Source organism: Phoenix dactylifera, chromosome 13 (assembly GCF_051530095.1).
Source record: "Phoenix dactylifera cultivar Ajwa chromosome 13, Ajwa_hap1_PhDact_Kaust_v1.1, whole genome shotgun sequence".
NCBI classification, from domain to species: Eukaryota; Viridiplantae; Streptophyta; class Magnoliopsida; order Arecales; family Arecaceae; genus Phoenix; species Phoenix dactylifera.
Window position 1 is genome coordinate 18,277,016 of NC_143202.1, and position 144,179 is coordinate 18,421,194.

The 144,179-nt window shown below is 39.7% G+C and overlaps 1 long non-coding RNA gene and 1 pseudogene across 3 annotated transcripts; both read right to left on the reverse strand.

Annotated features, from left to right (window-relative positions):
• Positions 1-26,899: 26,899 nt before the first annotated feature.
• On the reverse strand, positions 26,900-50,671 carry LOC103721927 (zinc finger CCCH domain-containing protein ZFN-like; annotated as a pseudogene). Its single transcript, XR_015972827.2, has 7 exons — positions 49,959-50,671; positions 49,080-49,237; positions 43,116-43,178; positions 37,500-37,619; positions 37,050-37,346; positions 31,939-32,262; positions 26,900-27,433 (listed from the first exon to the last, which is right to left on the reverse strand). The product of XR_015972827.2 is annotated as a zinc finger CCCH domain-containing protein ZFN-like (transcript).
• An 8,951-nt stretch (positions 50,672-59,622) lies between these two features.
• On the reverse strand, positions 59,623-100,978 carry LOC120112207 (uncharacterized). Of its 2 annotated transcripts, XR_016398240.1 has the most exons (3): positions 99,922-100,670; positions 99,553-99,754; positions 59,623-66,932 (listed from the first exon to the last, which is right to left on the reverse strand). It is a non-coding gene; the product is annotated as an uncharacterized LOC120112207 (long non-coding RNA). The 2 variants fall into 2 exon arrangements; XR_016398239.1 differs by lacking the exon at positions 59,623-66,932 and having other exon boundaries at positions 70,666-99,754; positions 99,922-100,978.
• Between the last annotated feature and the right edge of the window lie 43,201 nt (positions 100,979-144,179).

The window sequence follows — 144,179 nt, forward strand, 5'->3', positions numbered from 1 at the left end:
CCAATTTACTGAACCATCATTGCACATATTCTGATGTAGACTTTCTATCATCAATATGTGTGCATCCTTCTACCTTCAACTCTGATGATCCTCCAAAGACCAAGAACATGTCCTTAGTTCTTCTTAAGTACTTAAGAATATTCTTCACAGCTGTCCAGTGTTCTTCACCTGGATTCGACTGATATCTGCTTGTGACACTCACAGCAAGGGCTATATCAGGTCGTGTACATAGCATGGCATACATGAGGCTCCCTATTGCTGATGCATAGGGGATCTTGCTCATGCGTTGAATCTCTTTAGATGTGTTGGGGCACATCTTCTTGGAGAGATGAATTCCATGTCTTAGCGGTAAGAGACCCCTCTTGGAGTTTTCCACGCTGAACCTCTTCAGCACATCCTCTATGTACATCTTCTGTGAAAGGCCAAGCATCCTTTTAGATCTATCTCTATAGACCTTTGTTCTCAAAATATAGGATGCTTCTCCAAGGTCTTTCATGGAGAATTCTTTTGACAACCAGACCTTGACCGAGGTTAGCATGAGAATATCATTCCCTATCAGGAGGATGTCGTACAGTACGAGAAATACGACAGCACTCCCACTAACCTTTTTGTAAACACACGGTTCCTCTTCATTTTTGATGAAATCAAACGTTTTGATTGCGTCATCGAAACGAGTGTTCCAACTCCGAGATGCTTGCTTTAGTCCATAGATGGACCTTTGCAGCTTGCAGACCTTGTGATCTCCATCATTGGAAGTGAAACCCAAAGGCTGTTCCATATAGATATCTTTATCAAGATATCCATTCAGGAAAGCAGTTTTCACATCCATCTGCCAGATTTCATAATCATGAAATGCTGCAATGGCAAGCAATGTTCGGATGGATTTTAGCATGGCTACAGGTGAAAAGGTCTCCTGATAGTCAATGCCTTCGCGCTGACTATACCCTTTCGCCACAAGCCTTGCCTTATAGGTCTCTACCTTTCCATCCGAACCTATTTTCCTTTTGTAGATCCATTTGTATCCAATAGGTACAATACCTTCTGGTGGGTCTACTAAGGTCCAGACTTGGTTGGAATGCATGGAGTCTAACTCTGACTTCATGGCTTCCAGCCATTTCTCGGAATTGATATCAGATATCGCCTCGTTGTAGGTTTTGGGATCCTGTATGTGATCCCTATCTCCCACTAGGAACATTTCCTCAGTATCCTCTTCTAGTATACCTAAGTATCTATCGGGAGGATGGGAGACCCTACTAGATCTACGAGGTGGTCGAGGGACATCGTGTACTGGCTCTGTATGAATGGGTTCAATAGGATCCATGACTCGTTGCTTTTCAGAGACTTTCTTTTCAAGCTCAATTTTCCTCCCACTGCCTCTATCAAGGATAAACTGATTTTCCAAGAAGATGGCATGACGGCTCACAAACACATTGTGATCCTCTGAGACGTAAAAATTGTATCCTAATGACTCTTTAGGATATCCTATAAAACGAGCACTTATGGTCCTAGCCTCTAACTTGTCTGCCTGTAGTCTCTTGACATGGGCCGGACATCTCCAAATCTTGAGATGACCCAGACTTGGTTTCTTACCATGCCATATCTCATACGGTGTGGTAGGAACGGATTTAGAAGGAACTCTATTCAATAAATAAATCGCTGTGAGTAAGGCATCTCCCCAAAGGAACATAGGTACATCAGTGAAGCTTATCATGGACCTGACCATATCCAATAGGGTCCGATTCCTCCTCTCTGACACCCCGTTGAGTTGAGGTGTACCCGGAGGTGTCCATTGTGAGACTATGCCGTTTTCTTTGAGATAGTCCCGGAATTCCCCACTAAGGTATTCTCCTCCTCGATCTGATCGAAGAGCCTTAAGAGGTTTTCCAGTTTGTTTTTCTACTTCATTTCTGAACTCTTTGAACTTTTCAAAAGATTTAGACTTGTGTCTCATAAGATACACATACCCATACCGTGAATAATCATCGGTAAAGGTAATGAAGTAAGAATAACGTTCCCTGGCTAGCACATCGAATGGGCCACATACATCTGTATGTACTAGGGTAAGTATTTCAGTGGTCCTCTCCCCATGTTCAAAGGGCAGTCTAGCCATTTTTTCTTGAAGACAGGACTCGCAAACTGGATATGACTCGGAAGTCAATGAGCCTAAAAGCCCATCTTTATCCATTTTGTTCATTCTGTCCTCTCCAATATGGCCAAGCCTGAGGTGCCACAAATATCTTTGGTTTATCTCATCTCTAGATCTTTTGGATCCTTTGGCACTCACTTCTTGCTCGGTAACATTCACAGATATATCCATATGTAAATGATAGAGACTGTCGATCATGAAACCACGTGCGACTATTTTATTTCTTAAATAAATAGAACAGCAGTCTTTGTCAAAAGTAAAAAACATGACCTTCCTGTACTAGACATGAAACAGAAATCAAATTTCTGCTAGCAGCAGGTACATAATAGCAGTCTCTAAGTAATAAACTAAATTCAGACGGTAGTCGCAGATGGTAGGTGCCCACAGCCACAGCAGCAACTTTTGCCCCGTTGCCAACCCGAAGGGTTACCGCACCTTCCGCCAGCCTTCTACTTTCCTTTAGACCTTGCATGGTAGTGCACAAATGAGCACTAGAACCAAAATCTATAACCCAACTAGAAGTAGAAGAAACCGTTAGATTAGTTTCAATAATGAGCAAGTCTATACCGTCTGAAGGTATGTCACCTTTCTTGTTCTTCAGGCTCTCGAGGTATGAAGGACAGTTTCTCTTCCAGTGGCCTTCGACATTGCAGTGGAAACATTTTTCTTTGTCGTTAGCCTTTTTCTTTTGAACTTCCTTCTTTGGCTTCTTGTCTTTCTTCTGCTTCTTAGCAGGCTTCTTTTTCTTCCAAGTAGACTTTCTCTTGGAACCAGAAGTCAACTCAGCAGCAAGGACATTGCCCCTTGAACCTTTCAAGGCTCCCTCAGCAGTTACCAACATGTTGATTAGTTCAGTCTTAGTGCATTCAATTTTATTCATGTGGTAGTTTACTATAAACTGACCAAATGAATCAGGAAGTGACTGTAGGATCAAATCCACTTGTAATTCCTTGTGCATGTCCATACCGAGCTTCTCAAGCTCCTCCAGGTCCTTGATCATGGTCAGACCATGATCATGGACAGACTGCCCCTCGCGCATCTTTGCTTTGAAAAGCCTCTTGGACACTTCAAAACGAGCTGTGCGACTCTGCTCACCATACAACTCTTGCAGGTGTGCCAGTATGTCCCTAGCAGTCTTCATATTTTCATGCTGGCATTGGAGTTCATTAGACATGGATGCCATCATATAGCATTTTACTCTAATGTCATCATCCAACCACTTTTTATGCATCTCACGTTGAACATCAGTAGGACGTGTTGGTAGTGTGGGGATATCTGAATCGAGTATGTAGCCTATTTTCTCACAGTCCAAAATAATTTTGAGATTTCTAAGCCAGTCTTTGTAATTGGTTCCGGTCAGTCGGTTGGTCTCAAGAATACGGGTCAAAGGGTTTGAAGCTGACATTGTATCTGCAGAGAGTAAAGATTCTAGTTAGACTTTTGTACTTGATCCTAATCTGTTCTAAGGTCTTTTAGAACAAATGTAACTCCCACTATTTTCTCGAATCCCTCACACTCCCCTGGTAGGGAAACGGAAATCCCACACGACTAGGATTTCTAGTGGGTACTGCGGTCCCACCGACTTACATGCCACCTCACCTAACAGTTATTGGTGACACATAGATGGATGAGTGTACAACTATTGTACAACGCTTCTCAAGCATGGTGCAGTGTAACTTGGTCTCTAAGCCATGAAGACCTCACCTAACAGTTATTGGTCTCATTTTTTAGTTAAGTCAGACCCACCGTATAACCGTAGGAATAAAGTCGTCATTGGGTCCTCACCTAACAGTTATTGGTGCCCAACCCCACCTTTACCCTACAACATCTCATGTCTATAGAGAGGTCCAGCCCCCCGATGCAACTTGACCACTGTGTCCAGCCGAGACAAATCAACATCAGAAAGGCCTTAGCAGCTCTACTACAGTGGAAGACCTATTGACTTAATATTGGTTAATCAGGTCTTAGTGTTTGCAACTTGAGCCCTTTATAAGATGTAATCAAACAATTGGCCAGGTAAGCAGGTGGGAGGCTCCCCTTACTCAGAGAGTAAGGTCCTAATTAAGTAACCACCTTTTATGCTTTCCTAGACACCAATTAGATCAATTAATCTAATATGACTTGCTCATGTCGGTTCACTCTCGACTTGATTGAGGAGGTTTTGATTTAGGTCTCAATTGGGTTTGCTACATCACATGTAAACCTATCTACCCGACTCGCATTCACATCACATGCAAACGGCACATCACAAGCAGTTATAATCGCAGCATCAAATTAAAGCTAAACTTTAAATAGGTGATGATCATGGATTCTAGTTAGGTCGTATTACAAGCACATGCACGTCAATCGATCAACTGGTCTTCAACTCTTGAATTGGTTCCAAGCCTCCTTGATTCGATCCTTGACCAACTCTTGATCCAATCGCCATCAACCGCTTAGACCCCTGTTCATCTCATGCATTGTCTTCGACTTGATCGTTGACGTACATCACATCACAGAAATACAACCAGATGTAAAATAAAAATAAAAATAAATTACATCTCCTTTTAGGAGGCTCGCAGGCCTCTCAAAATATCAAATAAGATGCATGCAAGCATCTGAAAAATTACATGACATCGCAGATCACATCGCAGGTCATTACATTTGATACCAAAAGGGTTTGAATCCTATGATCATCACCATATGCAACAATTATAATTTTCAGATCTGAAAACTAATTGATTATGTCATGACATAGGTTGCTGATCATGCTAATCATGATTCTAAACTTTGTAATCTCATTAACAACGTAATTAGAATCATCATTTTATCACATAAAAATCAGCATCCAAAAATCAGCACCCCTGAAAAATCTGCATGCAGAAATTTTCAGCATGCATGCTCATTCAATTTTCAGATCTAATAAGCCTTTAGATATTTAATTCTTACCTTAATCTATGAAGCCTAGGCTCTGATACCACTGTTGGAAACCTGTCCATGCCGCTGATATTTCAAAACGAAAATCAGATGGCAGCGGAAAGGGGGCATGTGCGGGATCAATGTTCATCGCATGAACGTTGTTTCGAGACCTTTCGTAATTAGGTAAGAATTAAAACTTTTAAACCATTAGGAAGATCAGATCTTCACCTTGTGCGGGTAGATGATCACCGCAAATCTGAATTCGTGGTTTTCGAAAGAGGGTTCGCTTGAAGCCGTTCAAACGTCCGGCCTCTACGGGTATCCACACGAAGTAGAGGACCGATCAAATCTTTCTTGTCTTCCCGGGGTGCTAGCTCCCTTGCAAAGACTTCTTTTGATGGCTGATCTCCTCTCTTTCAATCAACCCTTGATTGTGCTTAAGAGGAGGAAGAAGAAGGATGAAGAAGAGGAAGAAGAAGAATTCCCACGCAGCCCTCTTTTCTTCCTTGCGTTGGATGAAGGAAGGGAAGGGGAGGAGGACGCCAACTCTTGGACTTTTCTTCTCCCTTTGCTTGCGGCTGAACCAAGAGGAGATAGAGGGAGGTGGCCACGGCTTGAAGAGGAGAAAAGCTTCATCTAGGGCGCAGGCCCTAGTCCTCCTTTAATAAGGATGAAGGGCTCCTACAAGTTAGGAGCCCTTGACTACTTTCCAAGAGGGGGCGCCGGCCCCCTCTCTTCATGCCGCACCTAATCAAGGATGAGAGGGGCTCATGCCCCTCTTACTTGGTTAACCCAATCCTCTTCCAAAGAGGATTAGGTGCCCTTCTCATGGTTTAGTCCTAATCTAATTAGGATTAACCAAATCATGAATCAATCAGGTTCAATCTATGCTAGTCCTAATCCAATTAGAACTTGAATGAACCATGACTCAATTGAACTCTTCAATCCTAATCCAATTAGGAGTCATGTTGATTCATTAGATTAATAATTAATTAGGACTTAAGGAATCCTAATCCAAATTAGGACATATTTAATTTTGGTCCTAATCCAATTAGGACTCTATTTGAATATGAAGTCCTAATCCAATTAGGATTTCTAGGAATCCTATTCTAAGTAGGAATCCAAAGATGAATTCAAAATCCTAATCTAATTAGGATTGTAGGAATCCTACTCCAAGTAGGAATCCCAATCCTACTCCAAATAGGATTCCCAGTCCTAATCCAATTAGAACTCTAGGAATCCTACTTCAAGTAGGATTTGTGATTTAAGTCCAATTAATCAATTCCCATTCCTTCTTCAACTTCTTATCAATCGAATTGATTGCTCGTGATTCATAATCACTTTTTAGCCATCGGATCGGTCAATACTTCTAGTGTGTGTGACCCCATAGGTTCTATTCTGACTGGTAGTGAGATATATTGTGATCTCTATCACTTTATCATTGAAAACTCCTTTCAATGGGTTGGAACGATTCCAACTCAACTCATTAGGGTTTATCGATCATCAAGATAATCCCTATGAGTCCCACCATCCACCAGTGACACCTAACAGCATGTAGTGGCTACCCAGTAGAATAGAAAGATGAACCTCTAGGTGCAGTTGTCATGTGATACAGTCCTACTATCGTGGATCCCTACAGGACGGAGGTCATGGATAACTCGTCAAACTCCTTCGTCTGTCATATGTCAAGATTTATTCGACTCGAGTTCGATAGTGGAAAACTCTTTCTCCACTTTATATTACTGCCCTGGCCAAGGTCTTAGAACTCAGTCTAACAAATCACATAGGATCACTCCTCTTCTATCAAGGTCGATAGATTCCTTATAGGTGCATACCCTACTCCTACAGTGAACTTACTGCAGCCAATCTACACTGCATGGACCCATATGGCTAGAGACCATGTATGTGTGCAGTCAAACTACAATAACCTCACTGTGAGCAGCCGAAGCACCGCAGGTCAAAGGACCAGTCACACTACTGCAACATCAAGCAAGTCACTGACGAGTGGATAGACATCCAAGTGACTTCTTGTATTGGTCACGCTCAGTACTCTTGTTCTCTAACAAGCACCTGCACTATCACTTCAGTGTCCCTACACTGTGGACTCAAGTCTCGTCCATCCAGAAGGAAAGTGATCTGTGCACTGATCGGATCGATCACCATCCTCGTGATGATCCATTGATCAGGAGCATTTAGAAATTAATCACCAATGATACATGGCTCAAATTCTCAACTCTTGAGAATATGTATCATCATCTTATTAATTTCTTGGACGATTTATAGACACATAAATAATATGAATGAAAAAGATGCCTTTTATTTATTCAATAATAAACAGTCAAGTACAAAATTATGTCCCTAGAATCAACAATGTGTCAGCCAAATTGGCTTCTAGGGCATACATCTAACACCCAGACCGGGTAATGACCCATTTTCCAATACATATAACCTGAGATGGCGAAATCATCCAAATTTTTCTTGGAAGCAGCAAGCTTCGAACACAGCCCAACCCTATTCCCAAAATTTTCAAAATCCTCAGAATTTTCAAACCCCACAAAATATTCATCCCTACCATCCCTCGATTCAATTTCAACACACTCCTCCTCCACCCCAAAGAAACACAGCCTTTGAGGAGAAAGTGTTGAACACCCTTCAAGGTTTGGAAACCATTACACAATTGGTGCACTCTCACACGCAATCCATCGCCAAGCTAGAATCCCAAATGGGGCAACTAGCTAATGCACTGAACAAGCGAGAGGAAGGAAAGCTTCCAAGCCAACCACTAAGTAATCCTAGGGGACAATATATGGCTCAAGAAAATCAATTAAATGCAATTCATCATGAACAAGCCAATGCTTTGACTACCCTAAGGAGTGGACGTGTAGTAGACAATAAGATTGGGGAAGATAACAATAAGGAAGATGAAGAAGAGGATAGACATGTGTCAAATAAAAATCTAAAACCTTCTTCTTCTTCAGCTAGTTCACCTTCTGCCAAAACTCACATCCCAAAGGCCCCATTTCTTGAAGCTCTTAATTCACCCTCTCCCTTTGGCAAAAAGGGAACTTCACTAGAGGAGATGATGGAGGTTTTCAAACAAGTGAAGATCAACCTTCCACTTCTTGATGCTATTAGACAAGTTCCCTCCTATGCCAAATTTCTTAAAGACCTGTGCACCCAAAAGCGAAAATCTAGGACACATGTGCCTAGAAAGGTCTTCCTAACTGAGCAAGTGAGTTCTATTCTCCAACACAACACCCCTCCAAAATTCAAAGATCCTGGTGCTCCCACCATCTCCTGTGTTTTAGGAAATAATTTCATTGATCGAGCACTCTTAGATCTAGGGGCAAGTGTCAACCTTTTACCTTATTCAGTTTATGAGAAACTTGGGTTAGGTGAGTTAAAACCAATCTCGGTATCCCTTCAATTGGCTGATCGATCTGTAAAAACACCACGTGGGATAATTGAAGATGTTCTTGTCAAGGTAGACAAATTCTATTTTCCAGTAGATTTCATTGTTCTTGATATGGAACATGAACCTAATCCTAAGAAACAAATCCCCGTGATCCTTGGGCGCCCCTTTTTAGCAACAGCCAATGCGTGCATAAATTGTAGAACAGGGGTAATGAACATATCATTTGGGAACATGAAGGTAAAATTAAATGTGTTCAATGCGGACGACCAACCCGCGAGGAAAGTTGAGTGTTTTATGATAGACAAAATAGATGAACTCATAGAAGGAGATGCAAAAACTACCTCACTGTGTCTGGCTGAAGACAATAAACTTAGCGCTTGTTGGGAGGCAACCTAATTCTTTTAGTTTTCTTTAACATTGAGGACAATGTTAGGTTTAGGTTTGGGGGTATTTTTAAGTATTTTTTTTATTTTTTGTTTTGTTTGCATCTCTTGCATTCGTTTTCACTTCATAATGTCAGGTTTATCAAAAGAAATAAAAATATAAAAATATAAAAATATCTTTTAAAAAAAAATTGTGTTCATTTTTACAATTTAAAAAAAAAATTCTATACATGAATGCGAGAATGATAAATACACAAGGTATATAAAATCTAAAATTCCAATGACTAGTCGGAAGTAATATAAATTTAAGTTCTTTTTATTAAGTCTCTCTTAGGGAGTTGTAAGCTAATTAATACTTTGGAATTTCACTACACACTGGCCAACCCTTCTAAGGTCTAGGCTCGACATTATGTTGATAGTATAGTAGCAACCTTGGACCCTGATGAATCATACTTATCTAATCCAAAAAAAAAAAAAAATCATCAATAAAAATGGATTTAGTCAGGAACATCGAAAAGGGCTACCTATTGTCAAAGGTCAAGAGGGCTTGTGATGAGGACTTCGAGCATAAGTCCGTAGGGGAGTCTTGATGCCCGACACCTTATGCCAACTGGTGTGAGAGTTGTCGACTGATTGCTCGTTACACGGAGAAATCACCACAAGAGTAAAAATGCATAATTTATATATCTTTCTTGAAAAAATTCTTACCTTCAATGAAAAAAGAAAAAAAAAACCTCTGTATTGACCTTGAAAAAGACAATAGTGTGAAAGCCGTCGTTGTAAAAATTCGAGTAAACTGGAATATTACAGATAAAGCCCGTGAGGTACTAAAGTAAACATCCACAACTCTCGAAATCCTGCAGATAAGATGATTTTGAATCAGTGAGCGGGTTCTTTCGACCAATTCTTGGAAACTACTGGTATTAGCAATATTTTGGAGATCCAAACCCTTAGCTTGGGAACGGTCCAGATTTCACCGAGCACTCCGGTATAAATGAGTCTTACAACTTTCCTAACGGAACTTGATGACTTCAACTTGAATTGCATCTTGACCTAGGATTTGGGCTGACTTAGTAAATAAAACTGTGTGTGCTTTGAAATTCTTATCATTTATGTATCTTAAATTAGATTTAAAAAAAAAAGAGAAGAGAGTTTTTGAAATTCTTAGCTAGTATGCATTTGGAATTTGATTTTCACTTCATAGATCAATCAATCTAAAAAATAAATAAATAAATAAATAAATAATAATAATAATAACAATAATAATAAATGATTTATTTTAAGATTGAAATTTGTGGGTATCTTCACTGGAAATCCTCACGAGACTATAACTCGTCCACTAGGGTAACCTAGGGGTTCAAAGCCTTATTGCATATGGTAAATGCAATCGTGATGCCTGCGAAAGTGAGTTAGAGTTTTTTTTTCTTTTCTAGTTTTATTTTGCTCGAGGACTAGCAAAATGTAGGTTTGGGGGTATGATAAGTGCTAAATAATGTATAAATTAATCTATTTTACATAGCACTTATTCTTATTTTTTGCACATATTCTAAATTTAAACATAAGAAATATGTTCACCCTCGTCAATGCATTTTTAATTCGATTTTGATTATTGATTGAGCCTAATGTATGCAGGTCAAGTCAAGCTCAATTAAATAAAGTCTAAACCTACACTGCATCATTTCACAACTCCACATCCTCCGGAGTCGACTCCAAGAACTCTCCTCCAAAAAAACTCTGTGTTTTTCATTAATTCCTGTCTCTTCACAAATTCACCTAATTCTCTTCCCATACTGTCCAATCATTTGTTTCTAAGACATCAAAGTATATCAGAAAATTGTGGTTATTGGTCTCTTCCCAAGCCAAATAGGATTAATTCCCCTGCTTCAAACCTTTCGTAACCACCCTTATCCCGTGGCCAACCAAGTCCCAGCATCCCCCAACAAAGAACAAACCACTGATCCTCATCTTCTTCCGGATTCTCCCTAGATTTCCTCTCATCCAACTGCAACAACCCAAACACCCAGATTGATCCCAGCCAAGCCAAATCAAATGCAAAATCCCCTGTTCCAGAACAAAAGCCAAGATCATCTCTTTCCTTCTCCGAAGCTCCCAGCATCCGCGAGTCAAGCCTCGTCTTCTCCTAATCCTCCCAGATCCTCTCATTATCTCCCTCCACGAATAACACCCAGCTCACAGATCAAATCTACATGTTTTCCCCCTGCTTCAAAACAAAAAAATATCTTCTGCATCAAGCGATTCGAAGCAGGAGAAATTGCCCTTCTCCTAGCATATCCCACGATGAACCAACCCGCCTTCCGTGCATCCAGCCATTTTCCAGATCTCCTCTCATCCCGCGATGCGGCCAGCAAATCAGGCGTTCATTCGAGTAATCTGCAGCGCGTCTCCGGCCATCCGGATTTCCTTCCGTTTCGAACACAGCCATGGCATCCCGGATGTCAGCTCCCAATCACGCCCAGATCAGTAGAGATCGTGCCATCACGCCTCACATCTTCCCAGTTCCTGCGATCACCGTGCGTATCAGCCAGCAACATCTCCAGCTAGCCGGATGACTTCCGCATCAGCCGATCCCAACATCCCCGCCTCCTCACAGCTCCCGTTCCAAGCAAGATCCGAGATTCAGCACGTCCAGCTCCTTCCCTTCCATCCCCACGCCCAATATCGGGGAAGATCCGATTTTATTCGATGCTGAACCGGCGCCCGGGGAGATTAAAAGGAGAAGGGTGGCCATCGAAGGAGAGGGGGGGGGGAAGGGGCTCGGTTCGAAAGAAAACAGGGGAGACCCCCTGTTTCGCTGAAAAGAAGAAGAAAACCGAGAGGGAAGAAGAGAAAAAGAAATAAAAAAAAGAGAGAAAGGAGGGGGAAAGAGAATAGTTTGTGATGTATTGGGAATAATGGGAGGTGAAGGCTTTCATTTGAAGATGGGAGGTCGTCCGGAAGCCATGCGCGGCTAAACGTCTAGTCTAGGGCTGGATGAAGCCCTAGCAATGTATCAGGGCATTGTAGTTCTTATTTTTATTATTATTTTGGAGCTTGTTTAAATTCTTATTTTCAATGAAATATTCCTTTATAATATTTAAACTTTGAGCATGCTAGTTACTAATCATGTTTGCTAAAGTAGTCTAAGATGATTCATGCCTAGGAAGATGAAGTGTGCTGCATCCTAGATTAGCATACTTAGGTAGACACTTCATGCTACACCGAAGATGGATCTTCCTAACACTCTTTATGCTTTTATTTTAAAAGGCTTGTAGCCAATTTGCATGCCTCTCTAAAAGATAAAAATTAAGAACACAGTCCCTAATGCAATGCTACGCGGTGGATTCCAAACCCTAGATCTATTTACTTTGATAAATTTCAATTCGTACTCATAGATTAATTTAGTTAAATCAAGTTAGCACATCCTTCTTCTTGATTTATTTTTAAAAGAAAAATAACTTATTCTTCAATCCCTGTGGACCGACAACCATAATCACTATCCTACAGGATACGTGCTATTGCGTGGTTTACTTTTGAAATTAAAAGAACCGATCACATACATACATACATATATATCTATACATACATATATATATATATATACATACATATATATATATATATATACATACATACATACATACATATATATATATATATACATACATACATATATATACATACATACACACATACGTATATATATATATATATATATATATATATATATATATATATATATATATATATATATATGTATGTATGTATGTATGTATGTATGTATGTATGTATGCGTGCGCGCGCGCGCGCATGCGCAATGTACAATAGAATAGATGAGATGCATAGAGTTTTAACTAAGCCATTAAACAAAGATACAAACAAACATCATAACCAAATTTAAGCTTATTTCAATTTACTATAAGCCAAACATTTCCCTCAAAAAAAAAAATTATGAGCAAAATATGAGCAGATCCATATTAGGTTGAGCTTGATTTGAACTTGAATTGCTTAAGCACTTGAGCTATTTAGATCAATTGACAACCCCTCAATTAGCCAAATTAAAAAAAGTATTAAAATGTTACCCAGATAGATTTTTCTGAAAGTACAGCTGGATATAACATCTAGTACATGTGCAGAATATCCTTGTTTTTAATAAAATGGACTTGGATAGGCTACTATTGCACTAAACAAACCTATTCTTGAGGGACTAGACTTAAATTTTGATTATTTATTAAATGTACTAACTTATATTACTAATACTTTTAAGCATAACTTGCTCGACATGCAACCTTAGATACAGCCCCATGGTTGAGCCCCATCCATTTTTAGAGTGTTTCTTGTTTAAATTGGAGCTCATTTCTTCTTAAGTATTTGACATGAATAATTCTTTCAAAACAAGAGTCATCTGTTCATTACTTTGGACATTTGATCATGAAGAATATTCATTGAAAGCTTTGATATAACGTTTCAAGTAATTATAAATATTTTTGTCTCCATCAATTTCTAAAATTTTGAAGGAGGAAAAAAATGATTCCCCTTCACAATGTTTGCACATTTTGTGATGTAGAACTAGTGCCCTTGTCATTTGAGGGTGGAGATATCATGTTGGAGATAGTTCCTTGACAAAGTTAGCATTTGATATATGCGCTCTCTTGTCCCTTAGTCTCTCTCTTTCCCCTTGATGAACCCGCTCATCTCTCTCTCTCTCTCTCTCTCTCTCTCTCTCTCTCTCTCTCTCTCTCTCTCTCTCTCTCTCTCTCTCTCTCTCTCGTGTCGGAACCCCAAACCCTACCTCTCTTTCTCTCATCAGAAGGAAGCCCAACCCCCACCTCTCTCTCACCTTCTGTTGAACCCTCCCACCTCCTATTGCTAGAACCCCAACCTCCCCACCTCTCTATCTCTCTCTGCTCGAAACCCCAACCACCCACCTCTACTCGTCCAAAGGAAGCCCAACCCTTCAGCTCTCTCTCCCCCCTATTGAACCCTCTTACTTCTCTCTCTCACTGAGAGACACTTCTCTCTCTGTTGAACTCCCCACCTTTTTGTTAAAAAAAAAAATTCACACTTAACCCTATAGTCACTTTAGGCCTCACCTACGATAAACAATAAAAATAGGAGGTAAATACCAACTTCAAATCAAATAAATACAAATTATCACAAACTAAACATAAACCTTTTCAGAATAAACATAAATAATGCTCCAATAAATAGAAATAGACAAAAGAGCTCACTACCTTCCTCATTTTCTTGCAAAAATAAACACAAACACTTCCAAATAAATACAAACCCCTCCAAAATAAATAGAAACTCTCTAAAATAAACATTTAGTCTATAGTGATAAACAGAAGTACCACAAAAATAAACACAAACTTCATCCCCAAGCCTATAATCATGTTAGGCCTCACACATGATAAACAACAGGAATGGGAGATAAACCATCGCAGAATAAACATAAACCTTTTCAAAATAAACACAAACCGGCCATGAATTAAAAAAAAAGAAAAATGAGTTCATTGCCTTCTTTGTTCCCTTGTAACAATAAACACAAACACTTTTAGAGTGGACAAAAGCCCCTTCAAAATAAATAGAAACTCTCCAAAATAAACATTTAGTATGCAGTGATCAATAGAAACACTGTAGAAATAAACATTGAACTCCATCTCCAACCCATAGCACTTTAGGCTTCACCCATGATAAACAACAAAAAAAGGAGGATAAGCACTAACTTTGGATGAAATAAACACCAACTATCACAGAATAAATATAAACCTCTCCAGTATAAACATAAATTGGCCATGAATAAACAAAAACAAGCATAAGATCTCATTGTTTTGCTTTCTCCCTTGCAAAAACAAACAGAAATACATTTAGAATAAATACAAACCTCTCTAGAATAAATAGAAACTCTCCAAAATCAATACCTAGTTTGCGACCATAAATAAAAACATCGTAGAAATAAATACAAACTTTACCCCCAACCTTAGCTACTTTAGGCCCCACCCACAATAAACAATAATAATGGAGGATAAACACTAACTTCGAAAAGAATTAACACAAATTATTGCAACCTCTTTAGAATAAACATAAACTAGACATGAATAAATAGAGATAGATATGACTGTTTATTGCCTTCCTCTCTCCCCTCGAGATTTCTTACCAAACTTAACACAAGTCATCTACATGTAAGATAGAAAATTAATTAGTTTGTTGCATGAGACTACTAAAAAAAGTAAAGAAATAGAATTACCTCTAATTAAGTTCAAGTCAACATGGAAAAGTATGATATTGATTCAACTGATTATCCTATTGAAATGTATGTGATGTCTAATCATTGTGAATTTTGGGATGATCATCATAAGGAGTATTATTCTATGATAAGGGATTAGAGAATTTGTAAATAAAAATTGCAAGAAAAAAATGTGGTGTTCATGAGCTAATCAGAGTTAGATGTCAAAAATCATAAATATGAATTATGTATTGATAGTCTTTATGAAAAACAGTCTTGGCACATTCTAAGAGGATGATGTCTACTAACATCGAGTGGTGGGATCTCCAATCTATGTTGCTTTTGCTCACCCTGCTCCCAATTAAAGTAAAGAAAAGGGTGACCATTTTTCGTTTTCCCTCACTTGACCTTATTATCAAAAGAATGTTGACGTATCAATTTACCTCCTGTAGTATTATTCATCATATTGCACCTTTGAATCTAAAGCAAAAGTTGATAGGATGATAAATGAAGCTAATGAAAATAGAGTGGCTTAATTTAAGACTGAAAATATTTAACTTCGTGATCAATCAATAACTTATAGAGAAGCACATATATTTGCATTTTACATTATGTTCCTACTGCCTGAATTTACCATATTATTAGGGTTATTGATTAGCTAAGAGGATTGCTAGGAGATAACAAATATTGTATATTAATTATAGAAGAGTGCTTAGTCTTATATGCATTAGTACAAGTACCTAGCACATACAACTAGTCCTTAAATGCTTAATCACCAAAACTAATATGAGAAAAGGAAATAACCGAAAACCCAATAAGGTTGAGTTCCGAAATATTAGATACTATGGGAACATGCTTAACAAACTAAAGAAGTAAAGAAAAGCAACTAGACAAAGGATCGCTGACACTTAAATAGCGACTAAGAAAGAGAGTCCCATGCAGAATTGTGTTGGTTAAGCCTATAATCCCAAAAATAGGCTGGTCAACATTGATGAGATACCTAGAGGAAGAGAAGCAACATGTAATGGAGTAATGAGCCAATTCCTAGATCACCTCTCATACATTAGTCTAGTGATATGACAATAGAAACCATTTCAAAAAAATGCACTAAATGAAGTTAATCACATAGACTTCCATTAGATGCAAGTTGCATATTTTGTTTTCAAGTCTTTCGCTAAAAAATACAAAGATAACCATCTTAAATGACAATATAAATTAATCAAAATTGGAAGATTACAGAAAGATGTATGCAAAATTGTTACCTTTGGGCTATCAAAATAGCGCAGAGAGGAAGAGAGGTGTCTTTTGGTGGGGACGAAGAAGGTCGCTTTTGATGAGAGGTGGGAGGTTCAACAGAGAGAGAGGGTTCCTTCCAGTGAAGGAGAGAGAGGTACGAGAGTTGAATGGGGGTGAGAGAGAGAAGTGGAGGGTTGGGCTTCCTTCCGACAAGAGAGAGAGGTGGAGGGTTGTAGTTCTGGCAAAAGAGAGAGAGAGAGAGAGATGGGGGATTGGGGTTCTAGCGAAAGAGAGATAGAGATAGGGGGTTGGGATTCCGGCAAGAGAGAAAGAGAGATGGGGGGTTGGGGTTCCGGTGGGAGAGAGGTGGGAGGTTGGGGTTCCGGTGAGAGAGAGAGAGAGGTGGGAGGTTGGGGTTTTGATGAGAGAGAGAGGTGGGGTTGGGGTTCCCACAAGAAAGAGAGAGGAGAGAGGGTTCAATAGGGGGACAGAGAGGTGGGGGGTTGGGCTTCCTTCTGGCTAGAGAAAGAGAGGTAGGAAGTTGGGGTTCTAGAGAGAGAGATGGGGGAGGGTTCGACGTGGGCAAGAGAGAGAGATGGGTGGGTTCAAATGTGGAGAGAGAGAGAGAGAGAGAGAGGGTAGTTGGTTTCAAAGCAAGAGACCGAGGGATGAACCGCATATGGCCTCTTGTCCCATCTCATCAAATATCATTTCTTTTCCTTCCCAAATAGCTAACATGAATGTTAAGTGGACTGCTTATTGCTTTGTGATTCATGCAGATCGGAGGGTGAAGGAGTCGACCGAATTTGGGCCCAAATCCTTTCGAAAGTAAACTAGTCTCTCTCTCTCTCTCTCTCTCTCTCTCTCTCTATATATATATATATATATATATATATATATATATATATATATATATAAAAGGAAGTTAAGATATTAACAAGATGCTATTTTCTTAATCTAAATTCAATAGTGTTCTTTCGTGTTATCATATAATATCTAATATAGTACATGATAGTAATCCATGAGATTTACCCTAAAATATTGTTGATCAATTTGGTTGTTTTGGACAGATTCGAATAGAATTCAAGAGGAAGATATGTTACATGTAGTCTATAATACAATTTAACTTTTGGAGGGCATAACTTCCTCAAAACAACTATTTGTTAGCAACATTCTAATTTTTTGGTATCAAACTGACTATCTTAACAAGAATCATAGCCTGAGCCAAGGAACCAACAATCCATTAGGACTCGTTCTAATGGCAATTTTGAGGTCGTTTGCTTTTCTAAAATATTTAATCAATCTTTATCATTTTTAGTATCATTAGGGTGTATCTCTTATTTTAAGAACTTACAATGGAAGACAAAGTTATGTAGGAGAAGACATCTAAGTTTTTCGTTGGATTTAGCTTAACTTTTATTATTTTTTGAGTGTATTATGTCTTTTGGTCTGTTGTTTGGTAGGTACTATGATGGAAAAGTTGTTTAACTTTTTCATTGACCAACTTAGCTATGTTCTTATGCTTCTCTAGCTAGCTAAATTATTTTTTCATGGATAGCATTTACCTATAAAATAGAAAAAAAAGTCTTACCCCACCTAGAAGGTGGGTAAGTTATTTTCCCAGGTAAAGTAATCATTTTATTTTGTTCCTAAAATACGCCTAAGCCTACAATAATATAATATATAAGAATACTTATATAATAAATGGTATTATAGAAAATATGGATAGATCTTAGCAACTTACTTGGAAAATTAGTGATACAAAAGAGCATGGGTAAATTATTTTTCTATCTAAATATTGCTTGAGAAACATTTACCCAGAAAAATATAGATTTTCGGGTGAGTTTTTTACCTTCCAAAGAATGGGCCATGCTACTGAGGTTGTAGCTCAGCGGAACGGGCTCTTACTTCCAACCAAGTGATTCCGAGTTCGAAACGGTGTCGATTAAATTGAGGAGACCGGATGCTTCCTGCTCGGACACGGGGTTTGGAAGGGCTACTGGTCCGCTGGTAGTCTCGGTGGTGCCAGGTGTGACATACTGACACGGAGGATTCGTGCGGGAGCTCAGAGAGGTCACCGAGCTGGGCCCATGGGTGGAGAGAGTATGAGTAAAATCGGCCGGGGTGCCTAACACACTGTCATTTCTGCCTGCATCGAAAACTCTCCAGGCAGGGTGGGGGCTGCTATGCGGGGGTGGGTTTGTCCCTTCCTCCCCCCTTCCCCTTTTTCTAAGCAAAAAAAAAAAAAAAAAAAGAATGGGCCATTAACTCAAAAGAATTCCAGCGCTGCTAGGAGAGTCGGTCCTTACTAGTACAAAAGGCCATTGTGATCCCAAACTTGTACATTGGTTGTCTAAGAGTAAAGAGGGAGACAAATATTGCTAACTAGTATAGTCGGTAAAGTTCTATGAAAGTTGGTACTAAGAATATAGAATTATGTCCTAACCTAAACACAATTTTGACCACGATTTCTCTTATCCTACTTCTCAAAAAAAGAAAGAAAAAAAAAGAGCAAAGAGTGAAGAATGCTAGTACTCTCACATTTCCACACAAATTTTTCTTGTCTTATGTTATTGTGATTCAAGCCAAGGAGTTCAAACAACGAATCACAATAGGATACACTTTTGCCGAGAGAGGCTGAAATGACAGAGAAGCTCCATGAAGCAGAGAGGAAGCTGCTAGTTAAGCTTGGAAACCTAAAAGGGAAAGAAATTTAGCCAGCATGTGGAGCAGCACGGAGCTGACATTGGCACATAAAGTTTTGCATCAACATCTTCGTAGGAACTTACTCCATAGTGTGATATCGACGTACCATTTTCCTCCATGTTTTCATGAGAACTTCAGCCATCAACAAAAACTAGACAAGACTGGTTTTGCTAAATTTTTTTCTCTCAGTTAAATCAATTGAAGCTCTGACCTGGATCTTTCTCCAGGATCCTGGAAGGCATGCATCCATTCTCGAATCCAGTCATGGTTTTATGCATTATGAGCCTTTATAGCTACGTCGATTCTAGCATCTTTAGGTCAGAATGTGCTTCCTAGCTACTATAAGCATTTTAAAAGGTTATACATGCATTGACAGGCCTTGATTCTGTCAGGTTCCAAGATTTGCCAGCTAGATTATGCATGGCCAAGATAACATGATCGGAGTTTGGATGTCCTAGATCTGACATAGTTTTGAATGATATTAGCTACCTGAAAGTGAGGAAGAGAGAGGAGAAGCTTGTAGTTTTCCCTTCCATCAATCTCTGTAATGACTCCATCTTTCTTTATATCCACTTCATAGCTCTGTCGTTATTCTCCTGCCTGTTGCAACACTTACCTATCATGTTATAATCATAACATGATCAATGCAATACTTGAGGGTAAGTAGTTGTCTACGTGATGTCCACACCATGGTCAGATATAAAATTGGCCATCCAATCAGCATGATAGTTCCCAAATCCTGAAGATATGGATGGCCTGAAACAACTGCAGTTGTCCAAATAATCGTGGTGGATACTTGATGATAGACTTGTCTATCCAAGATGACTGAGTCTTCCATCCAAATCAAGGGGCTCGTAGATCTTTCACCACGAGCAGAAGCCCAGTCCATATTGTTCACAATTCAGCAAATAGGATCTTGTTTCAGTCTTATTCTTTGACAGAGCTATCGAAATTAATTAATCTTAGGAGTATCAGGAGGCGGGGTGTCCAAGTGAAGGAAAACAAGGTGCTAGATAGCCCATTCGAGTTCTGTTTGATGATCAGTTATTTGAGAATGCATGTGGGGAATATATAGTTAGTAAAAGAAAAGTAATTTATTGTAAGATTTTGGGATGGATAAGGCTCATTCTAGATATATATATATCTTTAATGGAGAACATTAACATTATGGTAATTGGAGATTTTGGGGTTTCTTATTTGATTTTTCACATGAGGATCTACTTCTAATTTGATCTTTTGAGAGCCAATTTATCTCCACCTTTATTTTTTTCAATTCATGTGCCTAAACAGATATAATTCAACATATATCCTTGAACATTCTTTGTGAGAATTGGCCCAATTGAATTCATCTCGACAGCCATGAATAATGGTCACATTTATATCCTATGGCTGGGTCAGAATATTAGCTTAATAATAATCAAAATGCCAACATATAACCTCCATTAGCAGGTATCGATATGCTAACGTTTAACCTCCACTAGCAAGGTATTGATGCACTAGTATATAACTCCACTGGCAAGGTATTGATGCACTAGTTCATAATCCCCACTGATGGGGTATCGATATACCAGCGCATAACTCCCATAATAGGAGATGTTCAACAAATAAATACTATACTTTAAGTTCCTAATTCATAAATCACGAATTCAATATTTTCGACCATGCATCATCATAATATTTTGCAATAAGCATATTTATTAATAAAATAATATTCATCAAATTCCTGCATCATGAATAGTATGATTCAAATTTATTAATATAATAATCTTATAATTTACTGATAAATCTAAAAAAAGGGTTATATTACTTACCTTGCGAACGAAACCAAATTATAGGTTAAAATAATTTCGACAATCTCTCTTAGCATCTAAGACTTCATCGAGCACTCAATTGAAATCTTCGGTGAGCACCATAAGCCAAGGCCGTTGGAAGTTAAGAGGATATGGTGGTCTTTAAATAGATATTAAATGCTAGTTTTTCTAGCTCCCATAAAAAGATGAGATGGAGGAGGAGTCCGTCTCCTACTCCAAGTCAAATAAGGTGCTATCTCTTTTTTTCGTCTCCTGCTCCAAGTTAAACAAAGCTCTATCCCCTCCCCATTTTTTCCATCTCTTACTCCAAATCAAATAGGACACTATCCTTTTTTCTCCATCTTCTACTCCAACTCTTTCATCTGGACTAGTTAAGTGGACTAGGTCCAATGCCTTATTAGTTAGGCTGGGTGTTGTACTGCCTGAGTTTGGAATGACATGTGTACGAATCAAAAGATAGGCCTTGCATGATCTCTAGGGCATTGCTCTAGGGTTCATACGGCCATGTAATGTGGTCGACCCAGGTGACAGGTTCAGGGTGTGACAAAAATGGTATTAGAGCCAGGTTCAAGATTATGGAGCTTAGGATAGTTACCGAGAGTGGGGTAGAATTTAGGTTATGATTAGGTATCTTAAAATTATTATTACTAGAAGACCATTAAATTGATTTATGATTTTCTCCTATGGATATATATTATGGTTCCTAGGGTTTTTCTTAGGCTAAGTGTAGAAGGTTTGCACAATTTAATTTTCGGCTAAATGCACCAAGACTAGTTCCAAGAGACATATCTTCAAACTTAAACCACTAATATATGATGGTATATTTTGAGTTGATATGCTAGGTATTCTATTAATATTTTGAATTATTTTGGGAATGTAATGTTGATATGATCGTAGAATGTGATAGCAATTTCAATTTTATTGAAAGTTATTTTAGGATTGCCAAAAAAAAATCATGTTGCAAACTATGGATGTGATTCAGAATTGGAGGAATTGGAGGAGTTTAGTTGTTTTGAGAATGGAAAGAAGGTAACTGAGAGAAAAAAGTAGGACTATTACTAAATGGATAAAATAGTTAATAATTATCATGGATAATTTTTTATGATGTTTTGAGTGGATCCTTTAAGTTAAAGTGTCTCTGATACTCTAGCAGATTTACAAGATCATGTATGTTGTAATCTTGCAAATAGAAATATTCTTCTTATTGGTGAAATTGATTTCATTGTGAATCATACTGCCTATGTCTCGGTGAGGTTTCTAATAGAGCTTTAAACCAGATTACTAGATTTTTGTGAGTTGATCATGAATCTTGTACCATCATTGGTGAAATACTAGTGGAATTTTAGGATAATTATATTTAAAACAAAATGAGAGGCTTAAATGAGTTTAACCTAAAAGAAAAGATTCGAGATGGTTGAATATGCTCATGAGTAAGTTAGTCTGGGATCTTTCAATTCATTGGAGAATAGAGTTAATATTCTTGAAAAAGAGAGATCAATTTCAAATTGTCTAATTGAATCGTCAAGAAAATCTAGAGTTGGATTAGCTCAAATCAGGTCTAGAATATAATAATTTGATCATCCAATGGTACAAACATGACAATTGCCTCGAGGGTTAGTCATGGTTCAGTGTACTTGGAAAGTAAGGATAAATCTTTGCTTGGAATTTTAAAAAAAGAAATTGATCTAAGATCATTAAGGAATTTTGGGGAATGTTGATAAGAGTTGTGCAACAAGTTGCACAACAAAAGTGTGGTGGATTGAGTCATTTAGAACTAATCAAAAATATTGATTATGATTTAAAATTTGTAAGGATGGAAGACTTAATTTTCTAATGAAGAAGTTTTTTTTTAATTAATACAGAAATGATGAATATGGTTGATTCTTAGGCTAATCATAATGTGGCTATGTTATTCTCTCTGATAGATTCTTCTATGGTGGACTGTGCTAAGGAATATTTTAAACATCTCAAGTCTAGGGCTACTTGATTATTGGCCAAACTTAGTCTAATTTGTTAATTTCAAATTCTAAGCTTCATTACATATGGGCTACTTTATTAGAAAACTTATTATGATCTCAATTCCAATATAGGAATCATGATATCAATATTTTGCCTTCTTAGACTTGCTCTTACGATTTGATCATATTCGTAATATGATCGACTATTGTTGTCTAAAGCATCACTACATAATCATGATCACCTTCATAGTCATCTATTAATTTGATTCCAATCAAGGTTGCTCACTATCTTTTGTGGGCATCCAAGCTCCACCATAATGTTTGCTTTGAATCCATTTCATTTCAAGCTCTATTCTAAATACAATTAGTTTTAATCGATTTGGTTGTGAATTGATTTCAATCCAATCTGGAGTGAACCTGCATTCACATCAAGATTATTTCTATCACGGATCTTAGTTAGTCATTTATTCAGTGCTAACCTTGCTAGCCCATATCTTAATTTTAAATGTGATAAGCATATTTTGATAATTGATCCAAATTTATCTATCATACTGATTTTGATTGAGGAAAACAAGATTTTAGATTTATGTTACTTAATGGGCAAAACACTAGAGTTAGCACAGAGGTTCTTCCAGGCTTGTAGAACCCATTTGGGAAGAGTCTATGCTTTGGAATAGAGATGTACATGAGTGTTGTGGTTAACCCGAGGGGTCAGGATGCTTGCAAGCACTCCAGGATGTCCCATGTGTTCAGTTTGACAGAATTGCCGAGCTAAGGTACCGAAATGCATGCTTGGCTATGTAGCAGGACTGTTGCGCATTTATATATACGTCCAAGTGAGGGACTTAGGAGGGTTGGTCATGGTCTGTGACATGTCAAGTTGCCGCATGGGTGTTTGGATTAGGACAACCATGATCCTATGACAATTATCCCCTAGCCACTTTGGGTGTGATGAATTTTCGGGCCGATCATATTTAACTTTGGAAGGCCTAAACAATTCAAATTTTGAGGATTATTTTTTTTTCTTTTAAGGAGGGAAGAATGTGAGAATCAAACCCATTGGGCCCGACCCATATTGAAGTCGGCCAAACAATTCAAAAAAAAGAGAAAGAAAAGAAGAAGGATTGGAATAGAGGAGATGTATTCCCCTGCTCGATCTGTCGGTAGTTGGGTGGATAAGGCCATGGAGTCATGGCTGGCAACAACTCTGTGGGCCGTTGAACCGCCGCCGGTCGTTGGGTTCACACACAACCGCCATCAAGATTTATGGATACGAGCGACGACCGCCAAGCACACCTCTTCGAAAACCCTCCATAAATCCCTCATTTCCCCTCTGCTAGATCTACCACCGAGCTTCCCCCTTTTTCTCTGGTGGCTACAGTACCATCGCAGCCGAGCGCTGCTCCCTCAAAAACCCCTCTTGATCTCTTATTCTGCGTTACTCTATTTTCTGGGTCAAGCTTTGTCACCCTTCTTCCACCGAAAATTGCCACCAGCGATCGAGATCCACCGCCTCCACTAAACCCAAGTGAGCTCCCATCCTTCCTTCTCCTTTCCTTCCTAGGCTGAGCCCTTAACTCCAAATTTTAGTTCAATCGAGACCTCTCTTCATTTGGCCACTACCGTGATACTTGGTCGTTACTGTCGTCACCAAGGCCACTTATGCCACTGGCTCTATCATGCTTGGCCATTGGATCTCTAGCACCCACCTCCAGTTCCTCTTTATTTCCTGTCTCTCTTCTTCCTTTTCGTTTTCTTCTTCATCATCTTTTAGATTTTTTTTTTTTTAAAGAAAAGGAACCATCCTTGGAGTGGGTCCATACTGCGCTAGATTTAGACTTTTTCTTGATGGTTGACTCGAACCACTCGAACCGCACTCGTGATCATGCTCAGACCCAGACACCTGATTGAACCTGAGTCTCTGTCTGCTCTTAAGAAATTAGTTGACTCGGACTAAGTCTAATTTCTTTAATTAGTTTAATTGTCTATTAAGTGATAAATTCGATCTAACCCAGAAACCCTAATTTGATCAGGTAGAAACCTGAATCCAGATAACAAGGAGGCATGATCGAGACCGGATCCATTGCATTCATGTAACTACGAACCCCAACTCTTGGTTTCGGTAGGCTGGACATAGTGCATCCTACCATAGGACCTTTTAAGTTATGATATGATGCTTTATAGAAATCTAATAAAATATTTAATTATTTTGGATTTTTGGATGATTTTTCGGATTGGTGAATTTCGAGAGATTTTGAGTAAAAATGATAAGTTACCTCTATCCCTAGTGTTTAATCATGATTTGATTTGTATTATTTGAAAATTAGTCTATTTCTATTAAGTTTTGTATGCATACCGAATGAAAATTGAATTGTAGAATGCTAGATCAAGTATGATATGATTTACTTGGGGGCATGATTTGTATTATACTGTGATATCGTATATTGTGATATCGTATATGCTCTAATTTTGCTACTCTCTAGTCTGACTATGATCACACAGGCTTAAGATTTAATATCTAATCATTAAAATTAGTGGTGGAAATTCCCAGGTTTCAGCTTATTGATAGATTGCTTTTGAATAATCACTGAGTTGCCTAATTTTATCTCTTTATTTCTAAAACAACTCTCTTCCCTCCATGTTTTTGCCATATATACTTCCTCAGAGCATCCACAAAAATCTCCTCCCTTGGTCCTTGGACAAATATCACATTTTATTGCAAATAACATATCATCCAAAAGGCTTCCATCACTTGGTACCCTACTGATTATTATTCCTATTCCCCTATAAAACATTCATTGCTACCCCTGCCACTGCCGGCACCTTTTATAACACCCAATATTTTCAAGTTTATCACAGAATGCATGCAACAAGTATCAGAAGAGCATCATCCAGACATAATCTAAATATAAGTTTTCTAGCAATAGCAATATTATAACTAACAAGCCTTAAGCCATAAACATGGAAAGCAATGTACACTAGAGTTGATGTTTGGCACAATACAGAAACATTTTGGGAAGTTTGAATTGGAAGTTTCGAAGCTTCTATATAAGATTTAGAATTTTCAAGCAGGTTAGAGCACAAGAATTAGCCAGATATAACGAGTTTGAAAGCATTGAAGATTATTTGGAAAGTAACCTGAGAACTTATATTCACTTGCACTAAAGATCTAAATCAGTATTGCAGGTTCATTCCTTGACTCTACATTTGTGACCATCTGAACTTATCCGAAGAGTGAAAAATGCTTTATAAGTCAATAAGAATAATGACATTCAGGAAAGAGTGGTGCAGGAAAATAATAAAGATGAATCACAGCGCAACATGCATTGATTAACGATAATTTATTCATCGAACAGCAAAGTGAAACAAAGGTATCTCAAGTTTACGGTAACTCTTATAATGTTCCTGAATAAAAATGTTGCAAATGAATGGTTCATCTGGAAATAGAAATTTCTATCAGTCTTATGACATTATATGAAATTTCAAATGACTGGTTGGAAGGACCAGAAACTAGAATTTGTATATTTTATGTAAAACCAACAAACAAGCTTACAGGAAACAGCATGTGCATTCTCAAAGTTTTGAACCAAATAATCACATCTGAGGAAGCACCGAACCATTGAAGATGTTCTTTAAATCAGATAAGGTATCCCCTTCAATAATCAGCAGACCCACTCATTGGCTCCATTACTCAGGTACGAGTCCAATCCTTCAGTCTTTCCATGTATTTAACATATAAATTTTACCATGTTGAACTGCCCATGTAAAATTTTTGCAACAGAGCCCCGTCTACAATATATGAGAGAGAGAGAAGATAGATAGATAGATAGAGAGAGAGAGAGAGCTAGGGAATAACGAAAAATTCCCAACCCCCTACACATACGGTAGAAACAAAGCACGACAAAACCAAAGCCTACCTAAGAACAGCTACTGAAAAGTGTAACAGATGATTACAAGAAGTTACAAGTGAAGAAAGACTGGAACATCTAGACCAAAATATTACAGGAAGTCATCACTGGGACCAACATGGAGAGAAGGGAATTGAACAATTTGAACAAGTATTCTGCATGAAGGACAAATAAGGAAAGAGACCCCCTACTAAAAGAGGCATATGGGCTTGTAATGCCGAGAAGACATTTCCTGTTTTCTATTAAAAATGACATGATGCAGATTTACAAGGTGAAGCGTTGGAAATTTGGGAAATTGAGAATATCTAGAATTTCTTGGCGAGTGAATGCATCTTCAGATGAAAAGACCCAACTCATCATGGAAAGACCGTATGTCTCCAGCACAGGAACTCATCTTATGGGGAAATTCTCGCAACCGTGTAGATTAAGAAAAAGAAGAAACTGCCCGATAGTTGAACTGGTATGTGATGCCTTGGCCCCCACATTTTCATCACCAGTAGCTGTCTGCCGAGATTCTGACAGCAAAGTCATCTGGACTTTCCTGTGCCAGAATCAGCAGGCCCTTCTGATGACAAGGTTAATGCAGGAGGTCCTGATGATGATCCCATTAGATGTCGAATGGTTGGGACATCAGCTGTAGAGGATGTTGCAAGACCATATGCGAAAGTTCCCATTGGATGGTCAAATTTACAATTAGGACCAAATTTGCAGATACCATACCGAGAATAAAAGATGCACAAGGGTTCACCCTGTTGGAAACAGAAATGCAGTAGTAACTTAGAAATATCGTTCCCATAGAAAAAGAAAGTCAACAAACAAACTTAATATAAGCATAAAAAACGATCAACACCAGATCCAAGTTATCATATATTATACACTACAAAACTAAAAACCCTTCAAAACCATATAAATACAAAGATCTAAATATGTTTTCTATCAGACTAGATATATGACAGATGCACATAAATGCATTAACCTACACTTGTCACATAAGTCACTAGCAGCCTTTGCATTCCTTGATTTATTTCATACGTACATACAAAACTTGATGGATCTACAAGGCAACTGCATGGCTAAATAATCTCTAAATATGTTGATAAGCTATAAACATTGAATAGCATGGAAGCAGGAAAAAAACTCCCTCAACACCAGCACAGCCCTTTCCATTACCATGACAAAATAATGCAGGAAAAAAAAGATGATGCAAAGTAACTGCAGTGCAACCAGTTGAACCAACCATGAATAAAGCACATCAAGATCAAGAAAATGATGACTGGTTGACTCACATTTCGCATCCAATCTTTAAGAATGGAATTAATGGGTGCAAAATCAATGATGAGGCACCATATTAAAGATCCAACCCATTAAAAATGATCACCAAGATTGCAACATCAAGGCCTACTCAAATTTCAAGAACATCTTGTCATTTTTCAAGCTCTTGGAAATAAAGGATATTTTGGGCTTTTGGTTCAGTCAAGGTTCGCCAGATCGGGTACCGGTAGGCATACCAGTCACCTACCGGACCGTTACGGTTCTGGTTCATACCGGAGCTGCCGGTTCGTCTCTTCCCCGCCGGAGCCGAGGAAGAAGAAGAAAACGAGAAAGAGCGCGGGAAAAAGAGGGAGGGAGGAGACCTGTGGTAGCGAAGCAGGTCTCTTCCCTCCCTCTCTTCCCCGCGCTCTCTCCTCTTCATCATCTTCGTCTCCGTCACAGAACCAGCCTGTACCGATTTTCACTATTCCGGTGTACTGGTTACAGGCTGGACCGGTCCGAACCGGACGGTACGGGCCGATTCGTCAGACCCTGGGTTCAGTCTATGCCTGTCTATCTAGTATTAAATGATCAGTAAAGCATACCAAAGTGCATATAAACAAAACTCACGTTTTGGAAACCTGCAACTTATTTACTATATGACAATTAAGTGAACAACATCTTAGTTATACAACAAACGGTTTATTTGGATAATATCTATCAATAATCTATTTTGCTTGAATTTTGGTCCATATGTATCTTCAAGGAAGCAGAATTCAATGAATGGTGACTTTTCTTCAGACTTGCATAAATGTACACCAGTCTTATTTCAAAGTCCCTCTTATTTCTCGTTTATCTTCTCTAATACCACAACCACCCTTCTTTCTATATCAGATTATAAACCCTAAGACTGAGCTCTCTCCCTAATTTCTTAACCCCACCTCGAGTAGAACCACTTTCTTCAACATCTCCGACCATATACCTCATCTTAGCCCAGTGATGCTGATGCCAGACATCCCTTATAACATGTCCACCCTCATATATTATAGACCGGAGATGATTGACTTTCCTAAACCCATCAGTGACTGATCTTTGGGCAGGGCAATGGACAGTCATCATGAAACAAAAAACAAAGATCTAATAATAGAAATGGCCTTGGGGTCAAAGCTTTGGGTAGTGCGATGAGGCCCAGCCACTACAATTAAGTGGCAGAGCTTCCGGTGGAACCATGATGCCCAACCATAATGATCCACAGGGAACGCTTACCATGATCTAAAAAATAAAGCTCAAGTAGATGGACAAGAAAGATGGTCACCATGATTCAGCACAGAGGAGCTTCAATTGGTTGGATAATGCTTGCCATGGCAGCAAAGCACTTGATTTCTAATATGTTTCTAAGAATCTTGCTTGTGTTTCTAGTCTGCAAAATTAGTGAAGCTAACAATAACTTATTACAAAGAAATAAGGTTCAATATAAAATCGCTTAATAATAAACTTGGTTCTTCACATAGAATCAACATATTTAGTTAATTACTAAGACAAATAATGTCAAATTTTATTCTATGAAGCAAGGTATACCATCTTGGTATCGGGCTCCATACCGGTGCCACCTCGTTACTGTATCGATACACCTGGTACAGGAGCCGGTTCAGCATACTGAGTGTCAATACGCCCCTCGTATCACGTATCGGTACCAAAGCGGTATGATACAGTACGTTCTGTACCGCCCAGTTCAGTATGGTATAGTAAACCATGCTATGAAGTTTGAAGTAGATAATATCAATTTCTAAACTTCTATAAAATTTGTCAAACAAAATAAAAAGAGGGGGAAGGGAAGGGGCGAGGTCCAAAACCTTGATAAAAGAAAATAAGCTACAAAGGTTAAAAAGAATGAGACTTCAGCACATTTTATAGTGCATGGAGAAGTAGTATGCAAAGATAAATCCAGAGTCTTGGGATGCAAATATAAAAAATTACAGGTTGTAAGCTAAACTCCTTTGAATATCCATTTCTCGGAATTAACATTAGAGAGTTCAAATTAAATCTAAATGGTATAGCATGGGTTCATTCATAAATTAGAACTGAGAGGCCCACATAGAACTTGAAATCTATGAGCCTCATATGAGTATCCCCTTGTATGGCAAAACGTAAGAACTTATTTTGTAATATAATTTATTAGGAGACTTAGTGCAAGAAGATTGGAGCAAACCAACAATGTAGCATTTAGAGAACATAGTTATATAGGAGCATGGAAGATGCTATACCTTGACCATCCTCTAAAACATGAGGACTTTGCTTATATGTTATTATTTACAAGGTATATCATGAAGAGAGGGTATTAACACAAACAAGATTCAGTTTTAAGATTTAGGGGTGCTTATATTAAAGATTAAGTGTGATTATCCCCTTGAATACTAAAAGGACCAAAGACTGCCGAACTATTCCGAACCGGGCAGTTCAAGGCATATCAAACCGGATCAACCAATTAACAGGACGGTTCAGCCAGTTGATCCAGGTCTTGAACCAAACCATTTTTTTCATAAAAATCTTTCCCAATTCTCTCCCTCTCTCCTAATTCTTTTTCTCATTTTCTCCCTCTTTGTCAATCTTTCGATTCTCCTCTCTGCTCTCTCTCCCCTCTTCCCTCTCTCTCAATGCTCCGCGATGACGACAACTCCACATCAATGAGAGCTCCATGTCGACTATAGCTATATGACAACGACAATAGATAGACTTAGGGTTTCATAATGGTGACAACTTCACGGCAAGGGTTAGGATTCCGTCACCGCTACCGACAAGGGTATCTCTCTCTCTTTTTCTCTCTTCCCCTCTATCCCTCTCTCTTGATTCTCTTATCTTGGCCTCTCGATTCTACTCTCACTCTCTCTTGATTCTCCTCTCCTGATCTTCCTCTCCCCTCTTCCCTCTCTCTCAATGCTCCATGACAATGACGACTTCGTGACAACGACTTTGCAACAATAATGGCTCCATGATGATGACAACGGCTAGGGCTAGGGTTCCACAAAAACAATGACTCCATAGCTAGGGTTAGCAATTCATCACCACTTCCAACGAGGTACAACTCCCCCCTCTCTCCCTCCCTCTCCTTCCTCTCCCCCCTTATCCCTCCCTCGGTTTCAGTATGGCTCAGCTCTATATGGTTCGTACCAAACCGTACCGAATGGATCACTTGCCGGTACAACCTCCAATACCGGTTCAGCAAACCTTGAAAAGGGCTTTCTACTATAATTCGTACAAGGTTTGTGGAGAAATAGTGAAGAAACTAATCATGTTGTAGATGGAGATCAAAGTTTCAGTCACATAATAGAATAGAAAATAATCAATATTTCACTGTAAATATATTCACCTATAGATTTAGAAAAAGTTAAATTCATATAGAATGGAAAAACCAACCTCCATGAACATGGAATTTAAAAGTTTCTTATAAATAAACAACAAAATATAGTATAGTGAGAAGATATCCATTTGATGGGTCACTTCATAAAAGAAAAAAGGAACTCTCAGTGCACGAGGCTCTGTCACTAGAGGTTCTGGGGAGAGTCAAATGTATGCAACCTTGCCCCCATATGCGAAGAGACTTTCCGTATTTTGAACCTATGATACTAGGTTATAATGAAGTTATCGTTGTGCCATTTCATAAAAGATCATTAAAAATGGTCAAAGAGGCTTTGTTCATATATCATGCTACCAGATCATGTCATCACGCCTACCAAAAGGCATATAGACACAAGACAAGACAACATGCAACAATGTCATAAATGTAAAACTAGATAAGGTTCTTGACATGCATGGATCTTTCATCATAGTAGTACAGGATTATGGAGGTTTACTAGAACACGACATTGAAACTATCAAAGGTTATACACATATAGGATGTAGCTTCTCGAGTTATAAATGTAACAATAACTAGCTGTGGTCCTTGACATGCATGGATCCTTCAAGAAAGCAGTAGTGAATTGTGAAGGTTTGTGATACAACTTACTGGACGAAGTGGAAGGCCCAATGGACTCAATATACAATTTGGAACAGGCATCAATCTCTCCCTAGGATGATGAAACCTACAGGCTGGACCAAACTTACAATCTCCAGTCTTCATATAGAACTGGCATTCGGGCTGGTCAGGCCTCTCAGGAAATATGTTCTCCCTTTGCAAGGCATAAACACCCATAGGGATGGAGCCTAGTCGATAGGAAGAAAATGTGCCTTGAGCACCTGCACTTGTTTCACTTTGGCGTGATGTACTGTAATACTCAGCAACTCCTAGTATTTCTTGTTGGCTCTTTGGAGATGAAGACCCCATCTGCCCCTGCAAAGAGATCAACCAATACTATTCATGATGCCATGATGGCATTGCTAGCAATTCCCACATGCATCGTTCATATAATATGATAGACAAAACAGATTCAAAGTAAAAGAGAACAGCTAAATTGTAAAATTAATAGTTCCTAGCAAACCCCAAAAGACAACATGAATAGCAATACATGATGTGCCCACCTAGAAAGTGAGAATTCTAAGGGCCTCTTGGATCCTTGACCACCTTATCTGTGCAATATTTCCAAAAGTAGAAATATTCGTAAAAGAGGAAGACAGAAGGTAGAGAAGTCATAGATATAAGGAGGCAAGGATGTGGATTCCCCGAACCCTAATACTTTGTGATTGTGGGCAACTTGGATTATGCAATTCAAAAAATCCCAAGATTGGGGATATCAATGGCCACCTTCGATTTGTGCATTTAAAACAATCCAAGGCTGTGATTAGAAGAGGAAAAAGCCATTTGACTCAGTTATTTCACCCTTTTTCAGCCGAATGGTCATTGGAACACTTGGTTGAACCACTTTTTCAAAAGGACAAAATGAATACTTCTGAAAAGTTAGTATATAACTTGTTGCCTTCCAAACCCATTTACCCTACTTAACCCAGGAATATATTAGTTTACCATATAGGGTTGAGTAAGGGGTCATTGCTTAGTGCAATGGTCTGATAAGTGCAATGATGCAGGTTCAAGTCTTCGGTCAATCAATTTATGCAAAAAAAAAATGCTAAAGGTTATGTCAGTCCCTAGTTTGCCCCTTCTAGAACCCTGGAGTACTGGTACCATAACTAGGTAATGGCCTTATGTCAGGTTGAGTAATTTATTCTGGACTAAAAAGGAGTAGGAGTAAGTTACCACATTTACTCTAGGTTAACATTCCGCTTCCAAATGTAGCCTAGAAGAAGTAAGAAGATCCTTAAATTATAGCACGAGAACTGCTTAATTCAGATCATAAAATGGCAAACGAGCTTGACATGCGGACATGTTAAAATGTTTAGCTAATGCTTCAAGACATTTACCAATCAACCATATTCATGGGGTTAGTGATATTTAGCCTCTTGCTATGATCAAATAATGAAGAAAATTAAAATAGGTAAATGTCATAGTTATGACTCACATTCCTTGGGCATTTGACAATGAGAATGCTATTCAACGTACTGTAAATAAACAAAGCAGATCCTATGGTGCAACAATGAGCAGTCCTTTCAATGGATAATGAAACAATTAAATACAAAAATAGTCAAGCAAATCAAGAGTTAGAATTAGAAGAATCTCTGGAAGAGTAGAAGAAAAGAAAGAGAAGAATAAAGAAATCTCTCGCAGGTTAGAATAGACCACACAGACTCAAATAACAAGTCCATGCAATTTAAATTCTCATATTTGTCAAATATGCAACCACTTATGTACAGTGCTGACTTGGATACACCTGTAAGAGATCAGCCATAGACATGCTTAATAAATTCAATTCGGGCTTTCAATTTCGATCCAAGATATGCAAAAAGCTTATAAATTAGCCTAGTAACCTGCCAAAACACCGTAAAACAACAACCAGACATGAACTGGACTCATGTTGCAAGCTCTCCCTCAAGCTGAAATAAGAGGATTTAAAATTTAAAATGATAGTTACACTAACTAATATCTATTTCCACAAGCCTTGTAAATGTGCATCTTGACCGTACGATTTCATATATGGCTTACTGACATTAAAACCATACAATTTGATTTTGCTTGGGTTAATTCCATAATATTCTCCCTTTTTTTTTTATTGGAGTATGTTTACCAACATGGTGCCACACCCATAATGCACTTCATCTAATGCATGCTATCGCCCTAAAGGATCACTTACTTCCCAACTCTTCTTCTCCAAATAACACAGCTTAGTATCTTGACCATCCAATTTCATATCTGGCTGACTGACATTAAAACCATACAATCTGATTCTGCTTGGGTTAGTTCCATAACATTCTCCCTTTATTTTTTTTTATTGGAGTATGTTTGCCAACATGGTGCCACACCAATAATGCACTGCATCTAATGCATGTTGTCGCCCTAAAGGATCACTTACTTCCCAATTCTTCTCTAAATAACACAGCTTAGTTCCTTCAAGATCATATGAGACTGGTATTTGTTATTGCCTACCGACCAATTCAAAATGAGATATATGAGTTATAATGCCGAAAAGGATGCCTAGTGAAATATAACAAGAGGGTGAGGGCCAGCATCAGTGATTTGCGACATAATTAAACCACTCCATTTGAGGTTTAATGAACAAAAACCCACCAATCAGAAATTAAGCCATCAAGCCACCAATTCACCAAAATCCTTCAACAACAATCTTAATGAAGCTATTAGCAAAACAGCAGGGAGAAGAACCATTACTGTAAAAATTATAAATAGCTATAGTACACTTCATAAGAGAACCTAATGTGTTGACAATTTTTAAATTGGATAGAAGCCCTTAAAACTAGTTCAAGTTGTATGACATGTCTGATAGGTTACTTGCCCAAACAAAGCAGAGGCAAACCTACACATGGAGGAGAAGCATGATAAATTGCATTCTGTAATTAGATCATACACCTATGATGTATTAGGAGATATTGATGTGATTAATTGAGGCAAGGTTGGGATTATCTTCTTCATTTTCTTTCTCTTAAGTTGATGCTAGAGACGAGCTAAGAAAGGAGATACTAAAGCCCGTGATCTTGAGAGTCCTCAAGTTTGGGATCAAGACTTAACTGAGTTGAGTCGAGTTAAAGTCCTTGATCTTGAAAGTCCTCAAGTAGATCCACAAAGAAAAACAAAAAGGCTCATCCGATGGAATCATGGATCCACACACATACTAGTGCATGACAATAGTCCTCATGATACAAGTGAGGGGGAAAAATTATAATACAAAGAGGCAATGGAAATCAAACAAGAATTAGCATTGCTAATTCATATTTAAAATACATTTATCTTCATGTAATAAGGATACGAAGACCAGTTATCAGTATAAAAACACACATGACAGATAAACAGTTAGCACACAATGTAGCAACAACCTTGTTATGTGGAAACCATTGGAATAATATCATTAAAAAAATAATGGTAAGTCTTTTTTCTGAGAGTGGGATCATCTGTTTTACTTATATAAGCAAATAAAATAAAATAAAATAAATATTAGCTTTGTTAATCTATGAGTTAAGCAAATAAAGTTCAAGAACCTTATCAAGTCCAAGTTGATGTCCACATTAATAATCAGCTATTTGAGAAATCAAGTCAAAGTCAAACATCAATAAAGAATACCATGATATAACACCATTTATGAAGTTCTCAAGATGACATGAAGATCCATCATGTAAGAACTAGTTGATACTTTAAATTTTACACCATGCATTATGCAAATGTTTATACTTCTTTTTTTTTAGTTATTAGTAAAATTTGAAAGTCTGACAAAAACTTTCTACTAGATATTGAGAAACCAAATACACATGCAAAAAAACCAAAAGACATTTGAGAAATAAAAAAAGAAAATTATATGTCAGAACATGATAAGCACACAGTGGAAAGTATGGAGATAGCTAACATTTAGTGGCACACATCCTATCATCTTTCTTTTGATCTCATTTTTTCACCTCTTTTTTATTCATATTCTGTCTCTTTTCTTTGTGTGTGAGTTTGGGTGAGGGGCGGATTGGGGACAGGGAAGGAGAGATGCTTAGTTTAAAAACAAGGTATACAGTTTATAATTATATTAAAGAAAGAGAAATAACCTATAAAATGTGAATATAGCAACTCTGGTCAAAGATTAAATGGTTAAAAGTTCAAAAAGTTGGAAATGTAAATGGCATGTAAGCTACATTGATGAGGATCAGAAGGAAACAAATAAAAATAAATATTTTCTTTAAAGCAAGGTTAGCAATCCGGTACCAGATCCTGTACTGGTACCATGCTGATACAATGTCGGTATGCTCAATATAGGAGTCAATTTGGCATACCGAGACTAGGTACAGCCAAGACTCAGTATACGCCTTGTACTGAGTCTCAATTCAATACTGGTATGGTACAATATGCCCAGTACATAAAACAAGATAAGATAGAATCATAGAATAAATAATGGTGAATAATGCATATATTATGACAATCATTTGTAGCCTTTTCAAGTTTAATTACATTCAAAAGGAAAGAAGAAACTTAAGATGTGTTATAGTCTTCCCCATGCCATTTAGCAAAAAGATGTTGAAGGAAAGAAAGAGTTCTCTTGACTTTAAAGCATTAATACTGACTAGAAATGCAATCAAACAATTTGAGACAGAAAAAATTGATATTGAGTCTAGCATCTCACGTTCAAATATTTTTTAGCTTTGTCAAATCCATATAATCAATATTTTCATGGCTTTTGCACTATTACTTCTATTTCAGTGAACATAAAGGTTGGCCAAAGATGACAAAAATAAACAGATTCAGCCCAAGAGAAACATGAAGATGAGTGTCAAACAGTGGATCTTCCTTGGAATTTTATGCGACCAGTTCATACCAAAAACAATTAAATGGTGTTGAATAATTTTGTTCCTGTATAATCTTCAACATGTATGAGCTTCTGGAACACAGATTCTCCTATACAGAATGGCTACATAATATATTTACAATCACTTGCCAATATAACTGCCATGAAGTTTGAAGGAGAAAAGATAATGCATGTAAAAAGCGAAACGAAAAAAATAATCCGGTAATATACCATGTCTCTCTCAATGAATCATGCTATTTCTAATAAGCAGAAGAAAAGGTGAAGCAAGACTTACAGGATATGGATTCCACCCAGGAACTTGAACCAACCCCTGAGGAAGAATCAGTTGAGCATAACTTGAAGGACTTTGCCATTGAGGGCTTCGAATGAAAGAAGCTCTTGACAAGGACCAGTTTGTCAATCCCCCAGGATAAGACTGCTGACCAGGGATTGTGGTGGAATGTGCAGGAGCATAAACAGGAGAGCCACATAATGCATCCATCGCATTAGATGGTTGTGGATGGTGAAATTTACAAGTGTTTCCAAACTTACATTGTCCAGTTCTTAAATAATATGCACATTCCTTCTCATTCTACAACAGGAAAATTGAAAACAAATGGTCAACAATAGACAATTACAATAAGAAATATAAAATATAGAAGGTAAAATTGCATATGATCAAAGTAGATATACATCATGGCCAATTTAGCACTAATAAAAGATAAATCAAATAGTGTGCACAAACCGGTCGAAGTGGATAGCCTAAAATGCTTAATTTAACTCGCCCAACAATTCCAGCTTTATCTTTTGGGTGGTGAAATTTGCATGTAGCTCCAAATTTGCACGAACCAGTCTTCAAGTAATACTGGAAAAAGTGGAAAGGAGGGGAAGTTATATTTCCTGCTCAAGATGGAAATATACAAACAAAGCCAACTCATGATGTAAAAGAGAGATAATTGGGGTGCACCAAACTACCATAACCATAATCACAACCATCAAGATTTATCCACCTTATTGGTATCAGCTTGGGTACTCCATAGTAACAAAAATATAACCAATTCAAAATAATCAAGCTCCCACTGCAACCTTTGCCATTAAATAAATTGCAAGCCTCGTCATAACTTTTTAAATATATTTATACAAAGCTTGCAATTTAATCCATTTGAAAAATAATGTTAGAAATAGAATATATCTGATGGTAATCACCACGTATTATTTAGATAATACATAATTCACTAGAGAAAAAAAACAACCAAGGGTGACCAAGTTCTAATGACATATATATTAGCTTTACATGAGGTGAACACAAAATAGTTGTATTTTGCTAAAGGGTATACCAATTTTGGTTGACGATGGTCTGAGAACATAATACCCCATGTGAATGTGAAAGGCTTATATTTAATGTAAAGGTTGTCATCAATATCATTCAAGAGTAAATTGCTCATTAGTCTGGTTAAAGTATTGTTGAACTAACAATTTTTAAAACAAATATTCATTCAATTATTAACATGTTCAATAATTCATACAATTTATTACAAATTTTATGGCTAGAATTAATCTGATAATCTTGCAACTCTCGGCCTGCACTTCTGTAGAGAAAAAAGGACACCAGAAAATAACATATCTACAGAGGAAGGGCAGTCTTCCCTTGAGTGTTGCAGCATTATGTAAGAGTCTTTCTCCAAGCTTTTTGCAATAGTTTTTTCACCAAATTCTCTTTCCTTAAAGAAATTCATGTGGCTTACTATGATTTGTATTATTTTTTAAAAAATGAAATATGTGGTTTGCTAAAGATGTTTATGAAAACACCTATTAAAGAGCACGCTTAGAATATGATAAATTTATAAAAATCAAAAATGCATTTCAAAAGTTTAAAGACATTTTCTATGATTCTCCAAAGATATCATGCAACAATTTTTCCTAATACTGATCATCTGTTTCACAATGGATGGCCAAGATGGATCAAAGTTGGACCTGTGGTATCCAGTTTCAAACGTAAGTAATGATGACAAGTATGGTAATTTAAACAAAAATGGAAAGGCTATTTTGGATGAATCATTGACAGTCATCTGTAGGTCCCTATTGCTAGATTTCATAGGAGAGGTGATGGAAAGCCGTCATCGATATTCTGGGCCCATTCTCCCACTACTCCACCTCTCCTCCCACTCATTCAACGGCCACCACGCCCACCAAGACATCGTGATTGTACTTTACCACCTCTTCCTTGCAAGGGAAAATTGGATCAAGATTGCTTGGACATCGAGGGCCATAAAAGCATCGGGGTGGTTGCAGTAGAGGCAGCAACAATGAGCACTACAGGGGAAGCTAATGCTGACAGTGGTGTGGAACCTAGCAGGATGCAGGGAGGGCAAGTGGCACTGATAAAGGCAAGGGCGGTGACAAGGCTTACAAGAAGGTAGTGTGGGTGGGGATGGCGGTAGAGGTATGCTGCATGGTGGGGGAGGCGAAAGAGTAGAAGCAATGGAAGGCTATCATCTGTTGCCGGAGTAGAGGGGAGGCTGAGGGGAGGTGGTGAAGCACATTGTCTATTTCCTAAATTGAATAAAAGTAGCAAAAGCCTATTATGGCAAACAAAGAAGGGGATTAAGGTAAAGTCTAAGTAAAGGTAGAGGCAAGGTCGGTTTCGGGACGGTTCTGATCATTCCGAATCGGGCAGTTCTGACCGTCCCGAGCCGTACCGGTGATCGGGCAGTTCTAACCATCCCGAGCCGTACCGGTGGATCACCGGTACAGTTCCGGCAACGAAAACGAGACCCGTTGCTGGAGCCAGAGAAGGAGAAGAAAAGAAAGAGCAAGCGGGGAAGGGAGGGAGAGGGAGAGCCGCGGGGGCCGGCGGAGGCTACGGCCGCTTGCCAATTTCACTTAAAAATTGCGAATTTTTTAAGTCGTGGCTGGACTCTTGTTTCGTTCGAAACAGGAGAACCGGCCGCGGCCTCTGCGACTTGCCGACTTTACTTAAAAATCATGAAATTTTTTAAGCCGCAGTCGGATCTCTATTTTGTTCGAAACAGAAGAACCATCCGCGGCCTTGCCTGCGCAGCCTCCGCGATTTGCCGACTTCACTTAAAAATCGTGAATTTTTTAAGCCGCAGTCAGACCTCTATTTTGTTCGAAACAGGAGAATCGTCCACAGCCTCGCCTGCCGCGGCCTCTGCGACTTGCCGACTTCACTTAAAAATCGCAACATTTTTTAAACTGCGGCCGAACCCCTGTTTCGTTCGAAACAGGAGAACCGGTCGCAGCCTTGCCTGCCCCCGCAACCTCCGCTGGACCCCACGGCCTCCGCCGGCCCTCTGTCGGCGTCCTCCTCCCTCCGCTAGCCTCTCTCCCTCTCACTCCCTTCTCGTTCTCTTCCTCTCCCACGGTATCGTGCCCTCGTCAGTACAGGCCCGACATGGCTCGTACCGACTCGTGTCGCCGAAGAACCGATATCGGGCAGACCTTGGGTAAAGGTGCCTATCCAACAAAACAAATTGGAAATAAAAGAAAGTAGTAACAATTGTACAAATAAAAACAAAAAATGAATAAAAAGGTCATCGGCTACCACCAATTGCATGTTCATTTCCACCATAGTTAGCTAGGATTTATTAAATAAATTTCATAAATAACAAAAGGAAGTAGTGTAGCAAATATTTTAGAATGAAATAGTAAATTCTTCAGAAATTATCTTTCGTTCTATACCAACATATACTAGCAAAAATGGCACAAACACATTTAGCCAACCCCCTCGATTCAAAAATGACCCACCTAACCCAGCTCGTTATGTTCACAGATTAGCTCAATATCCAATATGCCTAAGCTACTAATAAGTTGGTTCAACTTCGTGACAAAAGGCACTATTGTTAATGGTACTCCGAGGTCCGAGTGCTTGCCTAGGTGAAAGCAAGGCAACCCTAAAGTGCCTTAATAGTCCCTAGATGAGGCAAGTGTAGTGAAGTAACCTCTAGATGAACACCTAGGGCAAAGGGATAGGCATTCGAGTGAGCTCCTCTCTAATTCCAACACCATACCTTACATACTTCCTATGCCCTTTCTTTAAAAGTTGTGTTAATTTTACCTCGGAGGGTGTTTAGGTCTAGTAAAACCCAGATAAATGGAGTGATGGATGAGGTTGGTTCAAAACAGAGAGACAAGGAGAATGATAATTATAAATCAAGTGGTGGTGGAAGTGATGAGAGTTTGAGTGATGATTATTATGATAATGCTTGAAGGCTAGTAGCTACACTAGGATGTGCAGTGATTTTTGTTGTTTACAAACATGTTTTAAAAAATGATATTTTGATGATGCCATGTTTGAACTTTAAAGATACTATAGGATGTGAGGTGTTTATTTTTTGCTGCCTTTTTTAAAAACATATTACAGAAAGTGGTATTTTGAAATGATGTTTTGAAGGATATAGAATATGATATTTAATGTTTTAAATGGTTATAATTTAGGACGTTGAAACTTGAATTATCAATCTTATAATAGTTGTGTTTTTTTTAGATATAAATAGTATTTATTTATAATGCACTTGTGTAATTTTTCATAAACTAGCGTCTTGCTTTATTTACATGAGCACCTTTTTGGTGCTTGGATCCTTGGACCACATGGGTTTTATGGCCTTGAGGGCAGCTTTTGCTTTTGACAACCTTAACAAAGGGTTCCAAACCAATAGTTTAAAATTTTTTAACATAAGTGATTTCAAATATACATAGATGCCCCACACTTCAATGGTTATATTCACTTATTCAGTTATTAGTGATAAACAAGAGATTTATACTAATCAAAATTAGATATGAGGAGACTACCTATCAAGTCAATGGATCATAAAAAACTCTTCAATCAAATGATAGATCACAGCCATTCTCTTGTTACCCTCATGCTAAATCCCCAATCTCATTCCAATATTTACAACCCCCTGTTCATCCTGCTCAAATATTCTCTCAACTACCCCCCTTCCGGAGGTTCACCCTTTCTTCTCAACTACTTTCCACTCCCATCTCCTCCTTTATCCTCTCTTCCTCTTCCATCTCCTCCTATTTTTATCATCTCCTCTTCCATTTGCACCTCATACTCTCCCCTCTACCCACACCCCTCTTCTTACACCTTCCCCTCCTCTTCTCCTCTCATCTCCAGCCCTAGCATCCCATAGGAAGGCCCACTCCCATCACCCCAACTCCACCAGCATCCAATGTCATCATCCATGAGGCCCATTGCAAGGCAGCCCTAGCCCAAGCATCCCACCAGCCCTGATAGAAGCCTGTCAGGTCCAGGTCAGTAGATTCAGGTCAGACCACTTGACCTTTGATAATGGTCACTGACCCACCTAACCTATTGGCACCCTTAGCAATATGAAACAAATATTAGCTTGACAGGACATAATGCACACATCTTGCTGATTATCAAGCAATATAATGTACCTAGAATTTTGATTTTCTTTAGATTGACAGCTAACCATCTTGAGGGAACTTAGTCATTATTATGAGCTAAGATTTAAACATTAATCAACAAGCCTTGTCCCATTTCTACAGGAGGACTGTATGTATCAACAATGATATTTCATAGTTCAAGAATGTTCTAGCCAAAGGCAAGTTAGCACAGCAGAAGGGCTGGCCATGGAACCAGAGGATAGTTGGCAGGTAGGGATTCTTTTATTATACGCATGTTAAGCTCATGCAGACAGATTGTATAAAAATTCCTAAAGAATATATTAATAGATAAAATATAAAAAAGGTTCTCAATGGATGTCCGTCAACAACATCCAAAAGGAAAATCATATTAGCATATAACCAAAATTTATAATTTGTATATAACCTTATCAACAATATCATATTCCCTTTCATCAACATTTGGTTGCACCATGTCATAAGAATATGCTTCTACACAGAAGCTCCCAGTTTTCTCAATATATGGCAGCCTATTTACCACTCTATAGATGCATATGGCATCATGAGATAATTTAAAGGCCCTACACGAATAAATTCAATCAAAACAAAGGCAGCTAAAGCATTTATTCTGTTAACCACTTTCACTCGAACAACTAAAAGAACATAAGATAACATAGCTAAAACATGCAACTGATCAGATTTCAGGATTATTAATACGTCTAAGATAGTAATCTGGATCTGAACATATATGTAACATAATCACTTGCAACTTAGAACAACTTAAAAGCCATACAGCAGCAACCTACCACCTTCCACGCTAGTGATCAACATCTATACTCCATAGAAAAGTATATGAGTTCTAGTAACACATTCTTGATATACACAGATGATAATATATGACTAAGAAATGAAGAAAAATTAAGAAAAACAAGTAGTTCAAGTCCCCAAAGGATTTAGAAAGATAGTTCACCTGACATTCAGGTTGCCCTACTCTTTCAGGATAAGCCCCCCTAATTCTTGCAGCAGCAATGGCCTGACAGTTAGCAGGAACTCATCAAGACCATCAAACATGTGGAATTGCAGGCTTATGGTTACAAATTCAAAAAAAAACTAATACATGTATAAGGGTCACTTAAAATAATGCACGTATTCATCTAACGTGATTCATTATCAATAAAAAAACAATATAACAATATCATCCAGATGCATGAAGCGATTCTTTTCTATAATATAACAATTTAGCAATAGGAACTCTAGGAACAAAATTAGATCCTCAGTAAGCAATGATTTTAGACTGTCATGCAACATAAAGATCCTGTCTATTGCATGAGGACCCACATGTCCTTAATGACCCATGCTGATATTTGTCAGGCGTTGTGGAGCCTGCACTGCTCCCAATTTTTCTCCATTAATATAAAGGTTGCAAAGTGCAAACAAAAGAGAACAAATATTTGTATTAGTTCTACAGCAAAAAGCTATCTTTTGTCTCTCAATCATAGGTGAGGAGCATTAATTCTTTTGCATAGAAATCAAAGCCACTTAAGTTCTTCCAGTTGGTTTTAAAACAAAAAAATACTCAGTTAATTACTGGAATCTATGTTTCTTTAGGTGAATTATGGCTAAATTTAACCACAATTCACATCTTAAGCCCCTTCAACAATTCTTTTGGTGCCTAGCTTTACAGTTAGAGGCTTCATGCACACTAATCGAAACCACTATATGTCACCACCATGGTTACGAATTCAGTATACTTTTGCCTTAGCCCAGTGCCATCCCGATCTACATGCAGAATTATATTGTCACCAGAACCGCACTTTTGGCACTACAAGACATTAACATTAGTGCATCACCATTCTATCTACCTCTCCTTTATTGCATATATTTTGCATGCATATGGCACTTTGGTGGAACTTAATTTTTCATCTATTCTACTAAAGAAAGCAATAGCATCCATCTGATCCAGACTGTTGAATAATCCTCCATTTATTGGTCCCAAAAAGAAAAGACAGTTCTGTTTCTCTATATATATCTTGTTTGTGTTTCAGCTATCCAAAATTCTGTTCCGATGTAATTAAATAAGGAAAATATAACCTTCCTTTCTTTTATAACATAAATATCAGAAAGAGACTTCTGCCGAGGAATGAAATGGTTGTCACCTTTGTGGTTCTGAAGTGAATTGCACAGAAGATTGGATATGAAATGGCCTTTATTTCATCCTTCTATCCGTGAAAAAAACTCATGTTATGAAAGAAACAACAATAGTTGCCTCTATTGATTAAACTCAAAAGCCCATGCTTCGAACACGTTCCTTTCATATTCAATATAGCACCTAGCATGAGGGATGCTAAATGTTCAGTAATTTCTATCTGACCAGAATGAAAGATGCCACTGAGGCATTGGCATGTCATATGTATATGTAAGATATGTACATAATTCATCTAGATTATCTTGACTTGATGATTGACAATGAGAAATACTTCTTTTATATCAAAAGAAGATATGAACTGGGGTTTAGGATGGATTTTCATGAAATCTCTAGAGTTTTCATCTTTGACTGCTCCAAATTAAAGGCCATAAGCTTGCACTCCTGCTGACACAAAAAGACAACCATATCCATGTCTTCTTTTCCAACTCATAAAAGGTAAATTATTCTTTGTATATAACACTTTATGAGGGTGTTGCAAAGTTTTAGTAGTTCTGATGCTTCTACATTAATTTCCCCCACTTCAGCCTCAAAAAAAGAACTAACAGGAAGGTGAATCATAACCTTGATGATACTGACATAATATAATGAGTGGTTTTTTCTACCTTGCATTATTGAGCTAAATAAAAAGAGAAGTTCTCTCATAGGTTCTCCATAGAAATGTTTGGAATCTTCTAGCCAATTCAATATGGTTATCCTTCAGACATCAAGCCATTTAAGAATCAGATTTCATGTTTAGGTGGAGAAACCTCAAGTTCGGAAGATAGATACAAAGATCCCACCATAGAAAAGAGCTTGCCTCTTTCCGACAGAACCACTGCCTAACAAAAGAGCAAGTCATATCCCATTTTCACAAAGCCTTGGACCATCAGCTCCAACCAGAGTTCCAAATATCGCCCAAACTGCTCCTTCAACCTAGAAAAGTAGTCTCTCTCTCTCTAACAGCATGCTCCCTCCTTATCTTTTATATTGCTCCCATCCGCCACCTGAGGCCCGCCAGCATCACCATCAGTCATTATACTCCATCTCCCACCTCAGCCCTATTCGATAATATTGTTTCATAATTTTTGAAACATTCATATGTTCATATTGATACAAGTTTAGACGCTGACTTCTAAGAAACTAATTAATTGTTCATATTTTTGAAACTAAGGAATTGGTGGTCTTCTAAGAAGTTTCTTTCTTTTTTCATAATTCTATCATTTTTAGATGCTGACTTGGTTCTGTTAAATAGATAAATTTTTCATTGATTTTGTTGAGCATTTTCATTTGCTTGCTTCATTTGTATCTCTAAATATGTTGTTCAGTCAGAAAGTAAAAACATATGCCTGAGCTGAAAAGTTTTCTTGTCCAGCATATAATATTATGTTTTAATTCAAAAGTCTATTTATGATTTAAGCATTCAAACATGAAGCACTTTTCAGCCACTGGATAACAGGCATCAACCCATGGGATGAAAAATCTAGATCCCATAGTTTTCACTCTTTCTATCCTATGAACTAGAAAGCACTCTTAGTGCAGCTAGCAGCATCACAAAAGTGGAGATACTCCAAACATTTAAGGTAACAAATAAGTGATAGGCAGTATAAATGCAACCTTGAGTTTGGGATTAGGAATCAGCAAATCTATTATTCTTCATTTATACTACCATATTTCAAAAGGAAAAGGAAGAATAAGAAAGAAACATAACTCCTCAATTCTTTACCATAGATAGGCAACAAAGGAAAAGGTATATATTGTAGAATAGACATGGGAGTTTTCATACGACTGGTTTAATCTCACAGATTCACGGTTTCTCTTCATTTCCTAAAGAATAGTTAAGAATATGAAAGCTACATACAAATAACTTTTTCAGCCTACCTTCACACATTAAAGAATAGTTGGATACTTTGAAGTCAATTCCATGGTTAAGAACATTTTTCATGAGTAAGAGTGGTTACATATAATACAAACTAAAGAATGACATGAGATCCTCTCTTTCACTTTCTTAAACTTTTCAAAACTCAAACTAATGAAACAATCAAGACCTATGTGGATTCTATAATCAAGCTACATTAAGAACGAACGAAGTATCATGCAATTTCAACACATGGTTTACTGTACCAACCTCTCTTGCTCGGTACTGGGCATACTATATGGTAAGGTACTATTATTGTACAAGGGCTCAATACTGTATTGTATTGATGCATGTACAGTTGTTGTCTTATCTATTGTAGTATACCATGTGTCTATACAAGGGTGTACCATACCAGTATGGTATCGGTATAGTTCCCAATATTAATACCAGTATGGTACCGGTATAGTTTCAAGGGAACATGCATGCAATGTTTTACAAAATTAAGAGATCTAAATTAATGGTTATAACACTTAAAAAGTCTATGCATGACACTATGATGCATGAAACTATGTATAGTATTTAGCATTCCTCCTTCATTCAATGCAAACTCAGCTGACCAACAGACATGAATCACCATCCACATTGTTCTCCTCCTTTGAATGTTGCAGTAGTTATCAATCAAAAGATATGCTTGTGACCCCACCTATGTAGCCACATATACCTTCTTAGCGATCCTTCTTTCACATCAACAATTTGACTCCATCTAGCATGATCAATCAATTGATCTAGTGTCAAACTCTTAATATGTTATCAACTTTGAGTTTGAGGGGGTCACTACAAAAATCAGCATGGTTGTTTATATTGGTGGAGCTCAAATTTTTCTCAAAGAGGAGAAATAATACCAAATTTTTCTACTCAATTTAATTTTAAAAAAATGTTTATGTTTAGTATAAATTTTAAAGTTCTAGACATCATAAAAAACTAAGCATGAGTTAGGTTTTAGGCTGCCAGACATCAAAATGCTATTTCCTATAATTGCCAAGAGTTATTTTGCAATTCCAATAACTATCAAAGTGCCATAGACCTATAATTATGAAATTGGCAAGCTCATTCTAAATTCTTCCTTAGTTACATTTACTGGCCCTTAAAAACAGTGTTGTAACAAAATTTAGGATAATCTTGTTTCTAAAGAGAAAGCTTGTTCATCAAAGTAGTATTATTACATTACTATAGATTAAACTAAGTAAGAATGAGAGTTTCAAGATCAGAGATCTAAAAAAAGTAAGACTCATATAAGGTATCAATAGAGTTCTCCAATAAAACATAGGAGGTATAGATATGAAGATAAAAAGGATAAAAATAATAAATGACTACTAAATGGGATATCAAGGAGATTATATATTTTCCTACTTCGTTATCATCTTTTCTTCTTCCCCTTCTTCTTCTTCTAACCTATATCAGTTAAATATTGATGGGAATAAATGTGGGTGCTCTAAAAATGTAAATTTAATGGGAGTCACTAAGTCCAAAGTAGCAAGTTTTAATCTCTAATGCAAGCTAAAGTATCTACCATATCCACAAACAGGTTATCATAACAACCACTCCATGACAATAGGGGAACTTGCTTTTAGGGAAAATCTATAAATATTCTCCCATAGTAACTAACCTCACAATTATATTTTAGGGGTGGGTCACAATTGATTGTTTACATATCATGCATATGTTCAACTATACACATATATCTTATGTTTCCACCAAACATTCTTTGTTCTTTTTATGAATTTTTACATGTGCCATATATAAGGAATGTGAACATAGATGGCATGCTTGCCTGTGAGGGTATCATAATGCATGTCACGACTATTGATTTTTAGTTCAATATATTAGCCTAAATGGTCCATTCCAGTTCGAACAGAGCAGAACCAACCCATACCATTCAATACCAACTCGTATCACTTGATTTTGGGCAGTACCACGACTAGGAGTGAGAAAGAATTGTTGAGAGCATGTCTCGATATGGGTTGCATATCATATTATACCGACCATACCATATCGGTAACATACCGGTACTAGGAATAGACCATGGTAAAATTATTCAAAACTAGTTTTCCAAAAGCAAGAATACCAATAAAGAATAAACAATAAACAACTAAGAAAAGAGATTCCTTATATGGACAATATGTATCTAAGTTATTTCCTCACCAAAAAAGAAAAAGGATTTTACATTGACAAGAAAAAGGATTCTCAAGGTGCTCATCTAACTCCCTTGTTGTAGGTTTATTGTTTCTGTTTATCAAAGGTGATCTTGTAATGGAAATGGGGCAAATGACCATATCAAAATAAAACAACAGAACCAACATCAAGGATCACTAGTATCAAAATAAGAAATTATGTTACAATGACAAGAATGGGCCATGACCCAAAATCATAATGTTGTCCATCTAGAATCATACTACAATCTAACCAGAGTTTGTTAAGTCAGGTCAAAAACTATCGTCCAGATCATGCTTTCCCAAAAGGGAGACAAGTAGTCATCCTGCCAAAGAAACTAATGCCAATATGGAAGTTAAAACCCCTAGTCACAGTATTTTACCAACTGAATTGCACAATTTTGCAGGTATGTACAGAATAACATATAAATAAGGCTATGTAAGAGGTCAGTGCTAAATACAAAGAGGAGATTGGAGACAAGATAAATGCAAGAAATGAGTGGACAAAAGCAGATAACCATTAGTAAAGAAAAAAAAAAACTTTGCAGTTACAAATATGCGGATTATACTAACCAATGTCATAGTCCAGAAAGACCACAAAGACAAATAAGAAGGAAGAACCACATTGTTGACATTTCAAACAGTCAACCCCAACAGAGATAATCAAGTAGGAATTCGAGTTACCATCTTTCTATTGGGAGGGTGATTAAATTTGCAAGTCATTCCAAATCTACAGAGGCCAGTCCTCATGTAATAAGCACAGTCTGGCTCTCCTGGACGCTCGGGATAGGGTCCAAATTCCATCAATTCACTGCCTCGTAAATTCAGTTGCCAAATTGCCTCTGCAAAAGTACCAGATTGATATGTCTTAGCACAAAAAGACCATGATCAATAAATTTTCTTTTCTTCTTTTTGGAAGAAAAAGGTACCCAAGGATGACCCAGCTGATACTTCAGCAATTAACCAACAATATATACAATTGCAGGCGAACATCTGAGGAAAGAATAAGAATTTGTAACGCAAAAGGCTATTTGTAGGAAAATAAGGAACCATTTATCAACCAAAATATAACAAAACAATATGAACGCTTTAAAAGTCAGATAAGAGTTTGAAAGATGGGATCACATGAATGTGAAATAATAATTTTCAACTGCAAAGATGAAAAAGGCAACCAAAACAGAAAGAAAGTAACACAGATTACTAGAAGAAACGCAGAAATAGTTGAAACACAAAACACAATTTACCAAAATAATTTTTTTTTAAAAAAGCTTCCTTTTCAGTGAAAAACGATCAACATTCCCCATTTCGACATTAAAGCACCCATGATTCCATTGATTCAAAGCAAAATGGAAGCTTTCTCAGATCGAGTGGAGAAAAGATCAGCATCCATTCACAACAGGGACCAATAACCAAGAATTCCAGCAATGTTCGTACTAAATTGAACAAAAAGACGCCCACTTTCGATCCATCCACACTGAACTCCCAAAACAAGCAACAAGAAAACAAGGCCAGAACCATCAGCAATACTACAGTGGAATGAACACATGAAACCCTAGGCCTCACCTTCGTGAAGCGACGACGATCCCTCCATCACGGCCGCCGGCGGCCTCGCGCTGTGCATGTGGATTCCGTGGCTCTCGTACTCCATCCTCCACCACCCATCACCAGATCCCCGCCGGACCCCACACTCCCCGCCGCCACGCGCGTCAGATTCCGGCGTCGTCGATCGCGGTATAGGCCGCGGAGGAGGACGAGAAGAAGCCAAAAGGGAATACGAGGAAGCGAGAGGACAAGAAAAGAGAGGAGGGAAAGTGGAAGAGCAATAGCGACGAGGGCAAGGAGGGGTCGCGCTCTCCTCTCCACAAACTCGGACAGGAATAAAAACCAGCCATCCGCTCGGACAACCAGCCGTTCCTTCCCCCTTTCCCACCCGCGCGAGCAAAAGCGAGCTATATACATATATATTATATGTTGATGACAAACAAAATCCATTTATATCATTAATTTCAAACCCACCGAAACGGAAAACCGTTTCTTGGAACCGGCTCCCTCTCCCTTACATCGCGAGGCACTGTAACACTATGCCTCGCGGACTCATTGCGTCAGTCGTCGTGAGATTTGATGGATCGAACAGTGGGATGAGCGGGCGTAGGTTAAGGCACGGTGGACCGCGGGGGAGAGGGAGGCGGGGAGGTGGAGAGCGTGGGCGAGAGAAGCGGGTGGGGGTGCCGGGTTCGGCATTTAAGGCGGCGGAACCACGCGTGCGGTGTCTGGACGAAAAGGGGTTGAAGCCGGGGGCGAAAAGGGGTTGAAGCCGGGGGCAAAAAGGACGGGCGAGAGAGCGCCAGCTGTACAATCCGAATACGGTGCTTTTTTTTTTCCCTTTTCGCCGTATTCCACCCACCGACCAGAACGTCACCCGATTGCGCACGACTGGGTCCCAACCACAGTTGCGTGGTTAACTACTTATGCGCTCAGGGAAAGTGGGTGTGGTCCTGGGTGAGGAATGAGTTGGTGGATTCAGTAGGGTGGCGTTTTCTTTTCATTGGGGCGGAACAAAAATCATACGGGCGGGCAGATAGAATATCGTTGAAGGGGACTCCTATTTTACCGTATTTTCTACAAAATCCATAGATCTCATAACTTTTGAAAAATCAAAAAATAATTACATATATAAGGGAGATCATTTGCATCATCATTCTTTCTGCTTCTTTTGTCGGTTTTCTTTCTCATTAAATCGTCTCTTCCATTGTAAAATCTTCCTTCTCTTCCTCCAAATTACTCTCTCTTGCATCTAAAAATTTATAAAATTTAAGAAATTATATGTATAATTTTTTATGTTAGACAGAGTTAGAAAATTATGACAGATAAAAAACTATGTGCTGGCACTAATAATCATCATGTTTTCAAAACTATGTATCAATTTATCTAGAGACATATATTGATTTGCTAAACGACTAATTTATTTGGTACATACCATCTAGCCATATTAGTAAAAGGTATATTTTGAAAATTGTATATCAATTTATCTAAAAGTGTGTATTTGAGTATTACTGAGTGTGTATCGAAGAAACTTACAATATGTATTAGAAAGTCGGCGAGTGTATATCATTTAGCTATATAGTATGTAGTAATTAAACATTATGTTTTAAAAATTATGTATCAATTTGCTTGAATGTGTGTATTACATTGTTAGATGACTAATTTATTAAGTATGTATGACCCGGTCATGTATTGTATATTGGTAAACGCTGTGTTCTAAAAACTATATATTGATCTACCTAAATATATGTATTAGCTTGCTACATGACTAATCTGTTTAATGTATATTATTTGTTCATATAGTATATATCGATAAATTGTATGTTTTGGAAATAAGAAAGAAACATGATGTCATGTATAATTTTCTTTCTATTTTATTTTTTTTATTTTTTATTTTTTAATCATGGGGCTAGCGATTTTTGCCATAAAACCAGTTTTGGATTTTTGGATTTTTTTTTAAGGGTTTTTTACATGGATGTCCTTCTAAATATTGGATTTTGCATGAATACCCTTCCAAATTGATATTTGCATGTATACCCTCGTAAAACTCTGTTATTGTACAAATGCCCGTAATATAATGATTGTTCTAACAGTGTTAAAAAAATTATATTTATATTAATTAAAAATAAAATAAAATTTTAAAATTACACTATTATCCCTGTCTTTTTTTTCTGCTATCGGGATCGCGATCTATTTGCATGTCTATCCATTAAGGATATTTTTGTCATTTTAATTTGAAAATGTTACTTTTTTAACGTCGTTAGATAGCATGGGTACATATGTGAAAACAAAAAAAAAAAAGGTAGAATAACAAAATAAGTGTTTTACGAGGGTATATATGTAAATATCAATTTTGGAAGGTATTCATATAAAATTCGATATTTAGAAGGGTATTCATGTAAAAAAATTTTTTTTTTTAATAATTGCCCCCCTAAGAAATTTTATGAAATAGAAAGCCTAGTGCCTTCCGCGTGGGGGACGGCGGCGCGGGGAGGGGAGCGGACCGGCTTGGGAGAAAGGGTGGCGAGATTTTGGGCGACTTCGAGGGATTGACACCACGGACGTGAGACTGGTGGTTTTGACTTAGGGCACGGTGGGGGCGCAATGGGCCTTTAGTAGGAGATCATCGATTTATGGGAGTTGGATCAAGTTTGGGGTTAGAAAAAAGTGCGTTGAAATTTTGTAGGAATAGGATTGAAGTTGGAGCCAGGAGCATAGGAAACAATTAGCTTCTTGATAATGGTACGTGTCACAAGGTGATGTATGCGAAAGAAAGGACAGGTAGCTTGGTTTCTTTGAGAGTTTCTACATAGGGTTCGATGGGTGGACACTTTGGTGTCCTTCACACCAGGATTTTTATGCATTAATTTCTTTCTCTTTATCTATTTGTAAAGTGTGAGATTATAAAGAACTCTATTTATCGTGGCAAGATGGCACTTCCCTCAATATGTTAGACTATGGGGCTTGCGTGTTCTTCTATCTCTATTGCTTTTATTTGTTCTCTTTGTTTGAACTTGAAGCCTCAAACCTTCACACAGTGCTTGATGAATGTGATACATGGTATATTTTTAATATTAAGATCTCTTTATATTTTTTAAAAAAAATTATAAATAGAGTTTTTTAAATTTGGGTCATTTGCACTTAAAACTTCAAATTCAGTGCAACATGACCTGTCTATCTCTGCTACAAAACATTATCATGTAAAAATCACCTAATAATTAAACTTTTGTAAAATCCCAAAACTACTTAGTAAAAGACACTTGCTTGGGTGTGAATTAAAAGGAAGTGCTTTGCGATCCATATAAATAGATGAATGAAAGAGAATGAAGCGCTTTTAGATTTTTGTAAACTCACGAATGATAAAGGATAGAGTGCTTTCAGATCTATGTAAGTGGATGGATAATAGAAAATGGAGTGTTTTAAGATATATGCAGACCAATGAGTGAGAGACGATGGAGTACTTTGAGATCTATGCAGACAGATGGATGATAAAGGATAGAACACTTTGAGATTTATGCAGACAGATGGATAACAAAGAATGAAGCACTTTGAGATCTGTGCAAGCAAATGGATATAGACGATATAGTGCTTTAAGATCTGTACAAGTGGATGAATGAAGAGAATCCAATGATTTAAGATCTATGTTGATAGATGGATGATAGAGGATGGAACGCTTTGAGATCTATGCAGACGGATGGATGATAGACGATGAAGCACTTTGAGATTTATGCAAGCGCATAGATGATAAATAATTGGGCGCTTTAAAATAGAGTGCTTCGAGATCTATGCAAGCTGATAGATGATACAGGATGCAGTTCTTTAAAATTTTTGCAAGTAAATGGATGATAGAGAATAGAGTGCTATGAGATCTGTGTAGGTAGATGGATAACATAGGATGGAGCGTTTTAAGATATGTACAGGCGAATCAATGATAGAGGATATGGTGCTTTGAGATTTGTGTAGCTAGATGGATGATAAAGAATGAAGTATTTTGAGATATGTGCAGGCTCATAGATACAGAGGATATAGAGCTTTGAGATATATGCAGGAGGAAAGATGATAAATGATTGAGTGCTTTGAGATCTATGCAGGTAGTTGAATGATGGTGAACAAAGTTCTTTGAGATCTATATAGGTGGATAGATGAGAGAGAATGAAGTACTTTGAGATCTATGAAAGTGGATGAATGATAGAGGATTGAGTGCTTTAAGATTTGTGCTACTGATGGATAAGAGAGGATGGAGTGCTTTGAGATCTATGCATGTGGATAGATAATAGAGGATGGAGTGCTTTGGGATCTATGCATGTGGATGGATGATAGACGATGAGTGCTTTAAGATCTATGGAGGCAGATAAATGATAGAGAACGAATGAGGCACTTTAAGATCTGTGCAGATGGATAAATCACAAAGGATGGAACAACTTGAGATCGTGTGAAAGTCACGATCCGGTCTTTTTTCTCATTCCATTAACGATGTCAGGATCCAAATAGACGGTTAGGCTACATTGCAATGAAAATAAAGTTTTGGTGGCTATTTGAAACTTTTTAAACTTTAGGTCTAAATATAATGGCTCAAAATTCAAAGGGTGTCTCTATAATTTTTTCTATTTTTAATATTTAGATAGTTAGGCACTAAATAGCTACTTCACTATTAGAAGGGAGAGATCCCATCCAACCATCTTTGGGCCGACTCTTGAGCTGTTGTGTTTCTAAGATATTAGTTGTTGTTACACCTTTCTTCTATTTTTAGAATATTCTCCTTTGTTGTACCAAAAAAAAAATATTAAGATTCTTTATATGAGTACTCGAACTTTACATTATGCATAATATGAGCTCTTGTTGCTAGGAGAAATGTGCCTGCAATAACACATCCAACATGTTGCTTGATAATGCCTTATTGTTAATGTCTTAGTAAGGCCTACATCATTCAAAATCCTAATAAAAGTAGTTTCATCTAATGTACTTTGATGGTCTGAACCTTCTTGAATTAATAAAAAATCTGATCAATGCAATGTTTTTTTCTTCATTATCAATAATTTACAAGGATATCATGTTACTGTCAATTTTGTACTATAGTAGAAGATGGATTACTTGTTCTGTTTCATTTCACATTTGGCAAGTAGTTCCACGCAGCTGCCTTTGACCAATGTACAAATCAAATGGTCCTAAAGAAAACCACTTGTATAAAGTTACACGGATAGAGTGGAAGAAGAAGCATTTTGAAATATGGTAGGAGGGTAAAAGGCAGAATGTGGAAAAGGTGTTCAGTCGTGAAAGTATTATACTTATTTATAGTTTTTTTTTTTTTGCTAAAACATGCATTTTATACAACACCGGTACGAATACACCCAGTAGAATTTGCAACTAAAAGGTTCCGGAATGCACCGGGCAAGTCATCCTCACCAACCCATAGGGTGCCTCCTGAGTAGTTCGCAACATACGCCGCCACCCAGTCTGCCGCCCCGTTAGCCTCACGATATACATGCATAGCCCGAAAAGTAATCCCCTCCCTCACCATCAATCATATGTCATGGAGCAAAGGATGAACTCCTTCATCATTGTGAGTGCCCTGCCGAACCCAGCTGATCACCGTGGCCGAATCGTCCTCCAAAAGAATGGAACTCGCCTGAAGTACATATCGTGCATATCACTAGTGGAATTTTGATCATCATGATCACTAGCAAAATTTGCATTGGAATAACCATAAATTTCCAAATCACCTTGTTTAAAATACAATTTCATTTTTCTAGTACCTTGGATATATCTATTTTTATTTAAACTGCTTATCAGTGCTCTTTACTAGGATTAGTTTGGTAGTGGCCAACTAATCCAACAACATAACATATATCTATACCAGTTTGGTAGCTACACTAGTTTGTAAAGGTTTGATACTAGTCAAGTAGTTTAATCTTCTCATCTAGCAAGTATAGACTTTAACAGAGATAGTTCAGAGTATGCAACGCTCGAACCAATAAAGTACCGTCGCAGCACCAGACCGCCGGGACATCCAAGCACAGCACACTAGTTGCTGCCTTGAGAACTCCGGTCGTCATTGAGAAGATGGTCTCCTTGGCGCTCATTCAAAAAAAGGCTCAAGCCTAAGAGATTTAGAATCTCCCCAGCTGAAAAAACTCTCAAAGGGAGAAGCAAACATTGATCGAAAGATCGAGGAGACGAACAACAAGATCGAAGCCCTAAGAGAAGGGTATGCTGACTAGGAAGAAGATTTAGAGATTACAACTAACTCGCCGCTCTCCAAGGTGATCATGGATGAACCGTTGCTGAGGAGATTTAAGATGTCCCAGTTTGAAGTGTATAATAGCATTATGGGCTCGATGGACCACCTTGAGAGTTTTAAGACTTCTATAATGTTACAAGAAGCAACCAATGCAGTTTTATGCCAAGCTTTCTTAGCCACTTTGAGAAAAGTAGCTTGTCTCTAATATTCTGGTCTCTGACCAGAATCTATTCACTTTTTCGATTAGTTCAGTCGCTTGTTTATGGCTCACTTTATGAGCAACTAGAGGTAGAAGAAGAACACCACAATCTGTTCGTGGTGAAGTGGAGGAAAGAAAGAGTCCCTTATGAGCTACATCAATCGCTTTAACATGGAGAGGTTGGAGATTCATGATCTGGGAGAGAAGACTACAGTATCAATAGCAAGGAGTAGGCTAAAATCTTTCTATTTCTACTTTTTCTTGAAAAAGAGGACACCTAAAGATCTAGCCGAGCTTCTGTCTCTATCCAAGAAATACATCATGGCCAAAAAGGCCATCATAGCCCAAAGGAAGGAAAATAAAAGTAAAAATGGCAGAAGAAGGGGCCAAGAAGACATAAAGAAGATAGCTGCCGACATCCAAGGAGCCCACCTCCAAGATTTGAGATGTATACTCTTCTCAACATGCCTAAAGCCTAAATCTTAATGGAAATAGAACATTGGGAGTATTTGCAGTGGCCGAGGAAAAAAAAACCCTTCAGCTATCAAGATTCCTAGGAAGTATTGCCAAGTTCATAAGGATCACGACTATGATACCGAAAAATTCGTCTAGTTGAAGGACGAGAACAAAGCTCTTATCTGCTGAGCACACCTTGGTCGATATATAGAAAATCGATGCTGAGAAGAGGAAGCACGAGACAAGCGCTCACCTAAGAAGTTAGAACACCATCGACCCACGGCGGGGGTCATTCATACCATCTCAAGCAGATCTACAGTAGGAGGGTCGAGTTTATAAGCCTGAAAAGTTTATGCTTAAGCAGTCTTTGTAAGAGACTCAGCCTCGACGAGACCAAGATCGGAGGAAGCCATATCTTTCTTAGATGCAGACCTGGAAGGGGTGTAGATACCATACGATGCTGCAATTGTAATCTCTCTTACAATAGCAAATTATGATGTAAGAAGAGTTTTAGTAGATAATGGAAACTCTATAGATATCTTGCTCTATAAGGTATTCTAGAAAATGAACTTGCTAGCAGATTGGTGAAGAAAAAATGACCCTCTTCTAGTTAGTTTTTTCGGAGGCCCTGTGCCCATAGAGGGAGTAATCACCCTTTTGATCACAGCCAACAAAAAATTTTGACAAGCAATTGTCATGCTAGACTTCTTGGTCAGATGACCCTCATGTGATAACATTTTGTAATGGAGATAGACGACTAGCCATGTTGAAACATAAAATAAATTTTTGATAACCAATTGCAACTTTTTTAACTTTTGATGTCTAATTATAAATAGCCCAAACTTGGAGAGGTATATTTGTAACTCACATGTTATTTCATTTTGAGTTCTTTACCTTTTGACTATGAGCATGCTTCCTAATTTTTGATTGGGCCTACAAGGGGAGCAGAATGGGCTATGTTTCAAAATAGGGTTGCAACTCAAACAAATTGGGTCGGGTTGAGGACAAACCTTAATGCAACCCAACCTTTAAATTACTCAACCCTAATTTAACTCAACTAGGTTTTAGATTGGGATTCTCTAATCTAACCCAAAACAACCGAATCTTAAACTCAAATTAGCATGATTGGGTTGCCTTACCTATTCCTAGATCCATTTCAAAATTGGCACAAAAATCCCAAATCTATCCCATAAAAAATCGGCAAATCTATCGGGTATAGGTTCTATTGCCTAGTGCTAAAGACATGACTTTAGATATTCTTGAGGTCTGAGGTTCAAGTCCTCTCTTTTTAGTATACAAAATATATGTCTATAATAATATATATATACATTACAATATTGGTTTCAAGTAGGAGGTACCTGGGGGTCAAATCCCAAACCCTTCCTAAATCCTATATGATTTTACTAAATAGATCCTCTTAGGGTTCAAAATGGGCCAGATAACCAGAGAAACCTGCCCACCTACCAATCTTAGTTGGCTTGGTCATGTTGAGTTGGATCGTGCAATTTATATTAAATCGGGTTAAATAGAAACTTTAAGTTAATGTAATAATTTGGAATGTTTTTATTAAATTAATACTTGCCGAAGAATACAATTATATAACAAGATGAAAAATATATTTATATAACAAATAATCTATACAGACCATAATTATGAATTATTTATTTATTTATATTTTGGGTTGGGTTGGATTAAGTTGGGTCAGGTTTCAGTGAGGTCAGGTTTGATCGGGGTAGGGATGAGTTTGGGTTGGGTTGGGCAAGTGAGTTTAGCTTGAGCCCAAGCCAAGTTATACTAAAGAGCACCCTATTTGGATTCTTGGACTCTTTAAAAAGGGTAAGTTATAAAAAAAATAAAATCAAGACTTTTATGACATAAGATGAAAAACAGTAAAAAATCAAAGCCAACCATGGGACGGTGCCGAAATCTTGAAGTTTGCATTATAATGACAGATATTTCAAAATTTAATTACTTCTTGTAGTAGAATCATCAGAAAAGAAACAACATATTAGTTGGAATCTTTCGTTTTTCTGTTCATTCTCCAGTTTTTTTCTTTTTATTTCAAACAATAGAAGGTAAACATACACCCTCGGGTAAACTAAATTGCACAGTGAAAGAGCAAAAAAAAAAAAAAAAAAAGAGTTTAGGACATTCAGCCTAAACCAGAAAAGTGCAGTTAAAATGTAATAAAGATCATTAACCAACCTTGAGTAGTTTTACCATAACCCAAAAAAGGGAAAGAAAAAAAAAAATTTACAATTAAATCCCCAAAATTCCAAAAGTAATGCTATGCTCAAATTTAAACACATGTTATAGCATCTGAAGAAGCAAACAAATTTTATCTGGTTTGAGTCTACTTGATGCATGAGTGACCATTTTTGTCAGTACAACCAACCCAACCAAGTGAGAGGATTAAGTAGACAAGGGATTGAACCTTCCATCTTTTCACATCCATGTATATATTAAAACTAAGAACATGGTCTTGTTAACGGTTCATCTTATCTTCAATCCAAGAAGATCATGGGCCACATACTCAGACTAATTGCTGTTTTTGTGAACTGCCTCTTCCAAGATCTGACTTCCTCCATTGATTCTTGTTATTACCTTGAGATTGCAGGAAATACTCAAGGTTGAGCAATCTCAACCATTATTCTTTGTATCAAGTATTCTGAAACTAAGACAACCTACGAAATATGTCCATTATTTTTATTTTACAATAATATACTACAAGAACAATTTTTTGGTAAGTCAGATAAAATTAAACTAATCTAGAATAATTAAATATTCAAAAATTAAGAAGAACAATCAATTGTGGAATTCTATAATGTAGTTCCGATATAATTAGCCATATAGGCTCTCATCCAATCAGTTGGACTATTAGCTTTCTGTAGATATGTGAAGTCTCACAATAGACCGATAAATGCATCACTAACAAGAACACATTCAAATACTACAAATTTCTACACCATGAGACCATACTGATAACAATTGCATGGCAACAAATGCATTGAATGATTAGACTTGAAACATTTGCAGCTGGTTTACACCAGATCTCAATCTCTAAAAGAAAACTAACCCAGCACCCACAAAGAAGCAAGTGAATACCTCACTGAGCAACCAAATTAAGAACCTCCGATGCAACTGCTTTGATTACTGTCAAGGAGGCTGCCCTACTTGAAGATAAATGCCCCTCTAGTGTCTGCTCTAAAAGGCCTTTGTAGGACGAGATGCAGCCTGCTTTCATTTTCCCGGACATAATCGAGGCAAAGCTGCTCCAACCATGCAATCCCAGCTCACTGGCAAAGAAATGTTTTTGCTTTATTTAACTCCATTACCTGTCACTGATGACCTCTTCTTTCCCAAGGGAGTAAACTTGAAGCTCAAATCTAAGTCATGGTTGCTTGTCGGAGGCACCATTAGTGGCATTCAGGCAGAAACATGGCAACTTGCACCCCTGGTGACATCCTGATTTTGCCATGGACCGCGCATATTTCTGCAACACATGCTATGATCATCTCAGATGCAGTAAGAAGTACAGTAATTCCAGAGTACAACTTGCATTGCGTTATCCCTGGTGGTAAACAAGCAGCTGCAGTTCTGATCACTTTCACCAACTTTCCAAGGCATATGCAGCAACATTGGAGAGATCACTAGTACTATCTACTTGAGCACTAACTTCCCATGGCATTCCTGTAATCGTGGATGAAGAACCAAGGCTACCAGAGACTGCATTTGAGCAAGGCTCCATATGTCAGGACATCTTATAGACAAGGAGAGAGTAAGCTAATGTCTCCGAGCACTTCAAAGCACAAGGCCGAGCTATCTTCTTCGAGCATCTTTAGATGCCACAAGAGCTCCACTGAGCCAAAACATGGATACCATTTTCAGTCAAGCCATGGATTCAGCACTTGATGCTGGGCTTTCGAATAAGAGAGATCCCAGGAGTCACTAGGTATTCCAGCATTAAATCCTGGTGAGGTTATTAGCATGGAAGCTTTAGCTTATCTGTTGGATGTGAAGGAAAAGGGAGCTGTGATCATTGGAGAAGCTGATCCTCGACTCTCATCCATAGTTGTGTAATATATGATGCAAAAATTAGATCAAGTGTGAATAGTTGAATAAATTTGAGCACAATCTACAGAGATTAGGTAAACTGAGTCACTGTTCTCAAGAGAAACAAACTGAAAATAATTTTTGGCAGTCTAGGAAACCAAGGCCAAGTGTTCTGTATATATTTTCCCCTCTGCTATATTTATAAATTTTTGGATTACTGAGTCTCAGAGCACTGCTTGGAGTGAGGTCCTAAGAGTTCTTTCATCTAACTTTCTTACTATCAAAACTGGTATGATATTTCGGAAAATCAAATCCCTATCCTGCTTTCCTTTTTATCTGACATGATTACAAAATTTAGTTATCACGTAAACAACATTTGAAATTAGACACATATCTGCAAAGCATTAAAGAAAACAGCATCGACTACTTTGGCCAACCAGCACTGTAATTAGACATTAAACTATAAGATGAGGAAGATAACAGCTATGACCAAGTGAAAGCATAACGAACGCTCAAAATGGTAAAGCTTAGGTTATGCAAGGATACAGATCATAAGAACAATTGCTCAAATAACCAATGTGTATATAAACATGGAGAAGGGTAACAAATAAGTTACTACGGAGGGAGGATGTTAAGTTCTTGTTTATACACACCTCCTAATGATAGCTAAAATTAAAATTTTTCTACATACCTCCTAAGGATAAAATTGCATACTTGTTTTATGGAAGATTCAGTAACATGAGATTATTTATTGAGAGAGAAATGAACTTTTAGCAGGTCAATGACGTAGATTGAGCCATGAGCTGAATAAAACACAATTTTTTTCTCAACATAGCACAGTAACAATATCAGGTCAATCTTGGAGCCTGCCACTGCCCAAGTTTGCGTATTATATTTGCCAGTATCAAAAAGTAATGACAATACCAAGCAATTATATTGCATTCGCAATACAAAAAAAAATGAGTAAACAAATAAAAATAAAAATAAAACAGCAAATCAACTTCCTTTAAACCATGAAAGACAGCAAGAGATGGTTTATCTAATATACCAAGGATTATGCAACTGCGATACATATGGAGTGATGATCATAATGAAATAAATTAAAGCATGGAAGGTGCTTGCTTTGGGTGACGAAGTTAGATAAGCCATGAGTTGCACCCTGAATCTGGCGTTAATTCATTAGTATAATAGCAGGTTTTACTAGTTTTTCTGAGAACAGGCAAGTTTTACTAGTTATCAGAGTTTTCCTTGTAAAACTGGAAGCATACATGATGGAAGTTGAACATTATAAATATGATGTAAAGCCATCAATAGTTGATTCATTATGACATTTACAAACCTGTTTATTGAAAGTCTAACTTCTTTACAAGTTGCAGAGATGAACGAAGATCCAACTAATACAACAACTGGATTGAATGAAAACATTCATTATGGACTGCAACTCCTATAGGTGTGAATAGGGACAATGCTCAAAAAGAGGCTTCGAGTTCTTCATATATTGATAATGTGGTGGAGCATATAAGTAGAGACATTTTGGCTGTAACAATTAGCATACAAGTGGTGAATGGTTTTGCCAAAGAAAAACAAGTTATATCTAGATAAGCACAAATAAGTCAAGAATGACTCAAGATAATAAAGGAGAACTGCTCAAGAGAAAAACAGACTCACGGCCATGGATGGTGAAATTAAATATAAACTATGTGGGATTTGAACCCATGATGTTCGGATTTGATACCATGTTAGCTAACCGGTAAACCCAAAATCTTAAAATGTTCGGAAGGGATCAACAAGTATAACAGGCCTTGACAAAATAATGCTTGCTTTTTACATTTTTATGGTACAGTAGCATTTTGACTAACTATATTTCAAGAATAGCAAAAGAAGTTCAACCTATTAAAGAGGAAAAAAGTAAATGAGTTGAATACCCAACTTAAGTATTATAAGTAACAAAACTTGAATGTCTACTCCAAAAAGTCGGGAGGAAAAACAAAAATACCCATGTTTTGTTGGTGAACAAACAATTATTTGCTTGTCAAAGGAACAAAAAAAATATTGTGATCGCTCTGAATAACCAAAACTCCGAGAACATACTGTCAGAAGAATAGAAAGTCATGGCATCATGAGAATTAATTATATTTAACTGACTCATTTATGCAACCGAAACCTATCAAACAAGTTATGTAGAAAAATAGTTTCAAAAGATAATCCCTTCTTGACAACCTCAATAGTATAAGACCCAGTGGCCATCACCATCATGGATGAGTTGGTCAGGCAGATAGGTTAAACAATGGATAATACAATGGAGGAACATTACACCAGTCCTTTTTCTGATTTCTGTTTGATGATTTAATCTCATACAAAAATGGCCATCAAAACTAAGGGCTCTGAAAAAAAAAATTTGGTCAACAAGGACTAAATATAAAATGGCAGTCAATCCAAGGGCAGATCATAACTTGCCCAATATAATAAGGAACTAGCCATGTATCTGCATACAATGTAGTTAAGAATTCGCACATATATAGCAAAACTAGAAAAAAAAAGATTACAAACTTGATAAAAAAAACTTCCCTTTCTGGAAAAAAATGAAGGGTTACATAATATCATATTGGAAGTATGAAGAAGATATAGAAGACAAAGATAGAGCAATAACAAAAGTTACCATGTTGATTATAGCTACAGAAAGAGACCCAAAGCAATTGGCTGAGCATATCACATTCATCATACAAAACATTGGTGAGATAACATATAACTACAATAGAATATGGTACATAAATTAGATAAATGCTCGACATTGGAGTCAATCTTCTTTATTAATGAAATAAAGATTCTGAAAGAAGTAAGCATAGGGAATAAAAATAAAACTCTAGCACCAACTAACAAGGGGAATGGAGAAAAGAACAGAAGGGAAGAATTCTGTGACCTACAACTGTCGGACCATTTGATGCCTTACGTCATGCGGCTTTACCATCATAGGCTGACCCATATGACTTCCTCATTAGCTAAGGAATGCCCCTTTTATTTCTGCCATACTTGAATAAAGATATTATTTACCTTGTTGAAAAATTTCATTAAATCAGATATAGGTGTAATTAGTGTAATATTACTAGAAGTTTGGAACTCTTTAATGTACTTTGGGTGTATATTACATATTCTAGCACCACCTCTTCCATGCTGCTTCAAGATGTGCCCATTTTCCTACTTTTTTTGTGCAACATTGATATAAACAGAAGTGTGCATGATATAGCTATTCTAGACCTTGCACCAACATTTATATATTTTAGACTTATGCCCCCCATACTGAGTCTTGATTTAGTATTAGTATGGTATGGTATGCCTAGTATGGGACAGTGTGCAAGCAAACTTCGATTGAGAGCTGAGATTAATGTCTACAATCTCGGTACCAGATATTGTATTGGTACCTTACCGGTTCAGTATGATGCGAGTTGGTACGGTACAGTACGGTACGCATCCTATACTAAAACAACCCTCCAACAATTTCTCACTTTTTATTTCGGAATGCCTTGGTATAAGGCCTATACAGACCCAAACTTGAGTATTGTACTAGTCCACACCTAGTATGGTACAAGACGATAAGACAATCCATGATTGAGACAATATGACTTGACTCCTAACTAGCAAACCTGCCAATGTAGGACATTAGGGCTTAGGGCTCCATATAAACAATGGCAAATCTTGAAGCAAATTACTGAAATTTCATCAAGAGGCTTGTAGAGTTTCACGAATAGGGACAAGGCTTTTAAAGAACTCTCCAGGTATAATAATGGATGCCAAGATTTCTATTGGTCTAAAGAGATCAAAGTCATACAAACAAATCGAAAATAAATCAAAATACAACTAGATAAAAGTTCAGTAATAACTAAGAAAAATAAAAGCAGAAAAACAAGACAATATGAAGAAAAGTAGAATGCAAAATAAAGAGAGAAAAACTAGAGGAAACAAGTAGGGAGAAAGATTAAAAAGCAAAGGGAGAAAAAGCAAACCTTAGTTACTTCTTTCTTGAATTTAAATCATCTAACAAACTCTCCTCAAAAGTGACAATTACAACCTTTGCATAGACTCAAAAGTCAAAACCCTAACAACATTAAATCTTGATCCTTGAAGTAAAGATAAATCGTAGACAACAATTAGAACATAAGAAGAGAAAACCAAAAAGGCACAATGCCCCTATAAGTTACTACTACAAAATAGTTCCCCTGCTACAATACCATCAATAAGATCCATGAATAGAACGCCTAAATGCATACGTAATTTAGCATCCACGCTTAGTTTCTGTTAGTCTTTGCCAGAACTGTCTGGAACAATCATATTGGCTGAACTACAGGTTAAAACTGACTGAAACTAGCTAAACTCTGAAACTAGGGCTTTTGTTTGGCCAGAAAGAGAAAAAGCAGAAAAAGACTGCAGAAAATATGCGTCTCTCTTTTAAAAACAGCTAGCCACACCATTAAAACAAAGACATAATGCAAAGGGGAGGGCACCAGGACCAAATGAAGGGAGTTCTTTGGGGTAAAATGCAATTCCTCCATTTAAATGCATCAGTTTTCTTTTACTTTTGTTTTCTTTCAACAAGTGCTTTAAATCCTTCCCAATTTGATGTTGGATGAGAACAATGCCAGGCATATGGATTTAAACTAGAGTAATGAGCTCACATGTTGCGAGAGGACCACAACCTACTGTAACTGGATAAACTTCTTCCTTTTTTCTTGATGCAGAAAATAGATATGTTCAATGTGAACTTAAGGTGTTTGCCCAAAAACATTAAGATGGAACCAACCAATAAGCCTGAAATACAACAAACAACCAAAGAAAAAAATGGAAGATAAAGAAATCAATGGGCACAAATACAAAATTCATAATAAAAGAATTTCAGTTCCATTGAACTCAAGACATCTAATATACACGAGCATTGAACTTCAGGGTCAACAAGAGGGCAAACCCTATGGGTTCCCATCTGCTGCCAAAAGTGGAGATGCATTCCCTTGGATCTTGTCTCTAAAGGTCCACTTATTATCTCCTGCTAACTGACTGCAAAAACTTCCGATATATACCATGGTTTCCTATCTAATGTTAATGAAAATAAAAGGTGTTCTGGTAAGGTTATTCGACATTTATGACGTGCTTCATTAATAGAGACAGTACATCACGTAATAGTGGCAACAGAGTATAGATATGAAACATCCACAAAAAATATTAACAAAATAGAGTGATTATTGCAAGTATAGATATAATCATGAAATAAGGGAGATGCAGTAACAAATAAAGTGATCCAGCTTCTCAAACTATCAGCTGAAAGAGAAGACAAATTACAATGACACCAAGCACCAAGATTTTAAATATGATTACTAAACCCATGCCACTTCTCCATAGGAACGGTACAATATGGTATGGCACAAAATTGACAGCTTCAATAATAATAAAAAGCTGAAGAAAAGCGCTGGTACATGATCTGTATGATGCCATCGATGCACGGAGGTATGCATCGATACAGCCGGTACATACTGGAACATAGGGTTTGACATCCTGACTCTCATACCTGTGCTGGTTTTGCATTGTAACAGTATGGTACGGTTGCATTTCCCTGTTGCCACTACCATGGTGTTAGCAACAAGGAAAGAGCGATCAATGGGAGTACAGAAAACAGCTCATTCCACTTCCTATAAATAAGAAGTTATTGGTCTTAAGCCCCAACTTAATCTGAAGCAGTCTCAGAATGATAAATTAGAGAGCTTCTCATACATTCACTGGCGGAGTCAAGGCATTCCTTCTTTGAAGCCATTAAGAGCAACAGTTAGCTCCAAGCAGCATATGCAAAATCAGAGTTGACATTTATTTTCTATAATCAGCCACCTCAAGACATATAAAATAAACCTCAAATTGTAGAAATCGTGTCACGCAGAACACTTCAGAGCTACCTTCCATAAAATATGAACCAATCCCTTCCATGTGCCATCATTCACGAAGTTTTGGTACCTGTAGTCTTCTACCCTAGGAGACATATGACCTCGATTTGAGCACACAGAATCTTCATCTGTCATGCAATTTTGGTTTTTGATTTAAGCTACCATCTGCTCTATTTTTATAAAAGAAAAAACTTCACGCTAGAAAATTGAGTTATCTAATTGGAAGATCATACATGGTATAGAAGCTAAAATGTGTATGATTAGTTAAATATAGACACCTAAATAGGAAGCTTGGAGAATATTAAGGAACTAAAACAAGCGGTAATGTCCTTGATACAACAAATTGCATCAGGTTCATGGTCTGACAAAACCCAAGAGTTAACTTCCTAACCCAGTTTCAAACCCATGGTAACGATATGTTAGTTATGATTTTCGTTCATTATTTCAAGTGGTTAGATTTGATATACAGTATTATTATAACTTATATAGGATTTCTTATTCTTTTAGAATCTAACTTCAAAGCATTGTTTATTAGCTGAAAACATAATTAGAATTATTGGATAATTTGATTCATTATTTTTCTAAGGTGGATTCAATTTTTTCTTCATCTCAATTTGTCTGCTCTTCATTTACTCCTACAATAATGAGAATCTAAAAATTTCACAATTATCATCAATTATTTCATGTGAGCAGAATTGGTATAAAATACAATTAGTGGCTTAAACTTATTTTGGATTTTTTCCATTTCTTTTAGGATCCATTTTATTGCATATATTTTACTAGTTAAAACATAATTACATAATGTGGTTGCTAGTTTAGAAGTGGATAGGGTTTTGCTAGGGATTCTAAAAGTCAAGGCCATGTTCTCCATTAGAAAAATCAAGGTGAAAGAAGGTTGAATATACAAAGGCCTGGTTGACAACATCTGCCAGATCTAGCAAGATAGGCATAGAGGGATGGCACAGTGGGTATGAACTAGGGGCAGGATAAGGGAGAGGGAGAGTATGATGGGTCATGGCTTGATTCTAGCATGATGAGAAAAACCCTTTTGAGATTATTTTATTCATCCTGCTCGGATCGAGCCTCCAGACCTCCTAACCCCTAGCGGCCCCCCTCCCCTTCCCTTTTTTTTTACTAGTCTCTCCTTCCCCTTCTTCTACTCTCTTCTTTCCCTCTCTCTAGCCCATCCTACTGGATCTGGCAGGATTTTCCCAAAAGAGACGCTAAATAGGAAAATTTACCGTCATCCTTAAGAAGTGAGAAGGAAGAAAAGAAGACAATTATACATATGCAAACTAATAAAGTGAAATTTCTTCTCTTTTCTTTCCTTCCAACATCTACCTGTTTATACTACATAATTCTTCTGATTAGAAAGGATATTTATGACAAATGGTGGCTGTATACTATAGTGATTGTTTTGATGTGGTGCCCGATCATGCTATATATGTGCATATGTCAGTGGAAACTTGACATTTTAAGCTCAATTAAATGTCTTTGCTCATAAAATATGCAAATTATAGATGACTTTTCTTCCCTATTTTTCAACATTTGTACTTTACAATCTAACATTTGAAAGGAATCTTTCAATCAACTTTTCAATCAAAAATCTAGTCCCTCTAAAAATTTGTAAAGACTAGCCATGTCTCAACATCATTGATTTTTAATTGTCACCAATCAGCCAATTATACTGGCTCCTTATTGTTATACCACATTGTATACACGCTAATCATCTACAGATTCACAGCATTGAGTAGTATTTAGTCTATGTGTCTCCTAGGAAAGTCTCAGCATATGAACCGTATTGAGTTTAAAAGGGTGGTTAGTGGGTGAAGGCACAAAAGCTCCAATGCTTTGTCCACATGCATTTTTTCTTTCTTATGCATCAAATGTTAAAAACTCTAGATCTATGAATCAATTATAAAGATAAGGTCTGGCTTTTGCCTTGGTTGATGGTGCGGCTTTCATTAACACTTCGGGCGATCTTACATTTTTATAGCCTAGATATTGTTTTCGCACAAACACATTAGCACAGTTGCTGAGTGTTTTGCTATTCAATTCGAATAAGTAGATACTGCCTTGATGTAGAAGAGCAATGCACTAGGGCCAGTTAAGTTATTAATTGACATACAGAAAATCTTAGAGGAAATAAATTTTATTTGGCTAACCATCTTATTAAATGAGATTCCAGAATAGAAACAACAAAAAATAACCAAAAGAGAAGACTTGTGATACCTGTACGAGGGATCTAAAACATTGCATTAACTATCATAAAAGTGAAAACATGAACCACACATTGAAGTTGTGGTAAAGGTTATAGATCAAAAGTTATGGAAAACAGCAGCAACCTTAGAGGACAATTATACCTTTCTCGGTCTTTTGGCTAAGATCAAGTGAATCTTAGAGGCCAATTTGGTTTTATGCCAGGATAGTCAACAATGACAGTTATTTTCTAACTCGGGAAATCATTGGTACTTGTTGGGATTCAATGAAGAGGAATAATAGTGACAACTATAGGGAATAAAACTTCAGGAAGGAGAAGCATTGTGAGAGAAACCAGGGAAGTTCCAGGAACAGACGAAATTGCAGCAAAATGTTGCCGCAGTCCATAAGGAATGAGAGGTTTTCACAATTAATATACTTTGCTTCTAGTAGAACATTATGAGATTGCATGATGAAGACTTGACCCTTGAAATATTCTTTTTCCCTTCCATAGCTCTCACAAGAACGATAAATACCATTATATCCATCTAAACATGACTTCTCTTACTGGTCTGCAGCAAATATTGAAAACAAGCCCCCCACCGCACCCCCCCCCCCCCCCCCCCCTCCAAAAAAAAAGAGAAAAAGACCAAAAAAGAAAAAGAGATGGAGAAAAAGGAGGAAAAAAAGAAAAGTACAAATACACAAGCAATTTATATTAACTTCTAGACCAAAAAAATTCAAACTTTAGTTTTAAGATAACCTTAATTTCAGCAGAGCAGCGTGGGACTGAATTTGTCCTTTTTCTTATTATATCAATTCTTTAACGAGTTGGAGAGATCTTGGTTCTCATTAGACCTTTATTTTTATTAATTTTAAAGAGCTCCTATAACAATTCCCTATCAGTTGGAGAGATCGGAGTTCTCCTAAGAAAACTTGGATGTACCAATCAAACAGTTCCAGAACTAAATTCTTCAACATTCCATGTGCCTCAAGAGTGCCCAAATGACTTAACAAGGAGTCAAGAGTGTAGACTTCTTGAAGTTGCCTCCTTTATATCTAGGACACCCAAAACTACATTTGATGACTTCCTAGAAAGTTGATCCATGCCCCATACAGAAGAAATTAGAATCTTGAATGCCATCAAGCCAACAGAACACATTAGAAATTGGATAAATTCAGGGTTCCACTAGGTCCAATAAATAAGGCATTAAAATCAACTCCTTTAAAAATTTTATGGGCATTGATCTTTACAAGCTTAAACTTGTCAGAAGACCCACAAGGGTAGCATACCTAAGATGTTCCGTCACCTGATCACCTCTTGCTAGCTTCAATTGGATCTCAAAGCTTCTAGTGGATTTGCTAATGTGATACTATCACATCCTCGCCGAGCTCAACATCAGCTGATAACAAAACTTTGGTTTACAACTGCAGCTTGTGACCATAAGCAACCCCAAAGGGAGTCTTTTTGATGTTTCAATTAGCGCAATTGCTGTCAGCAAACTCAACACACAGAAAAACTAGTTTGCATGATTTTGCATGATCTTCCACAATACATAGCCACAAGGTTCTCCAAGCTGATCTTGGTGAGTTCAATATAAAATCAGTTTGGGAATGTTAAGGACTGGTGATTGCAATTTGGTGTCTATATTCTTCCACAAATTAATTTTACCACGACCAATGGACCGGACGCCTAGTCTAATACAAAGGTGGATGGAACTCCATGCAAATCTTCATGAAGATATTTGGAACTTGCACAGTATGAATTTTTTTTTTTTTGCGTCAAACCCCTTCATATGGAGACCAAGGATCAAATCCATGCTAGTGTCCTACCAAGGAGTAGAAGGAACTAGAAATGGGATTTAGAGACCAATATTTTGAGCTTATCCCCTGGCATATTGATGCATCTTAGATCTTTGAATTAGCTCCCCACATTCCATTTATCTTCTATGTTTCAAAAATCTAGATTCTAGGTTTGGGTTATTGATGTATCCTGTCTAGAATTATTTATTTTATGTTAATATGGAGATCACTTTCAATTTTAGCCATTAGATCAATTTCCATTTTTTGTTCAGGGCAATGTTCACTTTCCAAATGCCTCCTTTGAATTGTCATCTAGATGAGTATACTATGAATTATGAGTTTTTCTTTTTGCATTTTCTGCATAAACCCCTCACTATTTTATTCGCAGATAAATACCTCCAATTCTAATATTTGGAAATCAACATCATGCATGTTATTGCACTAAGTCCACGGAGCCTCCCCAAATCAACACATGGTTACATGGAATATTCTTTAAAACATTATTATACAACCACAAACCTTGAAAATTATATATCTGAATCATCCGTTTTTTATAATACCAAAAATACCCAAGCAAGACATTTATTAGGACCTAACCCTTTACATAGACTCCTTCCTACTTTACCCAAGTGTCCAATCCCATTATCTCAATTGCAGCTACTAATCCTTGTCAAACAAACAAACCCAAGCTTCTCACCACCTCACAGGAATTGACTGATCAAAAGTATCCTATAACTCCATCTATTTCAACTCTGGAAATGAAACAAAACAAAATTGAGCACAAAAATGAAACTCCTTTCTTTATCCCTCAACATAATCATTATATTTTTTTATATGGTTGTACTTCTAATATCTTTCCCTTGATTATTCTTACTTCCCAACAATAATGTAGAGCATGAGAGATGGCGAAGAAAAGGGGAAGCTAGTTGCAACATCATTACCTCAAGCTAGGAGGAATTTATGAACATTGGCACCATCAACACTAAACACAGGTTATTCACTACCACCAACCAATGCAAGCGGCCACCATACAAGATGCTCAAATTTATGGTGTTTTTTTTTCTCAAAAAAAACGTTGATATCTCTATGTTCACAATTGTGGTGCTATAGGAGGCTTGATGTTTTGCCAGGACTTTATAGACTCATTGAGAGAATTTGATGGGCACAAACTTAGTAGGCCTCCTTATAGCATACCCTAACCAACTGTCCTCTAGTAGTGGTTGGCAATCCAATGAAGCAGCCCAATGTAGTAATCGACAGCCTAAATACAGCTCTGGATATTAGGAATTCTGTAAATCGCTGAAGTTGTTCCACACCAGGTCTAGGCCATAGACTAGTTGAGATAGTAGAGTATTAGATCAAGAAAATCTGAACTTGATATCCGCAAAAGCCCCCGATGGGGATAAAGAGTGAAGAGGCAAATCACAAACATCTTATCACCACTGCAACAATAGTGAGATAGATAGGATACGAACAGTTCAAGAGAAAAGAAATGGGAAGTGGCTAGGAATACTAATACACCATAAGAACATCATTCTTTTCATAATGATGGTCTAGTTAACCATAATTAGCAATTAAGCCCAATTAGGTGGAACTAAATGATATGGGGTGCCAAGGAATTAAAAAAATAATATAAAGGTAAATTTGCAAATACGAGGATAAGAGGTCTTTATTTAAAAATAAATTAGAAAGGAGAGATTTTCATGCAAAAGGAACTCCATTTTTTATTTCCACTGCTCTTTAGTTTCCCACTTGAGTCATCACATGTTGATAACATGATAACTTACGTGACTATACATGTGTAAGGTATAACTCCATAAATCAAGAAATACTAAACAAATGGAACTAAAGGATCAAAATTAAAGGAATTTTAAAAAGTATCCAAGGGCTCAAGACATATCATTTGAACATAAAGGGCCAATGAGGCATTGATTGGTGGCTAACTTCTATAATAATTCATTCAAATAGATTGCACACCTTTTCTCTTCTCTATTTCTTACTCTATCTTGTCACAACTTTATCTCCATTTTCTTTGGGATTCCTAATCTATTAAGTAGTCTTATAAAGCAATTTACAAAGCCACACAACTAAGGAAAAAAGTTATATGGAGAATTGTTGAGAGCAGAAACTGTTGTTGATTACTTGATTTCTATATATGAAAAAAAGGATCCTTTTCTAGACTTTTTACCTTCTTCACCCAATACTCTTTGGATCTAAAGGAATGATAAATTAGGATATCTCAGCCTCTCTCTCCCCGCAATGTACCTCTCTAATGACATACTCTTCCATACAATTAATTTTTCTTTTTAATGCTTCTTTTGTCTCTTTTAATCATTATTCTACAAACATTTTTATCCTATTTGAGCCTTCGGAAGTCAATTATAACCCACTTTCTTGAGCTTTTAGGTGACCCTATGTACTTCCATGCATAGTCCTAGCTCTTTTGCATAGATCTCCATTAGAAAATATTTGATAAATTCCATGCCCCGATTCAGGATATTGTTGTTTGCTTACAATGGACCATTATGCAACAAAATTAACTTACTTGGCTTGCGTATTAGTGTTAAATTTTCTTAACTAAATTTCAAAATAACCATTCCAAATTGCATGGATATAAACTCAGTTGACTTGAAATTTTAGTGATGTTTATGCTGATTTGAAAATATTTGACCAATTTGACATCAATCTATCGTCAAGATTTGAGCAATACATATATGTACACTATGAATGTACCATTTACGCCTCAATCATGTTGATCTAGCAGAAGTTTGGGAAACCCCAAAGCACCAAAAAATCAAGATAATAAAAAAATCATCTTGTTGTAGGCAAGCTCATTGCATTCTTTTTCCTCTGATAATTTACTTGCAAGATATAAGGCAATGAAAAAAAAGAGAGAGATAAATAGGGGCTAGAGGCCACCCTCACCCTAAGCTCTCATACTAAGCAAGTTTTAATCTTCTTTGTTCCAATGTAAAAGCATCCATACAACATTAAGTCACTAGAGTTTCCAAAAGAGAAAAGTATTGATTGCTACATGTTCCTAGTTTATTCCTCATGCTATATTCTACATTCTTTTCCTTCCAAATTGGCCCAAGGGATTGACCTATGTTGGATGGATTTGCCTCTTATTTTTTTTCCTTCACCAAGCCATCCATAGGGATTTAGAGCAGTTGGCTCGGCTCAAGATGTTCAAGCATGTTCCATATATTTTTAGTTGTTGAACAAAGTAGAAAGAGGTGATACCTATATTCCAAAATTAAAATGCAAATTACACAATTTCAACTGATCATCTATCCTTTTTGACATAGTATATTGCCGGCATGTAGCTTATTGTTGATAGCTAGACAAACGAACATCTTACCTTTCTCCAATATCGTACTCTTCTACATTCTCGAAGTTGCAAGATTTAATGACAAGATTTAGCCACCCCCATGGCTTAAACAATTGTAGAAAGATCTTAAGGAGTGGACTCTCAACGAGTCCCATCACCATTACGCAATGACCTTGGAAAGTCATGGTCTGAGTCATGGCAAACAATTCCACTAATAGCTCTAATATGGCCAAGATTAGGATTCTCAAATTCCAAATGTTGGATGTTAGCCATCTAAGAAACTAAAACCAGATATTCTTACTGTTGCTGGTGGTCCAAACCGAGAACGATTGGCACAGCGGTGTGAACGGGGTTCCGTTTGAGTTGCCTTGGTTGGTGTTGATTGCGCTCCACCTTCCACCGAAAAACCTGCAAGCAAGCCTCGCACCACCACTGGGGCAGTGGGGGCCCTCCGACGATCAAGTCAGAGGAGATTGGAGGAGAAGGAGAGATAATAGTAGCAAGTAAGAGAATGCTCTGGAAGTTCTCGCTTACCCCCCCCTCCTTCCCCCAGCCGCATATATACCAGGCTGGGGGGTCTTTCAGGGGGGTTCGTCATCGTGGGGCACGATGGAGCTGCCACTGACACGGCCGTTACAGGGCGTCGTGGGGCAGCGCTGGGTACAGCCATGACAGGGCGTAGTGGAGCTCCGCCTTGTACGGCTGTTACAGGGGATCGTGGAGCAGCGCCAGATACAACCGTTGCAGGGAGTAGTGGAGCAGGAGGCTGCGGCGTGCCTCTGGGGAATAGCCTGTCGTTGTCGAGAGATGTCCGACTCGGGGTCGGGCTGCGGAGACGAAGATGTCCGACTCGGGGTCGGATTGCTGGATCAAGGGGCAGCCGACTCGGGGTCGGGCTGCGGAGCCGAAGATGTCCGACTCGGGGTCGGATTGCTGGATCAAGGGGCTGCCGACTCGGGGTCGGGCTGCGGAGCCGAAGATGTCCGACTCGGGGTCGGATTGCTGGATCAAGGGGCTGCCGTAGTCTTCCTGGGCGCGCGTGCCGGTCACGTGGGGCATGGTGGCTAAGTTCCCCAGTAACAGTAGCCCCCCACTTCCGAGCCCGGAACCAGAAGGGGAACGGGTGAAGGGAGTGATGCTTCGAGATTGCCGCCATCCCTCGGAGAGGCGCGCGCGCTTCGAGCTCCCCGCCTTCTTTATGGCGTATGGCGGTTGTTGCTGACCTGGCAGTCTGAGGATTTCGGCGGACATCCTTCCTTAATGGCGTCGATTCGCCTTTGGGGCGCGAGCGACCCTTCGGCAGCCAGGCGTCCTCTGGCGTCACCGAGGCGTCATTGCCTGCTGATTCTCCAACCGCCTCCCTACCCCCTGCGGACATGCCCGGCGTTCCCGACCCGGGGGTTCCTCCAAGCTGACCTTCTTGAAATTCTTCTGGCGCTAGGCCAGGTATCTGAGGATTAGGCCTCAGGGAATTCTTCCGGCGCTAAGCCAGGCATCCGAGGGTTAGGCCTCAGGAACTTCTTCCGGCGCTAAGCCAGGCATCCGAGGGTTAGGCCTCAGGAACTTCTTCCGGCGCTAAGCCAGGCATCCGAGGGTTAGGCCTCAGGAAATTCTTCCGGCGCTAGGCCAGGCATCCGAGGGTTAGGCCTCAGGGAATTCTCCCGGCGCTAGGCCAGGCATCCGAGGGTTAGGCCTCAGGAACTTCTTCCGGCGCTAAGCCAGGCATCCGAGGGTTAGGCCTCAGGAAATTCTTCCGGCGCTAGGCCAGGCATCCGAGGGTTAGGCCTCAGGGAATTCTTCCGGCGCTAGGCCAGGCATCCGAGGGTTAGGCCTCAGGAACTTCTTCCGGCGCTAAGCCAGGCATCCGAGGGTTAGGCCTCAGGAACTTCTTCCGGCGCTAAGCCAGGCATCCGAGGGTTAGGCCTCAGGAAATTCTTCTGGCGCTAGGCCAGGCATCCGAGGGTTAGGCCTCAGGGAATTCTTCCGGCGCTAGGCCAGGCATCCGACGGTTAGGCCTCAGGAACTTCTTCCGGCGCTAGGCCAGGCATCCGAGGGTTAGGCCTCAGGAACTTCTTCCGGCGCTAAGCCAGGCATCCGAGGGTTAGGCCTCAGGAAATTCCGCTCGTTGGTCGGCCAAGGCTGGCGCAAGCCGAGGCGACCGGTCGGGGCTTCAGGCTAGTTTGCTCCCGGGATGATCATCGGGTTAGCCTGGCATCCGAGGGCCAAGCCTCGGGAGATTCCGCTCGTTGGTCTGCCAAGGCTGGCGCAAGCCGAGGCGACCGGTCGGGGCTTCAGGCTAGTCTGCTCCCGGGATGATCATCGGGTTAGCCTGGCATCCGAGGGCCGAGCCTCGGGAGATTCCGCTCGTTGGTCGGCCAAGGCTGGCGCAAGCCGAGGCGACCGGTCGGGGCTTCAGGCTAGTCTGCTCCCGGGATGACCATCGGGTTAGCCTGGCATCCGAGGGCCGAACCTCGGGAGATTCCGCTCGTTGGTCGGCCAAGGCTGGCGCAAGCCGAGGCGACCGGTCGGGGCTTCAGGCTAGTCTGCTCCTGGGATGATCATCGGGTTAGCCTGGCATCTGAGGGTTGTCAGGCCTCAGGAAATTCCGCTCGTTGGTCGGCCAAGGCTGGCGCAAGCCGAGGCGACCGGTCGGGGCTTCAGGCTAGTCTGCTCCCGGGATGATCATCGGGGTAGCCTGGCATCCGAGGACCGAGCCTCGGAAAATTCCGCTCGTTGGTCGGCCAAGGCTGGCGCAAGCCGAGGCGACCGGTCGGGGCTTCAGGCTAGTCTGCTCCCGGGATGATCATCGGGTTAGCCTGGCATCCGAGGGCCGAACCTCGGGAAATTCCGCTCGTTGGTCGGCCAAGGCTGGCGCAAGCCGAGGCGACCGGTCGGGGCTTCAGGCTAGTCTGCTCCCGGGATGATCATCGGGTTAGCCTGGCATCCGAGGGCCAAGCCTCGGGAGATTCCGCTCGTTGGTCGGCCAAGGCTGGCGCAAGCCGAGGCGACCGGTCGGGGCTTCAGGCTAGTCTGCTCCCGGGATGATCATCGGGTTAGCCTGGCATCCGAGGGCCGAGCCTCGGGAGATTCCGCTCGTTGGTCGGCCAAGGCTGGCGCAAGCCGAGGCGACCGGTCGGGGCTTCAGGCTAGTCTGCTCCCGGGATGATCATCGGGTTAGCCTGGCATCCGAGGGCCGAGCCTCGGGAGATTCCGCTCGTTGGTCGGCCAAGGCTGGCGCAAGCCGAGGCGACCGGTCGGGGCTTCAGGCTAGTCTACTCCCGGGATGATCATCGGGTTAGCCTGGCATCCGAGGGCCGAGCCTCGGGAAATTCTGCTCGTTGGTCGGCCAAGGCTGGCGCAAGCCGAGGCGACCGGTCGGGGCTTCAGGCTAGTCTGCTCCCGGGATGATCATCGGGTTAGCCTGGCATCTGAGGGTTGTCAGGCCTCAGAAAATTCCGCTCGTTGGTCGGCCAAGACTGGCGCAAGCCGAGGCGACCGGTCGGGGCTTCAGGCTAGTCTGCTCCCGGGATGATCATCGGGGTAGCCTGGCATCCGAGGGCCGAGCCTCGGAAAATTCCGCTCGTTGGTCGGCCAAGGCTGGCGCAAGCCGAGGCGACCGGTCGGGGCTTCAGGCTAGTCTGCTCCCGGGATGATCATCGGGTTAGCCTGGCATCCGAGGGCCGAGCCTCGGGAGATTCCGCTCGTTGGTCGGCCAAGGCTGGCGCAAGCCGAGGCGACCGGTCGGGGCTTCAGGCTAGTCTGCTCCCGGGATGATCATCGGGTTAGCCTGGCATCCGAGGGCCGAGCCTCGGGAGATTCCGCTCGTTGGTCGGCCAAGGCTGGCGCAAGCCGAGGCGACCGGTCGGGGCTTCAGGCTAGTCTGCTCCCGGGATGACCATCGGGTTAGCCTGGCATCCGAGGGCCGAGCCTCGGGAGATTCCGCTCGTTGGTTGGCCAAGGCTGGCGCAAGCCGAGGCGACCGGTCGGGGCTTCAGGCTAGTCTGCTCCCGGGATGATCATCGGGTTAGCCTGGCATCCGAGGGCCGAGCCTCGGAAAATTCCGCTCGTTGGTCGGCCAAGGCTGGCGCAAGCCGAGGCGACCGGTCGGAGCTTCAGGCTAGTCTGCTCCCGGGATGATCATCGGGTTAGCCTGGCATCCGAGGGCCGAGCCTCGGGAAATTCCGCTCGTTGGTCGGCCAAGGCTGGCGCAAGCCGAGGCGACCGGTCGGGGCTTCAGGCTAGTCTGCTCCCGGGATGATCATCGGGTTAGCCTGGCATCCAAGGGCCGAGCCTCGGAAAATTCCGCTCGCTGGTCGTGCGCCTGTCGCTTGCCGCCCGACGGGATTTCTCCGTGGCCAGCTGCGATCGTGTTTCTCCTCCTCTCCAAGCGTCGCCTGGGGAACACCAGTTGCTGCTTGCGAGGAGTGTCAGTTAAGCGGCCGCGATACGCGCGTTCTTCGAGGCGGATGCGGCCTGGGCGCGAGCGGAGATATGTGGACCTAGGGGTACAGGCCACCCGGAGTGTCCTGCACAAAGAATGCGATTAAGGAGAATAACGCTTAGGAAATCGCGGGAAGATACGCCTCGAGAGCCGTATCGGCTCCGGATTCAATGCGCCCGCATTTATTGGAGCCACCCGCATCGGAACGACCGGGGGGCTGCAGTTTGGCTATAAATATTGGTGCAGGTGCAATGGAGCCTGCCAAGCCGGAGCTGTTCAGGTTGCCATGGATCGTGGGCCTCCTCTCCGGCGCATGGTTGAGAGACCCCTACCGAAGGAACGGGAGGCGCGCCCTTCGCAACTTCCGCCAACTAGCCGTTTCATCTGGGATCAACAAGGAGGTTCTCCCCGGCGGAACTCCGCTCTAGGCGTTTCATCCGGGATCACGTCTCCCCTCCTTGAAGTTCAGCCTCCCGATTGAGCTCCGCGCCAGACGCTTGATCCGGGACCGCGCCTCCATATGCTTTTCTCCCTTGTATTCCTTCTCTCCCCTAACACTGGGGAGGACCGGAATATCCCCTGGAGGTGGCGTTCCCCTGGAGGCAGCGGGAGCTTCTTCTGCGGCGGCTCCTCGTCTTTTTCGTGAGGCGTGGATGGCGCCTCTGGGTAGGAGCAGTGTGGACTTCTCCTTCGTCCACTTCTTCTTCATCCGCGCTGGCTCTTCGTCTTTTTCGTGAGACGTCGATGGCGCCTCCGGTTGGAAGCACCCACTTCCGGTGGGATTGCAGCCGCTTCGGATGGAGGTTTCGGGATCCCAGATCTTCAGCTCCTCGGAGTCTCCACCTCTTCTTTACTTTCTTTACACCCTAATTCCCCTCTGGAAATTCCTTGTAATCACACGAGCACGCCATTGTAACCAGAAATTATTGAAATGAAAAGTGTTATACATTTTTGAACTGTCTTTCTGGCATTGTCGTTCTACTGGTAATACATCCGCAGGTTAGCGGAATTCCAGCTTCTTGGAATTTCTCGACCATCTAGGGCCTCCAACTGGTAGGAGCCAGGTCGGTTTACCCAGCGAACCCTATACGGGCCTTCCCAATTTGGCGCTAGCTTCCCACCTTCCGCAGGTTGAGATGCTTTAGCTCGCCTTAGCACCAGATCTCCGATTCTGAAAAGCTTCGGTCGGACCTTGGAGTTGTCGGTGGAGATCGTCCACCCGCCGGTCCAGGGAGCACGACCGATGGGTGGGAGACAAGGAGCACCGAGAGAGGGACCGACTGGAGCGCGGGTTCCTTGAGGACTGGGGGGTCTGGAAACGCGCCCGGGCCCGCCTCTCGTACCCCGCGCAGCTCCGATGGGAAGGTCCCGGCAGAATGGACCGTGCTCGAGAATCTTCCTCGCGCCGGCGCTCCTCCCCATGGGAGAGGAAGGAGCGCGGGTTGAGGAGGACAGGTGAGCGCTCAGGGAGCAGCGGCTCCTGGGCCCGCTGCGGCGCCCGAGACATCACACCCTGCAGGTTCTGCACTGCCTCCGCGAGGGTGCGAACCTGCTGGGCTAACTGGTCGAACTGAGCGGCTTCGACCATCTGAATGGGAGGTGGAGCGGTGGAGTGTTGCTGAGAATGTGTTGGAGACGCAGCGGCCTCCCGGCCGGAGGCGCGAGAGGCCCTGCGACCGGAGGCATTGGAAGCTCCACGACCACCTCGCCGTGCCATTACGATCGCTCTGAGATTCGTCCCTTCCTCTAGCGCCAACTGTTGCTGGTGGTCCAAACCGAGAACGATTGGCACAGCGGTGTGAACGGGGTTCCATTTGAGTTGCCTTGGTTGGTGTTGATTGCGCTCCACCTTCCACCGGGAAACCTGCAAGCAAGCCTCGCACCACCACTGGGGCAGTGGGGGCCCTCCGACGATCAAGTCAGAGGAGATTGGAGGAGAAGGAGAGATAATAGTAGCAAGTAAGAGAATGCTCTGGAAGTTCTCGCTTACCCCCCCTCCTCCCCCCAGCCGCATATATACCAGGCTGGGGGGTCTTTCAGGGGGTTCGTCATCGTGGGGCACGATGGAGCTGCCACTGACACGGCCGTTACAGGGCGTCGTGGGGCAGCGCTGGGTACGGCCATGACAGGGCGTAGTGGAGCTCCGCCTTGTACGGCTGTTACAGGGGATCGTGGAGCAGCGCCAGATACAACCGTTGCAGGGAGTAGTGGAGCAGGAGGCTGCGGCGTGCCTCTGGGGAATAGCCTGTCGTTGTCGAGAGATGTCCGACTCGGGGTCGGGCTGCGGAGACGAAGATGTCCGACTCGGGGTCGGATTGCTGGATCAAGGGGCAGCCGACTCGGGGTCGGGCTGCGGAGCCGAAGATGTCCGACTCGGGGTCGGATTGCTGGATCAAGGGGCTGCCGACTCGGGGTCGGGCTGCGGAGCCGAAGATGTCCGACTCGGGGTCGGATTGCTGGATCAAGGGGTTGCCGTAGTCTTCCTGGGCGCGCGTGCCGGTCATGTGGGGCATGGTGGCTAAGTTCCCCCGTAACACTTACCATTACTCATATCAAAATTGCTACAAATCCAGAATGGGTCAAGACTTCCCAAGATGCCTTACCATATTGGAGAAGCTTTGGATTGTCTTTTGCCCAGAAAAGCATCACTCTTGTTCTATTGTAGCAGACTCTCATGATTTATGGACCCCAAGGAGAATCAAATGCCATCAATTGATCTCAATCCTCACTTGGCTAGAAATGCTTGCTTGAAGTCTTTAAGGCGCCCAACCCACCCTATTTGGCCAAGCAAAAAAAGATGAAAAGTGAATAAGCAGGAAGGCTCTTCTAACTTCATTTTAATCTCTATAGTACTTAAGAGGGAACTGCAAAGATGAAAATTTAATGAGTGGGAATTTGGGAAAGGCCTAAATCAAGTCACACTATGCACGACCCAAGCTATTTCTTTTTGTGCATTTAGGAGATTTGCTTTAATGCGCAATTAGTGTGCATTCAAGATCCAAAATTGCTCCTTTAGTAGTTTGACTCCAAAGAATTATTGCTATCCCCCTTGCTCCCAAATGCCGCCATCTTATATTTGCATATCTACTAACTCTAATTCTTCCAACCACTTTCATAATATGTTTGGAAGCAGAATATGTTAACTCGGAGTAAATGAGTTAACTTACTCCTTTTTACTCTGAAATAAATTATTCTGCCCTACATACTGGGGTAATTTATTTCTGGATTTAGTGGGGTAAATAGGTTTAGAAGGTAAAAAGTTGTGTACCAACTTATCATAAATACCCATTTTACCCTTTTGAAAAGTAGTTTAAGCAAAGTATTCCAATGAGTGTTTGGTTGAAAGGGGATTGAATAACTAAGTTAAATGGCTTTTACTCCCTCTTATTACATTTCCAAACACAATCTTATTATGCATTCAACCCAACACAATTCTTTTCAAGCTTTCATATAGATGGTGAAAGAACAATCATGTTCAACTACTATCCAAAATATGCCCCTCTAAGTATGGCTCCTTCGTATTCCTTTAGTTTATGAATACATAATAGTACCATTTTCTAAGATCATGAGGATGATAGTGGTATTTTGATGATTAACACAATCATTAAGGGAATATCTAATTAAATACTGCAGGTTAATTTGATACATCATTACTGAGTTCGACACTCTCGGTACATTAAAAGAATGAGATCAAGATGTATTTCAATGATTAATAATGAGATAAAATTTGCGATAGAAAAGAGATAATGAATTCTAAATTCTAATTCGGCAAAGTTTCAAGTGAAACGTACTCTTAAGGAGATATTAGTAATTTTCATTATTAAGAGTATGTAGCAATATCATAGCATATATTCAAAATTGCTTGAAGTATATTTCATTGATTATACGGATAAATCTAACCTTAAGTTGCAGCAAAGTGTGAAATGAGTCGATCCCAAGATTGATGGAGTCGACCCCGGCACATCATGGAACCATCAGGCACACTTCTGCAAAAATGGCACGAATGAACAGTAGTTGAGTCGACCCCAAGCTTGCTTGAGTCGACCCCATCTTCAAGCCTCAAGAAAACAAGTCTCTGAAATCTTTGTGAGGGTCGACCCCAATGTAACTTGAGTCGACCCCACCTTGACTCGACCCCAACTGAACATGACTCGACCCCAAGGTTGTGTCATTCAAAACTGGATCTCTAGAATCCCTGAGAGGGTCGACCCCAATGAAACTTGAGTCGACCCCACTGTACCTTGAATCGACCCAAAAAGAGTTGAGTCGACCCCAGTGAAAAATGGCTGAAATATAAGGTTCTGTATTTTCTGAGAGGGCCGACCCCAATGTAGCATGAGTCGACCCTAGTGAAAGTTGAGTCGATCCCAAGTCTGATGAACAGTGGTTTGAGTCGATCCCAGAAAAGTTTGGGTCGACCCCAGCACGGGCAAAAGCATAACGGCTAGCACGGGCAAAAGCATAATGGCTAGTTCTGCAGAAGTACTTTTTGTCCTCCCAACAGTAAGTAACGGCTAGTTTTTGAAATCTAACCAATGGAGGGTGTCCAATGGATGAGAAAAACTATTTAAAGTGACACTATTCATCAAAGAATAAATTCTTTTGCAAAAATATCAAAGATTACACAAGAAAGACAAGTGCTCTAATCTTCTTCATCCAAATGCTTCACTCAAGAGTCAAAAGGAAGTGGAAAAGCAGATTCTAAGCAACATTAAGAGATCCATCAACCTTTGAAGAGTGAAGCAATCTTGACAAAGAAGAGAGAAGTCTCATCAAACGATAACTATATTCTAAACTCTTCTTTGTAGCTTATAATTATTATATTTGCTCATCTAGGAGTTTCAACTTTCTTCTTCTTTTTAATCACCTTGTAAAGGTTTGTTGGTGAGCCCGTAAAACCAACGGTGTAGGTTTATTGGTGAACCCGTAAAACTAATTGTGAAGGTTCGTTGGTGAGCCCGTAAAACCAACGTAGGTTTTTGGTGATCCCGAAAAACCAAAGTGTAAAGGTTTTTGGATTGTGAGCCCGGAAAACAATCCAACTGTAATCCGCGGAATTATAGTAAATTTCCAAAGGGTCGCTTGGGGAGTGGACGTAGGTGCTTAGAAGAGCACCGAATCACTATACTTCTTGTGTGTTTGCATTGTATATTGTCTTAACTTCACTCACTCATCAATTGACTCAATTAAAATAGTAAAAATTTAGAGAAACCAATTCACCCCCCCTCTTGACTTGTCACCTTGGGCAACAGATCGCAATTCTACAACTAAAGAAGATGATTGAGGAAATCATGTTCTAACAATGTACTTGCTTTATTTAATAAAAGAAATTAATGACAATCCACAAGGGGAAAATCTATTCAAATGGTCAAATTTTCTTTTAAAAATAATTTGTATAAACCTCAAAAGTAATTCATTTGTTCTAAGACAAAAATAATACAATTGCAATTGCACTACCATTCTTGAACCTCGCTTCCTGCTTTTTAATTTAGGTATCTTGCATGACATAGTTGCACACCACAGCAAATTCAAGTATCACATAGCCCATCTGATTTCTAAATCCAAAATCTAACCATTCATGAGCTTCTAGAGTACATGACACTCTATTGTAGTAATAAGTTGTCCCATTTTGATAGGCGTTCCTCCATTACATTTCATCAGCACGTGCTTAAATTATATGACTTCTAACTCTTGCAATATTTCTGATACTATTAAAAACATTAATTTCCTACTATTAGATTCCACCTCACATGCTTCGATGATTTTTTAACTTTCATAGCATTCTTTATAGTTTTCAGTAAATATTGGGTGAACACTAGCTTATTTTGAGTTAAACTATCTCCAGAATTAACTTTACACTTTGCTATTTATTGGGTCCTACCACATGTAGAAGTCATTGCCAGCTTGTTTTGGAAAGGAAAAGATGAAAATCTGTTATACTACGTCATCCACCACTAGAGGTTCATTGGTTGCATCTTCTAGCTCATTCGTTGTTCCATCTCTTAGTCTCCATATGTCATGCTCATCCTACTTCCTACGTTATACCATTCAATTACCCACCTATTGGCAGAATCTTCATCTCAGCCCTATATCAAGTCTCCATATGTTATGCTCATCCTACTTTCTCCGTTATACCATTTAATTACCCACTCATCGGTAGAATCTTCATCTCAGCCCTATCAAGCTACATATCAAGCATCCTTGATTCAAGAAATTTTGAATTTTGAATTTTAAATTGACTTTTCTATTTTGAGTTTTGAATTTCAAATAGCATAAATTTAGGATTGATCCTAAAGATCCATTTATTATTTCTTCTATCTTCGTATCATCCTAGTTACAATCTTTTGTATATTCTCAACTATAAATATACATGATTACCTAATGAGAGCAAGTAGGAAAAATTTTTCACAATATTTTCTTTTCCATGTATTCTTCTTCCCACATGGTACCAAAGCCTTCAACCTTAGCTATCTCCATGGCATCCTCCTCAAACTCCATGCCTACACTTACCACTCTGCCTTCAATTATTGTTTAACTTATCCAAGATATTGTTTAACTTAACCAAGATAATTTTATTATTTGGAAGGCACGTATTCAACCTCCCTTAATAGCCAACCGACTATGGAATTTTGTAGATGGCACAACCTCGCCTCCACCTCCAATGATTGTTACAATTTCATATCATGGAAGAATAGAGAAGCTAATTTCTAATTTGGCCTATGAGTCATGGCTTCATGATCAAATTACTCTGGCGTGGCTTCTCAACATCATATCCAATGTGATGATGGTGTTGCCCAGATAGACAACCCAAGAGGGGGGGGGGGTGAATTGGGTTTTAAAATAATTTAGATAATTAAAACGATGTGGTTGATTAATTAAAAATTATTGCAAGTTATTTAATTAATGCTAAGTGCTGTGAGTGATGTGAGGGGAAGAAGAAGAGAGACAATCCAATGCAAACACAGAGTTTTATAGTGGTTCGGAGCTACCCCTTGCTCCTACGTCCACTCCCCAAGTCTCTCTTGGGAATTCACTATAACCCCCTTGGATTACAGCCGGTTGTTTTGCAAGCTCACAACCAAACTTGTTGTTTTACGAGCTCACAACGAACTCGGTCAGTTTTTCCAGGCTCACCGACTAGAACCAACCCCGATTGTTTTCCCGGGCTCACAATCAAACCCTTACACACGTTGGTTTTTAACTTGGCTCACCAACCAATCTTAGTCCCCTTGATTCAATCCCCCGATTGAACCAAGTAAATACAAGTTATAGAAAGAAAGGAAAATAAGCTTCTCAAAAGCAGATGTAAAACAATATAATCAAAAGAGGAGTTTAGAAGCCCTCAAACGCTTTTAAGCTGAAGTAGAGGAATGGCTTCTTGAACTCCGGTCTCCTCTCGAATGAGTAGTCGACTTGAATGCAGGAGGAGGAGGCTTTAATTGCTGGGAAGATGTAGTTGGTTGCAGTAAATGCTGATCTTCCCCTTTTTCGTTGAAGAGCACGTTGCAGAGCTTGAAAGCTTGAATGCTTGGAGTGGAATGGTTGTTCTCTGCCTTGCTACAGTCTTCTGTGGCTATTTAAGCCAACCCCCACGGAAACTAGCCGTTACACTGCTTTTTCTGCCCGTCTTGCACACTCTGCGCAGCCTGACAATATGACCGTTGGTGGGTTGGAGTCGACTCGCGCGATCAGGAGTCGACTCGGCTGTAGCGGGAGTCGACTCAAGCTTTTCCGGAGTCGACTCGGCAACTGTTCCAAATTTGAATTAAAGTTGCCGTCATGACTGGGAGTCGACTCGTCTTGCCCCGGAGTCGACTCGCCAACTTCTGGAGCTGACCTGGCAATTTTGGAGTCGCCTCATCCACAGAAGTCCGTGGATCCAATTTTGAATTTTGTCCACTCGAGTCGACTCGACTGTCCTTGGAGTCGACTCGAATCTCAGAGCCCGAACTCCCGATTCTCTGTCTTTTGGCTCATCCAGTCTTGGAGTCGACTCGAACTTCCTTGGAGTCGACTCGGCTCTCAGTTTCCGAAAGTTGGTCTTCTGCCTTTTGACGTGAAGCTTGTCTTGGAGTCGACTCGAGCTGTCTGGGAGTCGACTCGAATCTCAGAGGCAGTAATATGGTTTTCTGTCTGTCATTGGTCGCACAGTCTCGGAGTCGACTCGCGTATTGCGGGAGTCGACTCGAATCTCAGAGTCCATAAAATGCTCTCTGACCTTTTCTTTGTGTACCGCTGAGAGTCGACTCTTGCTTTCTCTGGAGTCGACTTGCCAACCATCGGAGTCGACTCGCGTTCCACTGGAGTCGACTCGAATCTCAGACTCGAAAACTGCTCTCTGACTTTTCTTTGTGTACCTCTTGGAGTCGACTCTTACTACCCTGGAGTCGACTCGTTGACCATTAGAGTCGACTCGCGCACTTCAGGAGTCGACTCGTTGAAGGTTCTGAGATGAGGCTTTCTGTTCTTCTTTCTGTTCTCAGTCGGAGTCGACTCGTACTAGTCTGGAGTCGACTCGAGCTCGTGCCAGTGAACTTGATACGCTTGGAGTCGACTCGTGATACTCGGGAGTCGACTCGAGTCTCAGACTTTGGTTCAGCAGACTTCTTAACTTATCCAAAATACTATGAACCAAATCTAGAGACACTTGGACAGGATTTTCACTGAAACACTCAATTGAATTCATTAGTAATCACAAGATATACTCAAATGCTTTGAGCTCATCAAAATCAAATGGGGTTTTAATCAATCACTCCACAAATGGTTTATATCGTTGGGTTGCCACATGCATGAGATGTTTGGCTTGCTCTCGAATGGCTTTATGCCATCCAGAGTGAAGCATGTTAGAATACTCTTGATGCAGGCTGAAACCTGCAAGTCTTGGCCAAACCAAAAGAATTCAACCAATGAAAAGATAATCCTGGGATGCCACTCAACCAGGGATAGCGGATGGCACTCGATGCTACTAATCGCAGATGCCACTCGATACGACCAAGCCACACGCTTGATTGGAAGGACGATGCCACTCAGCTCACAAAAGCAAGAAAGGCTTGCTGGAAAGAAATTCTGAAAAATAACAACTCTTCTTCTCATTTCATTCATGTAGCAGCTTTATATGCTATCTTGGAACATCCCTCCAAACATAGGTAAGACAAAACAGTGCTAAAACACATTGATGGGAGTCTAGTTACAAGTTCCAATATTTAGAAATACCAAAAGGCACTTAGAAAAATGAAACTATGTGCTGGAAAAAGACCAACTTAAATGCACTTTGCTGGGCGTTGCTAGTCCAGACGTGCAGTAGTAAAAATACTATAACTTTCTCTAGGGATCTTCAAATAGCACGAGATCAAGTGCGTTGGAAACTAGAGGAGTAGAGCTTTCCAATGGTATATGGAATGCTAGCTGATTAACCATATATTATTCTCAGAATTAATTCAAAGCCAACTCTATCATGCTGTCAGGATCAAAGGATGACTCACTAAACACATGAGTCGACTCTTGAAAGCAATGAGTCGACCCCCGTTACACATGAGTTAACTCTTGAAAATAAAGAGTCAACCCTTACTACACATGAGTCGACTCTTGAAAGCAAAGAGTTGACCCCTGCTACTCCTGCATCATTCTCCCCAGCTTGAAAAGAACACGCCTTCAAGTTGGAATTCAGCTCTTCCCAAAGCAGATGATCCAGTTTCTTGAGCTCCTCACTTGAAATCCATGCATCCTTAGAATGTGGCTTTCCTTGCCAATGGACCAAGTATTGTGTATAAGTGCCATGCCGAGTCGTGATAGAATGTACATCCAGAACATCAACAGACTCACGCGGAGGATTAGAGAGGCGGCACTCGAAGTCTTTTAGTTGAAACACAATCTTCTCATCATCTCCATAATAAGGATAAAGATCACATATGTTGAAGGTAGGACTGATTGAAAATCCTTCAGGCAATTCAATTCGGTAGGCATTTGGATCCAACTTCTTCAGAATCCGACAAGGTCCAAACTTTCTCTGTTTTAGCTTATTATAAGTACCTGTAGGAAATCTTTCCTTCCTCAAATATACCATGACCAAATCTTCTTTCTTGAATTCTAACTTCCTTCGATGAACATCAGCTTGTGACTTATACATTTGAGTAGATTGCTGTAGCTGATGTCGAACTTGTTTATGGACCTCCTTTATGTGCTCAACAAACTCTTCAGCTTCCATACTCACTCTTGTTTGATTTGGTAGTGGCAAGAGATCAAGAACATGACTTGGATTTCTTCCATAAACAACTTCGAATAGAGGCTTCTTCGTTGATCGACCGGCTGAACTTATTATAAGCAAATTCAGCTTGAGGAACAACAAATTCCCACTTCTTTAGATGCTCTCTCACTAAGCTTCTCAGTAAGTTTCCCAGGGATCTATTCACTACTTTTGACACTATGTTCTCACAACTTTCCGAATCAATCATCAGGATGCACTTCTTTCCATAAAAAAGACAATAGGTTTGAAAAATGTTATGCCTCAGCCATCTATCAGTCTCTTGAACAGTCAGCACTTACCGAATTACAGGACTTTCCGCATCACAATCACCTTCACAATATTCTTCATTAAGATCAGCCTCTAGTTCTTCATCATAAATTGGCTCTTCATCTTCTTCTTCTATAAAATGTAATTCAGCTTTCTTCTTTGGACATTCATAGGACCTATGCCCAGATTCCCCACACCGAAAATATTTGTAGGAAGTTGAATGAAACTTCTGACTCTCCTTACTCCCTCCACCCTGATGTTGGGTTTATTTTTCAGAGGTAGGAGCCAACTTCTTACCCTTCTCTTTCATCCCTTTTGAGCTTTCACCCTTTCGGTATGAACTTCATTTTATTTTCTCTTCTGCCTTCAATGCCTTTTGATATGCTTCCTCCAGAGAATGAAGCGAATACATCATCAGCTTACCTTTGAGGTTATATTTCAGTCCACTCACATATCTGGCCACCAATTGATCATCAGATTCTTGTAAGTTCACACGACTTATAAGCTTGTAGAATTGCTCTGTATAATCACCAACAGATTGCTCCAAATGCTGATGCAACTGATGAAATTTTTGGTAGAGAGTTTGAGAATAATCCAAGGGAAGAAATTTCTCATCAAGCTTCAATTTCATCTCAGCCCAGGTATTGAGTCTTGGGATTCCTCTTCGATTTCTGCTACGCTAATATTGTTGCCACCAGATTAGAGCATGACCCTTTAGCTTCGTAGCCACAAACTGCACTTTTCTTTCATCTGTAAGAAATTTCCAATCAAAAAAAGCTTCTAAAGATGCCATCCAGTCACAATAGCCATCAACATCAAGTTTGCATCAAAGTCTTGCACTTGAACTTGGATGCTTCGATCAGTATTCTCCAAAGCACGGGTCAAGCGTTCTATGAACCATTGATCAGCAACACCTGGTTCTGGAACAGAACTGAAAGAAGAAGAACGGTCATTTTGGCTGTGGTTGTTGAAGAAGACATTGTGTTCACTTTCTTGACTTCTATGGCTTCGAGTGGATGAAGCTTGAATCCGCTGATAGAGTTTATTTACCATGTCTGTCAGTGCTTGATTCGATTCTCATAATGCAATAAGTTCAGCTTGCACTTCATCACACTCCGTATCCCTTTGACGTCATAGAGGATTCCTTTGACGCCGTGGAGGCATTGTAGAGGACCCGAAGATATGAAGAAGATCGAACAATTTTGAGATAAAGGACACCATAGCAGGAAAATCTGCTCTGATACCAATTTGATGCATGCTGAAACCTGCAAGTCTTGGCCAAACCAAAAGAATTCAACCAAGGAAAAGATAATCCTGGGATGCCACTTAACCAGGGGTAGTGGAGGCCACTCGGCGCTACTAATCGCAGATGCCACTCGATGCGACCAAGCCACATGCTTGATTGGGAGGAGGATGCCACTCAGCTCACAAAAGCAAGAAAGGCTTGCTGGAAAGGAATTTTGAAAATAACAACTGTTCTTCTCATTTTATTCATGTACCAGCTTTATATGCTATCTTGGAACATCCCTCCAAGCATAGGTAAGAAAAAACAGTGCTAAAATACATTGATGGGAGTCTAGTTACAAGTTCCAATATTTAGAAATACCAAAAGACACTTAGAAAAATAAAACTATATGCTGGAAAAAGACCAACTTAAATGCACTTCGCTGGGCGCTGCTAGTCCAGACGTGCAATAGTAAAAATGCCATAACTTTCTCTAGGGATCTTCAAATGGCACGAGATCAAGTGCGTTGGAAACTACAGGAGTAGAGCTTTTTTTTTTTTTTGCTAAAGAGGAGTAGAGCTTTCCAATGGTATATGGAATGCTAGCTGATTAACCATATATTGTTTCCAGAATTAATTCAAAGCCAACTCTGTCATACTGCTAGGATTAAAAAATGACTCACTAAACACATGAGTCGACTCTTGAAAGCAATGAGTCGACCCCCGTTACACATGAGTCGACTCTTGAAAGCAAAGAGTCGACCCCTGCTACACATGAGTCGACTCTTGAAAGCAAAGAGTCGACCCCTGCTACTCCTACATCAACTCTTATGACGGATTTTCATGCTCTTAACAAGCGCTTGCTCTTGATGGAGGATCATCTGCAAGAGGCAAAAAGGATATCAAACCTCCTAGTGCGAGATGCATTTAATAGATCGGTATCACCTGCTGATTTACGCTATCAAATCTTGCTCGACCTTGGTCCAGAGTATGAACATCTTGTCTCTACACTCCTTACCATAGGAATTGCTGCTAGTTTTGAAGAACTATATGGTATTCTTTTCCAACATGATATCCGACTGAGATTCCAAACCTTCAAAATTTATTCAACTATGAGTGGAATTCCACCCATTAGAAATTATATGCAAAAAGGCAACCAATGAAATCTACCACAGCGTGCCCAACAGCGAGTGCGTAATTTCTCTAATGATGGAGCATCTACCTTTTTCTCCATGTGGGTCATACTACCAGAAGGGTCGTGACTTAAGACTTCCAAATACTACTAATGGCCAAACTCAAAATAAAGTATAATGTCAAGTTTGCCGCAAAGAATGGCACACGGCCAAAGTGTTACCATCGATTCGATCAATCTTATCAAGCAGAAGTTGCTTCTCTACAAGCAAATATTGATGCCATGAATGATCCAACATGGAACATAGATATATGTTTCTCTCATCATATGACTCCAGATTTGTCCAACCTTTATCTTAGCTTCGACTACAACGGTCCTGACCAGTTTACCATAAAAGATAGTTCAGAATTAGTTATAAAAATCATTGATCACTCTTTTTTACACACTTCTACTCATCTTTTCCAACTTAATAATATTTTATATATCCCTCAAATCACCAAAATCTTTTATGTATATCTCAATTCATACATGATAATTTCTATTATTTTGAGTTTTACCCTAACCATGTTTGTGTAGAATATTATTCCCGCCAGACTTGAACCTAACGAAAATAACAAAGAAAGATTCAGAGAATTTTGCCCTCTTTTCGACGAAGTAAATAGATCTAAGGGAAAAGTGCTTTTCTTTCCCTAATGGTCCTCGAGTACACACAGCTATTGCTGATCCTTTGCGAGATCAGGATGAGACCTTTCTGAATTGCTAAGCACTTGGACTACTTCCTTGATATCCAGCAACAACTGTGTGGGGCGTAAGGGGTTGCTGGCCTGTGACAAGCTCGAATGGGCTCTTGTTTGAGGAAGAGCTCTTTTGTAAGTTGAAGCAGTCCTCCGCGCAATTTGAACTACAAAGTCAAAAATTTCATTAGGGCTACTGAACATTTTGCCTATGACAATATCTACTTAAAAGCCCTGGCTCTTATCTAAGAACCAAAGCCACAACTATCTTAATCTCATGCTCCACCCAACTTCTCTCGTTACTCCTTTCTAACAGAGCTCTTTGGTGAAAGACAGAACTCTTCCCTCAATTAGTGCAGCCTCGATCTTCTAGCTGATTCTCTTTCCTTGCATTTTTTCCCAGTGCACAACAGCTAATAGCTAAAGTGACGTACGTTGACATTAGGATGCCCCAGGGGAAAGGTGGCGCAATCCGGCCACCAGCTCTTTAGTCTCTTTTCTTCCTACCCCACCTTTAGTTTAGCCCAAAAGGTAAGGCCCATGGAAAATCATTCTTTTCCTCTCCTTTCTCGGCTCGTTCGTTGGCATCAATTCAATCAATCTCTCTCTTTGAATTGCCGAGTTGGAAGATCTCTCCTTATTCAAGAGAGAGTACCCAGCAGAAGGCAATCCAACCTTTGAACGTTTTTTGAAACTCCTGCTTTGTTTATAAAGGTAAAGTAGTTCCGGTGAGCAGTTCAGTAAAGGCTTCGGCTGATAGGATCTTTGTTGAAGATTCAGGGGGACATGAAGATCTACCAACCGAGATTGCTTTGCCTAATGAAGAATGGGAGAACCTCCTGCAGCAAGATAAAAAGAGGAGTGGTGAGGAAAGCAAGAAGAAAGGTAAGACCTGAAGCAAAACTGAAAGCATTCGGACAAGAGCCATGATGGAGTCCCTTGGTAGAAAGGGGAGTAATTCTACCAACCTTCCGGATTCTCAATGAAGTGCGTTATCTGGAATGTCCGTGGAATGAATAAAAGAAGTAGACAGAGGGTAATAAGATCTCTTATCAGATCTCAGAAAGTGGACTTGGTGGGTTTTGTTGAAACAAAAGTCAAGGAAAACAAGTGTTGTAGGGTTGCTAAGAAATTCTGGAAGGATTGTAGCTATCTTTTCAATTATAGTAGCAGCCCGAGAGGTAGAGTTTGGCTGCTTTGGGATCCCCATATCTGGAATGTATCTAAAGTCCTGGAATCCGAAGAGATATTAACTTGTTTTTTTAGCCAACAATTGGGATGGATGTGAATCTTTCTGTGGTGTATGGATCTAATAGTGCATCTGTCAGGAAGGAATTGTGGAGGGAGCTCATGAGAATCAGTCAAGTTGTACAAGGCCCCTGGTTAGTGGCGGGTGATTTCAACACTGTGAAAGAGGTATATCAAAATATGGTGGGAGAGACCTCTATGTTCCTCAGCTTAAATCATTCAATGATTGTTTACAATTCTGTCATCTATTTGACATGAGGGCTACAGGACTTGGTCTTGGAGCAAGAAAAGGACCTGACCTCCGCTCAAACCCTCCTCAAGGGCATGCTTAAGGATGGAGTTTAGTGTCTCTCATCTGAGAGTATCACCAAGAAGAATTTTGTTGCATATGCTGTTTGAACTAGTGTTTCTTAATTTATTTGGCATCAATATCTTGGCTATGCTTATATGCCCCTTATTTCTAGAATTCTTACTAACCCATGTCTGAATTTTCACAACATTAATAAAGTTTCAATTTGCTCTGCATATCAATTAAGTTAGAGTCACTCTTTACCCTTTACACACACTCATTCTAGATCTTCTCCTCTTGAACTTGCATATATTGATATTTGGGATCCTTTTCCTGTTATATCGCATTTTGGGGGCCTTCTCTTGGTATTATCCATTGAAAAATCATTCTAATATTTATCATGTTTTCCATATTTCTTAGTTGCATGTTGAAACTATTTTACAATGTAAAATTAAATTTCTCCAAACTAATTATGCTCGTGAGTTTCAATCACAACCGTTTCAACAAGAACTGAATGATCATAGAATTGGTCATCGCTTCTCATGCCCCCACATCTTCTAATAAAATGTGGTTGTGAAGCGCAAACTCTGCAATATTGTAGAAGTGTGCTTTGCTCTCCTTGCTAATCTAATCTTTCTTCTAAATTTTGGGATACAGCCTTTGAAATGGCTAATTTTTTGATTAATCGTTTAACTACACATGCACTCCATTTTACTTCACCTTAGAAAAAATTATTTAATAAAAAGCATGGTTATAATTTTCTTCATATTTTTGGCACCTTATGTTTTTCCATCTTCATTCTTATAATAATAATAAATTAGAATATCATTCTATTCCATGTGTTTTTCTTGGTTATCCTACAGGTTTTCATGGGCACCAGTGCTATCATCCTTCTTTTGGGCATATTTTTATATCTCGTGATGTTATCTTTGATGAGACAATATTTTCTTTTGCACAAAACTCTTTTAGTGACAATCATGAACCAATCAGTAGCCCTCCTAATGCCTCTTTTTTACCATAACTTGCACTCAAGCCCAATGATTAGTTAACAACAATCACATCAATCTACCCGTATCTCCAACCCTAAGTCCTCAAACTCAGCCCACTTCCTTACAAACATATGACAATGACCCAACCATGATATGTGACCAATGTTCTATAGCCATAGCTGAACTTGTTACTCCTAAACCGGTGACTTCTCACATTAGTGGCCAACATATGGTCACATGCTCCAAGGATGGCATGCTCATGGAACATCACCCTTCCGAGCCCACTTGCTTTACTCAAGCTCAACTATGACCCTCAATGGCGTGAAGCGATGGTAGATGAGTACAATGTTTTATCCTCTAATGGTATCTGGCTTTTGGTTCTACCCTCTCCTTGACAATATGTTATTGGTTGCAAATAGGTGTTCAAAATCAAAAGACAATCCGATGGTTCCATCGAGCACTACAAGGCCCACCTAGTTGCTAAGGGCTTCAATCAAAAAAATGGTGCTGATTATGATGACGTTTAGCCCAATTATCAAGTTTGTCACAATTCGCATTATTCTTTCTCTTGCAATTTTCGAAGGTTGGACCATTTGATAATTGGATGTTGAAAATGCCTTCCTCTATGGACATCTCACTGAGGATATTTATATGAAACAAGCCTCTGGTTTCACTGACTCGGACCATCCTACTTATATTTGCAAGCTACAACATTTTTTTATGGTCTTAAACAGGCGCCACAGGCTTGGGTTCAGCGATTGATCTTTCACTTACATACTCTTAGCTTTCATGGGCTTAAGACTAATGTCTTACTTTTTATCAAGCGCACCAAAGAATATATGACGCTTTTTTTGGTTTATGTTGATGATACTATTCTTACTAACACTCTTACTGCTCCATTGGATGACCTTATTACTTCTTTACAAACTAAATTCGCCATAAAGATTTAGGCCCTCTTTACTAATTTTCGGACATTGAGGCTAAGACTATTACTTTTGGACTTTATCTGACCCAATCAAAGTATATTTTTGATCTTCTTCTCAAAACCACCTTGAATGATTCTAAGCCTATCTCGATACCTATATCTACTGGGTCTTAACTTTTTTATTCTGATGGTTTGTCACTTTCTGATCCAACTCAATATCTGAGTGTAGTAGGTATGTTTCAGTACCTTACTCTTACACATTCTAGCATTGCCTTTGTAGTTAACCAAATATGTTATTTCATAAATAGGTCCACTTTCGTGCACTAGCTTATAGCCAAGTGTATTCTTTGCTAGTTGAAGCATACTATCGACTATGATATTTTAAACCAAAGTTCTATCCTCTTCTCTTCATACCTATTCTGACACCAATTGGGCCGGCGATCCTGATGATCAGCATTCTGTAAGTGGCTTCAATATTTTTCTTGATCCTATCTAATATCCTAGAGCGCTAAAAAGCAATACACTGTGGCACATTCAAGTACGGAATTTATTTGGATTCAATCTTTACTATAAAAAATAGGTATCTCACTTTCTCAAGCTCCTATACTTTGGTGTGATAATATATCTGCCATATATCTCACTACCAATCTCGTGTTTCATACTTTGGCCAAGCATATTGAAATTGATTTTTATTTTGTTCGAGAACGAGTGACTCGTCGTCAGCTTCATGATCAATTCATATTCTCTAACAATCAACTCGCCAATATATTTACCTAAGGACTTGCCTCCCAACACTTTCAACTGTTGCACTCCAAGTTCCCGGCGTTACCTATCTTAGCTTACAGGGTGTGTTGGCAGAATCTTTATCTCAACCCCATATTACGCCATATATCAAAGATCCATGATTTGAGAAATTTCAAATTTTGAATTCTGAATTTGAATCTGAATTTTGAATTTCAACTAGCATAAATTTAGGATTAATCCTAGAGATCTATTTGTTATTTCTTTCTATCTTTGTATCATCCTTATTGTAATCTTTCATACTTTCTTAACTATAAATATACATGATGACTACCTTATAAGAGCAGGTCGAAAAAGTTTTCCACAATATTTTATTTACCACATACTCTTCTTCCCATATAATCTTTTCCACAATAATCTTTCCTCCAGCATTAGCGAATCCTCCTCAGCATTAGCGAATCTTCCCATATAATTTTTCCACAATAATCTTTCCATAAAATGCATGCAATAATTCCTTCCTTAGAATTCAATAGTTTTGGGCTAAGAATTTTCAAGCTTGGTATAATTTGTTTGAAATTGTACATATTATTCTATGTAATGGATGTTGATGATAAGTATGAATAGGATGATGATGAGTATAAATTAGGTTCAAAAACCATTGCTTATTGCTATTTTGTATCATTCATATAGAAACTTACATCCTAACCTTCAATGTAGTCAAGATTTTATTCCTTTATGACTGGTTGCAAACTAGCGATCAGAAGCCACTAGATGAAATTTCTAAACATTTTCTGAGTCCACTAAAAGAAGCTTATGAATCTGCAACAACACTTAGAAATTTTAAGAAGAACTAGTATATCCAAGGGACTTGATCTTGAAGAGCAATCATCTCGTAAGTTGCTGATTGATGCTGGCAGGTTACATAGATCATATGCACCTAGATGTACAAAGGTCTCAATAATATTTTTTAATGCTTGTATGTCATGTTTGGTTTGGAGAGTTGTCTTGAAAAGTTAAGGGCATGAGCCTTGTGGAGGATATTCAAAAAAATAATAATAATAATAAATAATAAAAGTTGGAAATTGTAAAATCAAATGATAATCCAATAGAAAGACAAACATCCACTCAAAGTAGCAAACTTTTATCAATAGCACCTATCCATATAGGTTTTCTGCAGACCTAAGATTAAATACTTGCATCAACAAATATTGTAAGCACATGAATCGCAAAAACTGCCTCCAATAGGAAGGACTAAGGTTTGCAGAACTTCCATAATATTACATGATAGATTTGTACAGTCAGACAGCGATCCTTGAATAGTAGACTAGATGAGGAAATCAACAGAAAATCTTAAATTTGATACCAAGGAGAAAAACTAAATAAAGAATAATGATGGAAGTCCAAGTCATATACAACAAAATTATGCAGAATATGACAATGCTACAACAGGTTTATTACAGACAAACTCAAATGTAAACACGTACATGAGAATTATAATGTAATTTCGTGAATTAAAGCATGAATATAGCTCTTTATGAATTATTTCAAAAAATGTGCCATGAAATTCAATTGAATGAAGGAAATATAAAATTCTAAAAGAGCTTATGTCTAAGAATATATAACATCAATTATTTTACAACTAGGACTAAACATTTAGATGCCTACGGGGTTATGTTATCTTCTTTATGTTAACTTAGTTGGCCTTAAGAGCACCACTATTGACTTCATTAACTCTCAAGACAGAACAGGAAATTTCTTGGTATCATGAACGAAACAGAACTATCCATAGATGGAAAATGGGCTCCGTCAAGCCTCCATTTTGTAAACACCTAAGCAATCTTTAGCAAGTCCACGTTTGGCTTAAAATCATAGAATCCCTTTCTTTTAAGAAATCATCAGCAACAGATAAATAGCTACCATATTTGATGTGTTTCCATTGCATGAGTAAGCAAAATCCCTAAACAGGTAGTTCAGTATTCCAAATTCCCCTTGTTTTTCACTTTTTAGCTAAGTAAGTATAGCAATGCATAAATGTTATAGCACAACCATTTGTTAAAGTTACATGGAATGTTTATGTAAAAGTTAGCAATACTAGAATAAGATGATTTTTTGGACATGAACTTTTGAACTAAACAAGTAGCCTAAGTTATCATCCATAGTTACAAACAGTTCCACGTCCAGTGAGTAACAAAGCATGAAAATGGTTAGCTTAATAAGTTGTAAACCAATATGAATATATTACCTAACATTTATGCTGTTAACTGTCTAACAAATCCATTTACAGACCTAACGAGCTCCCACCACCGCAACCTTCTAGGTGCACAAGATGCTACCAGAAACTCCTCTTACAAGCTGTCATAGAGAGTGCCTGTGTGATCAACACAAGCCCAATTTTCAATTGCCATTCGGTGTTTTATTCACTAGAGAAGTGGCAAAATACCCTGGAAAAGTGGACTTTAGGAAGATGGCACCAATTCAACAGCACACTAACCAATCAACAATCTATAGGTCCCCCGTCCCTAAAGGAACTTTTTCCCCTTTTGAAGTTAGTAAAGAAAGCCCTCATACGACTCAAAATATATTAAATCAAGAAACACTACTTCAGAAGATTGCCAAAGGCATGACAAACGAAGGCTGTCCTACCTTTTACCTAAAGATTCAGTTGCCATCATCTTCAAGAATTCAAAGTAACAAGATAAATAATTTTTGCACAGCAAAAGACAATGATACAAATTCTTACGCCTATCCTACTTAGCTTCAAGTAAAGTACAAGAAATCATCGAGACATGCTAGTACCAAACTGCCTAAGAAATTAAAAATGGAACCTATGGTAAGCTCTAACTTACCGGCATAAAAAAACATACGATCTCTGTTGAGAGCATCAACCTTGACACTTACTAGTATCTCATGAGTAAAATAACACATTAACGATATAAAAACATGAATTTATCTTAAGCAGTCATGTTAATTTCTTGCTTTTATCCCCAGAAGTTGCAAAAGATTCATCAAGGTAGCCAGGTGACCTAATCGTTCACAAAACTAGGGCATTCCTAGAATGCCGAAGATTACTCCACCTCCAACTCGGAGGAAAGTAAGTAGAAATCAATAAGAATATGTCTCAACCAGAAGGACGAATTGCAGCATAGATTAAACACCTCAAGCGAGGATAGCTGAAAAGGTACCTTCTTTGGAGCAGTACAGTCCATATATTGTGATCCAAAAGGAGTCGAGGAGATGCTTTGTGGGGAGAACTGGGGTGACAACGAGAAAGAGCACGCTAGTACACAGCCATGGCACCTTGCATGACTGCCGACCGGCGTGCTCTCTCTCGTTGTCAGCCAACCACGCCGGCCAAAGCACCAAGCCAGCCCGTCACCTACCAACCTAAAAATAAGTGGGGAAAATGAAAAAAAGAGCAACAAAACCCAAAGGTAAGTAACATAAAGAGACAAAGAAGTATTCTTTGGTTCTTTATATATCACATCAAAATAATCTTTATTCAAAAGAATCTATAAATTAACAGCAAAAAGGAGAGAGAGATGGAAACAAACCTTTTCTTTTAATTCAAGTAATCATATCTTTACGTCTTTCACTCTCAGATCCACCCGAAGACGATTCAACCACTCCATCTCAGATCAAGGTGGGGAAAAGAAAAGCAAACAAAGGAGATAAAGATTTGAAGATTGAAATCTAACAAAGCTTAATTTACTCCCCCCCCCCCCCCCAAAAAAAAAAAGAAAAAAAGAAATCAATCAAAGCTGGCCGAATAATTTTAAAAAGAAACAAAGAAAAGTAAAAGAAGAATTGCTAAGATCGAAATCTCGATGAAAATTGTGAAAACCCAAGAAGAAATTTCTAGAACCGGAAATCTAACAAAAGAGAATGGAACGAGCGCTCATACTCCCAGAGACCAAAGATCTAATAAAAATAACTGGTGATTCCTTGAAATGAAATCGTCTCAGACGGGAGATCAAGAAAATAGACAGCGAAACCCGGGTAAAATCGAACAAAATCCACGATTTTTTTCATAGAAATCTTGGAAACTACTTTTCAGATCCGTTCACTATGAAGGAATAAACGATGAAGACATAAATCTTCCAGGAAGAGAGAGGAAGGGAGGAAGGGAGAGAGCGAGAATCCCTTGAATCCCCTCGTCCGCCTTAGGAGAAGGCAGGAGAAGGAGGGAGGGAGATGGCAAAACTTTTCTTTTGCCATTTCTGGCAAGCAATTCCCAGGTTTAACCACGGTAAGAGCGAGATCGGAGGAGACTTCGAGATTAATCCACGCGAGCCAGCCGTATTCCCCACTGCTCGCTGGTACACGTCCCCTATCATCCTCTCTTTCATTTCTTGCGACTTCTAAACACACCAATACTACCTCGACACCCAGCTCAAACCCACGCTGCTAACCCGATGGCCCCACCCTTGCCCATTTAAGCACGTGTGTCCTAACGAGTGGGTGCAATAATTTGGTGAACGTAACAAACGCTACTTCCCTTTCTTTTTTTTTCCGTATAAGACTGGATCGATAACATGTCAACAACAGTGGACGGGCAGCGGATAAGAACTTTTCAAAACTCGAAACGTGTCGGGTTCCGTAAAAAAGAAGAAAAAGTTGAGATTGCCCCTGGTCGGTTTGGTGAAATTACGAGACTGCCACCAAATCACTATCATGGGAAAATGTCTCGCCCTTCGGTGACCCGACGTCGTCCTCTAAGTCCTGTAATCCAGTTAAACACACACCAGATAAACAAATTGTCAGTCGTTCTCAGTTGGTGATGTAAAATAGGGTGCATTGGTAAAATTGGGAGGTGCGTTTATTAGTTTGCTTTAAATTAAAGTGGAAGGATCCGCGGTCAACAGAGAAATATACGGATCGGATCACGGATTGCACCCTTTGGCGCGCGCGCTTACTGCTTGTGGCGTCCACCTCGTTCCGGTGAGCCGCGGAAGGTGGGTGGTGCTGGTTAAGAAAACATCACTGCCGTACAGATTATTAAACTCGTGATCTGGACCGTTCGATGCACGGTTTCTCGATACTTAACGACGTGTACCTTCATCCTATTGATTAGTACATCCGCGATTGCTTTGTTGCCATTTTTTTTTTCTTCTTCTTCTTTGTCTTTTGATGAGCAGTACAGGATGCAGCTATAGTGAAAATGACTACGCTTGTGAGTTGTTAGGAACATAATATCTATTACTTTAAATGGACAAATAATAAGAAACAAACAAACAAACAAATAAATAAATAAGTAAATTATAAAAAATTAATAATTTCTAAAATAAAAGTAAGAGTATAATAATACATTTATTTAATACTTTTGAAAATGAGCGTATTTTTGAAGGGTTAAAATAAAACCAAGCATTGCTATTGATCACCTTCTTCTCTCCATTCATCAATCTAACATGATTTGGAATTGGTGCTAGGCATAACGTAAGTGACACCCCTTAAGATTCTGTGTTTTCTTGGTCAATCACCAATTATCACATAGAATCGGTGAAATAAGCATGACGTGGCAAGTGGTATCTAGCTAATTCAAATAAAATGTCCGATGAAAGCGATATTTTGTGAGCAATTCCATTTATAAGCGCATATGTTCATGTAGATGTGAAAATTTAAGAACCCACCCATCATCCAGAGCTGCAATAAAGTCAGGATAATAGATTTGGCATAAATGGATCCATATCGTAAGTGGGGCAATCTCGCTTAGTCCTTTTATTAATAAATAGGTCATGCTCAAGTTTAGAATCCTGATTCATTTAATCTGTTTCGACCCATTTAATATTTGGATCAAGTTGATGCGATCATAACGTAATCCATTTAAGTGCTGCTTGGTTCATTTAAAATTGTTTAATCTGTTCATCCATTTAAAATATATTTAGTCTGATTCAATCATTTTATCTCAAAGACTAGTTTTTAGTAAATGAAATGAAATAAGAAATATGTTTTTAGGCAAATAATACTTTACAAACATAATATTATTTAAATTGAAATCTGTACAATGCTAACCAAGGGGATCTGTTTGCTCGAAAAGGCGGCTATGATCTTCTTCTGCATATACTTTAATTTGGTCATAGTTGGTGACTTGTTCAAACAATAATTCTACCCAATTGCAGATCATTCAAACAAATCCAGTGATAGCTTCCCATCAACTAAATTGTTAAATGACTTCTTATAAGTTGCGATGCAGGTGGAGTACTGTAGTCTAATTGAACAAAAGCTTATAATTGCACTTGGTGGTCAACCAACAATATATGATTGTAGGCATAATTTAGTTTTCTGAACAATACCATTGCTGGTCCCAAACATAGAGGAGAGGATGGGAGCTGGATTTAATAGCCAATAAGAAAAACAAAGCACATGTCGGTGTCAACCTATATAAAAGATGAATCAAATAATCTTGACACCAAAGTCAAAATTGATGCTGGTTCTCATTAGAAGTATCCATGGCCGAATTCACATGTTAAAGTCATGGTTGCTAGGTCCAAATCAGGGCTTTCACAAGATTGTTGCATGTGAATGACAACCATCTTACAAAGTTGTCATCAGATACTTTGCTATTATAATAGACGATTATGAGAAGTACTAGGAGCCATGATAACATCAAATAACATACGATAGCAGTAGCGACAACAAAATAATAATATTATTTTATTTTTTGTAGTCTAATAAATTAAAATAAAATAAATGAATATGCTAGACTTTAAAATGTCAACGACATTGATTTCTAAAATGTCGTGAAACTTTTCATCTATCAACGACCAAATTGAGTTAATGTTGTTAGTATGAGAAATAAAAGTAAAAGATATTGCATAGTGCTTTTAATTTTTATCCTCTTTGTACCATCATGAACTATTATTACAAAGTATAAATTTTTTATTCTGAATAGTATAATGGTACAACAATATAATACACTAATGTAATAGTATAGAATTAAAGGAATGCAATAATATTATAATAAAATATGATTATTATGAGTTATGACATAGTAATGATAGAAATGTAGTATTGTCATAATTTAATATACTATACTATACTATACTATAATATAATATAATGTAGCATGATACAATATTGTATAGTACAGTATAATAATATAATAATATAATAATATATTAGATTATATTATTTTAATAATACAATAATAATATGATATAACATACATTAATGTATGTTTTACTGGTTAATAATTATGTTACAATATTTTTGATATAAAGTACTTTGATTATTATTACATAATAATATATTATTACATAGTATAATACTATAATATTATCATAATACATAATATGAGAGTTACTTCGGCCATATAAACAGCTTGCCGACGGGTTTTAGAAAACCTATTTGGGAAAAAACTCCAAATTGGAGCTTTTGCAAAGGAGAGATGTTTTGGCTTTTAGGAGGACCAAAAAGTTGTTTTGAATTTTTTACCAAATACCCATATATCACCTATAAATACACTTCTGGCTCTGGAAAGTACTTCTGGCCCCTCCAAAAACAATCTCAAACAGGGCATACAACATACTTGCACCCAATTGTAGTCATAGATATTTGATATGTTCCTACCATTTGGGTGTGGTATTTGTTATATATATTTTTAAGATAAACAATCCATTGGTTTTTATATTTTTTTATATATAATTACATACTATGTGAGTAGTTAGTTGGCATATCTCTCCTCTAGTAGAGGTTCCTGAGAGGTCACATTTTGCACCATATACCTGGAAAAAAAAATTATTGACCAAATGGTCAAATTGTTAAATCTTTTAACGGAACTTACTATACTTGTTGTATAATATTATTACATAACGATATTGTACATAAAATGTTTGATACATAGCACAATTAATGAAAGTATTCATGAAGTCTTAGACATTATAAATTGTATTTGGAACAAAATCATGGTCTGTTTGAAATACTGTATATGTAATAAGCGACATCATGTCCTCGTCTAGACCCGATTAACCTAGCCCATAATTAAAGAACAAGGAATAATAGAGGTTAGGCCAATGCTCCTGTTGGCCCTGCCTTACCCACTTGCCGCTAATGGCTAATGATCATAAAAGATGTGCTACCAGACCCAATCCTATTACTCTTTGATCATTTATAAATATATACTGAGGTATGTTTGTACCATGGAGGTTCGTCCTTCTGACTCATTCGCACAACCATACAAATGATAAGAGCATTTTAACTTGATCGTGTGAAATTTCTGTGCTCACTTAGTATTTTGTTTCTTTTAGATTAAAGATGAATCTCTTTGTTTTTTGATAATTAATCACAGCAAACTTGGTAAGGCCCACTACGTTTGTTTGGTGCATGAGCGCAAAGCCTGTGGTTTGAAAGTTTAGGAACTTTGTTGGCTTTCAAAAGCTTTTGATATAAATAATTTACTTAAAGGTAGTTGGGATTAGAAGCATTACTCTAATTTAGGAAAGGGTACAAAGCCAAGAGATATGATGCTTTGGAAGCATCTCTTCATGCATCTCTTTAATAAAAGAAAATGCTCTTTCATTGAAACCTGCCTTAGAAAGAAAGGATGTACTTCTTGGTATAATAACTTAGGAGATACATCTCGCAGAGATATCCCTATAAAAAATAAAAGAAATAATATAAATTTTTAATTAAAATAAAATTTTAAAGTAAAAATATAGTTCAGAATTCCAACAATTCTTTATATTATTCAAAATTTTAAAAATTATATAAAATGCTTAAAATATACCTTTGGACTAGGATATCACGCAATAGGTAATGGTACCTTGCGAACCTTCACTTAGTGATATCATGCTCTATATGCAAGATCATGAAAGTCTATAGTGAGTATATAATAGAATTAGATTTGGTTGAATGAAGTGGAAACATATATTTAGAATATTATGTAATAGGTGCATATCTTGGAGATCTAAAGAAAGATTTTATAGAACAATGTAAAGCCTGCCATATATAATTCAGAGTGCTCAATAATAAAAAATACATAAAAATAGGCTGAGTATAGTAGATGTTCAAAAGTGGTAATAGTAATGGCCTTGATATGCCTCATTTAATATTTGTGTTTGCAATCATATGCTGTTGCCCAGATAGACAACCCAAGAGGGGGGGGTGAATTGGGTTTTAAAACAATTTGGATAATTTAAAACGTTATGGATGATTAATTAAAAACTATGCCAAGTTATTTAATTAATTACTATGTGCTGTGAGCAATATGAAATGAGAAGAGGAAGAGACAATCAATCACAAACACAAGTTTTATAGTGGTTCGGAGCTATCCCTTGCTCCTACGTCCACTCCCCAAGTTTCTCTTGGGAATACACTATAACCCCCTTGGATTACAGCCGGTTGTTTTGCAAGCTCACAACCAAACTTGTTGTTTTACGAGCTAACAACGAACTCGGTCGGTTTTCCCAGGCTCACCGACTAGAACCAACCCCGATTGTTTTCCCGGGCTCACAATCAAACCCTTTCACACGTTGGTTTTAAAACTGGCTCACCAACTAACCTTTTTCCCTTTGATTCAATCCCCCGATTGAACCAAGTAAATACACGTAGTAGAAAGAAAACAGAAAATAAGCTTCTCAAAAGCAGGTATGAAACAATATATTCAAGGATGAGTTTAGAAGCCCTCAAACGCTTTTAAGCTTAAGTAGAGGAATGGCTTCTTGACTCTGGTCTCCTCTTGGATGAGTGATCGACTTGAATGTAGGAGGAGGAAGCTTTGAATGCTGGGGAGAAGTTGGTGGCGCAGTAAATGCTGATCTCCCCTTTTTCTCGTTGAAGAGCACTTGCAAAGCTTGAAGACTTGAATGCTTGGAGTGGAATGTATGTTCTCTATTTTGCTACAGTCTTCTGTGGCTATTTAAGCCAACCCCCACGGAAACTAGCCGTTACTCCACTTTCTCTGGCCGTTCTGCACACTCTGCGCAGCCTGACAATGTGACCGTTGGTGGGTTGGAGTCGACTCGCGCGATCAGGAGTCGACTCGGCTGTAGCGGGAGTCGACTCAAGCTTTTCAGGAGTCGACTCGGCAACTGTTCCAAGTTTGAATTAAAGTTGCCGTCACGACTGGGAGTCGACTCGTCTTGGCCCGGAGTCGACTCGCCAACTTCTGGCGCTGACCTGGCAATTTTGGAGTCGGCTTTTCCTCTGTAGACCGTGGATACAAATTTGAATTTTGCCCTCTCGAGTCGACTCGACTGTCCTGGGAGTCGACTCGAATCTCAGAGCCCGAACTCCCGATTCTCTGTCTTTTGGCTCATCCAGTCTTGGAGTCGACTCGAACTTCCTTGGAGTCGACTCGGCTCTCAGTTTCCGAAAGTTGGTCTTCTGCCTTTTGACGTGAAGCTTGTCTTGGTGTCGACTCGAGCTGTCTGGGAGTCGACTCGAATCTCAGTGGCAGTAACATGGTTTTCTCTGTTGATGGTCGCACAATCTTGGAGTCGACTCGCGTAATGCGGGAGTCGACTCGAATCTCAGAGTCCATAAAACACTCTCTGACTTTTTCTTTGTGCACCGGTGGGAGTCGACTCGCGTTCCACTGGAGTCGACTCGAATCTCAGAGTCCATAAAATACTCTCTGACTCTTTCTTTGTGTACCGCTGGGAGTCGACTCGCGTTCCACTGGAGTCGACTCGAATCTCAGAGTCCATAAAACACTCTCTGACTTTTTCTTTGTGCACCGCTGGGAGTCGACTCGCGTTCCACTGGAGTCGACTCGAATCTCAGATCTGAAAGACTGCTCTTCTATCCTTCTGTCTGTTTTCAGTCGGAGTCGACTCATACTGATTAGGAGTCGACTCGAGCTCGTGCCAGTGACCTTGATACGCTTGGAGTCGACTCGTGAAACTCGGGAGTCGACTCGAGTCTCAGACATTGGTTCAGCAGACTTCTTAACTTATCCAAAATACTGTAAACCATGTCTAGAAACACTTGAGCAGGATTTTCACTGAAACACTCAATTGAATTCATTAGTAATCACACGATATACTCAAATGCTTTGAGCTCATCAAAATCAAACGGGGTTTTAATCAATCACTCCACAATCTCCCCCTTTTTGATGATGACAAAACTTTGAGTATACGTAAAATGAATTGCTCAATAAATAATGAAATAAAATTCACAAGTGAATTCAAATGTCTGAAAATTTAATTTATCCAAGTTTGAAAGGTGTGAAACATTTAAATTTCGGAGTTAAAGCTCCCCCTTTCATTTGGAATTATATAAGCCTCCATATTATGCAATCAATTGTTTGGCTTATATGTTATCAATGATTTATCTTGATTAAAATTCAGATTCTCCCCCTCAACATATGCATTCAACTAGTTTTAGTTTTCTGAATTTCCTTTTAATGCTTTGAAATTTTTGAACTGAATTTTTTGTTTTTAGAGGGAAAATCTGTCAATTTGTTCTTGAGTACGATTAAGCTAATCTCCGAATATCCCTTGAATAGATTCTGGAGATTACTCCATTAGGAGCCCCAAAAGAGAGATAATGAGCCTCGAGGTACCGAATCCACTTAGAACAAATTTGTGTGTGTTTTTAAGAGTTCTTTTACATATTTTAACCATATTTCTCCCCTTATTACATATTTTATACATATTTCTCCCCCTTTTTGTCATCATATCAAAAAGGAGGTAATCACACACACAATCAATGGCACAAATGGCACAATCAAACATCAAATGGCACAGTCAATTGGCACAGAAATAAAGATAAGATGTCTACTCATTGTATTGATATGAAGGTGAATACATTTGAGCATACTATAAGTAAGGCAAAAACAATACAAAAGAAGATAAAACACAACTCAAAATCATCTATGTCCTCCTCGAGGATGTAGCTCCCCCTCTCGAGGATGTAGCTCCTCCTCTCGAGGATGTAGCTCCTCCTCTCGAGGATGCGTCTCCTCCTCTGGAGGATGTGGCTCCTCCTCCCAATCTGCTCCGCTCCATGAGGAGGGCGACTGCCTCTGTGACATGGCTAAGCTGTGTGATGATAGACGAGGTGGCTCTGCTGTGCATAGTGGAGAGCTCAGTCACCGACGTCTGAAGCCCAGTCACTGAGGTCTGAAGTGCGTCCAGCTTGCCGACAATCACATTCGACAAGCGCTCGGCCCCCTCGGTAGTGGTGTGCATGTCACGGCCTATCTCCTCTCGAAACTGTCGAGTGGTGCTCTTGATCTCCCTCATGTTGCGGAACTGGGCCTGCATCAAATCCCTGATATTATATATCTCTTCCCGCACTTTAGCCGTCATGTCTGTCACGGCTGTCAAGGATGGCACCAATGCGGAGGATGGAGTGGGTGCAGGAGTGGGTGCAGGAGTGGCAGCTGGCACGGAACCTCGGAGCTCCCGGAGCAGCTCGTCCCTCAAATCTCGGACGATCTCCTGCCGCAGCTCTCGGAGCTGCTCTGGATCAATACGGACCTCCATAGATGGTGGAGCTGAGGAGGAAGGTCCGGCAGAGGTGGTAGGAGCAGGAGGAGTGGATGGAAGGTCTGGATGATGTGGAGAGTCTGGGTAATCAGAGTCTGGCTCAGGACTGGGTGATGGTCTGGTGGTCTGAGCAGTGAGAGTGGACTTCCTAACCCAGATCCCGTCTTTCTTCCGAAATTCCATCCTGTGCATGGTCCCCGTACCCAAGCGATCAGTCCATCGCAAGGCACGAGAGGGTTCCCTCTCAGGAATGGAAATTTCGTACTGCCTAAACAGGAGAGTGAATATCATCCCGTATGGGAGGGAGAGCCTAGGTCTATCTAAAGGCTCACACATATACCTATAAATCAGCTTGGGGAAGTTGACCGGGGTGTCCTGAAGAATGTAAGACATAATAGCTAGGTCCCTCTCATTCACAAAATCAAATCTTCCTGTCTTAGGGAAGATGGACCTGGATAGAATGCTCAAGAGGATTCTCACTTCAATAGGAAGTGAGCTAGCAGATACCTCATCTAGGGGGGACTGAGGTGGCTGCCCTAAGACGATCGTAAGGGCCTCAAATCTATCCTCAGGATGTGCAGGAGCTACCCCTACCAGTGGGAGGTGGAGGATATGGGCAACGAGATCCTCCGTGACACGTAATGGGACACCTAATACCGTGCCCTCAATACCTCCATCTCCCCGATGGACGGTACTATAGAACTCTTGAACTAGGCCAGGATAGGTGGGAAGGTCCAAGGTGAGGAAGTACTCTAGACCCTGGGCTCTAAGCCTATCGCCTATGGTGAACCCTTCCCGGGAGAGGAAGTCAAAATCGACATACCTCCCGGTGGAGACGGCCTTCCCGGCCAATGGCCTAACATGAACCTCCCTAGGCGGGGAACGATCCGGAGGTGGTTGCCTCGCGGGATCATGCCGCGCCTTGGAGCGCCGCTCGGGAACGGCCGCGGGACGGGACCTCTTCCTAACGACGGCCTTACGAGGCATCTTGACCTAAACGGGAATAAAAATACCTTGAGGACGATGAAGGACGGACAGAGGAAGCTCGGGACGGACCGGAAATGACCTAGGAACGGATGGAAACTCAATGTCCGGCGAAGAATCGACGGGAAAAAGGCTTGGAGACGATCGGGGATGACCTAGGAGTCGGCTCTAGGGCTTTGTGAACAGTGGCGGCTTGAGGAAAAGTGTTTGCGAAACGACAAACCTAGGGTTAAAAAGTCGGATCCCGACTGCGAGTCGACTCCCCTGAGTCGCGAGTCGACTCGACCTCGAGTCGACTCCAGAATATGCGCGAGTCGACTCCCCTTTTGCTGCCAGCTTTGCGAGTCGACTCCCGCAAATGCGCGAGTCGACTCCCCCTTAGGAGCCGGCTCTGAAACTTACTCGAGTCGTCTCTAACCTTGGCACGCACTTAAAACTCTTGCTATAATCGCGCCAAATGAGGGAAAATCACCTAATTAAGGACTGATATGATGATCATTGAATAGAAACTCTCTTTTAACCTCATTCTCATCATCAAAATCAATTAATCTAGTGGTAACTCCCACTAGGATGGATCAATCACTCCTAATCCCCTTCTAAGCACACTAAATCTCTCTTCACTTAGGGGTTTTGTGAAAATATCTGCTAATTGATTATCAGTACACACAAAGTGGAGTGACACATCACCATTCAATACATGATCTCTTATGAAGTGATGTCTTATCTCAATGTGTTTAGTTCTTGAGTGTTGAATTGGATTTTTAGTTAGATTTATGGCACTTGTGTTATCACAATTAATGGGGATTTCATCTTGTTTAATGCCATAATCTTCTAATTGTTGTTTAATCCATAAGATTTGAGCACAACAACTCCCGGCTGCAACATATTCAGCTTCTGCAGTGGATAATGCAACCGAGTTTTGTTTCTTGCTAAACCATGAGATTAGGTTTTCTCCTAGAAATTGACAAGACCCGCTGGTACTTTTTCTATCAAGTTTACATCCAGCGAAGTCTGAATCTGTGTACCCTATTAAGTTTAGGCTAGATTCTTTAGAGTACCACAGTCCTATGTTCTTAGTTCCTATTAAGTATTTAAAGATTCTTTTAACTGCAGCTAGGTGTGATTCTTTAGGATTAGCCTGATATCTAGCACACATGCACACACTAAACATAATATCAGGTCTACTTGCAGTAAGATACAGTAAAGAACCTATCATACCTCTATAAAGTTTTTGATCGACGGATTTACCTGATTCATCTTGGTCTAACTTACATGATGAGCTCATGGGGGTGCTGATTGATTTGTTTCCCTCCATATCAAACTTCTTGAGCATCTCCTTGATATATTTTACTTGATTGATGAAGATGCCTTCTTCAGATTGTTTGATTTGAAGCCCGAGGAAGTAGTTCAGTTCTCCCATCATGCTCATTTCAAACTCACTCTGCATCAAATCAGCAAATTCTTCGCAGAGGCGATTGTTAGTGGCACCGAAAATGATATCATCAACATAAATCTGTACTAACAACATATCCTTATTTTGTCTTTTCAGAAATAATGTTGTGTCTACATTTCCCCTAGAGAATTCATGTTCTAATAGGAATTTACTAAGTCTCTCATACCATGCTCTAGGTGCTTGTTTTAACCCATAAAGTGCTTTGTTTAGTTTATACACATGATTAGGGTATTGATGATTTTCGAAACCAGGAGGTTGTTCTACATACACCTCCTCATTAATATACCCATTTAAAAATGCACTCTTTACATCCATTTGAAATAGTTTGAAATCTTTAGAGCATGCATATGCTAATAATAGTCTAATAGCCTCAAGTCTAGCTACGGGAGCAAAGGTTTCATCAAAGTCTATACCTTCTTCTTGATTATAACCCTTTGCTACTAGTCTAGCCTTATTCCGTATAACAATTCCATTTTCATCTAGCTTATTTTTATATATCCATTTTGTACCAATAATTGGATATTCAGAAGGTCTCTCTACTAGATCCCACACTTTGTTTCTAGTAAATTGGTTTAGTTCTTCTTGCATTGCATTTATCCAATTTACATCATTTTCGGCTTCTTCTATATGTTTGGGCTCAAAGTGTGAAACAAAGGCTAGATGATTATTCATATTCCTAAGGGATGCTCTAGTCCTAACCGGTTGTGATGGATCATCTAGAATTAGTTCCTTAGGATGCCCGTGAGCATACCTCCAAGCTTTAGTTAGCCCATGATCCACTATAGGCTCTTGGTTTGATGATTCTCCTTCAATCAACTTTTGATTATCATCTCGTAATCCCATCTCATCTATCTTTTCTTCAAGTATTTCAATATCATCATCAAAATTAACCTTCTTACTAGATGAGATGTCACTAGAGTCATCAAAAACAACATGTATGGATTCTTCTATAACTAGAGTTCTTTTATTAAAGATTCTATAGGCTTTACTAGTTGTAGAATAACCTAGGAATATTCCTTCATCAGATTTAGGGTCAAATTTCCCTAGATTATCTTTCCCATTATTATGTACAAAACACCTACATCCAAAAACATGAAAATAGTTAACCTTTGGTTTTCTGTTTTTCCACAGTTCATATGGTGTTTTCTTTATGATGGGTCTTAATAGAACTCTATTTAATATATGGCAAGAAGTATTAATGGCTTCTCCCCAAAAATACTTAGGGAGGTTACTTTCACATAACATCGTTCTAGCCATTTCCTCTAGTGTTCTATTTTTCCTTTCAACAACTCCATTTTGCTGTGGTGTCCTAGGTGCTGAGAAATTATGGGTTATCCCCTTTTTGCTACAAAATTCATCAAATAATTGATTTTCGAATTCGGTACCATGGTCACTTCTAATAGCTATAACTGAGGATTCTCTAGCATTTGTTACTTCCTTGTGGAACTTCTTAAACATAGAAAATGCTTGATCCTTATGCGCTAGAAACATGACCCATGTGTACCTAGAGTAATCATCTACTATAACTAGACCATATTTATTTCCACCTAGGCTTGTTGTTCTAGTAGGACCAAATAAGTCCATATGTAATAATTCTAGAGGCCTAGAGGTAGAGACACATTTTATGGATTTAAAAGAATTCCTAGATTGTTTGCCAAATTGACATGCTTCACAGATTTTGTTCTTTTCAAATTTTAATTTTGGCAAACCTATCACGGAGTCTCTTTTAACTAGTTTAGTTATTGTGTCCATGCTTGCATGACCTAACTTACGGTGCCATAACCAACTAGCATCATTTTCTTTGGTTTCATTTACAACTAGACATTGGTTATGTTTTGCAAGATCTTCTAGGTCTACAACATATACATTTCCACGTCTAATCCCTTTAAAGACCAAACTATTATCATTAGGATTTGTTACAATACATAGTGATGGTTTAAACATAACATCATATCCTTTATCACATAATTGACTAATGCTTAACAAGTTATGTTTAAGACCATCAACATATCTAACATTATCTATAAAAGTAGAAGGGGTGATTTGAACTTTACCAATGCCAATGATGTGACCTTGGTTGTTGTCTCCAAACGTCACAACACCTCCCTTCTTAGCTTCAAGGGTGAAAAATTGGTCTTTATCACCCGTCATGTGCCTTGAGCAGCCACTATCCAAATACCAGCAATTTTTGTTGACCTTGGCTGCAAGACACTCCTACACAAGCAAATCATGTCATCTTAGGTACCCAAGTTTTCTTGGGTCCTTCATGGTTAGTCAAGTTGGTTCCTTTTGGAACCCATACCCTTTTAATTTTTCTTTTAGTTTTCCTTTTCCTATAGTCACATGTATTTGCTTTATGTCCTATATTTCCACAACAGAAACAGGTGATTTTCTTAGTTTTTGTTTCCCCAGCTTTAACAAAGAAATTACTAAGAAGTTTTTGCTTATTCCTTGGTTTGTACCCTAAGCCTGCTTTATTAAATACTGCACGTTGACTATTTAGTATCATGTTTAACTTTTCTGAACTATATGTAAATTTTTCAACTAAGGGTTTGTATTTGTTAAGTTCTTTAGTTAATGTTTGATTTTCTGTTTTTAAATCATTTAGTTCTTTTGTTAGATCCTTGTTTAAGACTTGTTTATGGTTTGAAAGTTCCTTAGTTAGTTTTTCATTATCTTTAGTTAAGGTGTTAGTCTTCTTAATTAAAAGTTGATTGCTTGTCTTAAGTTCTAGATTTTCTTTGGTAAGATTATCTTTATCCTTAATTAATGAATCATGCTTATGAATATAAGTTTGATTAGTTACTTTTAGTTCTCTGTTTTTAACATTTATATTCTTATACTCAATCATTAATTCATTGAACGCATCATAAAGTTCATCAAAAGAAAAATCAGGATGCGTATCGGAAGTTACCTCGTCTTCGTTGGCCATGAAGCAGAAATTGGCCTTTTCTTCTTGTTCCTCGTCAGAAGAGGAGGATGATGAGTCGGAGTCGGATAGTGTAGTGACAAGAGCTTTCTTCTTCTTGTACTTACTCCCCTTCTTCAGTAAGGGGCATTCAGCTCTTATGTGACCCGGCTTCTTGCACTCGTAACATCCAATCCCCTCGTTTTCTCTTTCCTTACCTTTGTCCTTCCGGTAGAAATTTGAGGGCCCTCTCCTTTGATGATAGGACTTCTTGTGGTTGATGAATTTCTTGAATTTGCGCACAAGAAGAGCCTCACCACCATCTTCCTCATCTTCTTCTTCTTCACTGCTGCTGCTGCAAGATAAGTCCTTGTTAGAAGAAGTAGATTTTAAAGCTATTACCTTTTTCTTATGGGAAGACTCTTCCTCGTGTTGTTTCATGGTGAGTTCGTGAGTCATCAGGGATCCAAGGAGCTCCTCAAGTGGAAGCTTGTTCAAGTCTTTAGCTTCTTGGATCGCTGTCACTTTAGCTTCCCACAACCTCGGTAGACATCGAAGGATTTTCCTGACAAGCTCACTGTTAGTATAGTTCTTGCCAAGGCTTTTTAGGCCATTGACAATATCAGTAAACCTAGTGAACATGGATGTGATAGTTTCATTTGAATCCATTTTAAATAGTTCATATTTATGAACCAAGATGTTTATTTTGGATTCCTTGACTTGATTCGTGCCCTCATGGGTCACTTCAAGTCTGTCCCAAATTTCTTTTGCTGAATTACAAGTTGAAATCCTATTGAATTCATTACGGTCTAAGGCACAATAGAAGACATTCATTGCTTTAGAGTTTAATTGTGCCTTCCTCATGTCATGTTCATCCCAATCCGTTTCTAGTTTGGGTACCTTGACACCATCTATATATATGGATGGGATGTATGGGCCATTTACAACAATGGTCCACATCTCATAGTCTTGGGCTTGGATGAATATTTTCATCCTAGCCTTCCAGTATGAGTAGTCGGATCCATTGAAGAAAGGGGGTCTTTGGGTGGACTGACCCTCAATGTGAGAAGATCCAAATGGGGTTGTCATTTTGATCTTTTAACTCTTGAGTGGAAGAGTTTTTGGCTCTGATACCACCTGTTGCCCAGATAGACAACCCAAGAGGGGGGGGTGAATTGGGTTTTAAAACAATTTGGATAATTTAAAACGTTATGGATGATTAATTAAAAACTATGCCAAGTTATTTAATTAATTACTATGTGCTGTGAGCAATATGAAATGAGAAGAGGAAGAGACAATCAATCACAAACACAAGTTTTATAGTGGTTCGGAGCTATCCCTTGCTCCTACGTCCACTCCCCAAGTTTCTCTTGGGAATACACTATAACCCCCTTGGATTACAGCCGGTTGTTTTGCAAGCTCACAACCAAACTTGTTGTTTTACGAGCTAACAACGAACTCGGTCGGTTTTCCCAGGCTCACCGACTAGAACCAACCCCGATTGTTTTCCCGGGCTCACAATCAAACCCTTTCACACGTTGGTTTTAAAACTGGCTCACCAACTAACCTTTTTCCCTTTGATTCAATCCCCCGATTGAACCAAGTAAATACACGTAGTAGAAAGAAAACAGAAAATAAGCTTCTCAAAAGCAGGTATGAAACAATATATTCAAGGATGAGTTTAGAAGCCCTCAAACGCTTTTAAGCTTAAGTAGAGGAATGGCTTCTTGACTCTGGTCTCCTCTTGGATGAGTGATCGACTTGAATGTAGGAGGAGGAAGCTTTGAATGCTGGGGAGAAGTTGGTGGCGCAGTAAATGCTGATCTCCCCTTTTTCTCGTTGAAGAGCACTTGCAAAGCTTGAAGACTTGAATGCTTGGAGTGGAATGTATGTTCTCTATTTTGCTACAGTCTTCTGTGGCTATTTAAGCCAACCCCCACGGAAACTAGCCGTTACTCCACTTTCTCTGGCCGTTCTGCACACTCTGCGCAGCCTGACAATGTGACCGTTGGTGGGTTGGAGTCGACTCGCGCGATCAGGAGTCGACTCGGCTGTAGCGGGAGTCGACTCAAGCTTTTCAGGAGTCGACTCGGCAACTGTTCCAAGTTTGAATTAAAGTTGCCGTCACGACTGGGAGTCGACTCGTCTTGGCCCGGAGTCGACTCGCCAACTTCTGGCGCTGACCTGGCAATTTTGGAGTCGGCTTTTCCTCTGTAGACCGTGGATACAAATTTGAATTTTGCCCTCTCGAGTCGACTCGACTGTCCTGGGAGTCGACTCGAATCTCAGAGCCCGAACTCCCGATTCTCTGTCTTTTGGCTCATCCAGTCTTGGAGTCGACTCGAACTTCCTTGGAGTCGACTCGGCTCTCAGTTTCCGAAAGTTGGTCTTCTGCCTTTTGACGTGAAGCTTGTCTTGGTGTCGACTCGAGCTGTCTGGGAGTCGACTCGAATCTCAGTGGCAGTAACATGGTTTTCTCTGTTGATGGTCGCACAATCTTGGAGTCGACTCGCGTAATGCGGGAGTCGACTCGAATCTCAGAGTCCATAAAACACTCTCTGACTTTTTCTTTGTGCACCGGTGGGAGTCGACTCGCGTTCCACTGGAGTCGACTCGAATCTCAGAGTCCATAAAATACTCTCTGACTCTTTCTTTGTGTACCGCTGGGAGTCGACTCGCGTTCCACTGGAGTCGACTCGAATCTCAGAGTCCATAAAACACTCTCTGACTTTTTCTTTGTGCACCGCTGGGAGTCGACTCGCGTTCCACTGGAGTCGACTCGAATCTCAGATCTGAAAGACTGCTCTTCTATCCTTCTGTCTGTTTTCAGTCGGAGTCGACTCATACTGATTAGGAGTCGACTCGAGCTCGTGCCAGTGACCTTGATACGCTTGGAGTCGACTCGTGAAACTCGGGAGTCGACTCGAGTCTCAGACATTGGTTCAGCAGACTTCTTAACTTATCCAAAATACTGTAAACCATGTCTAGAAACACTTGAGCAGGATTTTCACTGAAACACTCAATTGAATTCATTAGTAATCACACGATATACTCAAATGCTTTGAGCTCATCAAAATCAAACGGGGTTTTAATCAATCACTCCACATATGCCATTCTAAAGACATTACATAAATAGTAGCTTAAAAACAATGCTATAACTGCACATGAAACAAAACATATTACATGTGATAAGAGCCACATTTTTCTTTCTTGATTTGAGTGCAATGCTTGTCACACCCCAAATTCAGGATATAACACCATGCTACTGTAGAGTACCATCCATGATAACATGAAGCCAGAAATAGTAAATATAAATAAACTTCTATCTTAAGTAAAAAATAACAAAGGGTCCAAATTCATCATCCATTAAATAATTAAATAAATATCTATTTAGAGCAATTAAATCTAAATTTAAATTCTAAAATTTATAACTTCAAAATTTAGAAAATCATAAACTACAAATTCATAATCAATTTAAGAACTATATTACCGCTACAAAATCTCGAAGCTTGCTTGCACGAACTCAAAGTCTGAACCAATCTTCATTCTTAGTAATCTTATTCATTTGGAAGAAAAATAAAAGGAGATATGAGCTATACAGCTTAGTAAGTAAACCTTATACTATTTTATCGGATCAAGCATAAGTTTTACATAAACTAATACATCATTTAGAGAAAATAACCTCCACTGCAAAATAAAAATTTTCATGGTACATTATGATAAAACAAGTCATAACCAATCATGCATGCATGATTAATTATGAAGATTTCATAAACATGATTTCAAGTATATAGCATAAATGTTGTCGAATTTCTGTTTACTTAAAAATACGCTAAACAGATCGTTGTTAAAACCGACAAACAAAGTTTAATTTAATTATACTCTTACCTTTTCTACTCGAAGAATAGTGGTCGTAAGAGGTCGATCCACAAGGAGGCGATTGGAGTTGCATAAAAATTAAAACATTCACTCGGATTCAAAATCGAGTTTTGAATCAAAAGAAAAATCTGACGTCGGAGATGTTGAATGATTCTCTGGTCTACCAGAGAATATTTTCTAATTGAAACTAACTAAAAGACAGGTACTTAGATTCGAAAAGCATTTATATATTTAATTAATCAAAGAAGAGCTTTAGCATAAATTAAAATGGATGAAACTAAGAAGATTGAAGCGAATATGAATTGCATAAAAAAAGATTTAATGTATTGCATAAAAGAAATTAAAATTGCAGCATAAATAAATAATCTTAAAAGTAAAACTCTCCACCAAAATAAAACTCTCTAAATTAAAACTTAAAACAAGACTTTCAATTAAAACTCAAACTAAAAAAAAAAAAAACACATTGCTCTCATAAAACTCAAACCAAAACCAATAAAATACTCTCTCTTTTTTCTTTTTCTTTTCTTGCCCAAAACAGAGCTTCCTCTCCTGTTTTGATTTTTGGCCCAACCGAGCACTTCTCCCAGCCGAAGGCCTCCTCCTTCTTCTTTTCCAAAGCAGAGCTCCCCCCTGTTTTCTTCTCTCCTCCCACTTTTATAGATCAACCCTACCCTTGAAGCATGGAGAGGGGGAGGATGCGTGATTGCTGGGACGGAATGCAAATGGCTGAATCGGACGCGTGATCCTTGGATGCAGGGCTGGAGCAACTCCTTGATGGCGAGGAACGGGCAGAAGAAGCTGCATTAGGGGCGCTGATTCAGGCTGATCACGGGCGCGGTGCAGGTTGGATCATGCGGTGACTGCGAGAAAGAATCACTGGATCAAGGGCTCTTTGTAGCTGCTGGGATCACGCACGGAAGAGGTAACGGACGTGATGTAGGCAGAAGAAGAGGTGAAGGAGTTTCGGAATGACTGGATGAAGGAAAATAATCCGGATTGGATCTGGAACGGGATGCTTCACGGCTAGCCACGGGATCACTGGGAGGAGCCAGGAGCGTGAAGAGGGCAGACGCGATCAACGGGGCTTCACGAGCGGCTGGGTCGCGGATGGAATCTGGAAGGCTGGGCACGATGCTTGGATCACGCTTGCAGTCGGACGGGCGTGGGAGGCTTGATCATGGGATCACTTGGAGGCCACCGCGGGATCGACGGGAAGAAGCTGGAACTCGGAAGCCCTACATCCCAGCTGCTCACGATAGTCCCAAGCCGTGATCGGAAGAGGGAGATGACTAGCTGCTTCGTAGGTTTCCCTCTTTGGACCATGGGAGGATAGGCACACCGGATGGGAACTGCGGGATGCTGGGAGGAGCCGATCGAAATGGATTTATTCGGGATGTTGATGATTGGCTGGGCGGATGGCCGAGAAGGAAATGATCGCGGGGTCTTGATGCGGGAGAATCACGGGATGCCTGATCGCTAAGGCATGGCACACTGGGATAAGCTGAGCTCAAACCCAATGTTATTGGGTCTTTTGGATGCGGGGCTAATTTGGAAGGTGATCCAATGGACGGCGCGGATGTTGGGACATCGCAACGTGTTGAAGACGTGATGTTGATGATGAACCGTGGGATGGCTAGCACAATGTGGGAAATCACTCGGGGGCAAATGTGCTCGACCAGGTCATGATAGGATTGGGCCTGCGCAATCTGTACCAAATGCGCATTTAAACTTTAATTTGTAATAACCTATACCAAACGAAAATATAATATTAAACTGATGAATTTATCATTATCAGTTAGCAATAACACTAATTTAGGTGATATGTAGATCGTACTTTTGTGCTCTCATCAAAATAAAGTCATAAATTACAAGCTAGTTAGCTAGTTCATAATACAAAACATTGCTTGCGGAAATTCAGTGCTATAGTCACTTTGTACCTATGATAAGGCCATCATCGTAATTGCAAAATATCATAATTTGTAGGTAGCTCCAGAGTGTCAATTGTTCCCACTTCAATGGGGCTATCGTAGCTATTTGAAGGTCTTTAACCATATTTTTTAAAATAATTTTTTTAAGTCATATTTTCTTATACATATTTTCTTAAATTATACATAAAAACTATTAAATGTCTTTATAGAATCTATAGTCTTCAACAATAAAACAATTATGAAATCAATCTTTTCATAACAAAAATATAAATTTCATAAATATGGAGTTTATATTTCATAAACCAGCCATTAATATTAAAATATTTATGGAATCATTGTTTTGTGATAAATTATAAGTTTTATAATATGATAAGCTTGATCCTAATTTTAGAAAAAAATACAAAATCATTTTTTTATGATAAAACAACTGATAATTTAAAAACTAATAAGGAGTTTTAGGATTACCCATCTCTTCTTCTTTGAACCTTCAAAGTTCAACTATACGAATCGCCCAAACCTATTCAAAGCTATTAAAATCCATAATCAACTACTTAGAAACCTAAGAAAATTGAAAATGGGTTAAAATTAGGTAAAATCAATCCAATTTGGTTACTGTAGAGTGTATGGCTTCATATCCAAAGAAGGGTGGAGAAAGGACAAGATCGATCAGGCATCAGTGCCTGACTGCTCGGGTCAATCTAATAGGGTGAATATAATAGATCAAGATTAGCTATAGTTTAGGTAACTCAATAGAGGTCAATAGTGGCCACATATAGAGATACCTGACATGGGTCAGGGTAATGGGTTGATATGCTACCCAAATACCATGGTGGTTCAAGGCCTCCTCACTAGGATTAACTTAGATCCATAGGTAAAGGAAGACGGGACCCAATATTGGGATCTATGGATCTGTTAGAGAGAGAAGAGAGAGTGGAGAGAGAAAAATGAGATAGGGACTGATTTTCTTCTTTCTCTCTCCTTTTTTCTTCTTTTTTTTCTTTGGAAAAATAGGGGAAGAAGGAGAGTGGACCAATAGCATAGATGGTGATCGTAGTGGTGGTCAACATCGGAGGGCCAACAACAGCAAGGTTAGGTGGCACAACCAGAGTTTTGGTAGGGCATAGCCGACAATGGTGACCTGTACAAAGAAAGCACGAGAATCAATCATCAAATGGGGCTGAGCAGTTTTTTTTGGTTAATTTTTCTGGATTCTAGCTCGCTCGCCGATGGCTAGGACTCTGGTGCAAATCATGGGGAAGCAACTGAGAGGCTCGACGATGAACACTTAAGGTGGAGGTGGTCGAAAAATGAAAGAAAAATAACAAAAATAGGGGACATAAATAGAGTGTTTCAACCATTGTCTCGGGTGGATTTCTTAACCAGTGATGAGCTCCAACACAAGGAAAGAAGAGGAGAAGGATAAAGGAGGAGATCGGGCTCTTACCTTGGTTCTGATGAGCATTGTGGCCCTGATTTTCGTCCGACATGATACTAAGAAATGACAAACTTGAAGGAGGAGAAAAGGAGAAAGAGGGGCTCTACTTGAAGATGGAGGGTCGTGGAGGGGAGGGGGTGTCTTTATATAGAGGAGCCTAGGGTTTTAGGGGCCCTTAGCTCCGATTTCTTTCCAAAGTGGTTATGCACGAAGCACGCCCTACTTTGGCTAGGCTGGGTCGTAGATGGGTCTGGCCAGTCAACCAGATCGGGCCAGACTGGCCATTTTAGTTGCCATCTAAAAGGGTAGAGTATGTGGCTTGCACAACATGTAAGCCTTTTCCTTCCCAACATGCACTAGCTAGTAGCAACACTTAGCCCCTCTAATTAGCAATAGAAATTTATATTTGAGTCGTAGGCGTTGGGTTGTCTTTCTCCCTTTCTCTCTCAGAAAGGTCGCAATAATTGCGCATTTGTTAATAGTCATGAAGGCAATTGTGCAGGATAAGATTTGACATTCAAATGAAATATTATTTTGATAAAATAAAATATTATTCTACATGCGCAACATGATTGCAAGTATGAAGAGGCATCAAATCTAATCTGACAACATCATTTTCCATCCACTAACTTTTCCAGAGAAAAAAAATTATAGTCTAAATCATTTCCTAATATATGGGCCATGCATTAGTTATGCTATGGAGTCCACGTAAAAGGATGACGTGTGGCTTAGATTGCATTTATATATGTCTTTTTGCCTAGACATATTTGTTCCATAGCTGCATCACTTTTCATATATCTATTAACCTATTATATATTTCTTGAACTTTTCCTTGAAAAATTAAAGTATATATTATCTTAGTACTATCATTTTAGTAGTAAAAAATTTTGCAGAATTAAACCCAGATTCTCATTTTGTGAAAACAAAATTTCTTATATTAGGCAAAAAAGATCATGGGCCAAAAGTTGACACTTTTGCCATTGCTTATATGGTATATTTCATTAACAGCTCATTCTTCCACCAAAACATAATTGCATAGACATTAAACGAAACTTCTCCATCCCCAAATGACATCTTCTTTTCCATACTTCTTCTTTTCCTTGTTAGTGTATTGGAAAATCTATGTAGAAATTGTGGAATCGAAATGAGTCTTAATATGCAATATTATATAAAAATGCACAATTAATAGAATTGAGAAATGTAGATTGCCCTTCTCTATTATTATAAAGCAAACTAACCAAGCATTTGTTCATAGTCTTGAGCCTCTACTGATAGTTATGCATTTTCATCTTGTCTTTTATGAGGCATTTATAGAAACCCCATTGTTAAACCAAAACATATTTAATTACTTTAACTTTAAGAGAGAGAAACAAGAAGAGCTACTACTTAAATTGAGAGCATACTTATCAAAATGGGTATCACATCCATCAATACCTTCCCTCATGCAACATTGATTAAGGTCAATACGCACAGCTAAAGTATAAAGATATAATAGGATATAATTTCAATCTAAACAATCTCTCAAGTTAGTGAAAAATATGCATCATCTTTCTTCAAATGATACATAACTCTTAATATTATCCAAATAAAATTTTTCAGAATAACTAAACTCCACAACTAGGTCGTAAAGGCACATAGTAGATAATGTTAAGCTTATGCAGTTTTCATTATCAAGCAACGCTAGTCTTCAATAATGTCTAACTTGTACAATCTGTATATCATGGTGTGCAATATGAAGTTCATGTAATTTTTCCTAGAAGTGAGCAATAATTTTTCATCTGGTTGTATGCATTAAGTGCATAATTATACACAAGATATATCTTTTCTAAAAACATGTTTTAACTTGAGGGGAACTTTTAAACACCATTTAATGACCTTCTAAGATACATGTTTTCCTAAAAGTATGCAAGATTGAGTTTCACTCATGTATGTGTAATTGATGCGTGAAGATAGACTTAAAAGAAAAAAAATGCAAGTATTGAGAAATCTTTACCTTATGTATTACATATTTTGCTATGCTTTTGAGGAAAGCGCATGGTGCAACAATGTGGCTCAACTACCTTTAGAAAAATATTGTTCCATTTAACGATATATATTGTGCACCAATACATGCTAGTTCTAGAGTTTAAATTTTGTGGACAACTTGCGCAACTTAATAGTAAAATTATGTAAAAATTTGTTAGTGGCTGTTGCCCAGATAGACAACCCAAGAGGGGGGGGGGGATGAATTGGGTTTTAAATTAACTTGAATAATTAAAACGTTATGGATGATTAATTAAAAACTATTGCAAGTTATTTAATTAATGCTAAGTGCTGTGAGTGATGTGAGAGGAAGAAGAGAAGAGACAATCCAATGCAAACACAGAGTTTTATAGTGGTTCGGAGCTACCCCTTGCTCCTACGTCCACTCTCCAAGTCTCTCTTGGGAATTCACTATAACCCCCTTGGATTACAGCCGGTTGTTTTGCAAGCTCACAACCAAACTTGTTGTTTTACGAGCTCACAACGAACTCGGTCGGTTTTTCCAGGCTCACCGACTAGAACCAACCCCGATTGTTTTCTCGGGCTCACAATCAAACCCTTACACACGTTGGTTTTAACTTGGCTCACGAACCAACCTTAATCCCCTTGATTCAATCCCCCGATTGAACCAAGTAAATAAAGTGTGTAAAAGAAAACAGAAAACAGCTTCTCAAAAAGCAGATAAAAACAATATGAACAATAAATGAAGTTAAGAAGCCTCAAACGCTTTTAGATCGGAGATGAGGAATGGCTTCTTGAACTTCTGGTCTCCTCTTGAAAGAGTGGTCGACTTGAATGCAGGAGGAGGAAGCTTTTAATGTTGAGAAGATATAGTTGGATGCAGTTATTGCAGATCTTCCCTCTTTTTCGTTGAAGAACAAGTTGCAGAGTTGAAAGCTTGAATGCTTGGAGTGGAATGGTTGTTCTCTCTCTTGCTACAGTCTTCTATGGCTATTTAAGCCAACCCCCACTGAAACTAGCCGTTACACTGCTTTTTCTGTCCGTTCTGCACACTCTGCGCAGCCTGACAATATGACCGTTGGTGGGTTGGAGTCGACTCGCGCAATCAGGAGTCGACTCGGCTGTAGCGGGAGTCGACTCAAGCTTTTCCGGAGTCGACTCGGCAACTGTTCCAAATTTAAATTAAAGTTGCCGTCACGACTGGGAGTCGACTCGTCTTGACCCGGAGTCGACTCGCTAACTTCTGGAGCTGACCTGGCAATTTTGGAGTCGGCTCATCCACAGAAGTCCGTGGATCCAATTTTAAATTTTGTCCACTCGAGTCGACTCGACTGTCCTTGGAGTCGACTCGAATCTCAGAGCCCGAACTCCCGATTCTCTGTCTTTTGGCTCATCCAGTCTTGGAGTCGACTCGAACTTCCTTGGAGTCGACTCGGCTCTCAGTTTCCGATAGTTGGTCTTCTGCCTTTTGACGTGAAGCTTGTCTTGGAGTCGACTCGAGCTGTCTGGGAGTCGACTCGAATCTCAGAGGTAGTAACATGGTTTTCTGTCTGTCGATGGTCGCACAGTCTCGGAGTCGACTCGCGTATTGCGGGAGTCGACCCGAATCTCAGAGTCCATAAAATGCTCTCTGACCTTTTCTTTGTGTACCTCTTGGAGTCGACTCTTACTACCCTGGAGTCGACTCGTTGAACATTGGAGTCGACTCGCGCACTTCAGGAGTCGACTCGTTGACAGGTTCTGAGATGAGGCTTTCTGTTCTTCTTTCTGTTCTCAGTCGGAGTCGACTCGTACTATTCTGGAGTCGACTCGAGCTCGTGCCAGTGAACTTGATACGCTTGGAGTCGACTCGTGATACTCGGGAGTCGACTCGAGTCTCAGACTTTGGTTCAGCAGACTTCTTAACTTATCCAAAATACTATGAACCAAATCTAGAGACACTTGTACAGGATTTTCACTGAAACACTCAATTGAATTCATTAGTAATCACAAGATATACTCAAATGCTTTGAGCTCATCAAAATCAAATGGGGTTTTAATCAATCACTCCACAATCTCCCCCTTTTTGATGATGACAAAACTTTGAGTATATGTAAAATGACTTGCTCAATAAATAATGAAATAAAATCCATAAATGAATTCAAATGTCTGATAATTTAATTTATCCAAGTTTGAAAGGAGTGAAACAACAAATTTCGGAGTTAAAGCTCCCCCTTTCATTTGGAATTATATAAGCCTTCATATTATGCAATCAATTGTTTGGCTTATATGTCATTAATGATTTAGCTTGATTAAAATTCAGATTCTCCCCCTCAACATATGCATTCAACTATGTTTTGATTCTCTGAATTTTCTTTTAATGCTTTGAAGTTTTTGAACTGAATTTTTTTGTTTTTAGAGGAAAAATCTGTCAATTTGTTCTTGAGTAGGATTCAGCTAATCTCCGAATATCCCTTGAATAGATTCTGGAGATTACTCCATTAGGAGTCCCAAAAGAGAGATAATGAGCCTCGAGGTACCGAATCCACTTAGAACAAATTTGTGTGTGTTTTTAAGAGTTTATCTTTTTATTTATTTCCATTGATTTCTTTTACATATTTTTTCATATTTCTTCCCTTTTACACATTTTATACATATTTCTCCCCCTTTTTGTCATCATACCAAAAAGGAGGTAATCAACCACAATCAATGGCACAACCAATCATCAAATGGCACATAATTGAAGATAAGATGTCTACTCATTGTATTGATATGAATTGAAGTAGATTTGAGCATACAATAAGTAAAGTAAAACAATACAAAACAGAACTCAAACACATCTATGTCCTCCTCGAGGATGAAGCTCCCCCTCTCGAGGATGCATCTCCTCCTCTGGAGGATGTGGCTCCTCCTCTCGAGGATGTGGCTCCTCCTCTCGAGGATGGTGCTCCTCCTCTCAATCGGCTCTGCTCCATGAGGAGGGTGACTGCATCTGTGACATGGCCAAGCTGTGTGATGATAGACGTGGTGGCTCTGCTATGTGTAGTGGAGAGCTCTGTCACCGATGCCTGAAGTCCAGTCACTGATGTCTGAAGTGCGTCCAGCTTGTCGATGAGTACATTCGACAAGCGCTCGGCCCCCTCGGTGGTGGTGTGCATGTCATGACCTATCTCCTCTCGCATCTGTCGAGTGGAGCTCGTGACCTCACTCATGCTGTGGAACTGGGCCTGGACCAAACTCCGGACATTGTAGATCTCTTTCCGTACATGAGCCGTCATGTCAGTCACGGCTGTCAAGGAAGGGACCAACTGAGAAGATACGGGTGCAGGAGTGGGAGCAGGCACCGCACCTCGGAGCTCCCGAAGCAGCTCATCCCTCACCTCTCTGACTATCTCCTGTCGCAGCTCCCGGAGCTGCTCAGGATCAATCCGGACCGCCATAGAGGGTGGTGCCGAGGAGGAAAGTCCGGCGGAGGTGGTAGGAGCAGGAGGAGTGGATGGAAGGTCTGGATGGTCTGGAAGGTCTGGGTAGTCTGAATCGGGCTCAGGACTGGGTGAAGGTCTGGTGGTCTGAGCGGTGAGGGTAGACTTCCTAACCCATACCCCCTCTCTCTTCCGAAACCCCATCCTGTGCATGGTCCCCGTACACAAGCGATCTGTCCATCGCAATGCACGAGAGGGTTCCCTCTCAGGAATGGGAATCTCGTACTCCCTAAAGAGAAGAGTAAAAATCATGCCGTATGGGAGGGTGAGCCTAGGTCTATCTAGGGGCTCACACATATACCTATAGATGAGTTTGGAGAAGTTGACCGGGGTGTCCTGAAGAATGTAAGACATAATAGCTAGGTCCCTCTCATTTACAAAATCAAATCTTCCTGTCTTAGGGAAGATGGACCTGGACAGAATACTCAAAAGGATTCTCACTTCAATAGGAAGTGAGCTAGCAGATACCTCGTCTAGGGGGGACTTAGAGATGGGCACTGGGCCGGGCCGCCCACGGCCCGGCACGGCACGGCACGAAGCGGGCCGTGCCTGGCACGGCCCGCCAGCTACAGTGACGGGCCGTGCCTGGCACGGCCCCTTTGATAGGGCCGTGCTGGGCTAGCGAATCCTGGCCAGCGGGCCGTGCCAGGCACGGCCCGCTTCGGGCCTGGGCCGGCACGGCCCGGTCTAGGCACGCGGGCCAAGCACGGCACGGCCCGCGTGCCAGCACGGCACGGCCCATAAGGGCCTGGGCCGGGCTGGCACGCGGGCCTGGCACGGTCCGGGCCTGGGCCCGGCTCGGCCCGATAAAATTTTTTTAATACATTAATAAATTATGAACACTAAGAAATCTTGATTTATGAATATAAAGCCACCTTAATGGTGGGGGGTTTGGCATAGACCCCTACCAGTTTATTAATTTCAATCAAAATGGTACATGAAGGGAGGTTTGGACCTTGGTCTGACCTCTAGATTCTAGAATACAATAAGAAACTAAGAAAGGGCCGAGGTTTGGACCTTGGTCTGACCTCCAGAATACAATAAAAATGTACAATTATAAAAAATTAAGAAATCTTACTAATCATCAGTGATTCAGTGAATCAGTATTCACTCTTCAGTCTTCAGTCTTCAGTCTTCAGTCTTCAGTAGTGTTTGTATCATCATCATCAGAGGATGTTGTATTATGTCCACCTTTATCTTGAAGTCTTGCCTCAGCATCCAGCCAATCCTTGAAGCAGAGAAGCATCTCCACCGTTTCGCCCGTCATCCTACTTCTCTTTTCGTCAAGAACACGCCGACCTGCACTAAAAGCGGATTCCGATGCTACCGTGGACATCGGCACAGCTAAAATATCGCGTGCAATTGCAGACATAACAGGATATTGATTTCTAACACTCTTCCACCAAGATAATACATCTAGATTCTCTATTTGATTTTCATCATATGCAGACTGAAGATCATTTCGTAAATAAAATTCTAGTTCACTACTTAAAGATGAAGAAGATGAAGAGGAACTTGAAGCATGTGTGTGTCTTCTCTGTGCAATGAATGAAAAAATAGATGACGAACGAGAACTACTAGAAGGAGGAATAGAGGTTTGTATTTGTGTTCTAGATCCACGAATTTTTTCATCATATATAGCATAAATATCATAAAGAAGTTGTCTTACCTCATCTTTAGCAGATTCAGCATCTTGATTCATATTTTCAGCGTATGCATCAAGTAAAATTAGCACGCCATTTAATTTAACTCTAGGATCAAATACAGCAGCTAAGTTATGCATAGGACATATCCTGTCCCAATACTCATTCCATTTAGATTCCATTAGGTGAATAATAGGCATTAAAACATCATCATATCTATGTTCTGCAAATTTTTGACTAATTATATATGCTTGTTGTAAAAATGAATATGAAGTAGGGTAATAAATACCAGAAAGAACATTGGTAGCATTATAAAAACTAAGCAAAAAATCTTCCAAAATTTTTCCTTTATTCCAATCAGTTTCAGTCAATGTAAATCCTAATCCACGATCATTAATATATGCACTTAATAAATTTTTATATGGGTATGCATCATGTATCATGCTATATGTGGAGTTCCAACGAGTAATTACATCAAGTTTAAATTTTTTAAAACGTTTACCATGATTTATGCATAATTCCTTAAATTCTTGAAGTCTTGATCTAGAAGCATGAATAAAAGAAACTGCATTTCTAATTTTTGAAATCACATCTTGAATCATGCCCATGTCAGCTTGAACAGAAAGATTTAAGATATGACATGCACATCTAATATGCAGTAAATTTTCATCTAATATGGGATGCAATGAGTCTCTTAATAATACAACAGCAGAATTATTATTAGATGCATTATCAAAAGTAATAGACATAATTTTATCATTAATATTATATGAACATGCAGTTTGATAAATTATATTTGAAATTTGTTGCCCAGAATGTGGAAAATCAAAAGCACGAAAAGCAAGAATATGTTTATTTAACTGCCAATCATTATCAATATAATGAGCAGTAATGGCAATAAAAGAATTACTACCTACAGATGCTGACCAAATATCAGAAGTTAATGAAATTTTTACATTTAAAGTAGAAAGTGTTTCAATTAAATTTTGTTTCATTGCTAAAAAATTGGTCATAGCTACTCTTCTAAATGTACGCCTACTAGTTCTTTTGTAAGCAGGTTGTAGGTTTAATTGAACATATTCTTCAAAATTAAAAGATTCACATAAACTAAAAGGTAATTCATCCTTAACTATCCATTTTACAAGTGCTTTTCTTTGATTTTCATGATTATATGCAAAATTACCTACAAGTAATCCCCCTTGTATATTAAGGCTACTTTGAGTTTGAGCATGAGAATCATGCATCCTATGACTCTCTTGATGTCTTTTTAAATGCCCTATTCCCCCACTACTACTACAACTATAAAGTTTGGCACATTTTTTACATTTAGCTTTCCAGACTCCCTCAACCATAACTCTATCAAATTCATTCCATACAGTACTAGTCCTTTTACGAGAAGAGGTTTGACCTTCACTCGGTTCACCAGTTCTAGAGGAACTAGGAACAGGGGGTTGGGGATAAGTTTCTTCCCCCTCAGAAACAGGAATGCCAAACTGACTTTCCTCAAAAGATGACATATCTATGATTAATTCAAAAAATAAAAACTAACCGCAAGGAGGAATTGAGTAGAGGGTCGGAGGGCAGAGGCAGCGCCGAGATTCCGAGCTTCCTCTTGTGCTCTCAACAGAAGCGACCTTCTCTTCTCAACAGGAACCTCCTCTTGTGTAGCACTTGAACAAACTAAAAATTAAATTGCTAGAAGAGCACTTTAGAAGAGAGAAATAATAGCAGTAGAGAAAGAGAGAATGAGAGGTTTGGTGTGGTGAGAATGAGGGAGGAATGGGCTATTTATAGAAGCCCAAAAATTTTTTTTTCCCAAAATACCCCTCAATTCAGCCGTTATAGGACTGTTGGGAGGGGCAAAACCGTCTTTTTTCCGAAAATAGCCGTTGGAAACGGCTATTTTCTTCCCCCCTCTCCAGACGGGCCGTGCCAGGCACGGCCCGTCTGGAGACGTTGCGGGCCGTGCCAGGCACGGCCCGTTTAGAGACGTTGCGGGCCGTGCCTGGCACGGCCCGTTACCGCCCGTTACGGGCCGTGCCTGGCACGGCCCGTGCCGTGCCGTGCCCGGCCCGGCCCACCAATAGAGGGGCCGGGGGCCGGGCCGGGCTTGCCTTCCGTGCCTCACGGGCCGTGCCAGGCACGGCCCGCTTCATAAGCGGGCCGTGCCAGGCACGGCCCGTTTAGAGTTTTGGCCCGGGGGGCCTGGGCCGGCCCGGCCTGGCACGGCCCGTTGCCCAACTCTAGGGGGACTGAGGTGGATGCCCTAAGACGACCGTAAGGGCCTCAACTCTATCCTCAGGGTGTGCGGTGTTAGATGTATGCCCTAGAAGCCAAATTGGCTGACACATTGTTGATTCTAGGGACATAATTTTGTACTTGACTATTTATTATTGAATAAATAAAAGGCATCTTTTCATTCATATTGTTTATGTGTCTATGAATCGTCCAAGAAATTAATGAGATGATGATACATATTCTCAAGAGTTGAGAATTTAAGCCATGTATCATTGGTGATTAATTTCTAAATGCTCCTGATCAATGGATCATCACGAGGACGGTGATCGATCCGATCAGTGCACAGATCACTTTCCTTCTGGATGGACGAGACTTGAGTCCACAGTGTAGGGACACTGAAGTGATAGTGCAGGTGCTTGTTAGAGAACAAGGGTACTGAGCGTGACCAAGACAAGAAGTCACTTGGATGTCTATCCACTCGTCAGTGACTTGCTTGATGTTGCAGTAGTGTGACTGGTCCTTTGACCTGCGGTGCTTCGGCTACTCACAGTGAGGTTATTGTAGTTTGACTGCACACATACATAGTCTCTAGCCATATGGGTCCATGCAGTGTAGATTGGCTGCAGTAGGTTCACTGTAGGAGTAGGGTATGCACCTATAAGGAATCTATCGACCTTGATAGAAGAGGAGTGATCCTATGTGATTTGTTAGACTGAGTTCTAAGACCTTGGCCAGGGCAGTAATATAAAGTGGAAAAGAAGTTTTCCACTATCGAACTCGAGTCGAATAAATCTTGACATATGACAGACGATGGGGTTTGACGAGTTGTCCATGACCTCCGTCCTGTAGGGATCCACGATAGTAGGACTGTATCACATGTTAACTGCATCTAGAGGTTCATCATTCCATTCTGCTGGATAGCCACTACATGCTGCTAGGTGTCACTGGTGGATGGTGGGACTCATAGGGATTATCTTGATGATCGATAAACCCTAATGAGTTGAGTTGGAATCGTTCCAACCCATTGAAAGGAGTTTTCAATGATATAGTGATAGAGATCACAATATATCTCACTACCAGTCAGAATAGAACCTATGGGGTCACACACACTAGAAGTATTGACCGATCCGATGGTTGAAATCGTGATTAGGAATCACAAGAAATCAATTTGATTGATAAAAGTTGAAGAATGAACAAAGGGAATTAATTAATTAGACTTAAACACAAATCCTACTTCGGGTAGGATTCCTAGAGTCCTAATTGGATTAGGGCTGGGAATCCTAGTTGGAGTAGGATTGGAATTCCTACTTGGAATAGGATTCCTACAATCCTAATGAGATTAGGAATTTTGAATTAAAATAGGATTCCTACTTGGAGTAGGATTCCTAGAAATCCTAATTGGATTAGGACTTCGGATTCAAATAGAGTCCTAATTGGATTAGGACTAAAATTAAATACATCCTAATTAGATTAGAATTCCTTAAGTCTAAATTAATTATTAATCTAATGAATCAACATGACTCCTAATTGGATTAGGATTGAAGAGTTCAATTGAGTCATGGTTCATTCAAGTCCTAATTGGATTAGGACTAGCATAGATTAAACCCAATTTGGCCAATCCTAATTAGATTAGGATTAAACCATGAAAGAGGGACCTAATCCTCTTTGGAAGAGGATTAGGCTAACCAAGTAAGAGGGGCATCAGCCCCTCTCCACTTGATTAGGTGCGACATGAAGAGAGAAGGGGCCGGCGCCCCCTCTTGGAAAGTTGTCAAGGCTCCTAACTTGTAGGAGCCCTTCATCCTTATTAAAGGAGGACTAGGGCCGGCGCCCTAGATGACCCTTTCTCCTCTTCATCACGTGGCCACCCCCTCTCCATCTCTCCTTGGTTCAGCCGCCATCAGCAAGGGGAAAAGAAGAGGAGGCGTCTCCCTCCTCTTGGTCTTCTTCCTTGGCTTCAGCGCGTGTGAAGAGAAGAAAGCTGCGAAGTGATTTGATCTTCTTCCTCTTCTTCATCCTTCTTCTTCCTCCTCTCAAGTGCAATCAAGAGTTGATTGAAAGAGAGGACATCAGCCATCAAAGCTATCTCTGCAAGGGAGCTAGCACCCCGGTGAGATAGAGAGCTTGGATCGGATCCTGCTTCGTGTGGATACCCGTAGAGGCCGGACGTTTGAACGGCTTCAAGCGAACCCTCTTCCAAAACCACGAATTCAGATTTGCGGTGATCATCTACCCGCGCAAGGTGAAGATTTGATCTTCCTAATAATTTTAAAAGTTTTAATTCCTACCTAATTACGAAAGGTCTCGAAATAACGTTCATGCGATGAACGTCGAACCCGTGCATGCCGATTCCGCTGCCATCTGAAAAATTTGAAATATCAGCGGCATGGGCGGGTACCCAACAGTGGTATCAGAGCCTAGGCTTCGTAGATTAAGGGAAGAATTAAATATTTAAAGGCATATTAGATCTGAAAATTAAATGATCATGCATGCTGAAAAATTCTGCATGCAGATTTTTCAGGGGTGCTGATTTTTTACATGCTGATTTTTATGTGATAAAAAGATGATTCTAATTGCATTGTTAATGGGATTACAAAGTTTAGAATCATGATTAGCATGATCAGCGACCTATGTAATGATATAATCAGTTAGTTTTCAGATCTGAAATTATAATTGTTGCATACGGTGATGATCATAGGATTCAAACTCTTTTGGTATCAAATGTAATGACCTGCGATGTGATCTGCGATGTCATGTAATTTTTCAGATGCTTGCATGCATCTTATTTGATATTTTGAGAGGCCTGCGTGCCTCCTAAAAGGAGATGTAATTTATTTTTATTTTTTATTTTACATCTGGTTGTATTTCTGTGATGTGATGTACATCAATGATCAAGCTGAAGCAAAGGCATGAGATGAAAGGTGATCTAAGCGGTTGATGGCGATGGGATCAAGAGTTGATCAAGGATCGAATCAAGGAAGCTTGGAACCAATTCAAGAGTTGAAGACCACTTGATCGATTGATGTGCATGTGCTTGTAATATGACCTAATTAGAATCCATGATCATCACCTAGTTAAAGTTTAGCTTTAATTATTGCCGCGATTATAACTGCCTGCAATGCGCCGTTTGCATGTGATGTGAATGAGAGTCGGGTAGATAGGTTTACATGTGATGTAGCAAACCCAATTGAGACCTAAATCAAAACCTCCTCAATCAAGTCGAGAGTGAACCGACATGAGCAAGTCATATTAGATTAATTGATCTAATTGGTGTCTAGGAAAGCATGAAAGGTGGTTACTTAATTAGGACCTTACTCTCTGAGTAAGGGGAGCCTCCCACCTGCTTACCTGGCCAATTGTTCGATTACCTCTTATGAAGGGCTCAAGTTGCAAACATTAAGACCTGATTAACCAATATTAAGTCAATAGGTCTTCCACTGTAGTAGAGCTGCTAAGGCCTTTCTGATGTTGATTTGTCTCGGCTGGACACAGTGGTCAAGTTGCATCGGGGGGCTGGACCTCTCTATAGACATGAGATGTTGTAGGGTAAAGGTGGGGTTGGGCACCAATAACTGTTAGGTGAGGACCCAATGACGACTTTATTCCTACGGTTATATGGTGGGTCTGACTTAACTAAGAAATGGGACCAATAACTGTTAGGTGAAGTCTTCATGGCTTAGAGACCAAGTTACACTGCAACATGCTTGAGAAGCATTGTACAAGAGTTGTACACTCATCCATCTATGTGTCACCAATAACTGTTAGGTGAGGTGGCATGTAAATTGGTGGGACCGCAGTACCCATTAGAAACCCTAGTCGTGTGGGATTTCCGTTTTCCTACCAGGAGAGTGTGAGGAATTCGAGAAAATAGTGAGAGTCACATTTGTTCTAAAAGACCTTAGAACAGATTAGGATCAAGTACAAAAGTCTAACTAGAATCTTTACTCTCTGCAGATACAATGTCGGCTTCAAACCCTTTGACCCGTATTCTTGAGACCAACCGACTGACCGGAACCAATTACAAGGACTGGCTTAGAAATCTCAAAATTATTTTGGACTGTGAGAAAATAGGCTATATACTCGATTCAGACATCCCCACACTACCAGCACGTCCTACTGATGTTCAGCGTGAGATGCATAAAAAGTGGTTGGATGATGACATTAGAGTAAAATGCTATATGATGGCATCCATGTCTAATGAACTCCAATGCCAGCATGAAAATATAAAGACTGCTAGGGACATACTGGCACACCTACAAGAGTTGTATGGTGAGCAGAGTCGCATAGCTCGTTTTGAAGTGTCCAAGAGGCTTTTCAAAGCGAAGATGCGCGAAGGGCAGTCTGTCCATGATCACGGTCTGACCATGATCAAGGACCTAGAGGAGCTTGAGAAGCTCGGTATGGACATGCACAAGAAATTACAAGTGGATTTGATCCTACAGTCACTTCCTGATTCATTTGGTCAGTTTATAGTAAACTACCACATGAATAAGATTGAATGCACTAAGACTGAACTAATCAACATGTTGGTAACTGCTGAGGGAGCCTTGAAAGGTTCAAGGGGCAATGTCCTTGCTGCTGAGTTGACTTCTGGTTCCAAGAGAAAGTCTACTTGGAAGAAAAAGAAGCCTGCAAAGAAGCAGAAGAAAGACAAGAAGCCAAAGAAGGAAGTTCAAAAGAAAAAGGCGAACGACAAAGGAAAATGTTTCCACTGCAATGTCGAAGGCCACTGGAAGAGAAACTGTCCTTCATACCTCGAGAGCCTAAAGAACAAGAAAGGTGACACACCTTCAGAAGGTATAGACTTGCTCATAATTGAAACTAATCTAACGGTTTCTTCTACTTCTAGTTGGGTTATAGATTCTGGTTCTAGTGCTCATTTGTGCACTACCATGCAGGGTCTAAAGGAAAGTAGAAGGCTGGCGGAAGGTGCGGTAACCCTTCGGGTTGGCAACAGGGGCAAAAGTTGCTGCTGTGGCTGTGGGCACCTACCATCTGCGACTACCGTCTGGATTTAGTTTAATACTTAGAGACTGCTACTATGTACCTGTTGCTAGCAGAAATTTGATTTCTGTTTCATGTCTAGCACAGGAAGGTCATGTTTTTACATTTGACAAAGACTGCTGTTCTATTTATTTGAGAAATAAAATAGTAGCACGTGGTTTTATGATTGACAGTCTCTATCATTTACATATGGATGTATCTGTGAATGTTACTGAGCAAGATGTGAGTGCCAAAGGATCCAAAAGATCCAGAGATGAGATAAACCAAAGATATTTGTGGCACCTCCGGCTTGGCCATATTGGAGAAGACAGAATGAACAAAATGGATAAAGATGGGCTTTTAGGCTCATTGACTTCCGAGTCATATCCAGTTTGCGAGTCCTGTCTTCAAGGAAAAATGGCTAGACTGCCCTTTGTAGGACATGGGGAGAGGACCACTGAAATACTTACCCTAGTACATACAGATGTATGTGGCCCATTCGATGTGCTAGCCAGGGGACGTTATTCTTACTTCATTACCTTTACCGATGATTATTCACGGTATGGGTATGTGTATCTTATGAGACACAAGTCTGAGTTGTTTGAAAAGTTCAAAGAGTTCAAGAATGAAGTAGAAAAACAAACTGGAAAACCTCTTAAGGCTCTTCGATCAGATCGGGGAGGAGAATACCTTAGTGGAAAATTCCGGGACTATCTCAAAGAAAATGGCATAGTCTCACAATGGACACCTCCGGGTACACCTCAACTCAACGGGGTGTCAGAGAGGAGAAATCGGACCCTATTGAATATGGTCAGGTCCATGATGAGCTTCACTGATTTACCTATGTTCCTTTGGGGAGATGCCTTACTCACAGCGATTTATTTATTGAATAGAGTTCCCTCTAAATCCGTTCCTACCACACCATATGAGATATGGCATGGTAAGAAACCAAGTCTGGGTCATCTCAAGATTTGGGGATGTCCGGCCCACGTCAAGCGACTACAGACGGACAAGTTAGAGGCTAGGACCATAAGTGCTCGTTTTATAGGATATCCTAAAGAGTCATTAGGATACAATTTTTACGTCTCAGAGGATCACAATGTGTTTGTGAGCCGTCATGCCATCTTCTTGGAAAATCAGTTTATCCTCGATAGAGGCAGTGGGAGGAAAATTGAGCTTGAAGAGAAAGTCTCTGAAAAGCAACGAGTCATGGATCCTATTGAACCCATTCATACAGAGCCAGTACACGATGTCCCTCGACCACCTCGTAGATCTAGTAGGGTCTTCCATCCTCCCGATAGATACTTAGGTATACTAGAAGAGGATACCGAGGAAATGTTCCTAGTGGGAGATAGGGATCACATACTGGATCCCAAAACCTACAACGAGGCGATATCTGATATCGATTCCGAGAAATGGCTGGAAGCTATGAAGTCAGAGTTAGATTCCATGCATTCCAACCAAGTCTGGACCTTAGTAGATCCACCAGAAGGTATTGTACCTATTGGATGCAAATGGATCTACAAAAGGAAGATAGGTTCGGATGGAGAGGTAGAGACCTATAAGGCAAGGCTTGTGGCGAAAGGGTATAGTCAGCGCGAAGGCATTGACTATCAGGAGACCTTTTCACCTGTAGCCATGCTAAAATCCATCCGAACATTGCTTGCCATTGCAGCATTTCATGATTATGAAATCTGGCAGATGGATGTGAAAACTGCTTTCCTGAATGGATATCTTGATGAAGATATCTATATGGAACAGCCTTTGGGTTTCACTTCCAGTGATGGAGATCACAAGGTCTGCAAGCTGCAAAGGTCCATCTATGGACTGAAGCAAGCCTCTCGGAGTTGGAACACTCGTTTTGATGATGCAATCAAAACGTTTGATTTCATCAAAAACTAAGAGGAACCGTGTGTTTACAAAAAGGTTAGTGGGAGTCCTGTCGTTTTTCTCGTACTGTACGTAGATGACATTCTCCTGATTGGGAATGATATTCCCATGCTAACCTCGGTCAAGGTCTGGTTGTCAAAAGAATTCTCCATGAAAGACCTTTGGAAAGCATCCTATATTTTGGAAATAAAGGTCTATAGAGATAGATCTAAAAGAATGCTTGGCCTTTCACAGAAGATGTACATAGAGGAGGTGCTGAAGAGATTCAACACATGAGCAAGATTCCCTATGCATCGGCAATGGGAAGCCTCATGTATGCCATGCTGTGTACACAACCTGATATAGCTCTTGCTGTGAGTGTCACAAGCAGATATCAGTCGGATCCAGGCAAGAAGCACTGGATAGCTGTGAAAGAACAGTCTTAAGTACTTGAGAAGAACTAAGGACATGTTCTTGGTCTTTGGGAGAAGATCAGAGTTGAAGGTAGAAGGATGCACACATATTGATGATAGAAAGTCTACATCAGAATATGTGCAATTGTGGTTCTGTAAATTGGAAGAGTTCCAAACAACCGATCATTATAGATTCTACCTTAGAAGCTGAATGTTAAGCCGTATCTAAGGGTGCAGTGGAAACCTTCTGATTAAAAGTTAATTGCAGAGTTAGGTGTAATGTCATTAGATGCCATAATACTTTACTGCGATAAACATTGGCACCATAGCACTAGCTATGGAGCCATGGTCTCATTAGAAGTCCAAGCACATAGAGCGGCGCTTCCATTTCATACGCGACTATGATGTAGAGGTGCAGAGAGTAGACTCCGCGGATAACGTGGCAGACCTGTTCACTAAGCAACTGAGTCAGCAAAAGACTGAAGCCCACCTTGAGAAGATGGGCCTAAGATATATGACCAATTGGCTTTAGTGCAAGTGGGAGATTGTTAGATGTATGCCCTAGAAGCCAAATTGGCTGACACATTGTTGATTCTAGGGACATAATTTTGTACTTGACTATTTATTATTGAATAAATAAAAGGCATCTTTTCATTCATATTGTTTATGTGTCTATGAATCGTCCAAGAAATTAATGAGATGATGATACATATTCTCAAGAGTTGAGAATTTAAGCCATGTATCATTGGTGATTAATTTCTAAATGCTCCTGATCAATGGATCATCACGAGGACGGTGATCGATCCGATCAGTGCACAGATCACTTTCCTTCTGGATGGACGAGACTTGAGTCCACAGTGTAGGGACACTGAAGTGATAGTGCAGGTGCTTGTTAGAGAACAAGGGTACTGAGCGTGACCAAGACAAGAAGTCACTTGGATGTCTATCCACTCGTCAGTGACTTGCTTGATGTTGCAGTAGTGTGACTGGTCCTTTGACCTGCGGTGCTTCGGCTACTCACAGTGAGGTTATTGTAGTTTGACTGCACACATACATGGTCTCTAGCCATATGGGTCCATGCAGTGTAGATTGGCTGCAGTAGGTTCACTGTAGGAGTAGGGTATGCACCTATAAGGAATCTATCGACCTTGATAGAAGAGGAGTGATCCTATGTGATTTGTTAGACTGAGTTTTAAGACCTTGGCCAGGGCAGTAATATAAAGTGGAAAAGAAGTTTTCCACTATCGAACTCGAGTCGAATAAATCTTGACATATGACAGACGATGGGGTTTGACGAGTTGTCCATGACCTCCGTCCTGTAGGGATCCACGATAGTAGGACTGTATCACATGTTAACTGCATCTAGAGGTTCATCATTCCATTCTGCTGGGTAGCCACTACATGCTGCTAGGTGTCACTGGTGGATGGTGGGACTCATAGGGATTATCTTGATGATCGATAAACCCTAATGAGTTGAGTTGGAATCGTTCCAACCCATTGAAAGGAGTTTTCAATGATATAGTGATAGAGATCACAATATATCTCACTACCAGTCAGAATAGAACCTATGGGGTCACACACACTAGAAGTATTGACCGATCCGATGGTTGAAATCGTGATTAGGAATCACAAGAAATCAATTTGATTGATAAAAGTTGAAGAAGGAACAAAGGGAATTAATTAATTAGACTTAAACACAAATCCTACTTCGGGTAGGATTCCTAGAGTCCTAATTGGATTAGGGCTGGGAATCCTAGTTGGAGTAGGATTCGAATTCCTACTTGGAATAGGATTCCTACAATCCTAATGAGATTAGGAATTTTGAATTAAAATAGGATTCCTACTTGGAGTAGGATTCCTAGAAATCCTAATTGGATTAGGACTTCGGATTCAAATAGAGTCCTAATTGGATTAGGACTAAAATTAAATACATCCTAATTAGATTAGAATTCCTTAAGTCTAAATTAATTATTAATCTAATGAATCAACATGACTCCTAATTGGATTAGGATTGAAGAGTTCAATTGAGTCATGGTTCATTCAAGTCCTAATTGGATTAGGACTAGCATAGATTAAACCCAATTTGGCCAATCCTAATTAGATTAGGATTAAACCATGAAAGAGGGACCTAATCCTCTTTGGAAGAGGATTAGGCTAACCAAGTAAGAGGGGCATCAGCCCCTCTCCACTTGATTAGGTGCGACATGAAGAGAGAAGGGGCCGGCGCCCCCTCTTGGAAAGTTGTCAAGGCTCCTAACTTGTAGGAGCCCTTCATCCTTATTAAAGGAGGACTAGGGCCGGCGCCCTAGATGACCCTTTCTCCTCTTCATCACGTGGCCACCCCCTCTCCATCTCTCCTTGGTTCAGCCGCCATCAGCAAGGGGAAAAGAAGAGGAGGCGTCTCCCTCCTCTTGGTCTTCTTCCTTGGCTTCAGCGCGTGTGAAGAGAAGAAAGCTGCGAAGGGATTTGATCTTCTTCCTCTTCTTCATCCTTCTTCTTCCTCCTCTCAAGTGCAATCAAGAGTTGATTGAAAGAGAGGACATCAGCCATCAAAGCTATCTCTGCAAGGGAGCTAGCACCCCGGTGAGATAGAGAGCTTGGATCGGATCCTGCTTCGTGTGGATACCCGTAGAGGCCGGACGTTTGAACGGCTTCAAGCGAACCCTCTTCCAAAACCACGAATTCAGATTTGCGGTGATCATCTACCCGCGCAAGGTGAAGATTTGATCTTCCTAATAATTTTAAAAGTTTTAATTCCTACCTAATTACGAAAGGTCTCGAAATAACGTTCATGCGATGAACGTCGAACCCGTGCATGCCGATTCCGCTGCCATCTGAAAAAATTTGAAATATCAGCGGCATGGGCGGGTACCCAACATGCGGGAGCCACCCCTACTAATGGAAGGTGGAGGATGTGGGCAATGAGATCCTCCGTGACACGCACAGGGACACCTACTACTGTGCCCTCGATACCTCCATCTCCCCGATGGACGGTACTATAAAACTCTTGAACAAGGCCAGGGTAAGTGGGAAGGTCCAAAGTGAGGAAGTACTCTAGGCCCTGGGCTCTAAGCCTATCACCTATGGTGAACCCTTCCCGGGAGAGATAGTCAAAGTCGACATACCTCCCGGTGGTGACGGCCTTCCCGGCCAACGGCCTTGCGGGAACCGCCCTAGGCGGGGAACGAGCCGGAGGTGGTTCCCTCGCGGGACGGGACCTCTTCCTAACCACGGTCTTACGAGGCATCTTAACCTAAACGGGAAGAAACACCTAAAGGACGGAGAAAGGTCGACGGAGGAGACTCGGGACGGACAGGAGACGACCTAGGAACGGACGAAAACCCTAAGAACCGGTGAAAAATCGTCCGAACAGAGGTTGGAGACGATCGGGGACGACCTAGGAGTCGGCTCTAGGGCTTTTTGAACAGTGGCGGCTTGAAAGAAAAGTGTTTGCGAAACGACAAACCTAGGGTTAAAAAGTCGGATCCCGACTGCGAGTCGACTCCCCTGAGTCGCGAGTCGACTCGACCTCGAGTCGACTCCAGAATATGCGCGAGTCGATTCTCCTTATGCGCCTGTAGACTTCGAGTCGACTCCCGACAATGTGCGAGTCGACTCCCCCTCAGCTGCCATCTTTGCGAGTCGACTCCCGCAAATGCGCGAGTCGACTCCCCCTTAGGAGCCGGCTCTGAAACTTACTCGAGTCGTCTCTAACTTTGGCACGCACCTAAAACTCATGCTATAATCGTGCCAAATGAGGGAAAATCACCTAATTATGATCTGATTTGATGATCATTGAAAAGAAACTCTATTTTAACCACATTGTAATCATCAAAATCAATTATTCTAGTGAAAACCACCACTAGGATGGATCAATCACTCCTAATCCCCTCCTAAGCACACTAAACCTCTCTTCACTTAGGGGTTTTGTAAAAATATCTGCTAATTGATTATCGGTACAAACAAATTGGAGTGTCACATCACCATTCAATACATGATCTCTTATGAAGTGATGTCTTATCTCAATGTGTTTAGTTCTTGAATGTTGAATTGGATTTTTAGTTAGATTTATGGCACTTGTATTATCACAATTAATGAGAATTTTATCTTGTTTAATGCCATAATCTTCTAATTGTTGTTTAATCCACAAGATTTGAGCACAACAACTCCCGGCTGCCACATATTCAGCTTCAGCAGTGGATAATGCAACCGAGTTTTGTTTCTTGCTAAACCATGAGATAAGGTTTTCTCCTAGAAATTGACAAGACCCGCTGGTACTTTTTCTATCAAGCTTACATCCAGCGAAGTCTGAATCTGTGTATCCTATTAAGTTTAGGCTAGATTCTTTAGAGTACCATAGCCCTATGTTCTTAGTTCCTATTAAGTATTTAAAAATTCTCTTAACTGCAGCTAGGTGTGATTCTTTAGGATTAGCCTGATATCTAGCACACATGCACATACTAAACATAATATCAGGTCTACTTGCAGTAAGATACAGTAAAGATCTTATCATACCTCTATAAAGTTTTTGATCTACAGATTTACCTGATTCATCTTGATCTAATTTGCATGATGAGCTCATGGGGGTGCTGATTGACTTGTTTCCCTCCATATCAAACTTCTTGAGCATCTCCTTGATATATTTTGCTTGATTGATGAAGATTCCTCCTTCAGATTGTTTGATTTGAAGCCCTAGGAAGTAGTTCAGCTCTCCCATCATGCTCATCTCAAACTCACTCTGCATCAAATCAGCAAACTCTTCGCAGAGGCGATTGTTAGTAGCACCGAAAATGATATCATCAACATAAATCTGTACTAATAACATATCTTTGTTTTGCTTTTTCAGAAATAATGTTGTGTCTACATTTCCCCTAGAGAATTCATGTTCTAATAGGAATTTACTAAGTCTCTCATACCATGCTCTAGGTGCTTGTTTTAATCCATAAAGTGCTTTGTTCAGTTTATACACATGATTAGGGTATTGATGATTTTCAAAACCAGGAGGTTGTTCTACATACACTTCCTCATTAATATACCCATTTAAAAATGCACTTCTTACATCCATTTGAAATAGTCTGAAATCCTTAGAGCATGCATATGCTAATAATAGTCTAATAGCCTCAAGTCTAGCTACGGGAGCAAAGGTTTCATCAAAATCTATGCCTTCTTCTTGATTATAACCCTTTGCCACTAGTCTAGCCTTATTCCTTATAACAATTCCATTTTCATCTAGCTTATTTTTATATATCCATTTTGTACCTATAATTGGATATTCAGAAGGCCTCTCTACTAGATCCCACACTTTGTTTCTAGTAAATTGATTTAGTTCTTCTTGCATTGCATTTATCCAATTTACATCATTTTCGGCTTCTTCTATATGTTTGGGCTCAAAGTGTGAAACAAAAGCTAGATGGTTATTCAAATTTCTAAGTGATGCTCTAGTCCTAACCGGTTGAGATGGATCATCTAGGATGAGTTCCTTAGGATACCCGTGAGCATACCTCCAAGCTTTTGTTAGCCCATGATCCACAATAGGCTCTTGGCTTGATGATGCTTCTTCAATCAATTTTTGATTATCCTTTTGTAATCCCATCTCATCTATCTTTTCTTCAAGTATTTCAACATCATCATCAAAATTAACCTTCTTACTAGATGAGATGTCACTAGAGTCATAAAAAACAACATGTATAGATTCTTCTATAACTAGGGTTCTTTTATTAAAGACTCTATAGGCTTTACTAGTTGTAGAATAACCTAAGAATATTCCTTCATCAAATTTAGGATCAAATTTTCCTAGATTATCTTTCCCATTATTATGTACAAAACACCTACATCCAAAGGCATGAAAGTAATTAACTTTTGGTTTTCTGTTTTTCCAAAGTTCATAAGGTGTTTTCTTTATAATGGGTCTTAATAAAACTCTATTTAATATGTGACAAGAGGTATTAATGGCTTCTCCCCAAAAGTACTTAGGGAGGTTACTTTCACATAACATAGTCCTAGCCATTTCCTCTAGTGTTCTATTCTTCCTTTCCACAACTCCATTTTGTTGTGGTGTCCTAGGTGCAGAAAAATTATGGGTTATCCCCTTTTTACTACAAAATTCGTCAAATAATTGATTTTCGAATTCGGTACCATGGTCACTTCTAATGGCTATGACTGAAGACTCTCTAGCATTTGTTACTTCCTTATGGAACTTCTTAA